The 126,764-nt window shown below is 36.5% G+C and overlaps 1 protein-coding gene across 1 annotated transcript; it reads left to right on the plus strand.

Moving 5' to 3' along the window:
- The first annotated feature begins 16,032 nt into the window (after nucleotides 1-16,032).
- SMC5 (structural maintenance of chromosomes 5) lies at nucleotides 16,033-92,616 on the plus strand. Its single transcript, XM_078152813.1, is given in 26 exon segments — nucleotides 16,033-16,579; nucleotides 29,810-29,951; nucleotides 34,273-34,325; nucleotides 36,619-36,781; nucleotides 40,179-40,289; nucleotides 40,292-40,315; nucleotides 44,510-44,650; nucleotides 46,118-46,279; nucleotides 47,798-47,869; nucleotides 52,103-52,358; nucleotides 53,461-53,615; nucleotides 55,703-55,816; nucleotides 65,422-65,516; nucleotides 65,677-65,809; nucleotides 69,007-69,025; nucleotides 69,028-69,183; nucleotides 70,270-70,438; nucleotides 71,243-71,366; nucleotides 71,847-71,969; nucleotides 75,698-75,823; nucleotides 79,351-79,446; nucleotides 79,855-79,959; nucleotides 80,194-80,313; nucleotides 82,105-82,284; nucleotides 82,364-82,459; nucleotides 90,169-92,616. Coding segments are annotated over 26 exon segments (3,258 nt in total). The 5' UTR covers nucleotides 16,033-16,400; the 3' UTR covers nucleotides 90,313-92,616.
- Nucleotides 92,617-126,764: the final 34,148 nt, after the last annotated feature.

Raw genomic sequence — 126,764 nt, forward strand, 5'->3', positions numbered from 1 at the left:
CAGTGCTGAGGAAGGAATCTCTTGCCCATGTTTGGATCTGGGCCACAGTTCTGGGCGGCGGTGCTGGGGTGAGGAGGAGCGCTGGCTTGGTGGAGCTTGTAGTAATCGTGGAGAGGAGTCCCTCCTCACAGTTACAGGACAGAAAGGAATACTTGTGGTCACAGGCCAGGAAAGCAGTAAACACCTCACCCCTTATAATACCACCTTGGAAGAACTGAAAATTTACAGGGCCCTACAAGTATCTCTGAAAATAGCTGTACAAACCCCTGAAGCTTGGGACAGTACATTCTCCACACTGGAAGCAGACTCTTACCTTAACAAAGAGTTTAAAACTCAAATAATTGGCCAGGATCATGAGCAAGCAGCGCAAAAAGAGTCAGACTATATTATCTTACTTTGGTGAAAAAGGAAGATCAAAATATACAACCAGAAGAAGACAACAAAGTCAAAGCTCCTACATCCAAAGCCTCCAAGAAAAATATGAATCAGTCCCAGGTCTCAGAAGAGCTCAAAAGAGATTTTGAGAAGCAAGTAAGGGAAGCAGAGGAAAAACTGGAAAGAGAAATGAGAATGATACAAGAAAATTATGAAAAACAAGTCAACAGCTTGCTAAAGGAGACCCAAAAAATACTGAAGAAATTAACACCTTAAAAAATAGCCTAACCCAAATGGCAAAAGAGGTCCAAAAAGCCAATGAGGAGAAAAATGCCCTAAAAAGCAAAATTGGCCAAATGGAAAAAGAAATCCAAAAGATTACTGAAGAAAATACTTCCTTAAAAATTAGAATGGAGCAACTGGAAGATAGCGACTTTATGAGAAATCAAGACACAGTAGAACAAATCCAAAAGAATGAAAAATTAGAAAACAATGTGAAATATCTCACTGGAAAAACAACTGACCTGGAAAATAGATCCAGGAGAGAGAATTTAAAAATTATTGGACTATCTGAAAGCCATGATCAAAAAAAAAGCCTAGACATCATCTTTCAAGAAATTATCAAGGAAAACTGCCCTGATATAGCAGAACCAGAGAGCAAAATAGAAATTGAAAGAATCCACAGATCTCCTCCTGAAAGAGATCCCCAAAGGAAAACTCCTAGGAATATTATAGCCACATTCCAGAGTTCCCAGGTCAAGGAGAAAATATTACAAGCTGCCAGAAGGAAACAATTCAAGTACTGTGGAAACACAATCAGGATAACACAAGATTTAGCAGCTTCTACATTAAAGGACCGCAGGGCATGGAATATAATAATTCCAGAGGGCAAAGGAGATAGGATTACAACCAAGAATCACCTACCCAGCAAAACTGAGTATAATCCTTCAGGGGAAAAATGGTCATTCAGTGAAATAGAGGACTTTCAAGCATTCTTGATGAAAAGACCAGAGCTGAATAGAAAATTTGACTTTCAAATACAGGACTCAAGTGGAACATGAAGAGGTAAACAGGAAAGAGAAATCATAAGAGACTTATTAAGATTGAACTGTTTACATTCCTGCATGGAAAGATGATATTTATAACTCATGAGACCTTTGTCAGTATAGGGTAGTTGGAGGAAAAAAATTATATGTATGTATATGTAGATAGATAGAGGGCACAGGGTGAGTTGAAGATTAAGGGGTCATATCTGGAGAATAAAATTAAGGGATGAGAGAGGATTATACTCGGAGAAGAAGAAAGGGAGAGGTAGAATGGGGTAAATTATCTCACAAAAAAAACAGAAAAGAAAAGTCTTACAGTAGAAGGGGAAACAGGGGAAGGTGAGAGGGAATGAGTGAATCTTATTCTCATAGGATTTGGCTTAAGGAGGGAATAACATACACATTCAATTGGGTATGGAAATCTGTCTTACCCTACAGGAAAATAGGGGGAGAAGGGGACAAGAGAGCAGGGGGATGATAGAGAGGAGGGCAGATTGGGAAAGAGGGTAATCAGAAGTAAATACTTCTGAGGAGGGACAGGGTCAAAAGAAAGAATAGAATAAATGGGAGGGCAGGATAGGATTAAGGGAAATAGAGTTAGTTTTTCACAACATGTCTACTATGGACGTGTTTTGCATAACTGCACATGTACAACCTATATTGAGTTGCTTGCCTTTTCAATGAGGGTGGGTGGGGAGGGAGAAGAGAAAATTTGAAACTAAAGTTTTAAAAATATATGTTTAAAAAAAATGTTTTCACATGCTACTGGGAAATAAGAAATACAGGAAATGGGGTACAGAAGTCTATCCTGCCCTACAGGAAAAATAGAAGGGGAAGGGGATAAGAGAAGGGGAGAGAGATAGAAGAGAGGACAGACTAGGGAAGGGATATTCAGAATGCATGACATCTTGGGGTGGGGGGAGGGGGAGATGGGGTGAAAATTTGGAACTCAAAAACTTGTGGAAGTGAATGTTGAAAACTAAAAATAAACAAATTTATATTATAAAAAAATAAATAAAATATAACAATAAAAAATCAATCAATCAATTAATTAATTAATTAATTAAGAGGTAAAAAAAGGATTGAACTGGAAGAAGAGGAAAGGGGAGGGTAGAATAAGGCAAATTACATCACATGAAGAAGCACAAAAGACATATTACGGTAGGGGGAAAGAAGGGAGGGAGTGAGCACTGTTTGAACCTTACTGTCATTGTATTTGGCTCAAAGATGGAATAATATACACCCTGAGTTGGGTATAGAAATTTATCTTACCTGTTAAGGAAGTAGGAGGGAAAAGGGAAATGAAAAGGGAGGGGATGCTGATAGAAGAGAGGGTATTAGGGAGGGCAGAAGTAGGACAGGAAAGGGGAAAGAAAGGGCAGGGCTGATAGAAGGGAGGGCAGGTTGAGGGAGGCAGAGGTTCAGAAGTGAAACACTAGTGAGGGGGGACAGGGTGAAAGAGAGAGAAAAGTATAAACAAGGGGAAAAACAGGATGGAGGGAAATACACAGCTAGTAATCAAAACTGTAAATGTATATTGGATGAACTATCCCATAAACTGGAAACAGATAGCAGAGTGAATTAAAAACTAGAAACCTACAATTGTTATTGTTGTTTGTCCTTTGTTCTAGAAGAGGACCAATGAAATTGGGAAGGTAATGTCCACATGTTGTTTACAAGAAACACATTGGAAGCAGAGAGATACACACGGAGTAAAAGTTAAAGGCTGGAGAAGAATATATTATACTTCAGCCAAAGCAAAAAAAAGCAGGGGTAGCAATCTTGATCTCAGACAAGGCAAAAGCAAAAATAGATCTAATTAAAAGAGATAAGTGAAAAAACTACATCTTGCTAAAAGGTACCATAGACAATGAAGTAATATCAATACTAAACATATATGCACCAAGTGGTATAGCATCCAAATTCTTACAAGACAATGTATAGAAACAGAGAGCAAAACTATACTAGTAGGGCACCTCAATCTCCCCCTCTCAGAATTAGATAAATCCAAACACTCAAAAGAACCAAAACAAAACAAAAAAAGAAGTTAAGGAGGTGAATAGAATTTTAGAAAAGTTAGATAGAGAGAAATTTGGAGAATTTGGAGAAAATTGATTGGGTATAGAAAGGAATATACCTTTTTCTCAGCAGTGCATGGCACCTACACAAAAACTGACCATGTATTAGGGCATAAAAATCCCACAATCAAATGCAGAAAGGCAGATATATTAAATATATCCTTTTCAGATCATGATGCAATAAAAATTATGTGCAATAAAGGACCAAGGAAAAATAGATTGAAAATTAATTGAAACTACATAATCTAATCCTAAAGAATGAGTGGATCAAATAACAAATCATAGAAACAATCAATACTTTCATCAAAGAGAATGACAATAATGAGACAAAATACCAAAATTTATGGGATTCAGCCAAAGAAGTTCCTAGGGGAAATTTTATATCTCTAAATGCTTACATGAATTAAAAAGAGAAAGAGTAGATCAATGAATTGGGTTTGCAACTAAAAAAGGTAGAAAAAGAACAAATTTAAAATCCCCAATTAAATACCAAATTAGAAATTCTGAAAATCAAAGGAGAGATTAATATAATTGAAAGTAAGAAAACTATTAACTGATAAATAAAACTAGGAGCTAGTTTTATGAGGGGAAAAACAATAAAATAGAAGAACCTTTCTTTAATTTTATTTAAAAAAAGAAAGAAAACCAAATTACCAGCATCAAAAATGAAAAGGGTGAATTCATCACCAATGAAGAGGAAATTAAAGCAATAATTAGAAGCTTTTTTTGCCCAACTATATGCCAATAAATCTGGCAATCTGAGTGAAAAGGATTAATATTTAAAAAAAATATAAAGTGCTCAGATTAATAGAAGAGGAAGTAAAATACTTAAATAACCCCATTTTAGGAAAAGAAATTGAATAAGCCATCAATGGACTTCCTGAGAAAAAATCTTCATGGCCAGATGGATTTACAAGTGAATTCTACCAAACATTTAATAAGCAGTTAATTCCAATACTACACAGACTATTTGGAAAAATAGGCAAAGAAGGAATCCTACCAAAGTCCTTTTAGGGCACAAATATGGTCCTGATACCTAAACCAGGAAGAGCCAAAACAGAGAAAGAAAATTATAGACCAATTTCCCTAATGAATGTTGATTAAAAATTTTTAAATAAAATAGTATCAAAGAGATTACATCAATTTATCACAAGGATAATACACTATGACCAGGTGGGATTTATACCAGGAATGTGGGGCTGGTTCAATATTAGGAAAGCTATCAGCAGAACTGACTATATTAACAACAAAACTAACAAAAATATGTAATTATCTCAATAGATACATAAAAAGTTTTTGACAAAATACAGCACCCATTCCTATTAAAAATACTAGAAAGCATAGGAATAAAATTATTTTCCTTAAAATGATAAGCAGTAACTATCTAAAACCATCAGCAAGCATTATATGTAATGGGGATAAGCTAGAAGCATTTCCAATAAGATCAGGGGTGAAACAAAGATGTCCATTAATCACCACTATTATTCAATATCGCGCTAGAAATGTTAGCTTTAGCAATAAGAGAAGAAAAAGTAACAGATGGAATTAGAATACACAATGAGGAAAAAAACCATTACTCTTTGCAGATGATATGATGGTACACTTAGAGAATCCTAGAGAATCAACTAAACTATTTGAAATTATTAACAACTTTAGCAAAGTTGCAGAACATAAAATAAATCCATATGAATCATCAGCATTTCTATATATTACCAACGAAGCCCAGCAGCAAGAGATAGAAAGAGAAATTTCATTTTAAATAACTGTAGACAATATAAAATATTTGGGAGTCTACTTGCCAAGAAAAATCCAAGAATTATATGAACACAATTACAAAACACTTTTAACAGAATTTTAACAGAATTTAACAGAAATAAAGTCAGATCTAAACAATTGGAAAAATATCAGTTGCTCGTGGGTAGGCTAATCTAATCTAATATAAATGACAATTCTACCTAAATTAATTTACTTATTCAGAGCCCATACCAATCAAACTACCAAAAATTATTTTATAGAGCTAGGAAAAATAATAACAAAATTTATCTGGAAGAACAAAAGGTCCAGAATATCAAGGAAATTAATGAAGAAAAATATGAAGGAAGGTGGCCTAGGCATATCAAATAAAAAACTATATTATAAGTAGCAATCATCAAAACTATTTGGTACTGGCTTAGAAACAGAGTGGTGGATCACTGGAATAAGTTAGGTACATGAGACACAGTAGTAAATGACCAAAGTAATCTACAGTTTGAAAAACCCAAGGATTCTAGCTTCTGGGATAAGAACTTACTATTTAATAAAAACTTCTGGGAAAACTGGAAAATAGCATGGCAGAAACTAGGCATAGAGCAACATCTCACACTCTATACTAAGAAAAGGTCAAAATGTACATGATTTAGACACAAAGGGTGATACCATAAGCAAATTAGGAGAGCAAGGAATAGTTTACCTGTCAGATCTATGGAGAAGGGAAGAATTTATGACCAGACAAAAGATAGAGAACATTGTGAAATGCAAAATGGATAATTTTGATTATATTCAATTAAAAAGATTTTGTGCAAATAAAACCAATGCAACCAAGATTGGAAGAAAAACCAAAAGCTGGACAATACTTTTTACTGACAGTGTTTCTGATAAAGGCTTCATTTCTTAAATATATAAAGAATTGAGTCAAATTTCTAAAAATAAAAGTCACTCCCTAATTGACAAATAGTCAAAGGATATGAATAGGCAGTTTTCAGGTGAAGAAATTAAAGCTATCTATAGTTATATGAAAAAATGCTCTAAATAACTATTGATTAGAGCAATGCAAATTAAAACAATTCTGAGCTAGCACCTATCAGATTGGCTTATGTGACAGAAAAGGAAAATGATAAGTGTTGGAGAAGGTGTGGGCAAATTGGAACATTAATGCATTGCTGATGGAGTGGTGAACTGATCCAACCATTCAAGAGAGCAATTTGGAACTATGCCCAAAGGGCAATCAAACTGTGTATATATACACCATTTAATACAGCAATATCACTACTAGGTCTATATCCCAAAGGGATCGTGTACAACAATATTTTTAGCAGTTTTTTGTGGTGGCAAAGAACTGCAAATAGAGGAGATGCCCATCAACTGGGAAATAGTTGAATAAGTTGTGGTACATGAATGAAATGGAAGACTACTGTTCTGTAAGAATTGACGAGCAGGTGGATTTCAGAAAAATCTGGAAAGACTTATATGAACTGATACTGAGTGACGTGAGTAAAACCAGGAGAACGGTGTACACTGTAACAGCAACATTGTGCAACGATCAACTATAATAGATTTAGCTCTTCTCAGCAAAATAATGATCTAAGACAATTCCAAAAGACTCATGATGGAAAATGCTATCCAGAGAAAAAACTATGGAATCTGAATGCAGATCAAAGCATACTATTTTCACTTTTTTAAAAAAAAAATTTCATTTCTTGTGGTTTTTCTCTTTTGTTCCAATTCTTCCCTCACAACATGACTAATGTGGAAATATGTTTAACATGATTGTACAAGTATAACCTATTATCAGAACTCTTGTTATCTTGGGGAGGAGAAAGCAGAAGAAGGGAAGGAGAAAAAGTTTCAACTCAAAATCTTATAAAAATGAATGTTGAAAACTATCTTTACATGTAATTGGAAAAAATACTATTAAGTGGGAGAAAAAAGAATGGCTGAACCAATTCATAGCTGCACCAGTGATATACGAATATCTTATGGATGGGAAGTTCTTAAGAAACAAAAGTTGATAGCTCAAACACAAATTATTTTGATGATGAAGAAAAAGAGAGCTATTTGTCAAAACAAATTTGAATACACAGAGTGTTCACTGACCAACTTGGATTATAAAAGAAGACTGATGTAAGGGCAGGTGCAGAGGATAAATACAGATCAGTAACAGAATCCCATAAGAATAATGTCAGAAGTATTAATGCTTGGAATGAGCTAAGGCTAGACAGATCCTAAGAGAGGGCAGAGCCAAGACTGAGGAGTAGCAGGAAGTCTACAAACAGACCTAGAAAACACACCAGATGGAATCCTGATAAGGAAATTCAAGACAAAATCACAATGAGTTATTTTTCCAACCCAGGTTGGTATAAGGGAAGGGAGATAAAGAAGTCTGTGGAGACTGGGGAAGGGGTCTAGCCAGGAACACCACATAAGGAGCATTCCAGCATGCAGGGAAAGGCCAGGTGCACTGAAGCAAGAGGGGTCTTAGCCGCATGCAGGACATGGTGCCATGAGGGCACCCTCAGACCCATACCACAGCACCTCAATGGGGACAGGTGCCAACTGGCAGTTTTGTCACCCATATTTAGTTCCCAGTCAAAGGCACGGGGCGAGCTAAGAAGGGGATTTGTTCTAACAGATTAGAGGATTTTATGAACTACAAACCACATATGAGTCAGAAGAAAATTATAGCCAAAAATGTTAATAGAATCTTGAGCTGCATTAATAAGACAGTGTTCAGGATTGGGGACACAATAGTGTCACTGTATTCTTTTATGGTCACATCCTATATAGGAAATTGTGTTTAGTTTTTTATGTTACAGTTTTAAAAAGACAATGACAAGCTAGAGAGAGCCCAAATAAAGGAGTCCAGAATAGTGTGGGAACTAGAGATCATGCCATATGAGGACTCATTGAAGGAATTAGATATTTAGCACAGAAAAAAAGAAAATTTAGGGTGAATATCCTAGAACATACTAGTAAATGTTTACCAACTCACTGAAAATGGATGCATTACACATTTTTAAGTTTAATCTACATTAACATTTCCTCCATCACTTTTTAAAGTCAAGACAATCAACAAAACTATAAATCGAGTCATGATTTGGTAACATTTGTGGATTTCTGAAATATAAACGCTCACATTGAAAATTGAAAAATTTACCTTAGTCATGTAGGAGGTGGCTCCAGCACCCTGGCATTAAAGGCCGCCATAAGGCCAGGAACCTACAATCTTCTGCCTCCTTGCTAAGCTTCTGGATACCACAAGATCCACAACTCAGCCAGACCTTATTCACATCAACTCCTGCCTTCTGGCTAGGCTTCCTGACTCGTCAAAGTCTAATCATGTTTGCCCAGTTGGCTGGGACAGACCAACTACTGCTTCCTAATGAGAAGCACACAACTTCTTGCTCACACCTGCCATGTGAAAGAGGCTTCCACATGCCTTCTAGGACATAGCAATATGGGCACCTGAGGGTTCTGCCAAAATGTCAAGGATCAACCTTGAACTTCTAGTCATCTGCTTTCATCCATAGACCTCACTGACACCTAACCTGGATCCATTCCCAAAATAGTTGGCATTCTCCTACCCCATTCCAATGATAACAAACCTCCAAATGCCAAGGAACAAGCTGCCCTCCCCAATCCTAACTATCCAATCCCTTATTTCCATCCATCTCAAATTCATCTCACTAAAGTCCCATTCCAGATCTGCCAACCTGTACTATTCTGACCTCTAGAACTCTTGCTCCATAATTAATGAACTTCCTTTCATCTTACTCCACTTCCTCTCTTGCTCTTTCTAGCTTCCAGAATTCAGTAAGGGTCCCTCCAGATGATACTGCATCCCTAGCCATCCTTTCCAGTATTGGTGGTATTTTCACTCACTCCCCTCTTCCACTCATTGATCCAGGTAGGAAAGTCAGAATAGTACTTGTTCCCCATTGCCACATCAAATTTTATCTTTACTTCTATCTTTGTTTGAGGTTCATGCAATTCAAATTTATTACCCAATCCAGATTCTGGTACTAACCCTCGGGACAGTCGTCTTCCTCCCTCAATAAATTCAGTGTCTGACTTAAAGTCTTCCTCTCCACACCAACTTATGCCCTAATTCTAAGGTACTCCAGTGTAGAGGTTGATAATCTCCCAAATATCATAACTTCCCAGTTCCTCAACTCCTATAACCTTCACTCTACCTCAGGTACATACAGGATAGCCATGCCTTAGTCTTGACATTTCCCATCCTACTTCTGTTTTCAAGAACTCTAAAATGGCTTTATCTGATCATAAGCTTTTATCTTTCGATAAATTCAACAAACATTTATTAAGTATATGCCAGGCATACGCTAAGTTCTAGGAATACAGAGAAGTAAAAGAAAGACAGTCCCTACTCTCGAGGACCGTACAATCTAATGGGAAAAGACAATACACAAAAGGAAACTGAAAAGGGGGCACCAAAGGATACCCAATTTCCTGAAGTCAAAACCAAGCAGAGCCATTGATGAAAAATGAAGAGTTAGCTAAAAAGTTCTGAGCTTTCTTTAAAGGCTTTGGGAGGAGCCCTCCAGTCAGAGAGGAAAGGCAATTGAAGGAGCTGAGAAAGTGTTGAATATCAAAACTTGATTCAATATGCATGGGTGATGAAATTTCAAATCAGTTTATCCTGACAGAGGCATGTTCCTGGAGTAGCAATCAAGTAGGCCCATTGATGAAAAAATAAAATATTTAGGGAGTGGCTTTTGCTGGATCAGATGCTATTCATTTTTTAAAAAATTATTTTATTTTTATTTTTCCCCAGTTACATGTAAAAATAATTTTTAACATTTGTTTTTAAAACTTTGAGTCCAAAATTCTCTCCCTTTCTCCCTTCCCACTCCCCTCCCCACCACCAGTAAGAAGGCAAGCAGTTCAGTACATGTTATGTATGTGTAGTCATGCAAAACATATACATAATAGTCATGTTGTGAAAGAAAACACAGACAAAAAAAACACTCAAGAAAAATAAAGTAAAAAATAAGTATGCTTCAATTCAGACACCACCAGTCCTTTCTCTGGGGATAGATAGCATTTTTCATCATAAGCCCTTCAGAGTAGTCTTGGATGTGTTATATTGCTGAGAACTGCTAAGTCATTCACAGCTGATCATCTTACAACATTGCTGTTACTTTGTACACAGTATGTTTCACTTTGCAACAGCTCACACAAGTTTTGTTTTTTTTCAGGTTTTTTGAGAGCACCTTGCTTATCATTTCTTATAGTACAATAGTATTCCATCATAATCACATACCACAACTTGTTCAGCCATTCCCCAATTGATGGGCATCCCCTCAATGGCTAATTCTTTGCCCCCAGAAATGAGCTGCTATAGATATTTTTGTACATATAGGTCCTCTTCCTTTTTGTTTTTTATCTCTTTTGGGATACAGACCTAGTAGTGGTATTGCTAGGTCAAAGGATATGGATGGTTTTATAGTCCTTTGAGCATAGTTCCAAATTGTTTCATAGAATGATTGAATAAGTTCACAACTCCATTAATGATGCATCAATGTCTCATTTTTCCCACATCCCCTCCAACATTTGTCATTTACCTTTTCTGTTCTATCAGCCAATCTAATAGGTATGAGGTAGTACCTCAGAATTGTTTTAATTTGCATTTCTCCAATCAATAGTGAAAGTATTTTTTCATATGGCTACAGATAGCTTTGATGACTTCATCTGAAAACTGATCATATTTTTTGATTACTTATTAACTGGGGAATGGCTCTTATTTTTATAAATTTGATTCAGTTCTCCATATGTTTGATAAATGAGGCCTTTATCCGAGAAATTTGCTTCAAAATTTTTTCACAGTTACTAGTGCTAACTGTATTTCCCTCCATTCCCCTTGCCATTTATTCTATTCTCTCTCTCCTCTCATCTTGTCCCTCCTCAAAAGTCTTTTGCTACTGACTACCCCTTCCCCCAATCTGCCCTCCCTTCTATCACTCTCCCCCTTCTCTTATCCCCTTCCCCTCTTACTTCCTGTAGGGTAAGACAGATTTCTATACCCAATTGAGTGTGTGTTAGTCGCTCTTTTAGCCAATTCTGATAACAGTAAATTTCACTCACTCCCCTTCACTCTTTCCCTCTTCCCCTCCACTGTAAAAGTTTTTTCTTGTCTCTTTTATTTGAGATAATTTGCCACATTCTACCTCTCCCTTTCTCTTTCTTCCAGTACATTACTCTTTCACCCCTTAATTTTATTTTTTAGATATCATCCCTTCATATTCAACTCATATCTGTGCCCTCTGTCTATGCTCTACCTCCCTCAATAATGAGAAAGGTCTTATAAGTTACAAATATCATCTTCCCATGTAGTTTAACCTTATAAGTCCCTTATGATTTCCTTTCTTGTTTACCTTTTTAATGCTTCTCTTGAGTCTTGTATTTGAAAGTGAAATTTTTTATTTAGCTCTGGTCTTTTCATCAAGAATACTTGAAAGTTTTCTATCTCATTGAATACTCATTTTTCCCCCTCATGGATTACACTCAATTTTGCTGGGTAGGTGATTCTTGGTTGTAATCCAAGCTCCTTTGCCCTCCAGAATATCATATTCCAAGCCCTCTGATCCTTTAATGAAGAAGTTGTTAAATCCTGTGTTAACCAGGAGACTGTGGCTCCATGACACTTGAACTTTCTGGCTGCTTGCAGTATTTTCTCTTTGATCAGGGAACTCTGGAATTTGGCTATAATATTCCTGGAAGTTTTCATTTGGGGATCTCTTTCAGGAGGTGATAGGTGGATTCTTTCAATTTCTATTTTACCCTCTGGTTCTAGAACATCATGGCAGTTTTCCTTGATAATTTCTTGAAAGATGATGTCTGCACTCTTTTTTTTTTTATCATGGCTTTCAGGTAGTCCAATAATTTTAAAATGATATCTCCTGAATCTATTTTCCAGGTCAATTGTTTTTCCAATGAGATATTTCACACTATCTTCTATTTTTTTCATTCTTTTGGTTTTGTTTTGTTTCTTGATTTCTCATAATGTCATTAGCTTCTATTTGCTCCATTCTAATTTTTAAGGAATTATTTTCTTCAGTGAGCTTTTGGACCTCCTTTTCCATTTGGCCAATTCTGCTTTTTAAGACATTCTTCTCCTCATTGGCTTTTTGGAGCTCTTTTACCATTTGGCCTAGTCTGCTCTTTTTTTTTTTTTAAGTCTGTTCTTTAAGGTGTTATTTTCCTCAGTATTTTTTGTGTGTATGTCTCCTTTACCAGGCTGTTTACTTGTTTTTCATTATTTTCTTGCACCATTCTCATTTTCTTCCCAATCTTTCCTTTACCCCTCTTACTTGATTTTCAAAATCCTTACCAATTCATATTTTTCTTGGAGGCTTTGGATATAGGAGCTTTGACTTTGTTGTCTTCTTCTGAGTGAGTGTTTTGATCTCCCTTGTCACCACAGTAACTTTCTCTACTCAGAGGTTTTTCTGTTGGTCATTTTCTCAGCCTGTTACTTGACTTTTAATTCTTTGTTAAAGTAGGGCTCTGCTTCCAGGGTGGGGGATGCACCATCCCAAGCTTCAGGGGTTTTGTGCAGCTGTTTTTAGAGATACTTCTAGAGACCTGTAAGTTTTCAGTTCTTCCAAGGTGGTATGATCTAAGCAGAGGTAGTTACTACTCTCTTGACCTGTGTTCTCATCTGTGAGTGACCACAAGCACTCTTTTCTGCCCTGGAACTGAAGAGATCTAGGACTTTGGGGTTCTGCTGGGAACCCTTGAGATCGTGACACTGGGCCCTTCCTAAATAAATTCAACTCAAATCTTCTTCCAGCCAGAGGAAAAGTTTATTAGTGATAAAACACTTAGGCCAGGTGACACCTGTAAGGACGAGTGGGCATGAGAAAAGCTCAGACTTTTGGGTGTGAGATTCTCAGCAGGTGAGTGGAAGCCAGGGTGGATTTTTTATACACTGAAGTAACTTTGGGTGGCTGAGAAGGGAGCTAGGAGGGAGAGGTTTGAAAGGCATCTGCATAAGATCAAAGGGTGAGGCTAGGGCTTTCAAAGGGAGATAAGGGGAGTCAACAAGGGAAGTCCATAAGAAACCATTTGAGACCAGAGTAAGGGAGCCAGATTCTTTTAGGGCGAGGGGCATCTGAATAAGACTAAAAGGTAAGGCTAAGGCTTTCAAAGGGAGATGAGGAGCTGGGGCCTGTAGACAAATGGGAGCCAGATTCCCTTTGGTGCAAGGGGCAAAGATCTTGGCTTGGACCCCGCTCTCATCAGAACTGTGAGGAGGGTTCCCCCCCTCCACTGTGGCTCCAAGCTCTGCTATGCTAATGCTCCTCCTCATTCTGGGGCTGCCACCTAAGACTGCAATGTGGATCCGAGTATGGGCAAAGGAATAGAGTCCTGCCTCAGTGCTAGCAAAAAGACCCCTGTAATCTCCTTCTGACCAGTTGTTCAACCCCTTTATCATTTTGGGGCTGAGAGATCTGGAAGCAGCCGCTGTTGATTCAGTCACTCCTAAGATCTGCTCCTGGTTTGCTGGGGCCCAGTCTGCGCTGGCACAGCCTGCACTTACCCTGGTGCAACAGACCTTTCCTGTCGACCTTCCAAGTTGTCTTGGGCTGGAAATTTGTGTCACTGCACCTTTTTTGCAGGTTCTGCTGCTCTAGAATTTGTTTAGAGTCATTTTTTTAAAGGTATTTGGAGGGGTTTGAGGGAGAGCTCAGGTGATTCCCTGTCTTTACTCTGCCATCTTGGCTCTGCCTCCTGGTACTAATCATCTTTGACACAACCTCCACTAATCTCAAACTCAGTATATCCAGAACTCATTATCTTTCTCCACAAGTATACCTCTCTTCTAAACTTTACTACAATTGTTGAGGACACTATGCTTCTTTCAGTCACCTAAGACTACAACCTCAATGTAAACACTTTTTAATGAATATGTGCTGTGTGTTGTTGTTTTCTTTAATTGAAAAGCTATTTTTTAAAAGTTGGGTCATGACTTTTTAAACTGACTTGTGCTTTCTGTGAAGTAGGTAACTCCTAGGGAAGCAACTCTTTATGCCAATCTAGATCTGCACTTACTAAGCAATTTTTCATGTCTGAGAGTTGGGGAGGAGGGCACTGAGAGGTTTTGTGACTGTGGGGGGTGGGCAGGAGTCACTGCTGTGGATCTCAAACACAGTTTTTGTGATTCTGTTTATCTACTATATCACTGCATCAGGCTGTATGGCCAATTTATTTATTTTTTACCAGTGTTTCCAACGTGAAGGGAATTGTGATTTTTATATTAATCAATATGACATATATAATGAATATGCTAATAATTTAGATTTTTCAGAATTGCCTCGTCTGGCATGCAAGTCAGAAGCTTATAATGCAGTTGGAAATAATCAAATCTTTTGACAACGCTCTCACAATCACTGCATTCTTGTGCCTGTATACCTTAAGCAAATCAAAGATTGTAGAGCCAATTCCCAAAACAGAACTCTAGTCCTGTTACCCATCAAGTAACAACTCCCAAGGACCTGAAACAATACTGTTCCCACAGAACTCCAGAACACCTGTATGTGGCTTGTTGTGGGAAACCACTCAGACCCTAGGAAACAATTATTTGTAATCCACCTTCCCCCTCCCTTCACACTTGTGATTTATGTGTATAATCTTAGCCTTCACTACAACAAGGTGGAATTCTGTTCAGGAGAATTCCCGATTTGCAAATCTGTTCTTCATATTGAAACTAATTAATTAAACAGCTATCTGATTACTGGTACTTGGTCTCTGGCCTTCTGTTTCCTCATTCTCAGGTTAGAGACTGGCTCAGTAAAATACTGTTAACAACTGTTATCTTACATTATTTTTTTCCATCTCCGTTGCTTCTGGTACTTTAGCTATTATCAGTGCTTCATACATAGTCATTTTTTTTAAAAGTATGAAATATTTGATTTGCTCATTTCCTATTTTGCATGATTCTCATTTCTGTGTTTGTCTAGCTGTTTCTCTCTTTGGAATTTCTGAGTGGTCTCTGATGACCCTGGCTCATTTTGAATCTGACATCATCATTGTCATCTTCATCTCCTCCTTCATAATTTATTGTTGTTCTGTGGTGTTTAACTCTTGGCCGCTCTGTCTGGGGTTTTCCCAGAAAAGATAATGCCCTTTAGGAAACTGCCATTTCCTTCTCCAACTCACTTTAAATGATAAAGAACTGAGGCAAACAGGGTTAAGTGACTTGCCCAGGCTCACACTGCTAGTTAAGTGTCTGAGTCCAAGAGTTGGACTCAAGAAGATGGGTCTTCCTGACTCCAAGTCCAGCACTTTATCCACTGTGACACTTAGCTGTCCCCTTCATAATACTAACAACAATAATAAAGAATGACTTCCTGTGCACGTTTAGAGCCAGTGTGATGGGAAGAAACTCAAATTGCTTGAGACAAAGTGACAACAGGTTTATGAAATCCAGAGCCCCATTTGGAGCAACCCCTGCTCACCCCTTTGTACCGCCTCTCTTCCCTCCTGTCAATCACAAGAAAAGAGGTGGGAAAAACTGTCTTAAGGCTGGCCTACACACACACACACACACACACACACACACACACACATACACTCATACATACACAGTCTCTCTCTCTCTCTCTCTCTCTCTCTCTCTCTCTCTTTCTCTCTCTCTCACACACACACACACACACACACACACACTCACTCTCACTCTCCAGCTCTCACTCTCTCTGTCTCTCACTCACTCACTCTCATTCTCTCTCTCTCTCTCACACACACTGTCGCCCCACCCCCCATTCCTTTTACCCTCTCTCCTTCCTCTCCGGGGTCTTTCTGTCGCCACCGCCTTTATTCGTCCGCTGAGTGTGACGTAGGGCGACTATCGGATCCATTTCCGTTGAAACTGAAAGTTATCCTCCCGGGGGCGGGGCCAGGCGCCAGCGGGAAGGAGGCGGCGGGGGGAAAAAAAGCCTGCGCCGAGGGGCCGCGCAGGCGCAGACGCGGGAGCCCGAAGCTCGGCGCGCGCTTTTTCTGCCCGGGAGTCGCGACCGAAAGGTTTCTTCTTCCTCTTCTTCTTTTTCTTCTCCACCTCTTCGTCCTCTTCCTCTTCATCCTGGAGGGGGCGGAGGCTGGGGCTGGGGCAGTTGAGCCGGCGGCGATGGCGACTACGGGCAAGAGGAAGGCGGACTCGGACGTGGGTCGCCCCAAGAAGACGGCTGTGGATCGCGAAGAGACCGGATGGGGGAGCCGGGGGAATTTCCTGCCGCCGCCTTCGCGGGCGATGCTGTCAGGCTTCGTGGAGGGCTCCATTGTGCGGATCACCATGGAGAACTTCCTGTGAGTGAGGCCGGGGTGGGAGCGCAGAGGCGGGACCCCGCAGCGGGAGCCGGCGGGCATCTCTAGGCCGCCTCTGGGGCCTGTTGCGCCGGCGGATCCCAGCTGTCCCCCTCCCCCGCAAACCACCCCCTTTTCTGTCCCCCATCTCCCCGTCCTTACCCCCTTCACCCAACCCATCTCCTCTCTCCCCTGTCCCCATCCCTTCTCCCATACTCTTCTCCTCCATCCCCACCCCTTTTTCCAGCCCATCTCCCCCCATCCCCGTCCTCTTTTTCCTCCATTCCCATCCCATCTCCCCCGCCCCATACCCACCCTCTCCCCCTCTATCCCCACCCCACCCCCAGCCTCGCCGATCAATCTAGGATCACACAGGACAAGAGTTTAGCCTTTCTCATCCCAATCTAATATTTAATCAGTCAATAAACATTTTTTAAGCACCTATTATATACCAGGCACTGTTCTGAGGATACAAAGAAAGGTAAGACAGCACCTACTCTCAAGAAGCTTGCAGTCTAATGGGGGAGACAACATGCTACATACGATATAAATTGGAAATTATCAACAGGAATTAATAAAAGCATCTAATAAAAGATGGGATTTTAACTGGGGCTTGAAGGGAGCCAAGAGGAAAAAACAAAAAGAGAACATCCAGGCATGGGGACAGCCTGTGAAAATGCCTGGGGTCAGGAAATGGCCTGTCATGTTCTAGGAACAGCAAGGAGGCCAGTGTATGGATTTCAATGTGTGTGTCAAGTGAAAGGAGTGTAAGGTATAAAAGAAGACTGGAAAGGAAAGTGGGGCAGATTTTGAAGGGCTTTGAACACAAAATACAGGCTTTTATATTTGATCCTGGATGGGATAAGGAACCACTGGTGTTTACAGAGTAGGGGGTGAAGTGGTCCAACCTTCATTTGAAGAAGATCACTTTGACCACTGAGTTGAGGATGAACCAGAGTGGAAAAAGACTTGTGGAAGGAAGACCAACCAGCAAGGCTACTGCAGTAGTACAGATGGGCCTACACCAAGGTGGTGGTAGTGTTAGAGGAAAGAAGTGAATATGTATATACACAAGACTAAAATTAACAGACATTGGCAACAGATTGGATGTAGGAAAACAAGAATAAGAAGTCGAGGATGACACCTCAGTTGTGAGGAGTTGGATAGATAGTGTTACAAATAAAATAAATATTACAAATACAAATAAATAAAAGAGAGTGTGAAGGACAGTGCCAAAAGGTGAAGAAAGATAAGGATGAAGAAAAGTCCATTAGCTTTGGCATTTAAGAGATCATTGGTAACTTTGGAGAGAGGTTTTGTTTGAATGATAAGGTGGGAAGCCAAACTGTACATAATTTAATGGAATGAAATGAGAAGCAATAAATATTGGAAATTCAGGGAAGATTTGTATGAAATGATACAAATGAAATAAGTAGAGACAACCATGTACACAATGACAACAATGTAAATTTTTGTGTTCATTTATTAGTATTTTTCCCAATTATATGTAAAGACAATTTTTAGCATTAATTTTTACAAAATTTTGAGTTCTTAATTTTTCTCCCTCCCTTCTTCCTAAAACAGTAAGCACTTTGATGTAGGTTTGACATAGGTTATATATGTGCGATCATGTAAAACTTCTTTCCATATTAGTCACAGTTGTGAAAGAAGAAACAGACCAAAAGGGAAAAAAAACACGAAAAAAATAAAGTGATCTGCATTCAGAGTTCATCAGTTCTTTCTCTGGAGGTGTATAGCATTTATCTTGGATCGTTAGATTGCTGAGAAGCAATGTCATCCATAATTGATCATCACACAACCTTGCTGTTACTGTGTACAATGTTCTGGTTCTGCCCATTTTATTTTGCATCAGTTCTTACAGGTCTTTCTGAAAGCCTCTTGCTCATCATTTCTTATTGCACAAAAGTATTCCATTACATTTGTATAAATGTAAAATTTTTAAATCACCAAAAGGAAGCTGAATTCTGAGTAGCTACACTGTTAGTCACCTAGGAGACAGAAAATGAAACATACCTCCCTCCACATAAGGACGTGGGGCAATAGGGCAGAATTCTTATTGCCTTTGCTTAATTTTTTTCTTTTCTATGAGGGAGATTTCTAAAAATTACTGTTGTGAAAATAGAAGGCATCAATAACAGTTTTTAAAAAATAAAATTTCTCAGAGCCAGTATATCTTAAATAGTTATCAGATTAGGGATTAGTTGACTGGTAGATGAGAGAGCAGGAGACTATAGGAATAAAACAAGGGGAACACCAAGGGAGGAAGACAAGAACATTGGACAGCAAAGCCACAGAAATGATTTAAACACTTCACAGTTTTAAAAACTTAACAGTTACACACTTAACAGGTTTATAGAGAGCTGCATCTGGAAACTACTAAAAAGTTGGATATAAACACCTACAAGTGGCCAGGGAACTGGTGGTGGATTTTATGTTGCTTTCTTGCTTAAGAATGATGGAAGTGAGATGATGATCTGTTTCCCTGATTCCTCATGTAGTTCAATTCAAGAAACAGTTATTAATGTGTAAGACATATTAACCGCTGATGGTTATTGTTGCTCTTTATCCTTTGTTTTCTAAGAAGACCATGACATCAGGGAGGTCATGCAGTGACATGCAAGTGAATTGGATTAGGGCACTGGAAAGATCCAATGAGGAGGAGTAGTAGCCTAGGGTTCAATTGAGAGCATTGAATAAAAATAAGGGGGCAATGGAAGCATAAGGAAAGAAGAGAAGAGAAGAAAATTTTGAAAAACCATTCATCCGTGTTTCATCTGTTGTGTAACAGTTCAAGTCATAGTGATTACATTATTTTCCAAATAAACACACAGAGTACAAGTTCTAACCGATCAATGGTCAAGTCCACTGAAAGATCTTAATAAACAAGTGTCGGCAGGCAAGCATGTTGCCAATTGTCAGGAAGTTCAGCATGCAAAGGCAGGAATATGTGCATGTAATGATGTGTTTACAATATGATACTATATAGGTACATGACATAATATTGCATCATCAAAATTTCAATGCAGGGAAAACCCCACAAATTTATAATAAATTATTAAATTTAAGATGCATCGTTTAAAAAATATTTTATTTTCTTGGAAATAACATAGATTTCAAAAATGTTAGAGGGTTAAAGAAAGTAGATTTCCAGGGAATATTTTTCTTAAAGGAGGTCTTAGGCCAAATAAGTTTGCAAGTCTCTGATATAGTCAAAGCTATAGTTTTTCCAGTAGTAGTGTATAAGTGTGAGAGTTGGACTATAAGGAAAGGTGAGACCCAAAGAATTGACATTTTTGAATTGTGGCGCTAGAGAAGACTTTTGAGAGTACTTTGGACAGCAAGGAGAGCAAATCAGTCAATACTTAATGAAATTCAGACTATTCATTGGAAGGACAAATACTGAAGTTGAACTTAAATACGTTTTGAAGTATTTTTGTATTTTGAAGATTTTATCTGGAGTAAGCTAGATATAGTATAGATTGTGCTTCTCTTAATGAAATCTAAGTTAACACTAATCATATTAACTCTTGTAGTCCATTAAAGGAGCATTCTCCACCCGAATTTTTTCACATTAACTACTATTTAGACACGTAACCAACAATGTGCATGGAAGATTTATACAGTATGAATGGAATGTAATCTCAAATGGAAAAGCACTAGCAGCAGAGGAGGAGCAAGAAAGGCCTCTTGTAGAAGATGGGATTTAAGTTGCATTTTGAAGGAAACCAGGAAGCTGAGGTAATGAGGGAGAGCATTCTAAGCATAAGGGACAGCTAGTGAAAGGCACAGAGTTGGGAAATGGAGTCTATAAACTTACAACAGCAAAAGGACCAATATCACTGGATTAGAAAGTACTGAAAGAGAAAATATAGACGAGATCCTTTGGAAGACTGTGATAGAAGTCTCTATGAATGAAATGAGGTTTCAACTGAGGTGGTGCTGATAAGAGTAAAAAGGAAGACATATATTGAGACATAAAGGAAAAATAAGACTTGACAGCTTATCAGATGTGCATGTTGAAGAGATACTATAGTTTTGTAGATTTGGGAGAACTATACAAAGAAGGAGTGAGTGACCGGATTAGGAAAGACCTCCTGCTGATGGTGCCACTAGAACTGAATCTTGAAGGAAAGCAGGGATTCCAAGAGGCAGAGGTGAGAAAAATGTTTCAGATACGGAAATAAGTACTATAATGATATGGAGATGGGAGATGAAGGTAAAACTTTTGAGTGCTAATGAATCTCTTCTAGGACGCTCTGTAATATTCTCTGTAATGCAACCTGGGTGATGTTACCTACTAAATAGGGAGGGGGAGAGGAGTTTGAACTAGATGGATGATGAATTAGATAGATAGTAGATGAATCCTAAGGTCCCTTCTAGCATCTCTGTGCTCCTATAATCTATAAACATGAGCATCTTGAATATATCACTATCTTCAAAAAATCTATCTTTAATTTAGACTTATGTGCTATGCCAGGTCTGCATCAAAATGACAAGACATCTTTGTTATGCATAGTCATTCTCTCTTTAATGCCTTTCCTGATATTTATGATCACCAAACTAGATTATCTGTGATGTTGTGCGTTTTAGGAATCTTGCATGATTTTGGCATTTGGTTGAAGACATCTTGTTGGGAGAGAGTCTTTAAGGGGATATTTTGTTCTGTCAAATCATCTATACTTTATTTTAGTAATCAAACTAGTTGAATCTTGTATCTTCTACATCAGTGGTGTTAAATTCAAATGGGGATTTCTGCTGGCTACATGTTAACTTAGAAAGCCACATATTAACATGTTGCATTGTATTTTTATTTACTTTGTTAAACTTTTCCTAATTACATTTAATTTCATACCAGGCCACACTGAAGGCGTTTTGCAGCAGTGAGTTTGTTTTATATAGTACTTTCAGTCAATAGTGAGATGGAAAAGATGTGTTGTATACCATGGGAAATTGCTGTGAAAGCCTGCTCATTGCCTACTAATAATCTCATCAAGAATTCCTTCAATGCATGAGAGAAGAAATTTGTCAATTGTTCCGTTAAAATCTAATAAGTAAATTCCTATCCATGTATACAGCATTCCATTTTTCTAGCAGTCCACTGTCAAAAAACAAAATAAGGCTAAATTAACGTGACTTGTTTCTGATGAAGCCATGATGACTCTTTGTAACCATTGCTTCCTTGTCTAAATGTTCACTAATCATCTCTTTTTATTTTAAAGATTCAGTTGTGTTTTTTTTAAATTTTGAGTTCCAAATTCTCTCCTTCCCTTCAGCCCCTCCCCTACCCACTGAGAAGGCAAGCAATAAGCCATCTCTTTCTGTTTTGTTTTAATTTTTTTTCAATTAACAAAAAACTCTACTTTCCTTCCTATTCTCTTTCCAGTTGGAAAAGAAAGAAAAACAAAACCCTTGTAATAAACATACTTAGTAAAAAAAATATTCTGGAATTTTTCTAGGAATTGAAGTTACATTCCCTAACTTATTATTTGCAGAGTATATTTTGAAAATGAGGACATTTGCCCTGTCATATACCTTTCACTGACTTCATAATTACATTTGCCAGTTTTTTCAGTACTTAGGTCCTTTTTTAGGTTGTAGTTCATCTGGACCTGATGTATCAAACGGAAGAGCAGCTAGATGTTTGTTATCAGCTCCCTGTTTGTCATTTTTGTTCTATCCTTTCCAGTCCAAGGATAAATCTTTTTTGGCAGAGAAAACAAGAGCGTAATAAGTATCAAGATCTTCTGTACTCTGTTTTCAATTATTATCATACTGTCTACCCTGAGTAAGCTTGTCCTTTCTTTTTGTTGATCTTTTCCCTAATATAGCTAAAGAAACCCCATTTTTGTTAGGTTTAACTTTCCATGAAAGTCTCATTTCATTCTGTGATTCAACATTCCTAACACTGTTTCTGTAGAACCATGCCATACTTTTTTTGTTAATCCTCCAATACCCTCTTGCTGTCTTCTTTATAATGACTTTTTGAGGTCTGTTTTAGTTGGTGAGCCTCCTTTGCATCTACTTCAGTCCCTCTGACAGCAAATTAGTTGCTTGCTATTTGGAATTGGGGATGGGACATTACATAACCTGTCCCTTCTTGTTTTAGCTGAGGCAGTAGGACTCACTCAGGAAAGATTGATCCCTATGATGAAGTCTAGAGGTTACAGGTCCTGGAATCCCAAAATCACAACACTCGGGTCCTGTCTGAAAGAATTCAAACCAAGCCTTCTTTCAGCCAAAAACAAGGTTTATTGAAGATTTGCCATATTAGCCAGACTTTTAAAGAATCTGAGCATCTATGAGCTACTGGCTAGATTGTGAAAATCTGAGCAGTGACTAGATTATAAGAACTCCAGCGTCTTAATGAAGACAAGATGGACCTTCTATATCCAAAGACTGTGGGAGGGATCTAGGAATAGCCAAGTAGTTTGGAGTGACTGGAGGAGGGGTATAAGGAGATCTGGATGGGAGTGGCCAGCAAGCTGAGGTAAACAGAACTCCTGGGACCTGGACAATGGAGCCTAGCTAGGATTAAGTGGCTAATGCCAGAGATTTGGCCATGTGGGAAAGTCCAGGGTTTTTCCTTTCTGGAGCCAAGAGTTGAAGATTGAGGGGTTGCCTTTCTGTTGTTGATTGGGTTAGTATTCCCTTAATTCAAAACTCTGATCCTTCTACCAGTAAATCAATTAATCAAAACACATTAAAAATGAAAAATGTAAATGTTACGGGCCAAGGTACTAGTAAACTGGGCAGACCTGAGTTAACCCCCCACCTCCACCTTCCTACAGCAGTGGCTATAGTGTTGTGAGGAAGAAAGCAGTAGTGAAGACCTGGGACACTTGGGGTTAACTTTATTTCCAGATAGATTGCCTTTTGGACAAGAATATAGAAGGCACTTTTCAGGACTTTGGTGAGGAGCCTGGAGAACCCAGGGAACCTCCATGTTGATTTCTTTTAACTTCCTTTTGAGAGATCTTTGTGGGTTTTTCTTTTCCTGAATTTCCTTGGGAGATTTTTTTTTCTAGATCAAAGGTAAGTAAGTATATTTTTACTAAATGGATTGTTTGAACCTTTGATTATTGTAGAGATGCAGAGTAACTACCTGGACATCAAAGAATGAAACAATCCCTGATCTGAAGGAGCTTTTATTTTAGTGAAGGAGAAAATCAGTGTGTCTCTACGGAATAAGCAGAGAGCTACTGCCAAATAATTAGGGAGGGAGGTCACTAGTAGTTGGTTGGATCTTGGAGGAGGTGGTGCTCTGGTGCCTCTTGAGGAAGTTACTCTCTCAGGCAGAGGGTATGTGCCTTTTTTTTTTTGGCCAAACACAAGGTTTATTAGAACATCAGTCAGACTCTTAACGAGTCTGAACATTAGTGAGCTATTGGCTAGATTGTAAGAATCTGAGCAGTGGCTAGATTTTAAGAATCTAAGCACCTTAAGACAAGATGGACCTTATATACAGAAAGACTGTGGGAGGGATGTAGGAGTGGCCAGGTAGTTGGGGTGACTGGAGGAGGGGTCTAAGGAAGATCTGAATGGGAGTGGCCAGTAAGATGGGATGAACAGAGCTCCTGGGACCTGGACCATGTGGCCAAGAGAGAATGGAGCCTTGCTAGAATTAAGGGTGGGAAATGGTCTAGGGCCATAGGGAAGTAGGCCAAGGCTAGGTTAAGGGTAACAGAATTGGGAGATTGGGTGTGTAGCCACAATGAAAGGCCAGTTGATGGGATTATAGCCTCAGGCAAATACCAGAGATTTGTACTTTTGGGAAAGTCCAGGGTTTTTCATTTTGGGGGTCTAGCTCCCATCCTCATCATTCCCTCCTCAAACAAATGGGACCCAAATTTTTTTGGGGTAAGGGGTGAAGGTCTTGGCTTCTGAAACTGCTTCCTGCTAGCAAGGGGCATAGAGCTGTCCCTTCCTGGAGAGGGTCCCAAAGAAGAGGTTAACTGGAACCAAGCACAAGCTACAGTCAGGGAATGATGACCGGGACATTAGCTGGTACCCACTGTTTGCTACTCACTGTAGGTGAATGGCCTGTGGTCTGGAAGACCCAGATCTGACAGAAAAGACTGCAGGGTCCAGATATAAAGCAGGGACTAGATTTAGGGCCCAAATTTGAGAGGAAAAAACATCCATATCAGATAATTTGGACTCAGATAATTCAGTTTTCCAACCATGCAGTGTCAAATCCACCTCATAGCCAGATTCAGGAATAGCCAGGTGGGTAACGTTCCTTTTTAAAGGAACAGAATGGGGAAACTGAGCCAGAAGGATCCCATCTTAGACTGAGGCTAAAACTGTCCTCTTAGCTTTTCCCGATGCTGACCTCCCACCAATATCACATTCTCTCTGAGTAGTTTGTGGCATTTCTCAGATGGGTGGATTATTGATTTATCGATGGATTATTATGATCCATTAGACAACTCAAAATAAAATCATGAGCTTTTTTACGTCAAACAACGAGTTTCACTAATCACAGCTTAGGAAAAACTTTTCCAGGATTTACATCTCAAGCTTAAATTTGTCCTGGTGTAAAAAGCCAATCATTAGAGATTTCTATACACTTGCAAATTCTTAGCAAGCCATAACCTAAACAAGTTTTTTGGCTAGTTTACACATTATAACAATAACCAACAATAGCCAAATTATTTTAGCGGTAACTAAATTATGAAAAGTTGCTTGACATAACTGATACAAAAAGTTCACCAATTTGAAACTTGAAAGAAACCCATTACCAATCAAATGACTTCACTTTTGTTAAATTCACTTCCAAATTACTTTTACATAGAGAATCAACATCTCAACATCTCATCATTACCAGTTAAAACTACAAATTTAAAAGAGTGTGCTTACCCAAGTTCAGAGGCTAGCTTCTTTACCTTGAGCAGGATGTGTTGAACCAGGGTGATGCATCCAGGCAAAGGTTGCCCTAGAGCCTAAGGCCATTGCCAGGGGGGCCCATGCTGTGGCTGCTGCCCTTCCTTCCTTTCCCAGGTGGTGGAGGGCAAAATCAAAGGTAAGGGATAAAGGGTGAAACTCTCTTTTATGAGAAGAGTTAACAGATACCCTCTTGACTCAAGGGAAGGGAGTGGGAGAAAGGAATGACCAGTGTTGTAAGGAGGAGTTTCAGAACTCCTTAATGATGAATCACAAAACCTCTAGAATCTGCCAAGATATTTTTAGCTGCTCTAACTTTTCCCTGTAACCTCCATGAAGGAGAGTTCAGGGGTGTAAAGGGAAGGGAGTATGTAAGCCTCAGGGAACCAAAAAGCAACTGCATTTTCCCCAATTCCCTAGCGCTGAGAGAGTTGACAGAATCAAGCATAGGCTTCCAAATAGGGTGTCTGTCCTTGTCCTCTATGCTGTGGAAGGTGTACCCAAGTCCATGACCTCGAACTAACCCAGTGGACCGAGAGCCTGAGAGTGTCAAGCTGCATCCAAGACAGCCTCGTAACTGTCTGCCAGAAAAGCACCTCCAAGCCTTGGTGCTTGGAGAGCGACTCCAACTGCAGAGCAAGAACAGCAGAGGAGGCTTACATGCCTTCCAGTCTTGGCTGAAGAACTTAGGGTTAGGCAGTTTCCCCATACAGGTCACCAAAATAGTGAGGTTTAGGGGTGCTGGGACCCCAAAATCACTACACATTGGTCCTGTCCGAAAGAATTTGACCCAAATGTTCTTCCAGCCAAAGGCAAGGTTTATTGGAACATCCATCATATTAGGCAGACTCTTAGGAGTCCAAACATTAGTGGGCTTTTGGCTAGATTGTAAGAGTCTGAGCAGTGGCTGGATTTTAAGATTGTAAACCGAGGTAGCATATTCTAAGAATAGGCCATAGACATAGAAGGCAAGTTTGGACTGTAGGGCATGGGAGAAATAATGTACAGTGAGGCTGGAAAGGTAAGCTAGGGCTAGGTAATAAAAAACTTTAAAAACAAAACAAGCTTATATATTTTATCCTAGAGGCAATGGGAAGCCATTGAAGTTTTTAAATAGTGAAATGACACAAACTATCTCACAGACTTGATTTAGAAGGTGCCATTCTTAAGGTTGAATGATGAATTGAATGATGATCCTCTTAATTCAAAACAGACTCCTTAGAAAGGGTACACTACATTTGTTCACTTAGCAAACTTGGAATGTAGGAGATATGATATTGTTACTCTTACCCTTAGGAGGTGAGAAACTGATTTTCCTAAGGGAGAGGTCTGGCCATTTCATTACCCTAAGTAATAAACTCAAGTGTCTCCCTGTAACTTCTGGAATCAATTATAACTCCTGTGTTTGGCATTTAAAGCCCGTTATAATCTGGCCTCAATCATTCTTTCCAGTCTTACTTCACAATACTCTGCTCCTCTCACATTGTGCCCCCCCTTCTGACTTTGCTGTTCCTTGTATGTATATGGCAATCCATCTTGCTCTGCTGTGCTTTTGCCCTGGCTGTCCCCCTATTTGGATCACACGCCTTTCTCATTTCTCTCAGTGTTGTCTTCACAAAGTTGGATGATAAACATTTAGCATTACACCCAACACTTACTATGTGCTTGTTGATATATTGATTTAACAGCCTATGATAACTCTGAGCTTGCAAACAGACTTGACCAAAAATAGCAAGGTCTTCTAGGTCATTTTCACTTGACCTCGGTTTGAGCAGGGAAGCAGAGGTAGCAAGGTGGCACAGTGGATAGAGTGCCAGGCCTGGAGTCAGAAAGACCTGAATTCAAATTTGGCCCCAGACATTTATTAGCTATGTGACCCTAGACAGGGCACTTAACAGCTGTCTGCCACAGTTTCCTCAGCTGTATAAAAGGGATAATAATAGCACCTATCTCCCAGGGCTATTGTGAAAATCAGATCAAATAATATTTGCAAATTGCTTAGCACAGTGGCTGGCACATAATAGGTGCTTAATAAATGTTTGTTCCCTTCTTCTGCTCCCCTTTCCCCTTCTCTCTGACCTGGCTCTTTTTTCTGGAGGAAAGGGCTGTACTTATTCTACCATCCCGAAGTTTCACCATGCCCCAGTCCTAAAAATCTGCATATAGAAAGTACCCTTCAGCTCCACACCCTCCCTCTGATTGGATGATAACTCCTAGAACCTCCATTTAGACTAATTCTTTTACCAGGCCCCCTAGATGAATACATCTCTGTCTCCCTCTTCTCTTTCTCAGCTTCCTTTTTATCTGTTGTCTTCCCCCATTTGGATATAAACTCCTTGAAGGCTAGGACTGTCTTTCTACTTGTATGTGTATTCCCAGTGCTTAGCACTGGGAAGTGTTTTAAAAATGCTAGATTAGAAAGTGTAGAGGGCTCCACAGCTAACCCACTGGAAGGTGAATATAGAAGGTTGACTGCTCTTCTGGTAGTCTTACCCACTCTCTCCACTGGGAATTGAGATGTTGGTAAGGCCTAGAATTAAGGTAGGTCCAACTAAGCCCAAAGAAATAATCCATTTCCATCCTTTTTTTCCCCTCAGAAATTTGTGTCATATTTTAGGATTTTTGGTAAGAATTACATTACATTAAGAAATAATTTTAATAGATTTTGATCTTTATACTGAGCCAGTAATCTCTTGACTTGATAGATCTCAAACTATACTTACATTTGCATATTTTTTATTGTTCTGAGATTTTCCATTATAATCCGTGTGACTGATAGTTCACATTAAATATTTCTTCATCATAGAATTTCACCTTAGCATTTATCTAATGCAATCCATACTTGAAAAAGTATATCTACTACAAGATACTCAACAAGTTCAGCCAGTATTTACTTGAAGACTTCCAATGAGGAAGAGACCAACTACCTCTCAGAGCAGTCCATTTCACTTTTGAATAGTTCTCATTGTTAGTAAGTTTCCCTTATATCAAGTCTAAATTTTCCTTTGTGCAACTTCCACACATTACTCCTAATTCTACCCACTTGCTTGCTAGTAAAATTGTATCTTTCTTTGTGGGGTTAAGTCTCCAGACAAAGAACTAACCAGCACCTAGGAAATCCCAAGAGTACTAGTCCCTGACAGATTTGGGGTACAAAACAAAACAGCTTCCTACTATGCTTCTCTGCTCTGGTATCTAGGTCACATAAGCATGTCTTATTAATACACTATAATGCTATTCTGTGTCCCACTCCCCAGTGTCTTACCTAATTTCTTTTGAATAAAGCATACCCTTCTAATCCAAAGAACTGTTAAGCTTTCCTATCTTTGTACCTTTGTACAGGCTATCTCCTATGTGTGGAATATACTCCTTCACCTCTTTCTTCTATCAGAGCCTCATGGAATCTGGTTTACTTAAAAGCTCAGCTTAAAACACTGCCCATTTGAAGCTTTTCCTGATACCCCTTAGCTACTAGTGCCACCCATTTCCCACCCCACCTCCATTGCCTTTTTACACTTATGTATATACATATTCACCCCCCCACCCCCCAGAGAACATAATCTCCTTGAGGTCAAAGACTGTTTTATTTTCATCTTTGTATTCCTGTTGACCAGCACAGTACCTGGTATAGTCACTTAATAAATGCTTGTTGGTTAATTGATTTATTCCTGTTGTGGGGCTCATCCCACAAAGTCTTATTGATAATTATGTATTTAAATTAGTTTCCCTGTATGTTATCTAGCTTAGTAGATATAAAACACTACTTCTAGTGGGTGAAAACACTACCTATTAATGGATGAAAATACTACCTGCTGGCAGCCCTAAGGTCTCTACTTTGTTGAATAAGACTATAGTTTTTAGCAATGATTTATAGGTTTCTTCTGGCAGTGTCATTTGTGTCTGTGTGAATCACCAGTAATGGATAGGAGTCATCAGTGTGGAAGCATATTAAAAATTTCTTTTAGTTTTTCTAGCAATATTAAGAAATAGTTCTAAGCTCTTTCTAAAATGCTTGGGAAAGCCCCTTGGAAAGTTGGGTGATAGGTAAAGGAGACCTTCTTAGGGAAATGGATGAAGGTGATAAATAGTAACTGTTGTCTCAAGGTTATCACTGCCTTTCTCATCTACTTGAGGTGTTTGATACTGGGATGAACCTTTATTTACGAAGGATTAAGATATCAGTGGAAATGGGGGAATTTCCTTTGTTTAACTCCTAGAGTGAGAGGAATGGGCTTGGAGGAATCCAACTGTGACTTGGTTTGATGCATATTAGGTCTTTATCCCTGGGTTTATTATCTGTTTTGTAATTTTACCTGCATTTTCTTTCAGAACCTATGATACCTGTGAAGTAATCCCAGGACCCAATCTGAATATGATAGTTGGAGCTAATGGAACAGGGAAATCCAGCATAGTTTGTGCCATTTGTCTTGGATTGGCCGGTAAACCATCTTTCATAGGCCGAGTAGATAAGGTAATTAACATTCCTTATTTAAGGTCATCATTTGCTTAGGGTTGAACAGATTCTAAGTTGTTTGATGCCAATCCCTTGATTCCATAAGCCCATTTTTATTTGAGTAGTGGTCAAGTAGGAAAAGAAGTCGGGAGAAAAGGAATATGAGGTAAAATGTTTTGCTTACTTTTTTTTTTTAAAGGAAGGAGATGTTCCCACTGCTTTTTGGTGGACCTAATTTAAAAACTTTTTAGTTAGCATACTTCATTTTTCTAAATTAAATGATTTAGGAAAAACTTTCAACCTCTGCTTATAAAATGACCATCACTCTTAGAGCGGATTAAAACTCTGAATGATGTTTTAATGTAATTATAAGAGACTGATACTTCTAAAATCATAATTAGCAACATTATCAAAGCTATGTTATATGATATTTGTTGAGGTGTAGCATCTGGTGAAGATTTATGAGGTTTAAAAGCAATATCTCTAATGTGTCTGCATGTGTGATAGACATATTCATACTACATAAGTAGGTTTTCTTGGTTTAGCCTCTAACTCTGCTACTGTGACAGTACAGTGCTTCTACAGGAAGCTTAGAAACTTGTCATTTAGATATGAATGAATGAAAAAGCATTGATTGAGCAATTAATATGTACCAAGAACTGTGCTAAGTTCTAGGGTTACAAATACAAAAGCAAAGAACACATTGGAAAGTAGTGACTGGGAAGGGGAAAGGTACAGGGATGGTGAATGGAGCCTTAGGGGGTAGACTGACATATTCAATCCAAAAATAATGCAGAGTTGATCTGCTTATGGTTTGTGGTTCTAGAACTAGAGGAGGGAATGGAGAGTTGTCCAGGCTGTAAAGGACTTAGCCTGAGAGGAGTGTGAAGTGAAGCATGGCTTTGGCTAAATAGTGTTAAGGGACAGGAAGTCACCAAGATACCTGTGGGCCCCCAGGGCGTAGTCTGGGGTGAGTCTGAGATAGTTGGGCAGAAGGTTGTAGAGGGAAGACATAGTGCTTTTCGATATAGAATCTGTCTGACTAGTCTCTGTCAAAATTTCCAGGCACTAGTATCATTGCATAAGGAAGGCACTGTGACAGAATATAGCTGAATCCTTGTGTGTTCTTTGGGGCTACAGACTACAAGCCTTATATATACAGATATTCTATTTCTCTTTAAAAACACTTTTATTCTTGAATAAACCTTCTGGGGTTCCAAACCTCTGACGATGGTACCTAATGCACCCTGATTTTCATAACACATTTTGTTTGTTTTTCTGACACATGGTGTGTTTGCACTGAATCTCAGCACTTATTTTCCTATCTACAACTTATATTTTATATCTCTTTATATACACATGAAAACTTATTGGTGTCAGCAGTTCATCTTAAGAAAAAATAGATGGCGGGGCAGCTAGGTGGCACAGTGAATAGAGCACTGACCGTGGATTCAGGAGGATCTGAGTTCAGATCCGGCCTCAGACACATAACACTTACTAGCTGTGTGACTCTGGGCAAGTCACTTAACCCCAATTGCCCTCACCAAAAAAAAAAAAAAAGAATAGATCTATAGGTAGGGGTGGGGTGTATGTGTGTGTATTCAAATCTGAGAATGTATTTGTTAAAAATCTAAAATGGCTCTCCTGGGATACACCTGCTTGAGATTTGCACGTCTTTTTAAGAGGCATTGAGATATATTCTTGTTGCAGGTGTTTTGAACGAATGGGAGAAACTATACCTAGTGTGCATGTAAGTTGTTTATAGAAGAGTTGGTGCTGGAATTTAGTACAAAGTCGGCATGTTAAATAGAAACATTTATCTCCTAATTGCCAAATCTGATGACATTTTCTCTCCACATTCCTTTTTGCAGCCTTTCTTCAACATTTAACATGATTGATCAGCCTCCCCTTTTGGATACTCTTTTTTTCCCCCAACTGGGTTTTCGTAACATTATTCTCCCTTTGTTTTCTTTCTGCTTGTCTGACTGCTCAGTCTCCTTTGTGTATCATCATCCATAGCACACCTCCATACTGGGTGTACAACAAGGCTGTGTCCTGGGCCATCTTCTCTTTTCTTGTTACAGTTTATCAAAAATCTTATTAGATGCCATGGGTTTAATTGTCTCTATGAAGCTGACATTCATATCTATATATCCTTGTCTCTCTCCTAAGATCCAGTTTTATGTGATCAACTGGCCATTGGACATTTCCAATTTGTTATCTAATAAAGCATCTCAAACTTAGTATCTTCAAAACAGAACTCATGGTGTTTTCCCCCAAACCACCCTACCTTCTGAATATCTTTATTTCAGTAGAGTACCACCATCCTGGTAGATACTCAGGTTCTTAACCTCTCTGTCATCCTTGACTCCTCATTCTCCCTCATTTGATATATCTTATTAGTTGTCAGAACTTCTTATTTTTACCTCCACAATATCTCTTGAATTCATTACTCACATGCATCCTCTTCTCTCCCCTCAAATGGCTATCATTCAAATTCAGCATTTCATCATCTCCTGCCTGGACTATTGCAGTAGTATCCTAATTGCTCTCTCTGCCTCAAATCTCTCTCCTTTCCAGTCTATTCACACAGCTGCCAAAGTGATTTCTTAAAGCACAGGTCTCTCCATGTCATCCTTCTACTTAATGCCAATGGTTCCCTGTTACCTATAGGAAAGATAAAAGTTCCTCTCTTTGGCATTTAAAGCCCTTAACAATCTGACCCTGACCTACATTTCTAACCTTATACTTTATTCCTGGTGCTTTGCTCTCTGGTCAGACTGACCTTCTTGCTGTTTCTGACCCAGCATTCTCATTTCCATTCCCCTGCTTTTGTTCTGGCTGGCCCCCTATGCATGGAAATGCATCCTCTCCTTACCTCTATCTCTCAAAGCTGTAGCTTCCTTCAAGACTCACCTAAAGTGCCATGATCTCCACGAAGCCTTTCTTGATTTCCTCAGCTGTTAATGGCTTCCCTATTAAAATTACATTGTATTTATTTTGTAAATATGTATAAATATACAAATCCTTCTAGAGAATAACTTCCTTAAGGATTGAAATTGTTTCATTTTTGTTTCTATCCCAGTACCTAGCACAATGATAAGTACATAGAAGGGCTCTTAATAAATGTTTGTTGATTCTGTAACAGTCATTGTGAAGGACTTTCAGAAACAGGGAACTTTACTGGAATTATTCAAGCATTAAGTACATTTGAGAGAAACAGTTCTTTAACGTTACTATGAGAACACATAGTTAAATACTAAAATGTGTCTACCATAATGAAGTGTAAAACTAGCACTTGTTTATTTAAAGGATAAAAGTCTACATGTTTATCAGTAGATAGCTAAACTGCTCAATGGTAGGCAGTCATGATTTACGTGTAGAGAGTTTACAAATAATTAGTGGGGGGGGTTGCATAGTGATAGTTTATTACGGCTTTTTTTAGTCATAACATAGAAAGTATGCTTTTCAGTAACTTCTTCTTCCCATATGTTTTCTCTCAACAATGTATCTCATATCCATCTTCTATTTAATACAATTGCAACCACCCTCTTGGACTTTTCCAATAGCCTCCTAACAAGACAACCAGTCTCTACTCACTTTTGCCCCAATCAGTCAATCAGTTTATGCTATATTCTACTGCCAGATTGAAAAACCTAGCATACAAAGCTTTCCACAATCTGGTGTCATTCTACCTTTCTTGCCTTATCTTCTAATAATCTTCCTGTAGAGTCTCTAATCCCACCTAATTTGACTATTTAAAAGATTAGTTGCTTTCCCACCTCCTTGCCTTTTCTTGTGCTATTCTCTGCCTGGATTGCTTTCTCCATTTTTTTTCTACCTGTTGAATTCTTACTCATCCATTAAAGCCCCAATCAAATACCATCTCCTTTAGAAAACTTCCCTGACCCTCTTATTCCCATCTCTTCCCCAGTCAATAACGAGTTCCTCCTCCCCCTTAGATCTCACTTAGCACTTGCTTTCACCTCTCTTAATCGTTTATTTTGTACAATAGTATTTGTGTGTGTGATATATCCCTTTTCTAGACTGTAAGCACCACAATATTGTCTTATTTAAACTATATTTCTCCCAGTCTGTGTGCTTTGTATACTCTGCCATTGTAATGAATTAAAGGTACTATGTGGGAAGTGCCAGAATTTTAGTATTGCAGCTCTACGCAGTTGAGGGGGTATGTTTTGTGTGCATTAAAGGATCAAATGTGGTCATCTGATAAATATAGATATTTAGTAATGCCTGTGTCAAATGTCTGCTTATCTAGCAAGTTAAATAATTTTCCAAGAATTCGCTCACCCATTTTGCCTTTTCTTGTGTTCTATAGGTTGGCTTTTATGTGAAGCGAGGGTGTGCCAAAGGCTCAGTTGAAATTGAATTGTGAGTGTTGAAAATGTTCAAATTAAACTTCAGTATTTAGCCTCTTATTTTATATTCATTTAATATATATTACTTTGCTATGTATTGACTTAAGAAATGGCAATAATACAATAATATCATTTATATCTTGTCAACATTATTTAAACTGTTTTATTCAAACAAGTAAATATGCTGCCTAACTTTGCCTTTTGATTATTCTTTTTAAAATGCAAGCATTTTCTTTAAAAAGTGATTTCCTTTAGGGGACATTTTCTCCATTGAAATTACTTTAAATAGTTCTTGTTTTAAAGTTGTTTTAGATAATGAATTGTTATCAGATGTAGAAGAATTTAACAATATGCAATGTTGAAGTATTATATGCAGTACAGAATACTCAGTGGCCATAAATGTAAACCCAAAGCAAAGTGAAGCTATATGTTAATGAACATTTAGATTCTAAATAAATTATTTCATTTTTTGTGAGTAGTCATCTTTGGGGTTTGTAATGATGGCCAGAGAGAGTACATTAAGTGAAATGAAGTTAAGAGAGTTCTGTTGGGGGGATGGAAGGGGGAGTGGAATTATAGAAGGAAGTAGGTATGATACAAATACGAAGTATAAATTGGCTTTTTCAGGTGGTTTAGATGGAAATTTACCCTCTGCTTTCTAGTACATGTGCAAGAACCTCAGAGGACTCTTACTCTTTGAAGTAGTTATGGTAATAGAGAAATTATGTAAAAGAAATAGGTTAGAAGAGGATAATAACAAATCACAGAATATTAGACTTGGAAGAGGCTTTAAAGATCTAGTCTAACTCTTCATTTTACAGATGAGGATACTGAGATTCTGAGAAATTAAGTAAATTTTGTGTTCAGGATTTCCACAGTAGTATCAGACTAAGATACTCAAGTCTTCTGATTCCAGGTTCAGTGTTCTTTATGCAATACCATCCATCTTCTTCACTTATAGTTTAGAAGAAAATTATTTCCTTGAAAAAATTTTAAGTGTGCACGAAAAGAAAGTAAAAATGAGGGATTGAACTTGGAGAATTTATAGCTAAATTAATCAAGGTTCACTAAAGAGAATTAAAATTATTACTTGGAGTAGCTTCAGTAGTCATAGGAGATGGATAAATAAAAGAAATCTTAGCTTTGTTTCCTGTACTATTGAAAAAAGAAGAAATGGTGCCAATAATTAAGAAATCGTTTAGATTTGGATTTGCAAGATTTAATTTTTATTGAATTTGATTGCATCTTATCTGAGCATTCACAATGGTTCAAAATAAACTGTACTTTTAAGGCTGAATGTTCAGCTTTCCCCCATCCAGCCTCTATATTCTTTTTCTTATTTGTTCCCCACTCCAACCTAGGAATGGAATGAATGCACCATCCCTCAAATTGATTGAGAAGACTACTTGCTAGGGGATTAGGTCATTGGATATAGCTTATCACATTTGATAATTCACACCTTTCCTAGGGCAGGGATATAAATAGTTTGTCTTAAAGGAATTTTTTTTTAAATTTTTATTTTGGAATGAAGAAGTTTACTCTTCCTTCTGACCTTTCCTTATTTCTATCAACAGCTCTACAGTTCTTCCCAGTCACTTACAATTCAAAAATTTTGGGTCATCTTTAATATTTCTCCTTCCCTTACCCACCATATCCAGTCATTTGGCAAGTTCTGTCAATTAAATGTTTATGGATTCAATAAGTAAATGCTACTTTAGGTAATTTTGGTTTGAGTGTTTATAGTATTTTACCCTTTAAGTAATTTAGACTGAAAAATAAATATCTAACATTTGTAAACAGGGACTTTTCCAGACTCTTTGTGACCCCATTTGAGGTTTTCTTGGCAGAGATACTAGAATGGTTTGCCATTTCCTTTTCTATCTCATTTTACAGATGAGGAAACTAAGGCAAACAGGGTTAAATGACTTGCCCAGGGTCACACAAGCTAGTAAGTGTCTCAGGCCAGATTTGAACTCAGGAAGATGACTCTTCCTGACTGCAGGCTTCACACTCTATCCATTGTGCCACCTAGCTGCCACCAGTTATATGTTATTACTTAGGCTATATCATCTTTAAAGTTCTTTCTACTTTTAAGATTTTGTGGATGAAATACCAAGAGAAGATAAACCCTATAGGATTTCAAATGGAACAAAGATTGAAGTATATAGCTTTGGGTTTTTGGTTTTTTTTAATTGTTTATGATCCTTAAAACTGTGACAAATTAATTTTGATACCAGTGAATTATAGGCAACTTTCAAACTGTGTGTTTTGAAAATAAAATATTTTAAAATATGTTTGTTAACCAGGTTCAAGACTTCTGGAAATGTCATAATTACTCGAGAGATTGATGTGCTTAAAAATCAGTCATCTTGGTTCATTGATAAAAAATCTGTAACTCAGAAGGCAGTAGAAGAACAGGTAGCGGCCTTGAATATTCAAGTAGGCAATCTTTGCCAGTTTCTTCCTCAGGTATGAAGAAGTTGTAAAGACTAAAATTTTTGTTTGCATTATTTAAAGAGCTTTTGGTTCCTGAAGGGGAAAATAATTGAAATGTTTTGGGATACATTTTTTAGAGATTGTAAATTTAGTGATATCGGACAAGTTATATTCTTAATGCATAACAAACTCATACTTTCAAGAAGCAATACTTATAGCTTTCCAATTTCTCTCAGTTGTTAAATCTGAATTAGTAAAGAATCTATTGCATTAATACTTCTTTCAGTGGATCTGTACTCTCTTCAGTGTGGCTTCTCCTTCCAAAGATTGTAACCAATCCATACTTTCCCATTCTTATGTAGCTTTTAATTATGTCCGCATGTAAACCCTCCCCTAGGACTCTACTCAGAGTTCTGGGATTTTTTTCCCTCTAGATCTCTCGACTTTGTGTGGAGGTCAGTGCAGCATACAGACTGTCCATTGGTTATCTCTCATTTTTGCTACATGAATGGGCCTTCTCTTTCAGATAATACATCTTAACATCCTTTATTGCATTTCTGCTCGGCAGTCATTCATTGGTAATATGCTGCAGTCCATTTGTGCTTGCTATGTACCTGTCCGTTGCCTTTTGGGTGACCACAATATTTAATTTTTCAAAGACATTACTATTCTAGGATTTACAGCTATGTAGTATTATCAGAAGAATATTGGTGGTAAAAAGAAATGTCTTTGTTTCAGGGGAAGTTTTGGGACATTGAATGCATTGTGCATTTTCCCAACTAGAAACCAACTTACTCTTTTTTTTTCTTCAACATTTGACAGTTCATTGTCATTCTAGAGTGTCTGTCCAGGATGTTTGTACTGATGGACCAGCTTTATAAACTGACTCTTCATTTGTATATCAAAGTCTGAACAATAGACATTCCTTATCCACTTGGTTTTTCTTGTGTGAATAATTAAGCTGAACTCTTTTGAGTGATAATAAATATCATTTAGGAGGTTATACAGTGTTCTGGGGCTTGATGCAATCAACACAATAATATTTTCAAACAACCAGGAGGCCTCACCATCTGTAGGGTATTCTTCCTTGTCTATTGGGTATCTTGGATTCTGTTCCAGATAACTTTCATAGTACTGGCAAATGCCTTTGGCAAACATAGTTTTTTATCTCAATAATCAGAGGATTGTTAAATAAAATCTTCTTTGTTACATCTTTCAAGGAATCTTGTATAATTTTAATTACACATGGAAAAAACCTTGTTGGAAGAGAGCCTGAAGACTACTCTGCCAAATGAAATGTTTATTTAGTCAATGAGTTTATGAGTATGGTGGGATGTTATATTCTCTATATCAGTGGATATCAAAGAGTATGTTAGAAGTTTCAATAGGTATGTCACAAAATTCTTCTCTCTGCCCCAAGGCTTCCATAGTCTCCTTCCCTATTCCCCCACTGCAGTTAGCTACCTACTTTTCCTAGCTTGGTATTGGGAAGTTCACAATTGCAGTTTAATCCATAGAGGTACAAAACTGCCTCCTCTATTTTGAGTGCTATGTAAATAAAGAAGGGGATTATTGTGTGGGGATAGGGAAGGGTCTGGAGAGGCGGAGGAATCTCAAGGCCTGGTAATAGATCTGGCGCAGCTGCCAGCGAACTCTTCCTTGTTGCCAACTTAAATATTCTTTTATTGTGATGTTTCCTCTGGGTGAAGAGTACTGAGCTATGAGCACAAAAAGCTTTCTGAGCCACTCTTCCATATGTTTCAGCAAGTTGGGTAACTTTGTTAAAGAATTTCTTTTTCAAAAGCCTACCTATTTCCCTCTTCATCTCTTTTATTAAGAGTACCCTGCACATATATGGGTAATTCTCACAAAGGTATTATAGAAATGGGAAAGTAGGCATATGGGTTAGTAGTTACTAATATTTTCATGTTTGCATTTTTTGGCAATAATAGGATCTGTGATTCTTTTTTTCTCCCAAGTATATGGGGAAAATAACCTGGCAATATATCCTTTTCCAGATATTTAAAGAATTGATCCTTTAACATTCTCAGAAATGTGACACCTCCAGTGGAGACCTCTTTGAGTAAATATATGTAGCCGGTCCAAGTGCTCTTCCACTTTCTTTTTTTGTTTTTCATTAGTGCCATTTCTATTTCTTCTACAAGCGCACTAAAGACTATTTTATTAGGGTCTCCAAATATGGGCCCTCCACTGTCAGTGATGGAGAAAAGAATTTGTTGTGGAAATCTTGACAGACGTTTAACCATTTTTCATCTTTATCTATTCTTTGAGTTTCATGATTAAATGTTCTCAAGATAATGTGGCATTATTAGATTTCTCACCAAATTTGCTATAATTTTCCATCCATTCTTGCAGTTTATGAGAGACTACTGCCTATAATCTTCAATCTATCTGCATAAAATTTTTACAGATTAATTTGATACATATTCTAAACCAGTATTGCCTTTGGCTGGTATATCCCTATGCTTGGCAAGCAGATCAAACATTTTCTGGCTGAGGCAGTCACTAGACACTTGGTTTTCCTCATTGTGGCAGTTAGTTTACATCAGTGAAATTTCTTTAGGAAATGGTGAGTCTATGTTGGTGTCTGCTCTATTTCTATTGTCTTAGTGTTAATAGCTTGTTGAAATAGGTCAGTTGCTTGCTACGCCATCTTATTTTTTCTTTTTTTTTTTTAAGGCAGTTGGGGTTAAGTGACTTGCCCAGGGTCACACAGCTAGTAAGTGTCAAGTGTTTGGTCTGAGGCTGGATTTGAACTCAGGTCTTCCTGACTTTAGGGCCAGTGCTCTATCCACTGCCCCACCTAATTGCCGCTGCTGTCTCATTTTTATTCTTCTAATTTGGCACTGACTTCAGCCTTCAGTTCTGCTTCACATTGGTACTGTTTTATTTTTTAGATAGATAGATACCAAAGTTTGTACCTTAAAGTACTGAAGTAATTGGATTTTTTTTCTATAAAGATCTCAGAAAACATAAGGACTACATTCATGATATTTTATCATGTGAGTTATCATTTTTTTGTCTAGAGTCTAAAGTTTTTTTTACCCTTTTTTTTGTTGTGAACTCCTTTGGCTCTCTGCTTAAACCTGTGAACCCCTTCTTATAATGATGTTTTTCAGTGCATTAAATAAAATATACAAGATTATAAAGAAAACCAATTATATTGAAATACAGTTATCAAAAGATTTTTAAAAAGAAATTCGTGGACCCCAGGTTAAGTCTAGACAATTGTTCTTTGACTGCCTTTGATTATAACTCTGGCCAAAGGCTACCTGTAGCATTTCTTTACCAGTACTTCACTTAAATAGCTCTTTGTGGTTCTTAGAAAACATCAGTAAATTACAAATGACTATTATGTCTTATGTAATGTCATTTTCATAACTAATTACTGATGCTTCTGATACTCTAGGACAAAGTTGGGGAATTTGCAAAACTCAGCAGAATTGAACTTCTTGAAGCTACTGAGAAGTCAATTGGTCCTCCAGAAATGCACAAGTTTCATTGTGAACTCAAAAACTTCAGAGAGAGAAAGAAAAACATCTTCAGGTATTTTAATAGTATAGGGAACCAAATTAAAAAGATGTTTCTTAGACTGGAGTTGTGGTGTGTGTTAATGATGTAAAAGATAACTTTTACATTACCTTATCTTTAACTTGTTTATATTGGACATTTACAATCATGCTTAAAGATGGTATTTAGGTAATTAAATTAAGTAAAGGTTTTGTGGTGGCATTTTTAAAAAAGCCAGTAGTAATGGAGTTTGAGTGAGAATATGAACAACAAATTATTCTAACTTCTCAAAATAATGAAATGTGTATACTTTATCCCAGGTTTTTCTTATGTTTAAAAACTTTACCTTGTCACTCTTCAGTTCAATTCAGTAAACATTTATTAATTGCCTATTGTGTGCCAGGCACTATATTAAGCCTGGGGATATAAAAAGAGCCAAAAGACAATTCCTACTGTCAAGAAGCTTACATTTTTCCTCTATTTCCCCTCCCTTTCACAGCTAAGTTGCTAGAAAAAAACAGATACCACTTTTTTACTTCCTTTCTCAGCCCCCTTACATTCTGGCTTCTGACCACTTGACTGAAATCATTCTCCACAGTTAGCAAATAACTCTTTAATTGCTAAATTCAGTTGCCTTTTTTTTTTAAAGGCAATTGGGGTTAAGTGACTTGTCCAGAGTCACACAGCTAATAAGTGTCAAGTGTTTGGTCTGAGGCCAGATTTGAGCTCAGGTCTTTCTGACTTCAAGGCCGGTGCTATATCCACTGTGCCACCTAGCTGCCCCTCAGTTGCCTTTTCTTAATCCTCATCTTTCTTTAGCTCTCTTTGGCTTTTGAAAATGTTGACTACTTCCTTCTGAATATACCTTCTTTCCCCTAGCTGTTCTTTCTCCTTGTTCTACTGTCTGTCTATCTGATCACTCTTTCACTAGTTCATCATCCACAACCATAGATCTTACTCAAGGATCAGTCCTGGGTCCTTTTTTCTCTCTTCACCCTCTCTTTTGGTGATTTCATCGTTTGATCTTATCAGTCCCTGAAGTTCATTTATCATCTCTATGCAGATAACTCTAGTCCCAACCCCTCACCACCTTAGCTGCAATCCTTCATCACAAGTTATATTCCTTTCCAAGCATCCCTATGTCAGTTGAAGGTATTTCCACTGTGTTCTAGTTACTCTGGTTTAAAACCTTGAAGTCATCCTCTACTTATCCCTCACATATACATACCTATCCAATCAGTTGGCAGACCTTATCAGTTCTACCTCTGTTACATGTCTCTAAACCATCCCTTTCTCCTCACTTGTGGCCACTTGCTGGTTTAGACTGTAATCACCTCTCACCTAGACTTTAACAATAGACTCCTAACTGGACTCCCTACTCCTCCTCTCTCCCTTCCTCAGTTCATTCTTCACTTAGTTCTTCCGTGGGTACAAGCCCTCTTACCTCCCCAAGACCATCCTTCAAAATACCTCAGTATCATCCATCATCCTTTGCTTCAGTCACAGAGAAAGAGATAACCCTTCTTCTTGCCAAGACTAACCCTTTCTGTTTATGACCTTGATCCCCTCCTATCTCATTCCAAGATAGGCTTCTTTAATCATGTTTCTGCCTCTAGGGCTGATAGTTCTAAGTCTCCTTTGTAGTTTTATCAATCATTCCATACATCTTTGTTTTGATGTACACTAGGGCTCTGTCCTGTCCACTGTTCTGTCTGTATACTTTCTCTCTTGACCTCAACTCTCATGGGTTCAATTGTCATTTCTATGCAGGTGATTCTCAGAGTTATGTATCCGGTCCTAATCCCCCAAACTGTAGTCCTCTATCACCAAGTGCATGTTGTGTAAGCATCTCAAACTCACCATGGCCAAAATAGAATTCATTATCTTTCCCCCTAAACTGACCTCTTTTTCTAACTTAGCTGTTTATCTCAGGAGCACTCTTATTCTGTCAGTTACCCACCTTCACAATCTAGAAGTCTTCAACTTTTCTCACTTACACACCCCTCTCTCCCTATATGTAATCATTTGCTGAGTCTTACCAATTCTGCCTCCTCAGTATTCCTCATATCCGTCCGCTTTTCTTGTCATAGCACAATCATGCTAATCTAGGCCTTCACCATCCCCCTACCTCAACTGTTACTATCAAAATTGATCTTTCCAGTTTGCAGATCTGACCATATCACTCTCCTGCTTCAGAGGCTTCAGTGGCTTCCCATTATCTTTAGGTTTAAAATACAAACTCCTTTTGACATTTAAAGTCCGTTACAGTCTGCCTCCAGTCTAGTTTTCTAAGATGTTTACATATTACTTCTCTGGACATACACACACACTTGATGCTGCAGCCAAACTGGCCTACCTGCTTTTTCAGTATATGCGAGATTCCCTTTCTGCCTCCATGCCTTTGGTAATCCACAGGTTATTCTCCATCCCTGGAATTTTCTCCCTCTTCATCTTAGTCTCTTGGACCTTTTTAGCTTCCTTCAAAGCTTAGCTCAAGTACTACCTTCTTCAAAAGGCCTTTTCTAATTCCCCCAGTAGTTCGTTGCCTCACCTTATATTTCCTTATCTGTGAATACTGTGTATCCCACTAGTGGACTTTAAGTTCCTTGAGGGCACAAGCTGTCTCACTTTTCTTTTTGTAGCCCCAGCATTTGACATATAGTAGGCATTTAATAAATTCTTATTGATAGGTTGGTTGCTAAAATAATCTTCCTAATGTACAGATCTTACCATGTTACTTCCCTGCTCAAGATTCCCAGGTGGTTCCCTATTGCCTCTTGGATAAAATGTCGTTTTCCAAGCTTGGCAATTAAAGTCCTTCACAATATATTCCCAGCCTGCCCTATATCCCATTGCTCCTCTTCACCCAGTCTACCTTTGAACCAAACTGGCCTACTTGCTTTTCTCCAAATGAGGCCTTTGATTCCTCCATTCTTTTGTATGCTCATAATGTCCTCTTTCCTCTTATAATTATTAGCGTCCTACAAAGCTAAGGACAGGGCCACTTTCTTGGGAAGCCTGTACTTATCCACCCAATTGTTTGTCTCTTTTCTTGAAATTACCTTGTTTTACTTATCTTTGTAAATGTATCACACACTTAGAGTGTTCCATAGATATAGACCAAGAAAATGTTAGAATCCAACCATCTGTTTTTACATATGAGGAAACTGAGGCTCAGAGAGGTTAAAGGAATTGCACTAGATCACATAAGTAATGTAAGTAGCAAAGTTGAGATTTGAATCCAGGTCCTTTCACTTTAAATCCAGTGCTGTTTCCACTGAACCGTGCTGTCTCTCATCAATCTCCTTGATGGTAATTGGTCAGTTACCCAACATTTAGTAAGCTCTTTTTATGCTCCAAGCTCTATGCTAAGTTCTAGGTATACCCCCTTCCCTCCAAAAAGGGCAAAATTATCCAGATTATAACTTTTAGTCTAAGCTTAAATGATATACAGACTAGTATAGTCCTATTATGATGAATACCGTTCACAAAAGAATTCTGTAACAGGATTCAGTCCATTTCTTAGTAGATAGCTGGTAGTAAGTTGTTAAAAACGATTATAATGTGTTTTTCATGTGGTACATAATATTGGGGGGGGTATATATTTTCCTGTGGAAATCCAAGAGAATTTAAAGCTAAAAGGGTTCTTAGATATTAATGAATCTGATCCTCTTATTTTAATATGAGGTAAATGGGACTAAGAGGAGTTAAATTACATGTTCAGGGTCATACAACCAGTAAGTACCAGATCTAGAATTTGATCCCTGATCCTCTTGACTCTAAATCCAGTATTCCTATATCAGTCATTCCTGTCTGAAAATCTTACATTCGCTCTCAGCTACGAAACAAAAACAAAGCTAGCACATAACTCAAAATGATTTGGTAGCTTTGAAAAGCAAGTGCATTGAGAGTAACTCGTTTATGATTCCTTGATTTTATGTTTAGAAGATTTCTTTCTGGTTACTAATTCACAATGTTGAAATAGAGGCTTAGTAAATTTTTGTTGCATTAAATTGAATTTCATTTCTAGAATGTGGAGACTGAGAATGCCAACAATAATAATGTAAGCAATAAAATTCCTTATCGTTTAAATTTTGTTACAGTAATATAACTTGAAGATCCCATGGAATTCACCATAATGGAATTTTTACATGTATCAGATTTTTTATTTTAACAGATTTTTACGTACAAGTATTTTTAGTCTGCTTTGTGTAATATATACCTGTATAGATCGCATGCAAAGAGAAAAGTGACTACTTGGAAAAATTGAAACAGACTAATGAAAGACATAAACAGGATGTGGAGAGATATTATGAGTGTAAACGTCATTTGGATTTAATTGAAATGCTTGAAGCAAAAAGGCCATGGGTGGTAAGTCTTAATTTTTGGAGATAATTTCATTTTCAAATGAAAAAGATGGGTAGTTTAAGTGGATAGCAGTAATAAAAATGCACCTTTATTGTACTACATTCATTTTACAATCTTTTGTCTCATTTATTACATTATACTAGTGTATGTTTTCTTGTTCCATTTTGTGAAATTGTATTTGTTCACTTGTTATTAATTACTGTTTTATTATAGATAGTTGATCAAGGGTTATTTTATTGTTTAATCTGTATCTGAGAATTCTGTCTATAGATTTCAAGTAAAGATTTCTCTCCTTTAATAATCATATATACACTTATTACTTTATATATTGTATCTCCTGGTAGAAAGGCAAGCTCCTTGGGGGCAGGGGGATATATTTCTTTTCATCCTTATGATCCCAGCCTGTACATGCCTTTGCATATACTAGATGCTTAATGAATACTTGCTGAATTGGAATGGATTTCATCAGTTTTTTTTTTCAATCTTACTCATCTAGGGTTTCCAATCAAGTTTTACTCTGCTACTTTATTTTGGGGTGGAATCGGTTTTATCAAGCCAGAAAGACTGTTAGGCTGCCAGTGGACCCTTTCATTGTAGTCTAGGAATATCAGCCTAGCTAGATAAGGGTAGAAGAACCCACCACCAGAAGGTTAGCCATCCAGTAAAAATACTTTTGGCTATGGCAGCTCTTAAAATGAGGAGTATTTGATTTGCATTTGTGAATGAAAATATGTATATTTTCAAGTGTTGAGAGAGAGGAAGTATTAGAGTATATGTGTGCACATGCGTATGTGTGAGCATGTTTGTGAGAATTTAGTCTTGATATCTTGAGTCAGGTCAGTGAGAAATCACTTGGAAGATGCAGTAAATATAGAATTTACATTCTGATTCACTAAAATATTCTTGCTAAAATCTCATATTCTCTGTGTTCTTTGATTCTGCCTCTAATTTCTATATGAAGTATTTGCTTTGACCTTAGGCACTCTGTGTTCTTTGATTCTGCCTCTAATTTCTATATAAAGTATTTGCTTTGACCTTAGGCACTCTTTAATTAATTATTTTATCTTGTGAATTGACATCTCTTAAGATAACTTTCAGTAAGAGCACTATGGATTTTCACTTTAAGGTTTTGGGCTATAATTTGAATTCCTTGCTCTTGACTTCATTAATGTATTCACTGTCAATGAGGATGTGTTGTGAAATTTATTTTTCTTTACCATTTTACTACTTAAATAGAGTAGGAATGATTATTTTTAGATACTAGGAAGACTTCTGGACACATTCTGTTTGTCTCCTTTTTTCTTTTCCTTTGCCCTTTTCTCAAATATTTATTTCCCCCCCCAATTTACCTCTTTTTATCTTTCCATCTGCTATTTGTCTTCCTATTCTCTTTAGCCCATGTACTTTAATATCATTTATGTACCAACCTAGAAAAGCAGGTTAAATTCCATCACCTCGCTTTTTTGCAAGGAATATGAAAATGTTCGCCAAGAGTATGAAGAAGTAAAGCAGAATCGTGAACAGATGAAGGAAGAGCTCAGAAAACTCAAAGAGACACAGGGCCCTCTAACACAAAAAATTCAAGAGTATGAAAGGCAGCGCCGACAATTGGATAATCAGGTCAAAGTGAAGGTACTGTATCTACGTGGAATTGTTTCTTATATAGAAAAGCTAAGCAAAAATGTGTAATACAGAGCCTAAGTTGGTGCTACCAAATCTGCCCTTCTAGAAACTGAGGAACTGGAAAGAGATTCTGCCTGTAGAGCATTCTCTCTACCAAAACTTTGTAATAGGAATAACATCTATATAACACTTTAAAGTGTGCAAAGTGCTATATATATAAAATCCTAAAGTCGTTGAACTTTAGATTTGGAAGGGACCTTTTAAAGATTAACAATGTGTCAGATGAGGCTTAGAACATTTAAGAAAGTAAAATTAGACTTTGGCTCTTCAGACTCCTAATCAGTTATGCTTTTTATTCATTATACTGTTTAAATAACTGCAGGCATGAATCACTCTAAACAAACCCAATGCCATGGGTATGATCCCTGTACTGAATGTGAAGCTTCAGACAATGAAAAAAATTGTTCAACATATTACAATCTTGATTCCAGCCAGCCCTCTTAGACTGGTTTGGACAAAAGCGTAGATGTCTCAGTACAACAATATTCCACATATCATTGGAAAAACTTTGCAAATGCGTGTTCCTCATGTTGAACATTTGAAACATAGTCCATTGTTATTATAGGACAGTTTCTACTATTTAGATCTCAAACATCATTTCTGTTGAAATATTCAATTTTCATACGCATTTGTGATCTCATCAGTCTTCTGGATGTTCCCTCCTATGCTAATCCATCCCTGTCCATCCTTTGGGAGTCTTCCTATACACTTGCTATAGGGGGTCCACCTAATGGCATTCCTTACTTTCTCTTAATGGCAGGATATTGGTGGGACCATTTGGACTATCCACCTGATATCACTTAAGTATTGCCACAACACTAGCCCATCTACTCTTCCTATTTTCCTAATGAATTTTGCTCCTGTTCTTTGAATTTCTTCCTCAGTTATGTGTTGCAGCCAGCTCATACCCACCATGTGCCTCTATGTTACTGTGTAAGCCTGGCCTTTGTTCCTGGAAAAAGTTGCAGTTTCCTATGGGAAATGCAGCCTGTTCTTGTTCTTATTAATTCTGTGTTATAAAAATTATATTCTGATATAGTTGGTTATTTCTGTTCCAGACTTTTAAAAAACAATTTCATTTTATTTTTTAAAAGACTAAAAAGCATTTTTGTTAAGGATATGAGTGGTAGGTAGCTACTAAAGAAAAATCTGAAATATTAGGTGTTACTGTACCGGAAATTCTATCTTCAGAAGGCCAAATGCTAAAGAGCAGGTAGTTAAGTGGAGAAAAACTTTTTTATTGGTTAAATTTAAAAAAAGACAGTCATAGGCATGCTTATACTGCTAGAAAGCTAATGTTTGGGCATTTGTTTACAAATATGATGACTTTAACTTAAGGTGTCATGGGAAAGTCCTGCTATGACTTTACCTGGCTTCCCTGCCTACTTGAGATCTGGAAAATTGGGGTCAGATAAATTTATGCAGTTACTTAAATTTTAACTTATATGCATTTTTATTTCCTTACAGAATAATGATATTAGAGATACATCTTGTAAATGCAAAGAAAAAAAAGATGCATTAGAAAAGACAGACAAACAAGTAAGACCGCATAATGAGATATTAACTGCTTGATTTAGTGATGCATGTACTGACCTTGCCCTAGAGCAGTGGTTCTTAATGTGGGGTTTGTAAACTTATTTTTCCAAGTATTTTTATAAACATGTTTCAGTATAATTGGTTTACTTTGTATTTTTTTTTAAATTTTTTAATTTTTTTGCATTTAAAAACATCATTCTAAGAAAGAGGTCCATAGGTTTCTCACCATACTGCCAAAGGGGTCCATGATACAAAAAAGAGTATGAATACGTGTCCTAGAAAATAGAAACCTGGTACAAATATGAGAGTGAAATGGGAAATTTCTGGGGAATTGCAGCTTTGCTAAAGCTCTCCCTACACTATCATGTGGTAGGAAGACTTGTTCAAAATTGTACTGCTTGAGTAGGGAATCCCATGAGAGTTAATATTTTCCACTCATGGGAATAGTGGACATACATGATTGGAATCTCCTAAGTTAATTAAGATATAAATGATAAAAACATACCCAGTAACCTCATTGGAATTTGGCCCACGAGGACTTTCTTGTGCTTAGTAGAATGAATTTGCTTTTACATGGAAGTTAACTGTTGTCATGGCCTCCAAGAAATATTTAGATATAAATATAATGTAGGTAAATTAATAGACATTGCTACCTTTGAAGGAAATATTTTATTTGCATATTTGGTCATAGTTGAAAATATGTCATGAGATTGCTTTGTTCTCTCCCATAAAGTATAAATTGCCAGAGAAATTTCTATTTGGAGAGAGATTATTATACAGGTTTCATGCTGGAATTTATATATCAGTGTCATTTTTCCCTTCTTCCTTCTTGTGCTTCATAGTTGAAAGGACAGGAAAGCAGGAGTAAAGTAATACTCTTTTATTCCCCCTTCTGCCTGTTCTTTCCCAAAGTTCTGGAAGTTTTTCCCCCTGTAGCTGATAAAAAGTGAAATTGAGATAGAATATGTAACATAGCTAGCTTTTAGGAAGCTATGAGAATTTTGAATCTAAGAAAAGCAACAAAGTTAGAGGAGTGTGTATATGAAATTTCAGCACCAAAAGAAGCCAAATGTTTCTTTTTTTGAAGGTGTGAGGGGAAAATGAGACAAGTTAATAAAGTTAAATAAATAAATAAAGTTAATAAATAGCAAGAAAAGTTCTAAATTGTGCTTGGGTGGATTCTTAGAAAACCTTCAGGTTGGGTTATGCTTGGGAGTCTACCTGTCAAAACACACACAGGAACTATATGGACACAATTATAAAATATTCCTTACATGAATAAAGGCAGATCTAAATGATTAGAGAAATGTTTAATTGCTCATGGGCAGGCTGAGCCATTATAGTAAAAATGGCAAAGTAAATTAACTTACTTATCCAGTGTCATACCAATCAAACTACAAAAGAATTACTTTACAGAGCTAGAAAAATTTGTAACAAAAGTACAAAAGGTCAGGAATATCAAGGTAATAAATGAAAAACAATAGGAAGGAAAGAAACTTGGCAGTACCTGGTCTCAAACAAAGAGATAATTGTCAAAAACAGTTTGGTCATGGATAAGAAGTAAAGGTTGATTACTGGAATAGATTAGGTACACGATATACAGAAGCAAATGAACACAGTAACCTAGTATTTGATGAATCCAAAGACCCCAGCTCTTGGTATAAGAACTCATTATTTTAACAAAAACCCAGGAAAACTGGAAGACATTCTGGCAGATACTTGATGCAAAACATCTCATACTGTATAATCAATCAATAAACATTTATTAAGGGCCTGTTCTGTGCCAGAAACGGTGCTAAATGCTGAGAATATAAAAAGACACAAAAGACAGTCGCTGCCCTCAAAGAACTAACAGTCTAATGAGTGAGACAACATGCAAATAAATATATACAAAACAAGTTATATATAGGATAAGTAGGAAATAATTAACAGAAGAAAGGTACTAGAGTTAAGAGGGGTTGGAGACAGCTGTCTGTAGAAAGTAGGATTCTAAAATCCCCTACTTGGGACTAAAGGAAGCCAAAGAGGTCAGTAGTTGGAGCAGAAGAGGGGAGGGTATTCCAGGAAGAGAGAATGCCAGGAGCCAAGAGAAAAACTCCAGATGGGTACATGATTTAGACATAAAGGGTGATATAATAAGAAAATTAGAGGACCATGTCATATTTGTAGATAGGGGAAATTCATGACCAAACAAGAGATAGCAAGGTTAACCAGATAGAAAATGGATAATTTTGATTTCATAAATTAGATACTTTTTTGCACAAACAAAACCAATGCAGCTAAAATTAGAAGAGAAGCAAAAAATTGCAGAGGGGAGGGGATATTTGCAGCATATTTCTTTGATAAAGATCTCATTTCTAAGCTATATAGGGAACTGAGTAAAATTTATAAGAATAAGAACCATTCCCCAATTGGTAAATGGTCAAAGGCAGTTTTCAGAAGAAAATATCCAAGCTATCAATAGCCGGAAAATCACTAGTAGAGAAACACAAATTAAAACTGTTCTGAGGTACCACTTCACACCCATCAGATTCACTAAGATGACAGAAGAGACAAATGACAAATGCTGGAGGTCATGTGGAAAATAGGTACATTAAAGGTACGCTTGGTAGAGTTATGAATTAATCCGCCCGTTTTGGAGAACAATTTGGAACTGTGCCCAAAAAGTTACTCTTTCTAGTGAAAAAAATACTGCTCCTTGGTCTATATCAAGAAAAGAGGAAAATGACCCATTTGTACAAAATTATTTATGATACAGCTCTTTTGGTGGTAGCAAAGAATTGGAAATTAAGGGGATGCCTATCAGTTGAGAAATAGCTGAACAAGTTCTGCTGTATAGATATGATGGAATACTATTGTGCTGTAAGAAAGGGTTAGTTTTAGAAATACCTGGGAAGACTTGTATGAACTGATACAGAATGAAGTTAGCAGAATCATGGAAAGCAATTTATTCAATAACAACAATATTGTAAGGACAATCAACTTTGAAAGATCTAGCAATTCTGATCAACACAGTGACCAACCATAATTCCAAAGAACTCATGATAAAGTATGCTTTCTACCTCCAGATAGAGAAGTGATGGGCTCAAAGGACAGATCTGAAGCTTGTGTTCTTTTCCTTCTTTGTAAGTGTCAGGGACACAGCTAATGCAGGAATTTATTTTGCATGCCTATACGTTTTTGTAATGACCTTTTGAGGGGGAGGGAGGATCTGGTTTGCCTTCTCAGTGAGTAAGGAATGAAGTAGGAGAGAATTTAGAACTCAAAATAAAGGGGGGGGGAATTTTTTAAATTAAAAGAGAAAAACAACCCAAAAAAATGGTTGTACTGATTTGTAGCCCCATCAACAATGTGTGCCTATCTTCCCACAACCTCCTCAACATTAATTATTCTCTTCTCTTGTCATCTTTGCCAGTTTACTGGGTGTGAGGTAAAACTTTAGGTGAGGCCTTTTTGATTTACATTTATCTTATCATTAGTGACTTGGAGCATTCTTTCATATAGTTGTTAATATAGTTTGCACTTCTTCTTTTGTGAACTCTTTGTTCCTGTCTTTTGACCATTTATTGGGACTGTCTTTTGGTCCTACATATATGTTAGTTGTCTTGGATAATAAACCCTCATCAGAGAAACTTGATAGAAAGTTTTACCATTCGGCCGCTTCCCTTCTTGTCCTAAGTGCATTAATTTTGTTTGTACAGAAGCTTTTTAGTTTCATATAATCAATATGATCTTTAATATTAAGCTTATGTATCTACTTAAAATGTATAATGGAATATGGCATAAGTGTTGATATAAGCCTAATTTCTGCCAGTTCTCCAAGTATTTTTTATTAGAGAGTTTCTTAGTAATTTATGTTTTTCAATTTATTGGACATTGGGGTTTTGAATTTTTGTGAAACAAAATGGTTTCTTTTTCCATATGAAAATTTGAATATTCATCAAGTTGCATTTGTTTCTGTGAATTTGATATTATTATCACATTGTATTTCTGTTGTGCCCTGTGACTGAATTTTGCTTAGATTTACTTGATATACATAAGAATGAATCTTGTTTACATATACTTTAAAATATCTAGTTGGGCTTAAAATAGGATTTTGTAACCATTAGTAAGGCATAAATAAAATATGAATGCACTTAGAATGCTGATTTTACCTTTTTAAAAAAATCAGTAATAGAGCCTTATAAACCAACAGGAAAATTCCCAAGTAATAACTTAATCTTGTACTCTTATTAGATTGAAGAAGCAAAGCATGCTTTCAGAGTGAAGCGAGATGAAGAGGATAATAGACTGCAGAGAATAAGTAACACTCGTAAGATGATCGAGGATTGCCAGAGGGAAATTGAGTCCATAGGAAGCTGTGAGAATCTGCAGCCCCAAATTGATTCCCTCAATGAGAATCTAAAACAAGTGGAAGAGGAAAAGTCAGCAATTGACGTAGAGATAAATGAGAGGGTAAAAGAGATAGAAAATCTAAAGAAAGATAAAGCAAGTAAGTTTTGTTAAAACTCTGCCAAAGTATGTATATACTTGAATACTATATTGGTTCAAATAAAAGCTATTATTTTCCCACATTTGGTGTGTTATAAAACCTGAGGCTGTCCTACAATCTGCTGTTATTTTCATGTGTTAGATATTTATTTCCTGTCAATCAACAAGCATTTTTAAGCACATATCTATGAATTTGGCACTGTGCTAAGCGCTGGAGATACAAAGAAAGGCAAAAGATGAGTCCTAGTTCTCAGGGAGCTCCCAATCTGAAAGGGAAGACAATATGCAAATAACTCTATTCAAAAAATATATGTGCAGAATAAATTGAGTATAGCCTCGGAGGGAAGGCACCAGCATTAAGGGTGGTTAGGAAAGGCTTCTCGTAGAAGGTGAGATTCTAGCTAAGACTTGAGGGATTCCAGGGGACAGGGATGAAAAGAGAGATAATTCCAAGTATGGGGGACAGTCAGTAAAAAATGCATGCGGTCTAGAGATATAGTGTCGTGTGTGAGGATCAGCAAGCCAGTGTTACCGCTTCACAAAATATGTTCAAGGTTGTAAGAACACTGTAGGAAGTAGCCAGGTTATGAAGGATTTTAAAAACCAAGCAGTTTTATATTTGATTCTAGAGGTGACAGAATCATTGGAGTTTTATTGAGTGGGGTGGGTGGGGTGGGAGCGGGGAGTGACATGGTCAGATATCTGCTTTGAGATCACTTTGACAGCTGAGTGCAAGATGGACTAGAGTGGGAAGAGACTTGTGAGAGAAACCAACCAAAAGGCTATTGCACTGCAGTATTCTAGGAACAGTGTGTTGAGGGCTTGCACCAGTGTTAGCAGTATTAGCAGAGAAGGGGGATATATATGAGAAATTTACAAAGTTGGACTTGGCAACAAATTAGATATAAGTTATTACATGAATGAGGAATTGAGGATGACTCCCAGGTTGGGAGGGTGGTGACTATATTTTCTGTTTCTTAAAATTACCTATGAAACAATTACAGTGATAGATATACTGTATCTAACAAAGGTTTGATAAATGGCTGAATTAACTCATTCTGTTTTTCAGAGGCATAATGTTTTATTTGGTTTTTCAAAAATAGCTATAACTGCTCGTATTGTATGCCTTGATAACTTACTGAATCAAAGGGAAGAGAAATTGAGAATGAGATATCGTGATACCCATGATGCTGTTATGTGGCTAAGAAAAAATAAAAATAGATTTAAGAAAACAGTTTTTGAACCCATAGTGCTCATGGTAAGAGATTTTGCTCATTTTAAGAACATCTTGTTTTTTTCACTATTATAATTTATATTTTTGTTGTAATAAGAATTTTTAGAAAAGTAACACCTCATTTATTTCATAATCATACTTCTGGCCACTTGCAACAGATTTTAATCTTGAATTAAGCTTAAATGCACAGCCTCTTACACCTTGGTAATCTCTGAGGCCTTTACTGTACCGCATAACATAATGCAATAATTGATACTCATAATAATGATCCTGAATTGTCAAGATCAGATTTTGTTTATGCTATGTTTAATAAGAGAAGTATATAGTATATTTGCCTACTTTAAATGTAACTTAAATAAAAATCTAGTAATTAAAGTATATGTGTTTTTGATATCTCACATTCACTTATGTGGAATAACCCCATTCAGTCTTAAATATTGTGTATGGATAATAAAACATAAAATAGATCAGAGAATGATGATCTATATAACAAAAAGAGATATTTTACTTACAGAAGAATTTGCTAGACTGTTCTTTAAATCAGAGGTTCTTAATCTGAGTTCCATGAACTTTTAAAAATGTTATGATGATTATATTTTGTTATAATTGATTTCCTTTGTGATACTATATGGTTTTTTTTATATTTAAAAATATTATTCTGAAAAGGGATCCTAAGACTTTACCAGACTGCCAAAGGTGGTCCATGACACACACAAAAAAGTTAAGAACTCCTGGTTTAAACAGACCACTAGTTTTCCTTCAATATTGGATATGTGAAACATAATTGTATTTTATATTGATCACATTTTTATTTATAGTAAATATTCAAATTAGTTTGTTCTTGCATGTATTTGATTTATATTAATGATAGTGTTTATAAAAATATTGTCACGATGTCCCCCCTACTTATAGATACATATATGATATATATAACTTTAAAAAATTTAAGGCACATCTTCTTTCAAGTTAAATATTACTTTTATATTCAGAAAGAAAATATTATTTGGAAGGCCTTTGACACCCATTAGAAGTACCCTAAGTATTAAATGTCTTGGAAAGTGATTCACATTAAGTCTGCGTAGCAACATAGAATCAAGTAGATGTACTAACTGTAAAAATGGTTCTTAACTTTACTGGAATTTGACGTCCTGTTTTCATCTTTTTTTTTTTCCTAACAGTCTTCTCTCATCAACTTTGTGACACATTTATCATTTAAATAAAATTTAAATTTATTTTGGGGAGAATTTCATGATTTAGCTTACCTTTTTTAAAAAACCCATTAGATTGATTATAAACTCCTTACTCCCCTTGTTCCCCTGTCCCAGTACCTAACACAGGACTTGGCCAAAGAGCAGGTGTTGGGACAGCTACAGTGGATAGAGCACCGGCCCTGAAGTCAGGAGGACTTGAGTTCAAATCAGGCCTCAGACCAAACACTTGACACTTACTAGCTGTGTGACTCTGGGCAAGTCACTTAACCCCAGTTGCCTAAAAAAAAAAAAAACACAAAACCAAACAAAGAGCAGGTGTTCAGTAAATATTGAATAAATACTATGGTATTAAATGCCAAATTTAAGAATTGCTCTTCTAAAAATGTTTAGCTTCATACTAAAGTCATCATATGGATTCTAAGTTCTAAAGAGATTTTATTTCATTCTTTGTATTTGGTTTGCCAGTTACCCATTTCAATTTCCATATCTTCCAGTTTGGGGATTTCTGGGAAATTTTCAGTAGCTGGATATATTTATTAAAACCTTTTATTTTTATTGAGGTATTGCATGCATGTGCATTTTTTAATTAATCAAGAACATATACAGAATAGGAACTTAAATACCTGAAGGTAAAATATTGGTCAGTGACCGACAGTAATCAGTTGCTAGTAGAACCTGGGATTTGTTTTCTTTTCACAAATATATTTAACTCTATACAAGACCAGACTTGATGAATTAAATTGTAACTGCCACCTTAAACAAGAATTATTTTTAGAATGTTGAGCCTTAAAACAATATTTCTTCTGAAACCTTTGACCTTCTTTGATATTTCATTTATAGAGACACTATTTTAAAATGGTTTCAATATTCATAAACATACTATTTCTTTTCTTAATTTAGATCCACGTGAAAGACTATAAAAATGCCAAATATATTGAAAATCACATTCCATCAAATGATTTGAGATCTTTTGTATTTGAAAGTCAAGAAGACATGGAATATTTTCTCAAAGAGGCAAGTGCTTAGTGATATAATACTTTGAACATTTGAGTGAATGTTTTCAATTTCAGAGCTCAAAGAATGCCTAAAAACCAGAATTTTATTTTTCTTACCAAGATAGCATAATGTAATTAACTTGTTAACAGGTAACACTTTATAGATTCTCTTGGTTTTGCTTGTCTTCTCTGTGTTTATCATAAATTTAATTCTTTAAGGACTTGTGATTTTATTTTTATGAGTATTTCCTCAATTTATACAGATTGCAACAAATTGCATTTTTAACATTATTATAGAATATTATTTGTGTAAATGTCAGTTGGTCAATAAATATTTATTAATTACCTACTATATGCACTATGCAGGCACTGTGCCAGGGACACAAAGAAAGGGGAAAGACAATCCCTATTCTCATGGAGGCTTATGTCCTAACTGGGGAGACAACATGCAAACAACTATGTATAGACAACTTTCTACCCACCCCCCCCTTCTCCTTAACCTGCCCCTAATTACAGATGTTTACTCTTTTTTTTTCTTTTAATCTCCTCCCTTCTCATTCAGCCCTCTGCTTATGACCCTCAACACTCATCAACTCTACCCTCCTATTTCAGCATTAAGTTTAATGTATTTATGCACCAAATTCTTTGTGTATTTTTGTATATATACATGTATGTGTATGTGTGTGTGTGTGTGTGTGTGTGTGTGTGTGTAAAGTGGGGAAGCTAGGTGGTGTGCAGTGGATACAGTGCTAGCCCTGGAGTCAGGAAAACCTGATTTCAAATTTGACCTCAGACACTTACTAGTGGTATGACCCTGGGCAAGTCATTTAACCCTGTTTGCTTCCATTTCCTCATCTGTAAAATGAACTGGAGAAGGAAATGGCAAACCATTTCAGTATCTTTGCCAAGAAAACCTCAAATGGGGTCACAAAGAATCAGACACAGCTAATCAACCTAAAGAACAACAGAGTGTGTGTATGTGTGTTTATTCAGTCTTCCTTTGCCCAATTCAGATGAGAGTGAGATTCATATAATGCCATTTTCTCCCACCCTTTCTTTCATATCTGTATGTTATTCATTTTGTGTAATCCTGTTTTGTGAGATACAGCCAATTTTCAACATTTGTGCATTTAACTTTCACGACTTAATTGCCTAAGTAACCTAATTTACACTTTCATGTTTACAACCACATATATCCACAACTGTGCGAAGTAGAGAAAAAAATGAGAGGCGTGATGTGAGCAAGTTTGTGGAGCAATTGATAACCTACTAGCCGCTTCACTGGTTTTGTTAACCTACCATCGTAAAGAGCACCCTGTGCATTTGTTACCTATTTTCATTGTTTGTCTTTAAAAACTTAAGTTTTGGGATGCAGTTATATGCCTTTGAAGCATAGTGCATGTCCTTTGGTCTCTAAGCCCAAGCATGCAAAGTTAATGATACAGTTACTCAATGAGAAAATAAAAGTGTTAGATAAACTTCGTGCCAGAATTACTGCAGCCACTGTCGACCATGAGTTTGGTGTTAACAAATCAACAATTCATTATATCTGCAAAAAGGAGGGAAGTACTTATGGTACCATAGATTTCATGGATTGTGAAAAGTGAATATGGTCTGAAATCATTTTTTTAACGGAGAGATTAGCACAAAAAGTCACAAAATTCTAACGAATTGTTAAGCAAGAGAAAGTTTTGCATGTTATACATTTTATGGGTTATTTCATGAATACTATGTTAGAAAAAGTACATATTATTAGAATGAATGATTTGTTATAAAGAATTGTGGGGAGGGGAAAAAATGTATTTTCAGTCATCTCTAGCGAAAGATTAGTTTTTGGTGGTCACAAGAACCTAACAACCTATTTCCCATAGGTTCATTGTACCAACAGTCACAATTTTTTACTTTTTTGCCATTTTCTAGGAGCATTATTCCCACAAAAGTTGAGGATTGACTGTAATAAGTTCCTTCCCCTTCTTCCAGTATTCCCTTTACTCTGCTTTTCTTTCTTCTTTTAAGAGCACTAACACAAAACAAAATCACCTCTAGGTCCTCTGTCTTATTTAACTTAACTCCCTCTCTGACCCTTGAAAATATTACAGTTCTAAAGGAATATTTATTTCTTCTCCCCTGTTAAAATATAAGCATTTCATCATTGCCCTTCCATTGCTCAAATGTATTTACTTTTTTAGTTTTCACTTGACTTTTGTGTCTGCATTGGAACATTTTATTTGGCTCTGGTATTTCATCAAGAGTCCTTTGAAGGTACTAGATTAAGGGTCTATTTTATCCCCTGTATTCAGTTTCTGCAGGTAGGTTTTTCTTGGTTGTAAGCCTTTCATCTTTTGCCTTTTAGAGTATCATTTACCAGGATTACCTTTCCTTTTTGGTGGTAACTGCCAAATCTTAGTGATCCTGAATGTGGCTCCTTGGGTCTTGAAATTTTTCATTCTAGCTGATTGCAATACTTATTCATTGACCTGTAAACTCTGAATTTTGGCTATGTTTTGGGGAGTTTTCACTTTGGGGTTTCTTTTAGGAGGTAACCAATAATTTTTTTCTCTTTCTACTTTGCATCTGGACAGTTTTCAGCTGTAATTTCTTGAAATCTGTTATCCAAGCTTTTTTGTTTAGTTTCATGATTTTTAGTTAGTCCAATAATATGATCTCTGATTATTTTTCCAGGTCAATTTTTTTTAACAGTGTATGCTTTAAATTTCCTTATATCTTTTGATTTGTTTTCATATTTCTTATGTATTGTGTCATCATTGCTTTTTGTTTCACTCATTCTGAGTTTCAAGGAGTCCAATTTTTGGGTAAAATTTACTATTTTCTGTTCTGGTAATTCTACTTCACATTCTTTTTTCATTAACTCATTTCATCTAACATATTATCTTTTGCTTAAATTCTTCTAGATACTTTTATATACTTGCTGGGGAGTTCCTCTCTTGTTCTAGGTTTACTTCTTGGTCTTTTCTTACTTTATAATATTTCTTCCTTGTGTTTAGCTGTTTTGTGCTATTTACTCATATCTCCAGCCTGTTTCTGGTTTGGAGCTTTTAGACTCTGCTCTTTCCTATATTTTTAAATAGTGTGGACAGGTCCCTCTTGGTTTTGCATATGGAGACTAAGAGTAGTCCTCCTCCTCTGCAAAAATTCCTGGGCTTTGACTCATTCTCCTTATAGCTAGACTTAGATTTTTTACCTCAGTTCTTTCTCTGTTGCCTCCTAAGGCAGTACCAACCAGACTTGGCTATATCCTACATCACATATATTCTGGGACCCTGATACTCCAACCAAATACTGAACACGTGGTAGCAGACCTCCTGCAAAACCCCAGGTTTTGTCCTGGGTCCTTTTTCTCCTATGGCTTATATTTGAGTTCCCTGAGCCCAGGGTTCCCTAAGTGCTATTCTGGCTTGTCTCCTGCAGTAGTTCAGATGTGGACTGTGTGAGCTATTTAGGCTTCTGTAGTCTGGCTGTATCTCCCACTGTGAATCAAGACTGACTGAGTGCTGCTCTGGGCACAGACTGCCTCCTTATTAGGCTGATTCTGTCTCTTGCAGTAGTTCAGGCAGGAGCTGCCTAAACACTCCACTGCTCAGGTGGTGGTCTGACCTTGTCTCTTACTGGGGCTCAGGCATAGGGCTGCCCTAAGCATGATGCTGCCTGCTCACTGGCTGGACCTGTCTCCTTTTTTGACTTGGGTGAGGCTTGCTGGGCAACGTCTGGCCCAGTTTCATGGAGGTCCAGACTGCTTGTACATTGTGCCTTCTACCTACACTGGATTGTCTCTATTCAGATCTAATGCTGGTTTTTGACAAGTCTTTTCCTGCAGTCCCAGAGCTTGGACAATTTCTCTTTGGTCTTTTTTTTTCTTTTTCAACCAATATTCCTTATGGTGTATTTTTAGAGCTTTAGTGGTATGTTTGTGGAGGATATGGATTCCTCAACATCCTAACATTGCAGTCTTAGTTGGAAGCCTTCATTGTATTTTATAAAGCATTGCTCCTGGTTCTGCTTTCTGGAGCCAAATAAAACAAGTTTAATCCTTCTCCCAGGTGACAGCCCTTCATATGTTTGAAGACAGCTGTTATATCCTCCCAGTTCATTTTGTCTTCAGGCTCAATATCCCCAGATCCTTCAACCAGTCCTCATATATTATGAACTCTAAACTTGTCACCTTCCTGATTCTCTGCCCTGGATCCTTTCCAGCTTTTTATTTTTCTTCCTAAAATGTGATGGCCAGAACTGATCACATTACTCTAGATGTAGCCTGCCCAGAGCAGAGTACAAGGGGACCTCCTCATTCATTGAAGTGGTGCCTCTTGAAGCTAAGATTGCATTTGCTTTCTTGTTCTTTTATAACATTCCTGATAACTCAGGCGGGGGGGAGGGGAGGAAGCAGTTATCCACCTCTTGCCTGTGGTTCCTCTTATCCCACTTCTCAATCCTTTGCAATTTGACTTAAGACCTTATCATTTAACTGAAACTTGAAATTGTTTTCTCCAGAGTTATCAATAATCTCTTAATTAATAAATCTTTCTTGACTTCTCTACAGGAATTGACACTCATTAGCTTCCATGAGCTTAATTATCATTTCTGTGAAGATGAATGAACTAATAAAAAAGCATATAATTGTCACTAAAGTCTGAGAATACAGATAGAAAAGGAAGACAGTCACTGTTCTTTAGAAGCTCATATTCTAATAGGGAGACAGTACATACTGGAGAGTTCAGTTACAGGGCAAATGCCCAGTGGGTATTAGAGTACACTGGCAAAGCAGATAGTTGTGTCATTTCTAGTGATAGAGCCATATCTATTTTTGATGTTGAACCATTTGACAGTGCCAAAGACTTTGTTGTTGAGATACTTCTTTTCTGGATAAATGATTAGAGAACTTTATTTTCTAAGTAGCTGTCACAGCTTGGGAGGAGTGAGCTTTTTCACCAATTGCAGAGGCATTTGGCCTGCCCATTTTAACCTTTGCAACATTCCTTTTTTTTTTTTAACAGGTAACCAATTTTATTGATTTATTTATTTTAGTTTTCAACATTGACTTCCACAAGATTTTGAGCTCCAAATTTTCTTCCCATCTCATCCCTCCCCCACCCCAAGATGGCATGCATTCTGAATACCCCTTCCCCTAATCTGCCCTCCCTTCTATCTGCCCCCCTTCTCTTATTCTCTTCCCTTTCTGTTTTCTTGTAGGGCAGGATAGATTTCTATATCCCATTGCCTGTATATCTTATTTCCCAGTTGCATGTGAAAACAATTTTTAACATTTGTTTTTAAAACTTAGGGTTCCAAATTTTCTCCCTTCCTCCCTCCCCAACCACCCTCGTTTAGATGGCAGGCAACTCAATACAGGTTATACATATGTAGTCATGCAGAATGCTTCCATAGTAGTCATGTTGTGGGAAATTAACTATATTTCCCTTCATCCTATCTTGCCCCTGTTTATTCTATTCTCTCTTTTGACCATGAACCTCCTAACAAGTGTTTGCTTCTGATTACCCCCTCTCCCATTCTGCCTTCCCCTCTATCATCTCCCTGCTCTCTTATCCCCTTCCCCCCTATTTTCCTGTAGGGTAAGATAGAGATTTCTATACTCAAATGAGTGTGTATGTTATTCCTTCCTTAAGCCAAATCTGATGAGAATAAGATTCACTCATTCCCTCTCACCTTCCCCCACTTCCCCTCCACTGTAAAAGCCTTTTCTTGTCTGTTTTATGTGAAATAACTTACCGCATTCTGCTTCTCTCTTTCTCATTCTCCCAGTATAATCCTCTCTCACCCCTTATTTTATTCTCCATTCATCTTCAACCCACCCTGTGCCCTCCATCTATCTATCTATCTTTATATACATATAATTTTTTTTCCCTCCAACTACCCTAATACTGACAAAGGTCTCATGAGTTACAAATATCTTTCAATGTAGGAATGTAAACAGTTCAACATTAATAAATCCGTTATAATTTCTCTTTCCTATTTACCTCTTCATGCTTCTCTTGAGTCTTGTAACTGAAAGGCAGTTTTTCTATTTAGCTCTGGTCTTTTCATCAGGAATACTTCAAAGTCCTCTGTTTCACTGAATGTCCATTTTTTCCCCTGAAGGATTATACTCAGTTTTGCTTGGTAAGTGATTCTTGGCTGTAATCCTATCCCCCTTTGCCCTCCGGAATATCATATTGCAAGCCCTCCTGTCTCTTAATGTAGAAACTGCTAAATCTTGTGTTATCCTGATTGTGTTTCCACAGTACTTGAATTGTTTCTTTCTGGCTACTTGCAATATTTTCTCCTTGACCTGGGAACTCTGGAATTTGGCTACAATATTCCTATGAGTTTTCCTTTGGGGATCTCTTTCAGAAGGTGATTAGTGGATTCTTTCAGTTTCTATTTTACCCTCTGGTTTTACACTATCAGGGCAGTTTTCTTTGATAATTTCTTGAAAGATGATGTCTAGGCTCTTTGTTTGATCATGGCTTTCAAATAGTCCAATAATTTTTAAGTTATCTCTCCTGGATCTGTTTTCTAGGTCAGTTGTTTTTCCAATGAGATATTTCACATTGTTTTCTATTTTTTCGTTCTTTTGGTTTTGTTTTACAATGTCTTGATTTCTCATAAAGTTACTAGCTTCCAATTGTTCCATTCTAATTTTTAAGGAAGTATTTTCTTCAATGAGCTTTTGGACTTCCTTTTCCATTTGGCCGATTTTGCTTCTCCTCATTGGCTTTTTGGACCTTTTTTGCCATTTGGGTTAGCCTGTTTTTTAAGGTATTTTCTTCAGTATTTTTTGGGTCTCCTTTAGCAAGTTGTTGACCTGTTTTTCACGATTTTCTTTCATCACTCTCATTTCCTTTCCAGTTTTTCCTCTACTTCTTTTACTGCTTCTCATCCTTTTTGAGCTCTTCCAAGGCCTGGGACTGATTCATATTTTTCTTGGAGCTTTGGATGAAAGGTGCTTTGACTTTGTTGGCTTCTTCTGGTTGTATGTTTTGATCTTCTTTGTCACCAAAGTAAGATTCTATGGTCTGACTTTTTTTGTGCAGTTCGGTCATGATACTAGCCAATTACTTGACTTTTAAACTCTGTTAAGGTAGGGGTCTGCTTCCCGTGTGGAGAATGTACTGTCCCAAGCTTTGGGGGTTTTGTGCAACTGTTTTCAGAGAATGCAAAGATATGCTTCAGCTCTTTAATGGAGCCATAATATTGTTGATAGGAATGCTTAATTAGACAATTCATATAGCGACTCATCAATCAGTCCCATCTGTGGGATTCTTGTTCTTGTCCTCCATGGAACATCCATATACAATGAGGATACTCTAGGAGCTTTCTTAGAAGATACAGTAAAGCAAAGATGTCATTTTTCCCATTATCATCTGATATAGTTCTGGAAATGCTATCAATAGCAGTAAAACAAGAGAAAGAAATTAAAGGCATAAAAACAACTGAAGAGGAGATAAAGCTACTGATGACAAGATAGTTTATTTAGAAAGTCCAAAGCAGTCAGCAAATATATTAATGAGAAAATTAATAATTTCAACGAAGTTTCAGGCTATAAAATAAACCCATAAAATTCAACATCTTTTCTACATGGTAATAATAATAATACCCAAGAAGCAATAATAGAAAGGGAAATCTCATTCAAAATAAATGTATAAAATATTTGGGGATCAGTCTACAAACTTACAAAATACTTGTGTAGATTCAATTACAAATTGCTCCTTAAAGAAATATAGGACAACTTAAATAGCTAGTGAAATATTTAGTGCTTATGGGTAGGCCAGGCCAATATAATAAACATACCAATACAACCAGTTAATTTGTTTATAATGCTATACCAATCAAACTACCAAAAAGATGTTTTGTAGAACTCAATAAAATAATAATAAAATTCATTTGGAGGAACAAAAGATCCAGAATAGTAAATGGAATAGTAATGAAAAAAGGTAGGAAGGGGAAACATATTATGTTATTATGAAGTAGCAGCCATCAAAATCATTTGTTATAGTTTTAGAAAAATAAAAGTATATCAGTGGAACAGAGTAGAAAAGAAAGAATCAGACATAGTGAAATTCAATAATCCACTGTTTGATAAACCTGAAAACATAAATTACTTAGGAAAGAATTCACTGGTAAGAAATGCCAGAAAGACTAGAAATCAGTCTGACAGAAATTAGGCTTAGAACAATACCTTACACCATATTCCATAGTAAGTTCAAAGTAGATATATGACTTTAGTGTCAAAGATCACAGCATAAAAAATTAGAAGAGAAACTAATCATATGCTTTTCACAGCTGTGGCTAAGGAATAGATTTTTAACCAAACAAGAGATAGTGGTGAGGCAGTTAGATAACTTTGATTTCATGAAATCAAAAAGCTTATGCACAAAATTAATCTACTTAAGATAATAGAGGAAGTGGCTGAATACAAAGAAACCTGTATCACATTTCTCTGATAAGAGTTTAATAGCTAAGACATATAGAAGTCAACATGTATATGTTACTAAAAGCCATTCCCCAATAAATGGTCAAAGGATATAAATAAACAGTTCTCAAAAAAACTTGTAAACAACTATATGAAAATGTTCCAGATCACTAATAATAAGAGATTTGTAAATCAAAACAGCCCTGAGGTTTCACGTCACATCCAGCAAATTGTAAAGATGACAAAAAATGGGAATAGCCAATAGTAGGTTGTGGAAAGATAGGCAGTCTGGCCCCATTGTTGAAAGAGCTGTCAATCTGTGTAAGCGTATTGGAAAGCAGTTTGGAATTATGCAAATAAAGCAACTAAAATGTCCATATCCTTTGACTTAGAGATCCCATTATTAGGCATATACCCCAAGGAAGTCAATGAGGAAGAAAAACCTCATGTACCCCAGAATATTTACTGCAGCACTTTTTTTGTTATAGCAAAGACTTAGAAACAATTAACAAATTGTGGTATTTGGATGTAATACAGTATTACTGTGCTATAAGAAATGATGAAAGTGGTGTATATAGAGAACCCTTGCAAGATCTACATGAACTGATGTAAAGTGAATTAAAAAGAGCCAAGAAAACAATATACACAATGACTAAAACATTGTAAATGAAAAGAACAACCACAAAAAATCAAAAGTGAATATTGCAGAATTACAAAGAATAAGCATGAAGAAATATGGGAAGAAAACTCTCACTCCTTTGCAGAGGTGCAAGGTCCACAAGTGTGGAAACATTGCATATATGTTCAGATTTTCTTATTGTATTGATTGGTTTTGCTGGGTTTTTATTTTAATTTCCTCTTTTTATTATAAAAAATTGTTTTTGAAAATCTTTGCCATCTTTCATCTGTTTGTTGTCCTTCTAATGTCATCATTCCTAAATATCCTTGGGAAGACTTTGCTTAATTTGGTCTCTCACCTTAAACTTGTTTTACTCTTGACTGTTTTTCTCTGTTCTATGAGATGAGACTGCTCATAATATTCCATGATCCTCTCTTAAGATTTTACGAATAAATTTATATTCCAGCCCTTAATTCATAAACTTTTTGTTGTAAAGCTTATTATTTTGTCACTTTAATAATTGTTTTGAAATTGCGAAATTGCCTTTTAAGAATGCTTTTGCTTTCCTACAATCTAGATGCGTGACAATCACAAATTAAAAGTAAATGCTGTTTGTATTCCCAGTATCGCATATGCAGACAGAGTACCCACAAGGTCTCTGAATGATCTAAAGTAAGTATTTGAAATTATTTCTAATTTTGAACTTTATGTACCTCTTAAATGTTTTTAAGTATCATTTACAATAAAAATACTTGGAAAATATATTTTATAATATACACTAGTAAACCTAAAGAACTAAGAACATTCTGTTGGTGATCTTTGTATTCCTTAGGAAATATGGACTTTTTTCCTATCTGCGAGAGTTGTTTGACGCACCTCAATTTGTGATGAGTTACCTTTGCTACCAGTATCACGTTCATGATGTCCCTGTAGGAACAGAAAAGACCAGAGCAATAATTGAGAAGGTGAGGGGGTCATAACTAACACTGTAGTTATATTGTGGCACTTTAAAAGTTAAAATCCTTGTAGAAAATGGCAGAAGTATTGGAAATAGCATTCAGAACAATAAGATAAGGTGACAGCCTTGTGATTTTGTCTTTAAGCCACCATCAATTACCTTGGCCTTTATCATTTTTAGTATATCAAAAACAAGGACTAATGGCTAAAATTGACAGCAAGAAGTAAAGGGGTGATTTGATTTACCTGAATTAAATACTAACTAGTACTTTTAGGTTAACAGATTCAATGTAAAACTTTATCTGGATAGCTTCTGCTTTTATTCTTTCTTGATAAGTATCTCTAGATTATCTTGATGGTATAGTTAGAAAGCCTACACTACTGTATTGTCAAAGACTAACTTGTCTTCTAAGGAATATGTGAATTTGAAATGATGGACGGTATAAAATACAGGCAGTACTATCTCTTTACATGTGAATGTCCACCACCACTGTGAAAACATATCCCTAGTTCGAACAGCTATTCAGACTTCCTTCTTTCCTGCCACTGACACCCCAACTCTTAAACAGGCACCCACATGCATAAACATATACCTCTACATACATACCTACAAACACACGCACATACACACACACATTCTTTGTCTCACCAGTGCTTCCCCCCCATCTTTTACTGATCATAATAGTATAATAAATAGTTCTGTCTTGTCCACAGAACTACCTCTTCCAGAACCCTCACACAAATCATTGGAAAATTACAAAAGAGCAACCCCTAAATTGTTACCTCCCACACTCCTTGAACAGGCATTTTGTGTTATAAGCCATTTTGATGAAGCTACAGACCCATTTTCAAATTAACATTTTTAAGTGCATAAATTTTATAGGATTATAAAAGAAACCAGTTGTCCATTAGAAAGATATTTTAAAAACCAAAATAATTTTTTCCCTAAGTTCATGAATTTCATCTCTTTATGGATTCTAAATTAAGAACTTCTCCCCTAGAAGAATCACTGCAAAGTTCTTACTTTAGTAGGCCTTACCCTTAGGAGCCCTTTTCCTAGCACATTACTTTAAGCCCTTATGAAGCCTAGCACTCACTCCTCTTTTGTTAGTAGGGCTTTTCAGTGGACACAACGGTAGAGAAATCTTTTACCTAATTTATATGCTTTTCATTTCAGTCATTGAAATTTTTAAGGTAGATATTCCAGCATCATTATTATTATCATATTTCAGATGAGGAAACTGAAGCTTAGGGGGGCTAAGTGATTTGTCCATGGTCCTGTGGCTTAGAAACATCAGAGTCAGGATTTAAATGTGTGTTTACCTGATTCTGTACTCCACCCATTAGGCCATGCTAGCTCCTTACCTATTTTCTAATAAAAATAGTATAAAATCTGGAGTACTATTAATATTTCCAGGTAACAGACCTACGTAAATTCTCCTCTTTTTGCCTAATCATGGTGTAGAAGTAAACTATCTTCTTGAAGATTTTGCTGGTAGAGAAAAATAGCCAGCTGTGACTAGAAAGGCATAGAGGCTAGGCCCATCAATGAGCTTGGTAGCTGTGATGTGAGGACTGGCCCCATTCATTTAAAGACCAAAAGCTTGGTCACTGCATGATTGATTTTGATTTTGATTTCTAGCCACAGTAGTTCATGAAGCCTCTCTAATAAAACATAGAAGGGGTAATTTGTTTGTCAGTGGAGCGAATACCCACACAGGTGAAATCATGGATCTTTTGAATTATTAAAGTAAAGAATTTTTTAAAATAAAAAGTAGTGCTTTTGCTTTGAGTAAGGAATGTGGTTTTTTCTTTTGAGCAAGAGGCAGCATATTGTAGTGGAAAGAACCCTGAGCTAGAAGTCAGGAAGTCTCAAATCTGGTGGTCGTCTCAGCCATTAACTGAGCAGCTTAGCCCTTTGAGAACCATGGTTTCCATATATGTAATGTGAGGGTGCATGGAATGATCACTAAAGTCCCTTCCAGTTCTAAAATGTTATGAATGTAAGTTAGAAAGTTTAGCAAAATATGGTTAGAGGTCCCCAGTAGCATCTGTACCTAATTTATTAGAATTAAATTAGCCAACATTTATATGGTGCCTACTGTATCTCAGGTACAATGCCGAGCAATTTGCAGATATTGTCTCTTGATCCTTACAACAGCTCTGGGAAGTAGGTACTATTATTATCCTTATTTTATAGATGAGGAAACTGAGGTAAACAGGTTAAGTTACTTGTCCAAGATCACATAGTTAATAAGTATGTGAGGCTGGATTTGAACTAAAGTGTTTCTAATTCTGGGCCCAGCACTTTATCTACTGTGCCATCTAGCTGCCCCAATTTGTGCAAATACCACAATTCCTGAGACTTCTTTTCAGGTTTTCGTTGTTTTTTTTTAAGACCCCAAACCTTTAGGGAATCATCAGATGAAAAATTAAGGGTCTGTTATGGTTTTAAAAAAGGAGAATCCTCAGCAAGGAATCATTGTAGATAACAGAGACTTTGAGCACCATAAAACATTTATGTCTGGTGCCTTACTCATCTGTAAATTTGCAGGACCAAGTCACACTGAAAGACATGGGAAGCCAAGTGCACTTTAAGAGACTAAGGAAATCACAGAAGCCTTTTGATTTTCCTATTATTTCTACTAATTCACATCAATAGAAAAAATTTACAAAATATTATATCTAAGATCCATGAAACATAGCATATATTTCTAGTTTTATACTTAAGGGATATAGGGTACTTGTTCAATAAATGATTTGGATAAATCTGTAATTCCTAAGGTCTAGGACCATCTACACAAGACCATATGTTCTATGTTTGGCTTTTTTTAAATGGAGGGAATTAGGGTATGATTTGCTTAAGGTGACACAGTATTTGAAACCATTGAAGGTGTAAAAAAAAGGGGGGGAGTGTATGTAGCACTCTATACTTTGAAATTAAGGAAATTTCAAGAATTTTTTATTTACCTTTAATTAAGTTGATGGTAGAGTATAGTTTCTAGGTCTTTTGGTCTCAGAGTTCATTCGGTATTTAGTACTTTTCAAAATTAGCAAAAATTTATCAGTTATTAGTTCAAAGATTACAGATGTCCCATTTTAACTCTTCAGAATTCAAATGTATTCTTTGGTCCTTTGAGCCTTTAAAAAAGAGAGAGAATGGGAATAAGCATGGCCAGATGAGTGATCATATTTTTCATTTTAGGTCATACATGAAACCAGACTGAACAAATTTACACAGCTCAAGAAAAGTACGTGGTAAAAACGTCCATTTATTCAAATGACATTATTTCCAGTAATACACACCTGAAAACAGCCCAGTTTCTCACATTTACTGTAAATGTACAAGAAAGAAGACAATTGGAAGAGCAGGACAAGGTTGGTTATCTATCCAAAGGAGGCATCACTACTTTCTCCTCTTCTATTCCCACCTTTCCACCCCACCCCACCCCCCAAAAAAATGACCTGTATAAAACTTGAGACTGTAAAAACTTAGTATTGATTACTCCAGGGCTTCTGCTTTCTGTTGCACAAATAACTTCATGGAGCTCTATGATACAGGATGGGAAGTAGGCAGAAGAGGGAGGTGGAGGCTGGATAGATCACACAAAGTAGTGGTATTACTAATATGTATAACTGACAAGCAGTTGTTTTAATAGAAAAAGGAGGAAGAAAATTAAGGAACGAGGGAGGGCAAGTAACCCATCTATATCAACCTTCTCTCCAGTCTTAAAAAGCTAGTTAGAGTTTACAAGTTGATATTGTCTCCAAAATGGTTAACAACTGACAGTTTTTAATTAGTTCAAGATAAAATTGACATTCTTAACTTACAGAGTCCTAAGAAGCTGGCATGACAGGAACAGAGAAGTTTACACTTGTCGAAAGGACCGAGTGTCTGCCAAACTTATGGTCATAGCTTACATTTATAAAAGAAATAAGATGTGTATACAAGTTGTTTAGCAATGTATCAGTAGATGGTATGGTGGGACAGTGCTATAGGACTGTGGAAAGATTAGGGAGTGGGGGTGGAGAACTGAGGGGACAAGGGAAGGATGAACAAGAATACCTTATTTCACCACAGTCATGTTCAGAAGCCATCAGAAGAGGGGAGATTTCTTAACCAAAAGCTCTTTCCTTAGCATCCCTCACCTACTGATGTAAAACAGTTTTTACATTTAATTGGAATGGAATGTTTCTGGCTCAAAGGTATTAAGATTTAGTGTACGAAGCCAGGAAATATGAACTTGAGAGTAGTGATAAATAAGGTTCTCATCTCTACAAACATGAGACAGGTTTCTCCCAAATGGGTGATTTTATATGATTCTTTTTATATACATTTTTCCTTTAAATGACCATTTTATGGGTTAAAGACTATATTTGGGGATAGCCTTTATTTAAACCAATACTGGATTTGAAATGAGACTTGTTTAAAATGTGTATTTACAGTTTGAATCTATGTCTTCCATAGGAAATAAATGAAAAATTTAGACACTAGATGTAGAGTTAACAGCCTTTCGTGAAAAAATCAGACATCTTGAATACAGAGACAATGAATTCAGAAATAAAAAGAAGGACCTTCAAGACAGGAAAACCAAAAAGAATCAGCTGGAACAGAAAATTGGTTCCAGATTAGATAGGTATTATATTTTCACCATAAACTATTATGTTACTTTTGGGTTTTTTTCTTGTCCTTTTAATAACAGTACTAATGACTCAAATCTATGTCGTGTTTTAAAGTTAACAAAGCACAACAGTTATATGAAACAGATAATACAAAATATTATCCCCATTTTTCAGATGAGGAAATGGTCTCAGAAATTGTGATGTGCCATGGGTTGCTAACAAGTGGTGGAGGCAGGATTTGAACCCAGGTTTCCTGGCTCTAAGTCACTATAATCACTATAATAAGTGACAGATTTTTGTGCAAGTACAGTTTTTACTCTACATATGAATTCCTAAAGAATTGCATAAGTTTAGTCATGTTAAATTGATTTGAACTCAGTCTATGAAAGAATTCTATTTTTAATTCTTTTGTTAAGGGAACATGTTGCCCTCTTGCCTTCAGCTCTTCTGGCTTCCTGGCTTCTGAGACTTTCCTTCCATATTCTAATTCCACCCTACTAACCTTTGCAACATGTTCCCATCAAGTGAATGTTCTCCCTACTTTCTGCATCTTTCAGTTTTCTTTTGTTTTGTTTTTTTTCTTACCTCTTGAACCTTTAGAATCATGGACTGTGAGACCTAAAAGGACTTTAAAGTCATCTAGCCCATCTCTCTCATTTTATGAGAGAAACTGAGGCCTCTTTCAGGTTAAGTGGCCAGCCGACTACAAGGCTAGATGGCCATTGAGTGGCAGAGCCAGGACTTGAATGTCAGGGTGGAAATCTTTTCCCAGTATTTCAGGACACCCTTATTAGGGTATCATTTTATTTCTTGCACAGTTTAAAGCTAATGGAACATCCTGCTTACAATCTTGAAGAAGAGGAGCGGAAGACAAATGCCAAAGTCAAAGAAATTAATGCCCAAAAAGCAAAGCTAGTTTCTGAATTATTGAAGCTAATTAAGGTAAGGTTTTTGAAACTTGTAGTAGGTGTGTCAGGGAAAGATATTAAAAAAGCATGATTTTGCCATTCTGAAATAAGTTTTACTTTTTACTTTAAAATTTTTACGTACTAAAAAGCACATTTTATTAGTGGACATAAATTCCTGCTCTTCTGCCATCGTAAGTCAAGTTACACAGAGTGCCCCTATTAAAGCTTGCAACTGAACCAAGCTTTTTTACTATTACATAACATGAAATATACATAGTATTGTAATATGTATGACAATAATCACATTTAACATATTTGTTCTGCGAGAAACTTGTAAATAGAATTGACAAATAATTTAAGAGAGGACAATCAATTAAATTGTTGGGGGTTTTTTTAATTGTACTTTGGTATTTGGTTTGCTATTCAGTCTTGAATAAAATTTTCTTAAATCTAAGGTGTAGAATATGAGAGAGCTTATAAAATCTAAACAAGCTTTTATGGGTTTTGTTACCAGACTTGCACGATGTTGAATGTCCGAAAAGTAGATTTAGTTCTTGAGCTAGCTACTGAAGGCTATGAAAAGAACAAATTAGAAAGAGAATATAAATCTACAGCATTAAACCTGCGGCAACTAGAGGTAAGGTTTTACCATTTGCTGATTTTGAATTAGAAATTTTGTTAATTGTAAAAACCTGTTCCTCTGTGCAATTTCATATTTGGATCATAGTTTTTTAGTTCTGGAAGGGACCTAAGGAGTCATTTTATTCATCCCCTTCACCCACCATCTGAGGGTGTCCAGAAATATGCAGTGACCTTGCCTGAGATTACATAGATAGTAATTAGCCAAGCTAGGATTAGAATCCCTGTCCTTTGAATCCATATTTGCCATAAACCTTATTATCTTTGTGAAACTTATTGATGAAAAAACTATATTGTATTCAAAACATGGGTTTGGTTTTGTTTGTTTTTTGGAATTGTCATTTTTTTAAAAGAGAAGTTAGGTTGCCTTATTTGGTTATTTAGTGCCATTGCCTGGTTTTTTCTCTAATAGTTTCTGGACATTGGGATCTTTATAATTAGTAAATAATATCTGTTGGCTTTGATTGCTATTTTTGAGTAGAATAGGATATTACTGTCTATTTTAATACCCATATATGAACATTTTCATTAAGTCAAGAAAAATTTATCCTAATATATTTTTACATTCTTTAAAATAATATTTTAAATAATGACACAAAAATTGAGGACAGATGTGCTATCCTCACTTAAGTTAAAATCCAACAAAATTCTGAGGTAATCATGAAGGTATCTTCAAATAATAAAAGAATCAAAACCAGGATTGTATTATATATTTCTGTTAACCTTTTCCCTATTATGTGATAAAATATTTAATTCAGAATCTCAGACCAACAATATACCGGTTCAGTAGAGGCAGTGCTAGGCAGGGCAGAAATGGAGGAAGTGCTGGCCTTGGGGTCAGGAAGACAAGGATGCCATGCCAGGGGTCCAGACTCTGTTTCCTTCTCTATAAAATGGAGATAATAATACCTATAGTACCAAGCTCACGAAGTGATCTGTGTAAAACACTTTGCAAGCCTTAAAGGACTGTGTAAGTACCTATAATTATTAGACTATGGAACAGACAGTTACAAAGTCTAGAGTCTCTTGACATTGCTGTTGATTCTGGAACAAAAGGAATATGTTCATTTCTTGATGGTTTATTCGTTGCCTTGTTATTAAGTATCTTTGTAAAGATTATAGTGGAAAGATAACACTGAATTTAAGAGTCACAAAATCTGGGTTAAGTACCTGCTCTGCCAACTTATTAACCACATGGCCTTGGGAAAGTCATATAACCTCTGATTTCTAATGATGTCAGTGTGCCATGCCAAGGGCACATCAGCCATAAGACAACTCTTTGTTGTTAGCTTATCTTCACTGACCAGAAGAAGCAAATGAGGGAATATGTGTAGAGTACTTCTTTCCCCAGTTTCTGCTTCCTGTATGTCTTTCTCATGCTTGCCATTCATTATTCATTTCCACATGCTTTTATTTATTTGTTATCCCCTCTTTAGCAGAACCAAGGGAAAATTACCTTAATAGATTGAAAATCAATAAATTGTTTCCATATATAATGCTGATTTTTAAAATTATGCTTATTGTCACAGTATTTGCAAGTTTTCAAGTGATGATCTAGTTTTCATATTCTGAAATCCATTTGTTTTGTGCTGTAAATATATCTGTAATCTGATTTGAAATGAGAGACATTTGTTATAGTTGTAGTTATATATGACAGAAGGAAGAAAATGTAGAACAGCACTGATTAAAAAGAAAATAATAGATAATGTGGTAAAAGTTCAAGCTATTTAGAATTGCTTGATTCCTTTCATATGAAATCTTTTACTACATTTTTGACTTGTATTTCAGTGTTATTAAGTAATATGTTTTGATACATCTGCAATATCATTAGGATAGGCATTCTTTAAACTTAATTGTAACCAATTCATGTCTCCTTACTTAAGCTTTTATTTTTGACCATGTTCCTCTATAAATCCTCCAAGGAGATTCTTATCCAATATAATGAATACATATGCATATACATAGATTTGGGTTTAATATAGAGAACAGCTTTTCTATGGGGGACCTCTAGTGGAAAATAGTAAAATTGTTCTTCTGAGAATTTGTTCTTATGTAAATATACATGTGTGTGCACATATATGTGTATATAGATTATAATAATTCTAATATATAAAATATTTATAACACATTCTAATATATAATATGATTTTATATGCATGTAATACATATTCATGTGAGTATTCCTCTGAAGAGCTGTTCTAATATTTTCCACTAGAGGTCGCCCATAGAGAAGCTGTCCCCTATTTTAAAGCCAGAGAATTTGTTCTCAAAAAATGTTTATATATACACGTATACTTATATACTATCATATATGTTATATGCCTATAACATATGTGTGTGTTTCATACATGATGTGTATACAAGAAGGGTTAGGTAGCTCAATGAATAGAGTGCTGGGCTTAGGATCAGGAAGATCTGAGTTCAAATCCAGCCTCAGAAACTTCCTACCTACATGACCTTGGGCAAATCACTTAACCTACTTGCTACTAGAGAAGGAAGGAAATGGCAAGCTACTCCAGTATCTTTGCCAAGAAAACTCCATGGGCCAACGTCCATGAGGTCACAAAGAGTCCGACACAACTGAAGTAACTGAACAAGAAGAAGTATGTATATGTGTGTATATAGTTATTTGGAGAACAAATTTTCTGAAGATGTAGTCTGATATCTTCCACTAGAGGTCACCCATAGAAAAACTTTCTCATTTTAAACCCAGCTCTTCTTACCTGTAAATCAAACTTTTCCAAAAAATAATCCCAGCAAATGCAAGAGTTTTGCTTATAATTAGTAGTGTGACTTGAAGTATTTTTCTGTAGTTTTGTTATACTGTACTCTTTGTTATAAAAGAAAAAAAATAAGAAATTATAATCAATGTTCCCTTATGTGAAATAATCCCATATTTGTCATTGTACAAGACTTATGAGTAGGACTAAATTGACCTTCATATCTTGAGCCCTAAATAAGCAATCCCAAGGATTTATCTGCCCTTGAAGTCTCTTGTCATTAATATTTCAATACTCCACTGAAAACCTGTTGTAGAGAACCAGGGAAAGAAAAGGTAGCCAAACTGTCTCTGTCTGTGATCTCCAGTTTTCAATGGTGCGTGATCCCTGAAGGGGCAGTATTGTGTGGAGTATGCAGTTTCAGCAAGGCTGATAACAGTGCTAGTGAATTTATTCATACTGCCCTGCTGCATCAACACCATCTAGGATAGCAGGCTATAAGAACTAAGTAGTTACAACCCAGATTTAAGGAATTGGCTCAGGGCACAAGAAATCTCAGTCTTACAACGAGTGTTTTCATCTGGGTGTTTTTTCCTATACCAGTAACAGTTGTTGTCATGGTATGTATATCAATTAAGCAGTTGTGTTCAGTTGTCAGATTTCACCCGATGACATTCCCATTGAAGGGGATGGGGAAATCACATGTATGCCTATGGCTGTAGGTTGAAGATTCGTGCTGTTTTTCCTTTTACAGCATGTTTACATTATGTGTTTGAATCTTTCTTATTTAGATATACATAGGTAAGTTTACCCTTGATTCTCAGAACAGAATTTTAATTTCCTTATCACTAAGTTAATCATAATTTTCAATACTGTTGCATTTGATTTACTCCTGATTGTTAAGTATATAGATAAATTTGCTGTGGTGATTTAAAGAAATAGATCTTTATTTGCAGTAACTATAATCCAAAACCTTAAAAACTCCTCTCTCATTTTATTGTAATAGCAACAATACAATGCTTTTGGTGAAACAAAACGTAGACTTCTAGAGAGGTGCAAGGAACTTATGAAGAAAGCTAGACACATATGTAACCTTGGCCCAGAACAGAGTATTCCTCAAGAGTACCAGACAGTAAGTATGAAAGTACATAATGATGTAGATGTTATTATTTTTACTTTTGTTAGCTTTTAACTCTTCTGCATACTCCTACCCCATACTACTGAGAGAAAATGTGGTATAAAGGGAATAGCATTGGATTAAGAGTCAGATGACTTAAGTTCTAGTCTAGCCTTTTAATGAACTCTTTGATGTTACAGAAGTCACTGAATTTCTCTGTGCCAATTTTCTTTTCTCTCTAATGGGTATAATAAGACTTGTACAAATTACTTGTGAGGAAATTGCTTTTTAAACTGTTAAATGCCGTAGAAAGATATGTTACTACCATTACTGATCATTTCAGAAAGGGGATTTTTGTAGTTGTCGTACCAAATTTCTCAAATCTTGGGCTGGTAATCACCAAGAAATCATTCTGCTCTGAGCACTTATGTTGGTCCTTTATTCTTAACCTATTTCTACCTTTAAAAATATATGAGGGGCACCTAGTGGCACAGTGGATAGAGCACCGCCCCTAAAGTCAGAAGGGCCAGAGTTCAAATCTGGCCTCAGACCAAACACTTGACACTTACTAGCTGTGTGACCTTGGGCAAGTCACTTAACCCCAATTGCCTTTAAAAAAAAAAAGGAAAGATAAGAAAAATATATAAGAGCAGGAGTTAGATGGGGAGGACTGCAATGGGAAGATCACAGAAGTACTAACCAGGAATAACATTTAGTGGAACGAAAGAGAAGAGAGAGTGAAAAAAGCTTCCCTAGGGGAGATTATCAAAGGGCACAAATATGTTAGTAAGAAAAAAAGAAAAGCCTTCATGCTCTCCATTAAATGTTCAATTCTGCAAATCATTGATGTATTAAATAACAGGAAAGACTTGATTTAGTCCAGTTTCTCCTACTGATTAGATAGCTCTGGGACTGGAAATTTTCTATGTACTTTTTTGCTTCAGCTTCCCTGGAAGAGGGAAAGAGACCCTGATAAAGTGGAAAAAAAACCCATTGGATTTAGAGTTGAAGGATCTGGGTTCAAACTCTGACTTGTTCCTTATTACAGGCATATTCTTAGATAAGCCACTCAATTTTATTGGGCTACTGGTTCTTTAGCTGTAAAATGAGGGAGTTTAAGTCTCTTCTAGCTTTAAATCAACTATCCTAGAAACTAGGCCTCAGGATGCCTTACGTTCTAGCCATTTCTTCACTTCAAATTAGCCATGTGACCCTTGGCAAGTAACTGATGGTCTTTGAGCCTAGTTTCTCTGGGAGACAGTTTAGTATCACATTGGAAAGGGCACTAGATTTGGAGGATTAGATTCAAATTCTAGCTCTGTATGATATTGGTAAGTCATTTAACCTAACTGGTCCTCAGTTTCCTGAAGGATTTAGCCAAGATGGCCTCTGCAGTCTATTCCAGCTCTGCATCTGTGATTACTCTGTGTGAGATGAAGAGATTGGACTAGATGGTCTCTAAGGCTTTCCTTCTAGCTTTGACATTCTAATATTTCACAAGGGTCAAGTAAATGGGTGGCAAGGTCTTTGAAAAATTACAGCTAGTATTTATATGGGATTTTCATTTTTTTAATATTTTGACATATCTGTGATTGAATCAGTGTAAATATTCTTTCCTTGAGATTCACCCACAGTTCGAAGTCCCTTCTCATTCTTTTTGCTTCTTGTCCATTTTTTCCCATAATTTATTGCTAGTTATTTAAAATGTTAACTACTTCACCCAGATAATTAAAGGGCAGATGAAGTGTGGACAACTGAGACATGGCTCTAGTTGAGATTAAAGTTATCCTTTCCATAAATATGATACAATAATATTACTCACAAAGTAGATGGAGAACTAATTTAATCATTTTGGAATTTAATCTAGATTTATACTAAGTTACTTCAATGCTTAGAAATATACTGGTGTTTCATATTATACAATAGTGTGAACCTTTTAATAAGCCCCTACTAAAACCAACTGTTTCCTACCTTAAAAAAGCAATGTGATCTTGCCCAACAGAGTTATATTACTCGCTGAGAAATATAAAATGGAGGAGGTACAGTATGGATTTTTCTCCTACCTCTACCTGCACTATACCAAATTTCAAAAGGAAGGGAAGTCAAATTGCTTTCTAGAGAGTGAAAATAAGAAGAGATGGGCCTTGATGGAGTAAATAGTAGGGAATGGATAGTTAGGATCATAAAATTACACCAAATTTCAGCTTGAAGGTAACTTTCAGGTGTGGTTGTACTAAAAGACTTCTGAACTAAAGTTCCTTCAAAGGGGTCATTGAGCATCTGTCTACTTGAAGACTTCCAGGGTTAGGGGATGCATGACTTCATTCAACAGATTTCCCTTCATCCCTTATAGAGTAGAGCTTTACCCCTTGCTCCTAGTTCTGCCCCCTGGATCTTTTTCATCCTGTATTTTTTCATCTGACTTCTTTGAGCCTAAGTGTTGGAGTTTATTTTTATGTCTCTTAAATGCCTCTTTAGTATATGTAGCCATCAAATCCTTTTTGAGCCAGTCATCCAACATGTTAGTTTTCTCTTAGACTTGTTTTATATGCAGATTTCAGAAACAGGTCAACAATTACTTTTTCCAAGTTACGGATATGAATGTAGAACAGTGCAGCCAAAGGCAGATCCTTGAGGCACTCCTGAAGTCCTTTCAGAGTTAAAGGGCCTTAGAGTGCTAGTCCAGTTCCTTCGTTATGTGTACTGAATCCCCTGAAAGATTCCGTGACTCACCTAAAAGAGAATAAGTATGAGAGCCAAGATTCAAATTCAAGTGGTTTGACTCTGTATCCTTCCATTACAAAGTATTAAAAGAGTAGAGTGAAATTATAGTGGGTTTTAGAAAGCAAAAAAAATTTATTAAGCACTTAGAATGTGCCATGTGCTGTACTAAGTACTGAAAATACAAGCCAAAAGAAAGACAGGCCCTGTCCTCAAAGAGCTTACATTCCAATGGAGAAGATAACACATAAAAGGAAGCTAAAAAACAGGTGGGGGAGGGCATGCAGAAATGGAGAAAGAAGGAGGCTTTAATGGAGAGTCCAGAGGAGTGTAGCCTTATAGGAAAAAGAAATAGCTCTCTTGGTCACTTGCCTTAAATGGAGCCCTTTGCACACCAACCAAAAGGACCTGCAGGCTCAGAGAGTACTTCTGAAGTGTGAGTTCCAGGATTGAAGTGATCTTCCAAGATGAAGAATAATGGAAAAGTCCAGTGGAATACTGTCGGGTGGGAAATGAAAAGTTAAAAATTTCCTGACCACTCTAGTCTACTTGATTTCTCATTCTGTATTTTAAATCTAAATATCACTGTTTATGCTATTCATTTTTATACTTTATGTCAAATTACGCTGTATTCCTTACATTAATGGTATTGTCTATGAGTCTTATTTTTTCAAGAAAATTGTAAGCTTTTTGAAAGCAGGACTTGTGTAATTCTTTTGTATCCCTACATGGTGCCAACCCAAGTAAATACTAATTGAATTATGTTGTTTCTTAGTATTCTTACTATCTAGTACTAATGGACAGATTTTTTTTTCCTTTAGGCTTTCCAAGATCTCCCAAACACAGTGGAAGAAATTGATTCTTTACTCGCTGAAGAGAAGACTAGAGCTTCTTGCTTCACAGGCCTGAATGCTTCAGTATGCTTTCCCACCCCCAGTCTCCTTAGTACTTGCCTCCCACTCTGTACTAGAGCTCTTGGTAATAATAAGTTAGACAGCAGGAACAATGTGCTGTAAATGCCAGATTCTGAATCTATTAGAATTTTAAATAGATTCTTCCTAAGGAACAGGGTGTTCTTGCCTTTTCTTTAGAAAAAAAGAATAGTTGGTCTAACCTATAATACTGCAATGTCTAACATTTTTCAAAAGATAGAAATGTCATATTTTCAGTACATAAGGAGTGCATAAGTTAATTGCATGCAAACAAAACAACAAAGCAATACAGTTGGCATTTTTAAGTTAAGACTTTAATTGATGCACATTTTAATGTTTGTTATTTTATCTTCTGAAAGATTTGTCCTAAAGTAAAGTGCTTTTTGCTGCCAGGTTGTCGAAGACTACAAAAGAAGAGCACAAGAAATACAACAGTTAACTGAGGAACTAGAACAAAAGACAAATGAGTTGGATAACTATAGACAGACCATTTCAAAGGTGATATTTTAAATTCTGTTTTTTGCCACTTGATACACACTAATGATAACATGAGAAGAGGCAAGGATATAAAAGGGGATAGTTTCTTTAAAGGAAAACAATTTTTAGGGGAAAATGCAATATTCAAAGTTTATTCAGTGTGTAATAAAGACTAATTTGATGTTATGTTGCAATTTTTTTGGTAATAGTTTTTCCAGTTTTTATGGTACTGTATACTTGTCTCTTTATATTTAGGTTAAAGAAAGGTGGCTCAATCCCTTGAAACATCTGGTAGAGCAAATAAATGAAAAATTTAGCAGTTTTTTTAGTTCCATGGAGTGTGCTGGTGAAGTGGATCTCCATACAGAAAATGAGGTATAAGTATCTTTTCTGAACAAACTCTAAGGACTACAAAAGAATTAAAGAACATAATTATAATTTACTTTTCTCCTGCAGAAATATCTTTTAAGTTTATTTAGTTTGAGACCTTAGAGTTCTTCTGTTAAAAATCGTCGATCACTAAAAAAAATTTTGAAGGAAAGAAAAATATCTGTTCAGTCAGGCTGTTTCTTTGGTGACTTTTAAAGATTAGTGAATTAATAATCTCATTATTGACCCTCTGTTACAGTCTAATAAAAGTGAGTAATGGTAAATCAGAAATTATGGGTGTTCTTTCTGAATGCTTCCAGCTTGGTGAAAAAACTTCCTTTTTTCCTTCTGACTTAGAATTTAACTATAAATTAACTATAAATTCATTAGTGTGAAAATTTCTGAAAAGGAATAATATTGTAATAGCTGGAGGCTCATAAATTTTAATATTGAATATTAAGTAGAATAATTAAATACATTATAAAGAGTGAAGCAGAATGTTAATACGGTAAAATATTGAGGAAAAGGAAATTTTTTTGATATGTAAGTATTGCTTAACAATTTGGAATGGAAGTACAACCATTAATGATAAAGTTTATCAGGATTTTACCTCCCCAGGAAAATTTTCTCTTTCTTGATATTGACTGACTCCTAGAGTCCCTTTTTTCTTCACCTGTGTATTATGAGAATTGTTGACAGCCAACTTAGGCAAAGCCATTTCCTAGAATTAAATATGCCATATTTATGAGTTATAGGGAACTGGTGCCCCTTTCTCCAGTAAGATTCAATTGTAGTGTGCCTGGTGGGAATTAAGGCTATTATCCTAAGACTGTCTCTTTTAGCTTAAATATTTGATATTATTATTATCATTCGATAATATGTCCTAAGGTCATTTGTAAAATTTTGGATTGGTTGATTTGCTTCTTGGGTGATTGTACAAGTTTAATTTCAGAAGATAATTTTTCTCATCTAGTTGCATGTGAGTCATGAATGATTAAAAAAACATCTATTAAGCACTTCACTGTGTAAAAAGCCCTGTGCTAAGTGCTGGGAATACAAACAGAAAAGCAATCCAGTCCTTGCCTCAAGGAATTCACATTCCCATGAGAGAAGGCAGTTTAGAAGGTTTCAGGTGGATGTCAGATGGGAAGACCCAGTGGTCTTTTAGGATACAGAGGCAAAATGAATGGTAATGTTACAGTGACAAAACCATCTGTATCAACCCTTTTGATGATGTCAAGGAATTTGAAGATAAGAACTTTCTGGTCTCCTGAAGCTGGGACTGCCTGGGAGATAGTTGCTACAGCACCTGCAGAGGCCCTAGAACAGTGGCCAGGGGGACTGGGCTGGTTATAGGGGTAGTGATACAGGGGGTAGTCAGAGAATGTCATGGATGCCCCTCAACAAGGAATATTCCTCTTGATGATGGCTGTGGGGGTTGGGTGGGTAGTCTGGGAAATGATGCTATTCCTGGGGTTCTTGGGCATAGGGACCTGAGCTATCTCCACTGGGGTTTGAGTGATTTGTTTGATTCACCTGGCACATACTGCTGCCTGGCTTTCCGGGCACCTACTGTACTAACCCATGCAGAAACATTCTAACTATGCAGTAGAGCTCAGTCATGCATTTTAACAATTTCATTTCAGATAAACAGTAGTTCCACTAAAATTTTGTGTCACTTTATCTTATAATTGATATTTTTATTTTGAGAACTTATTTTACCCCACTGTCAAAGTACTATATGAAATACTAGAGAAAAAGGCTTATGTTTTTTCATAAAACTTATCTGATTTACAGGAAGACTATGATAAATATGGAATTAGAATTAGAGTCAAATTTCGCAGTAGCACACAATTGCACGAACTAACTTCCAGTCATCAAAGTGGAGGTGAAAGAAGTGTTTCCACAATGTTATACTTGATGGCGCTCCAGGAACTTAACAAATGTCCTTTCAGAGTGGTAGATGAAATCAATCAGGTATGAGTATTACTTTGTGAAATTAGGTTTTATTCATTTTCTAATCAATATTAATTTAATTTTTATTATTATCATCAAGGGAATGGACCCAGCCAATGAAAGAAGAGTATTTGAGATGGTTGTAAACACTGCCTGTAAAGAAAACACATCTCAGTATTTCTTAATTACACCAAAGGTAGGTAATCTGTGACCTGAAAACAGTAACATACTTAAAAGTACCCAGATGATTTCCATTTAGTAGCTTGATCACTTAAGAGGATATTGCCCAATGATGAAAATAATTATGCACTTTCTAATAGTAGCAGTGGCAAAGGAAGAACTGAAAGGATTAAAATAATGCTTCTTTTATTGAAGAGGATCCATAGACTCATAGCTCTAGAGCTGGGAGAAAACTAAGGCCCGGGGAGGTTAAGTCATTTGCCTGAGGTCCTTCCAGGTAGTCAGCATCTAGCAGGTTTTGAAGCAAGGTCCTCTTTACTTCAGAGCCAGTGGAGCTTCAGCCATATGTTATGTGATAAGGATTTGTAAGACCCAGGATGGTGGTTCTCTCTTAACTTAGCCTAAAAAAAACCCTGTACCTGAAATAGTGTGATCACCTTCTTCACAGTGAACTAGTGCTAAAGAGTCTAGAGCTTCCCCTGACTTCTACTTGTCAAAAGAAGTCTTGTTCTTAAGAATTTTGATCTTTATCACTGTTTGTTCCACTACTATATGTAGTGCTGTGACTTAATCCTAAAACTAACATTCAGAGAAGTAAAGAGATTAAGAGAAATCCATCAAAACTCTGGCTTCATTCTGTACTTAGTGTTCATAATCACTTTGCCCCTTCTACTTTAACTTTTCACTTCCTACTAAGCCCTAACCCTGGGTGACACCCTCTATCTGCAAAATAACTATCATGGCTACTTTGGTGTTCCTTTGACCACCAAATGAAATAACATATAAAGCAATCTGCAAACTTAAAGCACTACATAAATGCCAGCTATTACTATTTTCCACTATTACTTCTTAACCAGTTGGTCCACTTAGAAATTCATGCTCTAATCCAATTTGGGTCCTGACTGCTACAAGCACAACCCTTTTACTCATCTCTTAATGACTCTGCAAGGGTGGGGAACCTGCTGCCTCGAGGCCACTTGGGCCCCCTAGGTCCTCAAGGGGCGGCCCTTTGACCGAATCCAAACTTAACTTAACAAAACAAATTCCCTTAATAAAGGGATTTATTCTGTAAAACTTGGACTCCCCTCAAAAAAGCCACACCCAAGGATCTAGAAGGACCCATGTGACCTCAAAGTGGCAAGTTCCCACCCCTGGACTACCCATTTCACTCTTTACTGCATCTATTCCCAGCCATTTCTCAAGGCTCCAACCCTAACCCCATACCTTTCAGGAGATAACTTCATTTCCTTTACTGATTATATTGAGGCCACCCCTTCTCCCTTTCACCATACTTCAAAATCTCTGTATGTCATCAGTCGTGCTCTCCTCCTTTGCTCCAGTCTCAGAGAATGGTCATCTACCTTTCCAAAGTGAATTATACCATTTATACTCTTGATCTGACACTTCATGTTTCTTTTTTTTCCAAGTTTAAAAAAAGGCATATATACATAATTTTAAAAATCCAACTACATATTAAATGTTGTATCAACACACATTTATTTTTAAACAAAGAAGACCCAGAAAGTTAGGTTTATTATTTTTATAACTTGAGGAGAGGTGCTGTGATGGAATAGTTTGGCTTTATTCTATAGACAGATAGCTGGACACCTGCCTGTATGTACTCACAATGCTAGAGAAGCACTAAATGCTTTGTGTAATACTGTTATACATAGTTAAGTGAAAGCACCCAGTTTGGTTTGATGGACACATTGTTTTCAAGTAAAGTCAACATTTTTGTAATGAAGATCCCCTTAGTAGATGTCAGTAGTTCTATTTCATGAAATATATGTTTAGATTGGAAAAAGAAGTACATATGCTCTCCTTCAGTTTTGCCAGCTCCTGCAATAAACTACTAAATCTAGATGTTCTCACATCATTACATTTGTGGATCAAGTACTGTGTAAAAATGAATGTAAAATCTGAATCCTCCTCTACTCCCCAAAATACCCAACTGGTACATTTCAAATAAAAGTTATTGCGCCTCATCCAGTTAGAATAGTGGACAAGTCTTGTTCTCTTAGCCCTGCCAAACCAAACAACTTTTCAACAGGATATGCTCTTCACTAGGAAGATACTCTGAAGGGCAAAATGAGCTTCGATGTTATGACACACCTATTTCAGGCTGGATACCAGGTTGTGAAGGTTTACCACTGTCTTCTATCTTTTCCTGCCCAGGTCCATGGCAAGTTGTCTTGCACTTAAACAATCACAAACTTAACCCATTGTCTACCACTGGAGTGTTAAACGTGTAGGTCTGCTTCAAAGTGCCCTTTTGACACTTCATGTTTCTTGGGACCTTGTTCCATCAGTCATTCTCTCCCCACCCCTTCCCACTCCCTCATCTTAAATTTTCTCCTCTCTGCTTTCTCCTTTTCCTGCCTACAAACATACTTAGTTTTTCCTCATATGGAAGGAAAAAAGAGAAGGGAAATACCTCTGCATATAATTGCCAAGGTTGAAAAAACCTTCCCTCAATCCTGCTATCCCCTCAAATTGTTGTCTAATATTTAAGTGTTTCAGTTCTTTTCCTTGACATGTCTATACCATTTGACCTTTTTTTTTTTTGGAAGCAGCATGATATAATAGAAAGGGAATTGGATTTAGAATAGGATGCCTGAGGTTGAATCCCAGTTCTCTCAATTTATAAGCTATTCCTTGGGCAGATCACTTAATCTCTCTCTGTTTCAGTTTCCTCATCTGTAAAATACATTACTTGGACTAACCACTTTAGGATTGTTGTGAGGAAAGGGGATTGCATGCCTTTAAGTACCATATGAGTTATTATAATTTATTTTTCTCTTTTGCTGCACACCGCAGAGTGTCTCTGTTGGTTCTCAAATTGTGTAGTCATTCCTTAATCTAAAAATGTTCCCTAAATTTCTGACATTGGCCCTCTACTTTCTGTGCTCTGTTCCTCAACAGTCTCATCTTCCATTACCATAGGCTTCAACTATCATCTTTGCATGTAATTCCCAAGTCTTTGTCTCTTTCCTGGATTCTAGTCTTATCTCCAGCTGCCTTCTGGATCTTCATAGTGTGACCCAGATATCCTGAAAGCACCACAAACTCAGCGTGCCCTTGAAAATTGTTCCCCGTTCTCTTCTTTACTCCAGTCTCTTAAGGAGGTAATCCTTTTCCACAAGGCCATCCCCTCTTGTTCTATGGGACTTTAATCCCATTTTCTTCTTTCTTCCCCAGCAGATTACCCCTACAATCATCCTCTATAATCTTCCATCTTTCCCTATTTTTTTCTTTCCTCAGTGCCTAAAAACATGCCCAAGTCTGTTCCTAGCCTATCACTCCTCCTTCTTTCAGGCAAACTTCTAGATAAAGCCATGTGCAATCATTGCTTCTACTTCCTCTCTTCTTAACCTATTGCAGTCTGGCTTCCATCCTCATCGCTCAACTGAAACTGCTCTATCCTAAGTTACTAATTATGATCGTTAGCTTTTATATTTTAAAGACCATCCCTAGAACCAGAACTGGCCTTTTATTCTTTGATAAGGGATTGCTCTCTGGGCGCAGGAGGGAAATACATTAGAAAATGTAAACAGTGTAAAAACAAAAGACATCAATAAAAAATTATTTTCAAAAATGCTTTTTTAAAAGAGATTTCCAGACCTGGACAAGATTTCTATCTGCAAGTGTTCATCCAGTCTTTGCTTGAAGACTTCCAGTGTGTCATTACGCATTTGGATAACTATAATTGTCAGGAAGAATTGACAAAGTCAAGTACAGGAGGAATTAGATGAAGGAAAAAAAAATTTAATCTTTCCTATGGCAAAGTACTTCCATCTAGGAAATGGGAAGAAGAAAAGCAAAGTGGGCATTAGGAAGCATAAGTCTTCAAGTAGCCCCAGGACACAGCTCCCTCCCTGTGCCTCAGTTTCTTCCTCTGAAAAGTAGACATAATTTCATCCTTTCCCTATCTAAAAGTTGTTTATATGAAATAAAGAAAACAATGTATTATGTTATAAGCTCTTGAAAGGCAAGGATGGAGTAATTTTCAATGTTGATAGTCTTAGTATCTAGGAGAGAGAGAGAGAGAGAGAGAGAGAATGTGTCTCTTAAGCACTTACTATGTGCCGCGCACTAGGGATAAAAGTACAAGTAAGCAAGCCAGTTCCTGCCCTTGAGGAAATTAACATTTTTTTGATTTACATTTACATTTATTTACATTTATTGATGTGCTTTGTTTTTATATTAAAAACATGTATAGATTACTCCCACTTCATAAGAAAACTCATAACAAAATAAAACAGTTGAGTAAAACTAATAATACAGTGGTCTCATCTGAAAATGCCTGCAACATTTCATATATGTGTCATCCTACCACCTTTTTTTTTTTTAATTGAGATAAATTTTTCTTTTCCACCCCCAGGGGGGCGAGGGGGGAGAGAGATACATTTTGTGTAACAAATATTCATTAGTCAAGCAAAACGAATTCCTTCAATGTCTGTATATCAAAGTATGTATCTCATTCTGTACCCCTAAATCCATCACATCTCTATAGTAAATAGATGAGATGTTTCATCAATGGTTCTCTGGAATTATGAGTGGTTCTTGTATTGATCATAGGTCTTACAGCTTTCAAAGTTTGTTTTACAGTGTTCTTATTGTAAAAGTATTCTTCTGGTTCACTTCATTTCATTCTTTATCAATTTGTAAATAGTCATCAGAATTACTCATTTTATACTATTGATGTTACAGTATAAATTGTTCTTCTGGTTCTTTCTACTTCACTCTGCATTAATTCATGCAAATCTTTCTGTGTCTTTTCAGAATCATCCATTTCCTTATTTGTTACAGCACAATAGTTAGCATCCCATCACCTTCAAAACCACAACTTATTCAGCCATTTCTTAGTTGATAGACATCCCTTTAGTTTCTTTCATTTTTTGCCACTACAAAAAAAAAGTTGCTCTTCCTCTCCTCTCCCTGTTGTGTTCGTGTTCTCTCTCTCTCTCTCCATATATATAGTGTGTGTATATATATATGTATGTATATAGATACACACACACACACATATATACACTTTTTTTTTTACACAAAAGACCTTTTCCTCTTTCTTTGATCTCTTTTAGGTAAAGGCTTAGCAGTAGACAGATCAGCACTAAGGTTAAAAATAAATAAAACCTACACACTAAAGGCAAAAAAACAAACATCTCATTTTAAAGGGGGAAAAAAGCCTCTGTTCAAGCTGACAGTTGATTTTTTTTTTAAGATTGTGGAAGAAAAAGACCTTAACCTCTCTCCTCCTCCCCCCAGGCTTCAACGAGATCTCTCCCAATAGAGAACAAGATCCTCAGATTTAACTAAGATTAAAGGAAAGACTTCTCCTTCCTCCCTCTTATCAACAAAAGGATAGATATAACTAAAGTTAATCATGGTGCCAGTGGTGAATGACAAGGCCTAAAGAAAGACCACTGGAGGGGCAGCTAGGTGGTGCAGTGGATAGAGCACTGGCCCTGAAGTCAGGCGGACCTGAGTTCAAATCTGGCCTCGGACCAAACACTTCAGACTTACTAGCTGTGTGACCCTGGGCAAGTAAATTAACCCCAACTGCCTAACAACAAAAAAAAAAAGACCACTGGATTAAAGGAAAGGTCCTCAATTTCTGTTAAAACTCCATAACCAAGAGGCAGCTAGGTGGCACAGTGGATAGAGCACCAGCCTTGGAGTCAGGAGGACCTGAGTTCAAATCCAGCCTCAGACACATAACACTTATTAGCTGTATGACAGTGGGCAAGTCACATAATCTCAGTTGCCTCACCAGAAAAAACCAAATCCTTAACTGACTTTGACTCTTCCCTCCTTTTCACCCACCACATGTAGATAATTTCTACATCCAGACCCTTCCACACTGTAATCCTGACTTCAACAATAGCTTTCTAAGTAGCCTTCTGCTTCTAGTCAGTCTTTTTGCTCTCCAATTCATCGTTCATATAGCTATCAAAATAATCTTCATTATTCAGGTCTAATCATGTCTGACTCCTGTTAATTGGTTCCCTTTTGATTGTAGGATAAAATATAAACTTTTTAGCCTGCTATTTTAATTATAGAATGGAAGTTCCTTGAGGTCACAGACTATTTTTGTCTTTGTATCTCCAGTGGATAGACTTTGTGACTTCAGTGTTGGTCAGCACTGATGATGGTTATTGGAATTAAATGTTAAAATTTAAGATCCTCCATAATTTGTTACCAAGTTACCTTTCCAGTCTTGTTTTCTATTACTCCCCTTCAAGCACTCTATTCCAGCCAAACTGGACACTTGCTTTTGCCTCTCACCACTGTGCATTCATGCAAATCAACCCTCATATGCAAAAATGTATTCTTTTTTCATCTCTGCCTGTTGAAATGCTTTTCTTCCATGAAATCTCAATTTAGTTCTACTTGTTCCATGAATCCTTCCCTGATCCTGTGGTTGAAAGTGATCTCTCTCTTCAGATTTTCTTAGAACACTTTGGCTTTCTCCTTTGTTCTTGTCACATTTTATTTACCCTGTATAGTATTTCTGCATGGCACCTTTCCTCTATTAGACAGTAAGCTTCTTAAGAATAGAAGTGATATCTTTTTTAGTTGTTGTATCTTCAGTGCCTAGGACAATGCTTTGCACATAGTAGATAATTCATAAATGTTTGTTGATTTAAATAAAAAAGACTATGATAAAAAAGTTCAAAGGGCTTTGCTATCTTTTGTATGTAACTTCACGTAGTGAGTGGGTTAGATGATGTAGCCACATGAATGTTTTCAATTAAAATACTGATAAAGTACCAACTATATTCAGATCACCGTGCTTGGCATTAAGGGAGATCATGGTCCCTGTGCTCATGGAGCTTTTAGGAGGATATGTATCATATGCAGAGAATTAATGGGCATATACTCCCAAAATAATACATGATAAGTGGATTAGAGAGTTGTAAAACAAGCATTTTGTCGAGAGTCCATCTTTAAATAATGCCAAAAAATATGGTAGTGCCAGATTATCTAGTGTCTTGAATGCCGTGTTTTGCCATTAATTATCATTTAAGTGATTATGAATATTATTTACTTTTACATTGAAATTGCTACATAAAAGATGCCCACTTTACTATACCAGGTACCATTAATATATCTAGATAAATGGCAGGCATTCAAATGGGAAATGTTTGGTACACCCACCATATGTATAAGTGCTTTGATAGCTGCTCAGATATACTTTAATTAATAGAAGATGAATGTCATTCCAGAGAGAACACATTCCAGAGAGAACAAAAAGTCTGTTCTTATTTCTTTTTCTTAACAAAAGTCCTAATATAAGGGGTGAAATTCTTTTTTGCTTACTATGCATCTTAGGCACTGCGCACTGGCTGATTCTGGGGAAATGTGGGGTTCAAGTTTAAACTGAAACAAGACTGGAGAATCCACTCTGGTTCAGAGTCTCACCAGAAATGTTGGTTATGATCCTCTAGCCCTAGTCATCTAGAGGGCTCCCAGAACATAGAGGTTGGTCCTTGAACCCTTTTTAAGGACATTCAACTCAGTGAGGGTCCCAGACTGAACTGGGCAGGAACTCTTAGATATTTGCTGATTGTTAGGAGTCTCATTTATACACTTGAAATCGTTTGGTGATTACTGGTCTCTTATCAGTGTTTTGGAGTTCCTATATAGTATTGTTATAATGAAATAATAGTAGGAAAAGAATGTCCCTTAATATATATCTTTTATGTGTTTTAATATTTACAGCTGCTTCAAAATCTCACTTACTCTGAAAAGATGACAGTGCTGTTTGTCTACAATGGCCCTTGCATGCTGGAGTCAAAGAAATACAATTTAAAGGCTTTCCTTAGGAGACGACGACGTATTGGAGTTAGCCGAATGGATCAGTGATGAAAGAAAAAGGGCCTTTGGAATTCTGCCTTAAAACTATGTTTATAATTACAGAGCTGTTGAGTGAAAATGAAGAAGTTTGCTAAAAGTATAAAGAACAAGATTTATTTTTGGAAGCCTGCTTTCAAATTTAAGCAGGGTGATAAGGTTGAAACCATCTAGTTAATAATTCTTCATGATCCTTTGGAAAACTTGCTAGTAGTTGGAGTTACCTATTTTAGCCTTTGTCGATTTGGGTTAGTATCCTGGTGTTTGTTCACTGAAGTTCCATGTAAAACTTTTAGTGTGGAATCAAATTGTCATGTAATATGTGAAAATACAGGTTACAGAGTTAGGTGGTGCGTGCTCACATGGCTATTGACAGTGGAGTAACCATAAGTTAAATGTAGAGAGACCTAAGTAATTTTTAAAACCTAAAGATGGTTCTGTAAGCTTAGGTCATGATTTTTTTTCGAAGGTCCTTATATTTAATTGATAAAAAATGATTTGAGTATTTCTAGTCTGACGTGTTTGTCAGTGCTCATTTCTACTATGAGGTATGCCTTTGTTCTTTTGGAAAATTTAGAAAAAACTTATGAAATGTGAAGTTTTTGTCCTATTTCTATTTCATACTCCTCCCCCTTGCCCGTCCCCCAATTAAGCATATAGATTTAAAAAGTGGTAATAGGACTTCTTTGAAGTGCTGCAAGGTAGACCTTCGAAGTAGCACAAATAAAACCAGAAAACTTCCAAAGAAGAAAGTCAGATGTCAAGGTTATTGGGGGGGCGGGGCAGGGCGGGGATAATAATACTATAAGGTTTTTGTATTAAAAGTAATCTTATTTTCCATTTTAAATCTTGAGGAATTTCATAATTTGGGAGGACTTGGTATAGGATTCATATGTGCTGGGATTTATTTATGTCCAAGATTCTTAAATATTTTACATAGAGAAAAAGTGCATTCACTTATTCAGAACATAAAGAGTTCTTAAACTTCACATTTATTGCACTTCTGTAATTATATTGATCTTCTCTATTGTTTCAAAACTAATTAAAATTATTTTTTTTCATCAGTGAAAAACCTGTTAAATAATTTTTTAATTGAAGATATCCTCAGCAATGCAAAGCAAATTCTGTACCTTTTTGAAATATATATTTTGGAAACAAAGGCTTGCTCTAACAACATGTCCATTTGCTTAAATGGATGAATTGTCCATTTGTTTAAATCTGTATTATTGATTGTAATGTCCATTCAATTTGTCTGCTCACACAAAGTGAGGAATTGAACTCAGTGCAATTTAGGTATGTATATATTTTAAATAGCTTTCAGAATTGATATTTTTCTTAGGTCAAGAAATAATGGTGTTGTAGCTTATACTCTTTCAGCCTAGAGATTCTCTCAGTGAGGAGTCAGATTGCATTTTGCTGTATAAAAAATTTTAAAAGAAAATCTTTGCTTATTAAGTCTAATGAATGAAATATGTAAATAATATTTCTACCTGTGAGTTTATCAAATCGCTTTAATATTTTGTTCCTCATGGAGATTCGGAAACTTAGTAATATTTTGGTTTCATTCCTAAGTATGTTGATTTTTATTAGTTAAATGTGTTATTTATATGGTATAGATTTAATTTTTTATTCTGGGTTCGGTTATATTACTTTTTAGCAGGATAAAGATTTATGGAAATAAACTCAAAGATGCCATATATAGTTAAAAATAAGATGGTTAGTGACATTTCAATTTCTGTGTAATAACCATTTCTTTATAAGCATTCAGATTTTGGTACTGAAAAAAAGTGAATGCGTGGTTCCCTTTGAAATACTGACTACAAAGATAAATTATGTAGCATTCTAATACAAGAAGTAAAAGAAATGCGAAGAATGAAACATCTACCAAGGTCACTGTATACTCAACCACTTGTAATTTCAGCTATTACTTTGAAAAGGGAAAAGATGAATTCTGTTTGCGCACGATTCATAAAAACATCAAGTGAGAGCAAGATTTGATTTAAGTAATGCGATATTCAAAACTTTTAATGGCATTGATATTAAAGGGTAAAGATTTTTAGTAATTCAAAGTAGAAGGAAAATATTTTGCTATTTTCTAATTGATTTTAATATTTAATTTTTCTTTTGTATATTTCCTTCAAGATTATGCCATTTTCATAAGTCCATCCTTCTGATATATTTTTATCCAAAAATGTGAGTAAATAAAGAAACGATGAACAAAAGCCTTATCTTACAGGAATTGATGAGGCTGGGGAGAGAGGACAACCTACCACCTTGTTGTTGGGAAATTTGGAAATAAATCTATATTTTCATATACTTTTGGTGAAAATTATTTTAAATTGAAAAAATGTCATACTTTTGACATACTAACAAATCATATTTGGGGTTCAGATTCAATTAAAAACAATTCTTAGGCCTTACTATTTACACAAAGTGCCTGGGCTCTATATGGGATTACATTAGAATAGGAAGTGAGGTCCAGACTTATCTTCAAGAACCATATAGTCTAGTTGGGACAACAAAGTATTTACCTAAGAGAGATTTCTCCTTCAGAGCAATAAATTCTTAGTGTCCCAAAAGTAATAGAAGTGTGTGAATTAAAGCCAAATGTTTAGAAAAAGCTACAAGATTTACAATTTGGTTGTTGTTCAGTCATTTCGGTTGCGACTCTTCGTGATCCCATTTAGGGTTTTCTTGGCAAAGACACTGGAGTGGTTTGCCATCTTCTTCTCCAGCTCATTTTACAGATGAGGAAACTGAGGTATATAGGGTTAAGCAGCTTATCCGGGATCACACAGCTAGTAAGTGTTTGAAGCCAGATTTGAACTCAGGTCTTCCACTACACCACCTAGCTGTTCCATCTTTAATTCTTAGCCTAACTGTATTTTTAAAAATTTAAATATTAAAAAAGTTTACAGTGTATATGAAACACTTTACTATCAAGATTTCTCATTTCTGTATAAATATGTATGACTTAGTCAAAAGATAGTGAATAGACTTTCATTCTTTGCCGTACAATAAAGTTAATAGCATTTGTTGTTGAGGAGATAGAGATATTTGGTCTTGAACCAGTTGACGCTAACCTTCAGACATTCTTTTTTAAAAGATTTTAAGATCTTGATTTGTATACATAAAGACCTGTAAATTAATAATACTGGTTTCAATAGGTCATATAAGGAAATAGGTCAATTTTTTTATACTCCCACCTTGTATTCTGTCACTTTCTATATGTGAATTCTGGAGATGAACCCATGTCCCCCACTAAGTTTTCTGTATTGTGGGCATATAGTGGTCATTGACATGATAGGTTACCTGGCTGTCCAAGAGTAGGTTCTGTGTAAGGGGAGGTGTCTGTGTCTCTGTGTGTGTTGGCACCAGGGTGGCTAACTCTGGAGGGAAAAACAGCTATTCATGCAACTCTAAGGGCACTTGAAGCTGAGAAATGCATTCTCAGGTATTTCCCTGAGCCCTGCCTAAAAATAGTCTGGTCTTGTTCTTCTATAGCATTGGCTCCATCGAAGCCTCTGCAGTAAGGAGAGGTTAGTTATTTTTAGGCAGGCTTCAGAGAAACACCTGAAAGGTACTCTGATTCAGCAAATGCCACAACTGTGCCTGTCTGACCTCCCTGAAGCTAATGAACTTACTTGAAATCTTATCAAACCATTTTTCTAGCTTTATGTTGGGGTTGTGTGCTGATGCCACTCTAGCTCATCCTTCAGATAAGAAACAGTTCATAAGGAAAATGTAAGGAAGGATTTGTCAGGAAGGTGAATTGCTGCTGAGTTTTGGTACCATTTTAAGAACTCCATTCTGGTTTTTTAATCTGATATTTAGCTATCAATTCATCTTTAGGCACATTTAAAACTAACAATATCAGTAGAATGACAGTCACTGTTATTTTCTTTATCTTCTTCAGACATAATTTAGTTGAAATAATCATTTAAAATATGAGCCTTTGCAGACATGAGGGTGCTTCAGAAATTCCACAATCCTGTTTCTCAAATCTATAGACTTGCTGCATCTTAGGTGATAGGTGCTACTGATGGCCTTAGACCTGGCAGCTATGTGGAGAATAGAATGGAAAGAGGAGGTGCTAAAAGTAGAAAGACTAGTTAAGTCCAGCCAGAGGCTTGAACAAAAGAGGTCTCTGTAGGAGAGACTGGTTGTTAGGGAGGTAAAATTAAGCACTTGGCAACTATTTAGATGTGGAATGTGACGGAGAAGGAAGAGTCTTGAGGTTACAAAACTGGGTGACTTATAGGATGGTAGCTTATTCAAGATACACAGAAATTTGGAGGCATTAGGGTTGGAGAGTGAGAAGGGGCGGATAATCAACTCTGATATGAATATCTAACAGAACATCTATGTAGAAATGTGGATGATGTGGAAACACGTAAATTTGGTAGTCATCTGCATAGAAAACTGAACCCTTACAACTGAAGAATCACCATGGGAAAAAAACAAAGGACCCAGTTCACAGTCTTAAATGACAACTACACAGTGGGCAGAATGATGAGCTAGCAAAGGAGACATAAATGAATAGGCAGGAAGAGAGCATTGCCACAGATAAGAGGGATAAGAGTATCCAAGAGGAGGGAGTAGTCAGCAGTCAAAAGCTTTAGAGATGAGGAGCATGACGACAGAGAAAAGGCCAATGAGACTTAGCAATTCCAGGCATGTTAGTAATGAAGAGGTGAGGAACCAAGTGAGTACAGAGTTTAGGCTATTTCTTTTCATGCCTGTGTATACTTATGTAGATGTACATAAATTTGGCCAAGAAAGAAAGATATAAAAGGTGACTGATTAGGAAGATTTTAGGGGTCTAATGGAGGAGAGGGGCATATATATAGGTGAGCAGAGAAGGACACAAGAAAGAGATCAAAGAGGAGCAGAAGACTAATAGGGCAACTTCTTCAAGGTTATGGGAAGAAATGGGTTGAAGCACAAGTAGAAGTTTCTTGGCAAAGAGGACCACCACTCCACAACTAATAGAGGTCCTATGCCTCAATAGAACATAAGTTGTTTGAAGTGAGTGACTGATTTTTGTCATCTCTCCCGTACCTTGCATGTAGTAGGTACGTAATATTCATTGAATTGAGAGGAATAGTTTGGTGATTTCCTATCCTACCTTTAGGCAGAATATAACCTGGCCTCCCTTCCAAAAGATGGTTGACTATCCTGGAAAAGATCTGTTTGTGGCCTGTTAACGATGTTGCTAATTGATTTTTTTTTAAAAAAAAAATTATCTTAGGGGCAGCTAGGTGACACAGTGGATAGAGCACTGGCCCTGAAGTCAGGAGGACCTGAGTTCAAATGTGGCCTCAGACCAAACACTTGACACTTACTAGCTGTGTGACCCTGGGCAAGTCACTTAGCCCCAATTGCCTAAAAATAAAAAATAATTTATTAAAAAAAATATTATCTTAACCCAATCTTGCAGATTAAGTTCATTTCCTCCCATTCTTTCAGCAGTGAGGGTGTCAAAACCTGGTCACCATCATTGACATCAAGGTGAGAAATGGCCAATGAAAATAGTATAACTGCATAGGCCATTCATAAATAATTTTGGCTTTTTGAATTAAGGAATGCTTCAGAGTAACTTAAAAGTGTAACATTCTATAGGGCCAATGCCTTTTTATTAGATAGCATGTGTTCTGAAAATCAACAAAATATGGTTTGGAGAACAAATAAAATCCAGACCTGAAAGAGCTTTAGAAAATGCTTTTCCCAAGATTTAAGAGGTAACAAAATGGTCATTATACTTCTGAGGAAGATCTCAGATGATCAGAACATCAGACTTGGGATTGTCTCCATTAAGTGTAGTCTTCAAAGTTGTATAGGTGACCTTGATTCCCCAAATCTGGCAAATAATGGTTAAATGTACCTTCTGAGGAAATATATTCTTTGCTTGCAAGAGGAATTATAACTTAGAGAAGGATTTATTATATTTTATGGTTCTCAGGTGAAGCATTACCTTTCTGACTACATAAGCTCAAGCTTCCAAAAGAGGAGAAATCTGAAGTAGAGAGATTTGCCAAGAGAAGAGCTCATAGGGACTATTCATCTGAGGACCTTTCTACAAAGAGAATTTGGCTTTCCTGACAAGGAGGAGGGTGAGAACTTGTCGGAGAGCCAGGTTCCTCATATATCAAAAAAATAATAATGATAATTGAAACATCAAAAAGAAAACTAAGTGAAATAGAGCACCTTTGCAATTTTTTTAAATGTCAGAAGCAATGCTAATGGATGCTGTTTTAAAAATTGAAACAAAAATTAATGTACATAAGTAAATCACAAGAACAGATGAAGAGTTTGTAAAAAAAAAGTCATGGCAGGGATCTGAATCTAGAGTTTAAAAATGCTTTTTAAAAAGTAAATTATGAAAAAATGGTAATATGGATAATATAGAAAACCTAAAAGAATCAATATAGAAGCAACCTGCAACAAGTTTACTGCAGAAGGAGAGCAAACTCAAAAAATATTGAATTGGAGAAGATACAAATGATGGACCTGGAAGATAGAGTACCCCTCTCCTCCCTGCTCCTAATGACTGATATCCAAGAAAATTTAAGGGGGAAAAAAACTTGCAAATTGAAATAGCATGTACAGAGAAAATAATTTTTCATTGGACCTCAAATAAGTCACAAATATATCAGAACAAAAGAGTGAGACCCCAATGAAATGTTGTCCTTGGCACTGCTGTTTTAAACCTGAATAATCTACAACCAGTATTTCCTTGAGACCTCTGAATCCCCATGTTGATTTGATAAGGTACAATAGATGAAAGTGCCAGGCTTAACGTCGAAAAGACTCATCTTCCTGAGATCAAATCCAACTTCAAACACTAGCTGTGTGACCCTGGGCAAGTCATTTAACCATTTGCCTCACTTCCTCATTTTTCAAATGAACTGGAGAAGAAAATGGCAAACCACTCCTGTATCTTTGCCAGGAAAACCTCAAATGGGGTCATCAAGAGTCAGACACAACTGAAACATCTGAACAACAATCTAATTTCACTAAAAGATTTTTAATGATATTCTACCAGTGGTTACCAAACTTATTTGGCCTACTACCCCCTTAAAAAAAGTTTACTCAGAGCCACCCTTATTTTCATTCGATGCCCCTCCAATTGCACCCAAGTCTACTACCATCCTGTCCTCCTAAACCCCACCCCATCATCCCAGCATGTCCCCCAGGGTGCAGTATCACCCACATTGGGAACCTAACCCAATCCAACCTCTATCTTCTACTTTGTCATCTTCACCATCTTTCATAGTTTGTCTGTGTTCTTGAAGATCTTTTCTATAAAGCCTTACTTCCTCATCACTTAACAAGGGAAAGTGGATTTTTTTCTAATCTGATTTTGTAAAAAAAGTTCATGTTCTGTATCAGAATGGAAACTAGTATTGATTACTAATAATTGTTCATTTTAAAATCTGGTGGAGTTACCCACTAAATCCTCTCAAATGAGGTAATATTTATAAAAGCCCTTAATTATAGGTACTTAATTAATGCTTCTCTTCCAACTGTCTAAAGTGTTCATCCATTAGAAAAGGAGCGTATGTAGTTTGTGTATAAAATTACATTCTTTCCCACCAAAAATTGATGCAAATTAATTCCACTGGGGGGAGGAATTATGTAAATATAGCTTTAAGATATTTAATACTTCCTGATTAATTTTTAACCATACGTGAAAGGATTTCATGAACAAAATTCTAAACTGATAAGAATAGTAGATCAACTGGTTACCTAAATACATACTTTAGAAGTTGATATGGGTAAACTTAAAGGAAGATACTTTGGGAAAAATCACTTTGGTTTTTGGGTTGGCTTTTTTTAAAAAATAATGTACTTTTTCCCAATTGCACGTAAAAACAATTTTTAACATTCACTTTTAAAAATTTAGAGTTCCAAATTCTCTCCCTCTTTCCCTTCTCCCCCCACCCCCAAAGGTAAGCAATTTGATATACGTTATACATGTTCAATAATACAAAACATTTCCATATTAGTTGTGTTGTGAAAGAAAATACACATACACACACATACAAAGCCACAAAAAAAATAAAGTGAAAAATAGCATGCTTCAATCTGCATTCAGACTCCAAATCAGTTCTTTTTCTGGAGATGGATAATAGCACTTTTCATTATGAGTCCTTTGAAATTGTCTTGGATCATTAGATTGCTGGGAATAGCTAAGTCCTTCACAGTTGATCATCATACAGTATTGCTATTACTGTGCATAATGTTCTCCTGGTTCTGCTCACTACACTCTATCAGTTCATGTAAGTCTTTCCAGGTTTTTCTGAAATCATCCTGCTCATCAGTTCTTACAGCAAAATAGTATTCCATTATAATCATATGTCACAACTTCTTCAGCCATTCCCCAATTGATGAACATCTCTTCAATTTCCACTTCTTTGGCAAAACAAAAAGAGTTGCTACGTTTTTGTACAAACAGGTCCCCCCACACACACCTTTTTAAATCTCTTTAGCATGCAGACCCAGTGGTGGTATTGCTGGATTAAAGGGTATGCACAGTTTTATAGCCCTTTGGGCATAGTTCCAAATTGCTCTCCAGAATGGTTGGATCAGTTCACAACAGCAACAGTGCACTAGTGTCCCAATTTTCCCACATTCCCTTCAACATTTATCATTTTCCTTTTCTGTCATATTGGTCAATCTGATAGCTGTGAGGTGGTACCTCAGAGTCGATTTAATTTGCATTTCTCTAACCAATAGTGATTTGGGGCACTTTTTCAAATGACTATAGCTTTGAATTCTTCTTTTGAAAACTGCCTGTTCGTATCCTTTAACTATCAAATGGGGAATAACTTGTATTCTTATAAATTTGACACACTTCTCTCCATATTTAAGAAATGAGGGCTTTATCAGAGATACTTGCTGTTAAAAAAAAATTCCCCAGTTTTCTGTTTTCCTTTTGTTGTTTATTCTTCATTCTCGAAGACAACCATGACATGAGGAAAGTGATGCCATGACTTGCAGATGAATTGGATTTAAGTGAGAAAGAGCTGTGCAAAGTCAACCAGCCTTACTTTCTCCTCCAGAGCCATCTGGGTCCAGTGGCAAGACATAGATCAGGACAACTGGAGATGGCCCCAGACGCAGTGGGAGACTTTGACCTTTTTAAGCTAAGGTCTTAAACAGATCTCAGTTTGCCTGAAGCAGCGCCCTTCAGTGATTAAGCCTAGGTAAGAAATGAGGCAGAAAATGGCCTCTTCTACCTAATTAAAAATAGATAAATCTGAGAGGGGAAGATCTTCAGGGTTTTTGTCCAAAATAGAAACAATTGCTATTTATACTCACTCTGAGCCATCAGATCTCCAACAATGACCAAATCAGTCTTGGGCTGGGACCTATTGTTGTTGGCCAATCAAGGAGGGCCAGAGTGATTTGGATTTAAAGCATGGTCCCTAGAAAAGAAATCTAGCCCATAAACCCCGAGATATCTTGTGAGGTTTCAGTGATCCAAATTTATGTTCCTTTGGGCGGGGCACCTGCAGATCAGGTATGATTACCTATGTGGACAGGAGGTGGGAAAGAAGGAAGGCAGGAGCTATGTTGCCCAACTGGAACTATCAGTTGGGTCCCCAGTAGAGTAGCTACCACTACTACTCAAAGATTGTTGATTATTGTTTATCCTTCATTCCAGAAGAGGACCATGACATGGGGAAGGTGATGTCATGATTTCCAAGTGAATTGGATTTAAGTGAGGCAGAGCTGTGCAAAGTCATGAGCCTCAATCTCTCCTTCAGAGCCATCTCAACAAGGTCATATACGAATTTCTTGAAGGAACCAGTAGTGTTTAACCTGAAGAAGAAAAGACATAGGTGGGACACATATTGAAGTATTTGAAGGGCCATCATGTGGGAGCTTCATTGGTTTTGTTTGTGCAAAAGCTTTTTAGTTTAATTTAGATCTGACAGGTAAACTATTCCGTGCTCCCCTAATCTGCCCATGGTATCGCCCTTTATATCTAAATCATGTAGTTATTTTGACCTTATCTTGGCATACAGTGTGTGATGCTGTTCTATACCTAGTTTCTACCAAAGTGCTTTCTAGTTTTCCCAGAAGTTTTTGTCAAATAGTGAGTTGTTGTCCCAAACACTTGGATCTTTGGGTTTACCAAACACTAGATTACTATAATCATTTACTACGGTGTCATGTGTATTAATGATCTACCACTTTTATTTCTTAGTACCAGATTGTTTTGATGGTTACTGCTTTGTAATACAGTTTAAGATCTGATATAGCTAGACCACCTTCCTTCACATTTTTTCCCACTAATTCCCTTTATATTCTTGACTTTTTGTGCTTACAGATGAATTTTGTTATTTTTTTCTATCTCTATAAAATAATTTTTTGGTAGTTTGATTGGTATGGCACTGAAATAAGTAAATTAAATAAAATTGTCATTTTTATTATTTTGGCTCAGTCTACCTATGAGCAATTAATATTTTTCCATTTCTTTAGATCTAACTTCATTTGTATTAAAAGTGTTTTGTAATTGTGTTTATATAGTTCCCGGGTTTGTCTAGGTAGGTAGACTATCAAGTATTTTGTGTCATCAACAGTTATTTTAAGTGGCGTTTCATTTTCTATCTCTTCCTGCTGGATTTTGTTGGTAATATATTAAAATGTTAATAATTTATATGGGTTTATTTTATATCCTGCAACTTTGCCAAAGTTGTAAATTATTTCAATTAATTTTTCATTTGATTCTCTAAGATTCTGTAAGCATGTCATCATTGTCTGCAAAGAGTGATAGTTGTGTTTCCTCATTGCCTGTTCTAATTCCTTCTATTTCTTTTTCTTCTCTTATTGCTATAGCTAGCATTTCTACTACAATATTGAATAGTAGTGGTGATAATGGAATCCTTGCTTCTCTCCTGGGAGAGCTTCTAGCTTGTCCCCATTAAAGATAATGCTTGCTGATGGTGTTAGATAACTACCTCTTAACATTTTAAGAAAAGCTCCATTCCTATGGTTTTGAGAATGAGTGTTGTATTTTGTCAAAAGCTTTTTCTGCATGCATTGAGGTAATCATGATTTTTTTTGGTTTTGTTACTGATATGGTCAATTATGCTGATGGTTCTCCTAATATTGGACCAGCCCTGCATTCCTGATATAAATTCCACCTAGTCATAGTATATGGTCCTTGTGATAAAGTGCTATAATCTCCTTGGTCAAAGTTTATTTAAATTTTTTGCATCAATATTCATTAGGGAAATTGGTCTATAGTTTTCTTTCTCTATTTTAGCTTTTCTTGGTTTAAGTATCAGCACCATATTTGTGTTGTAAAAGGAATTTGGTAGGACTCATTTTCCTATTTTTCCAAATAGTTTATATAGTATTAGAATTAATTGTTCTTTAAATGTTTGGTAGAATTCACTTGTGAATCCATCTACCCCTGGGGATTTTTTTCTTAGGGAGTTCATTGATGGTTTGTTCAATTTCTTTTTCTAAAATGGGGTTACTTAAGTATTCTATTTCCTCTTCTATTAATTTATGTATTTTTAAATAATCCTCAATTTTGCTTAAATTATCAGACTTATTGGCATGTAACTGGACAAAATAGCTCCTAATAATTGCTTTAATTTCCTCTTCTTTGATGGCAAATACATCCTTTTTAATTTTTGATACTGGTCATTTGGTTTTCTTCTTTCTTTTTTTAAATCAAATTGACCAACGGTTTATTTCATTGGTTTTTTCATAAAACCAGCTCCTAATTTTATTTATTCAACTGTTTTCTTACTTTCAATTTTATTAATCTCTCCTTTGATTTTTAGGACTTCCAATTTAATTGGTGCTTAATTGGGTATTGAATTTTTTTTAACCAGGATATATACTTAACAGAACTTCAGAATTGGAATGAACATCTGTGGCCATCTATACACACACACAAAAAAAAATTCCCACCATAATAGATCTGAAAACTAGTTATTCAGCCTTTGCATGAAGACCTCCAATAAAGGGAAATCCACTACCTCCTGACAATGCACATTCTGCTTTTACTATTTAATAATAATTCTGCCTTTAATTCTTTTCATCAAGCCTAAATTTGCCTCTGAAATTCCCACCCAGTGTGTCTGTTTGTGCCCTCTGAAGCCAAACAGAACAAATCTAAGCACATAAAAATTTTGTGTGTATATTTTTTTAAGATAACTAATATCCCCTCCAAGCTTATTATTTTCCATACTCTCCTCATATGGCTTTGAGGTTCTTCACTTTTCTGGTTCCCCTCTGGTTCTTCTCCAGCTAAACAATCACAGTACTCCAGTGTTGTATGACCAGGGTAGAGTATAACAGAGTACAACTATCAACTTCCTTATTCCTGGAAGCTATGCCTTCCACTGCAGCCCAAGACAACATTCACTGTTTTGGTTTCCATGACACTGTTGACTTCATTTTAAGTTTGTAGTTGACTAAAACACCCAGTTCCTTTTTCATACATAATGCTAATTGTGTCTTCCCCATCTTGTGAAGGGTTTTTTTTTTAACTCAAATGTAGCATTGTAAATGTAATAGAAATAGATGTAATCTTGTTAACATCAGCCCAATGTTGAGTGTTAGAATCTTTTGGAATTCCAGTTCTGCTATCTAACATGTTATTACTCTTAGCCTTGTGACATCTATAAATTTAACAATGATGCTCACTGTTCTTTATATGGGCTTAGGACCAAGTGCCATCACTGGGGTACTACCCTCTGTCTTCAGCCATTCAAATAACTTGAATACTACTGTTAATGACCTGTTGAAGGGTAGAATTTTTCAGTTTAATTACAAAGTGCCAATATTCACTTATTCTACTATATAGATACATAACTGATTACATCACACTACAAAAAGTATTGCTTTCTTATGTGAACATCATAATTCACCCCTTTTACTAAAAACAATGGGAGTTTTGGCACTTCATTTTTGCCAAAAACAAAACAAAAACCTTCCATAAAACCCTGAGCTAAAAGGCAATGTAATTAATGCACCTGTTAACATTTTTATTTCCATAAATGAAAAAATTAATAAAACCTAGCCCATCACAAAACTGTTTTGTAGAGTTTTTCAAAGAAGTCATTTAGCCAGAGGGCCTTACTGACCCATCTTTTTAAATACTTACTAATGCTAAGATGGGCATCATTTTCCATTTCTACTGCTGTCTTCTGTTATGACAGTGTCAAGGATCTTATCTTCATAGAAACAATGTGCTTCTTTTATAATAATGGTTGTTCCACATGATCTCCATATCGCTGCTTCCTATCTATAATGCCTCTCTGATAGAGTTGGCAATTCTCTTTTTTTTTTTTAAATGAGACCAGTACTACTGAGAACTCGAAATGTAGTTAAAGTGATTAGTTGTACTGGTTCACAACCTGATGAGATAAAATCAGCTGATCCAAGTAGGAGATTGAAAAAAAAAATCTGAATTGTCTCTTCTGCTACCTCTCTCCAGAGCATTCTTCACCAATGCTTGTCTTTGAAAATAATCTGGATATAAGATAGACTTCCACATCACATATGAAAAATTACATCCATATGCCACATTATCTATATTCCTTTCATACCTCCTAAAGGTTGCAGGTAGACTGCTATTCTGGAGGCTTGCATTCCCAAAATTGTTTTGTGAAAGCAGATAAACTGACTTCTTATGAGATATTACTACTTTCAGTCAACTGAATTTTGATGGCCTTTCCCAGAATTCTTTATTCCCTCATGTCAGAGGCTCTTAACTTTTTTATTTTTTAGGTAATTTGGGGTTAAGTGACTTGCCCAGGGTCACACAGCTAGTAAGTGTCAAGTGTCTGATCTGAGGCCAGATTTGAACTCAGGCCCTTTTGACTCCAGGGCCAGTGTTCTATCTGCTGCACCACCTAGCTGCCCCAGGTTCTTAACTTTAAAAAAAAAAAAAGATCATCATTGAAGGAAATGCTAAATTTTAATTAGAGATTAGTGATAATAAGGATGAATTTTTTTCCCATCCAAGTTTATGGACCCCAAATTAAGAACCACTGCCTTTAAGTAGATTTATTCCATAAGGGACAGATCCTTTATGTTTGAAATTCATAAATGTAAACTGATTTGGTTTATCATCTTTATCCCTTGGGCTTTTTACTTTTGTCACGGTATCTCTCTGGTGGTTGAAGAGGAGCACCTCCATCTCTAGCCACAGGCCTCACTGTGATAATAGTGCCCCCATTGCCAGGTCAACTGACTAGTATATTTTTTAAAAAAAATTTAAGAGTGCTATCTTTTTGGTTTTGTACCACCTTCATTTGCCACTGTATTCCTTCCCCTTTCTCCATCCAGAGAACCATTACTTAAAATGAAGAATAATGAAGGGGGGGGGGAAGGGGACCAAGAGCTATTAGAGAAAACTAACCAATATACCAAAATCTGATCTGCACATATGATTAATCAAGTGTTCCACATGCATAGTCTTCCAGCTCAGCAAAGAAGGGAGAGATGCATTCTCTCTGGGACCAAGCTTGGTCATTCTAATGACACAGTGTTCAGTTTCAGTTTTTTGTTGTTTTAATTCAACATTGTTGTCATTGTATTTTTTTCCTGATTCTATAATCTCTGGGTCAAAAACAGACTTTTCTTTCACCTTCTTAGCAAAATTCAAATTGCTTTCCAGAATGGTTATACCAGTTCACAATCCCAGCAGTGTATTAGTAACCCTGTCTTTGCATAAACCTTCCCACATTGGCCATTCCTGTCTTTTATAATCTTTGCCAATTTGCTAGACATGAGGTAAAACTTCAGAATTGTTTTGATTTGCATTTTTTCATTAGTGATTTTGAGCAATTTTCAATATGGTTAAGTTTGCAATTCTTTTGAGAATTGTTTGTTCATATCTTTAGACTGCTTATCTGTTGGTCAGTGGCTTTTGCTGTTATATCAGACTCTTACAGATATCTGATATAAAGATATTTTTCCTTCCAATTGACTGCTTGTCTACGTGGAATTTAAAATTAACTTCCAGTTGTCATCTCCTGACTTCTTGGAGTCAGAAAAAGTATTAAAGTAAAAAAAAAAAATAATGCTGATCATACCATAACTTATGATAACATCAGCTGCTCCTAAAGTTTACAGATGTGCTTCATTGAAACACAGAAATGGGATCATGAGCTGTTATGTTTTAAAGTAGCAAGGGATCCCAAGAGAAAGAAGCATAGGTGGCATGTGTCAGCCAAACAACTGCCACCATCTTCTCTCAGAGCCACATGAAAACAGCTCAAAACCTTGTGCCCAAGAACTCTAGGAAAAGCATCCCAACCCAAACCACCAGCCCCGCTTCCAGCCTCACCCAGTCATTAAGGGGAGCAATCCCTGTAAAAAAGGAACCTACCTTCACCAACAATTGATGAATGCCAATGGTATACAAGCCCAAAAGGCCCATGAATGGCAATTTCCTCCGGTCCTGCTTCCAAGCCCTTGCCTCTACCATCTCAAGATACAACCCCATGGAAATATATCTTCTGTGGTTGCTTAAGTCCTCACTAAAAACCCCCCAAAGAGAGTTTTCAGCATTAAATTCTTTGAAATGTCAAAATTGTTCAAAACAAGAAGCAGATAGGATTTCATCAATGGAAAAGACGTTAAAGAAGGTGCATGATCATCTGTCTTGCCACTGCATTCTAAGGACCATTGGGTCTTTCTATTTGACTTGCAGCTGAGGCCTACATATGTTGTCTTGCCCTATTAAAATGTAAGATCCTTAAGAAGAGGGACTATTTATATCCTCTGTACTTTGCACATTGTAAGTAAGCATTTAATAAATCCTTTTTCATCCATTCAAAACAATCCTAGATTTAGGGCTAGAAAGGACCTTTGAGGCTATGGAGTCCAACCCTCTCTTCTACAGCTGAGGAAATGATCACAGAAAGGTTAATAGAGTTATGCAGCTCACACAGTAACCATCTAGATCAAGATTCAAACTGTGGTCTTACCTTCAAGCCTACCATTCTATCCACTACACCTATCCTGGCACATAGGATAGTCCTAATAAATGCTTGTTAACTGACAGTGGGAACCATGTACATAACATAGAAGAAAATTAGTGCCAGAAACTGCTCGAATAGTTTTACTCCGTTTCTTAATTATTCCAAGTTCCCAACATGTTCACCTTCCTCTCTCCTTTCTTTGCTTTCTTACATCAGATTATTTGTTTTCCTTCTGACTGGTTAGATTCACCATGACTCATTTTAGACTTTTAAACCTTGTGATAGTATCAATTTTCCTTTGCCTCCTATTTTTATGACTTGGCATGTTGTTGTTGATTTGTTCTATTAGCTACCCCACCTCATACACTGCTTTGGTGACAGCCAAGCTAATACCCAGCTGGCTAGCTCCACCTGCTGGTTTTCACTGCCATCACTTTCAGCTACTCCCAGGACTTAATGAAAAGAGAAGGCTAAAATTTTCTTCTCTCTCTCCCCTAAACTTCCCCTGTAGCCCTTTAAAAGGGCACAACTTCATCTTTGGTGTGTTAGAAGTAAATATTACACGGAAAACAATACTGACACAAGTTATACAGGTTCTCATAGCCAAAACCTTATCCTTAGCAAGGAAACCAACTGTAAGTCCACATCAGCTCCTACCCAATCCTGCCATTAACAGTTCTAATGGTACCACTTCAGTAGTTTTTTTTTGGGGGGGGGAGGAAAGGCGGGGTAAACCACTGCATTTAAATCCTCTGAGATCTACTTTTCTAGCCCTTAGTTGTATTGAGAGGTCCTATCAAGCGGCCGATCAAGTTTGGTTGTGCTCAGTGTACTTCACCTTGACCTAAAGCTGTGGCCTACGATGCCATTTTCCCTTGCCTGCACCTGTAGTGTTGGTTTCATACCACTTCGTTCATCTAGAGGTCCCTGGGAAGCACCCATGTGTACATACTCTTTCCTTGCCCTGCCCCCTCTTTTCTGGCTGGTCCCAGAAGCAGATACTTCCAATTGGCTTAAAGCAGATGCTTAGGTCTTTGGTATCAGCTTGCTGTGGAGATGAGAGAGGGACTCAGACATGGGTGTTTACTCCTTCTCTATTATTACTTCCTTGCTTTGTCTAATTAACGACCTCCCTGACAACTTCACCTAAAAAATGAAGAGGCTTTCAGTACATTTTCTTTAGGTCCTTTCCAGTTATCACCTCTTCCATTTACCCTTATGCAGGCTATGGACCACAGCGGCCAGTCCTCTAGGAGCCTTGTGACTTCTCAGACAAACTTGCTTTCTAGCTTGGAATCTGTGCTCCCAGGTGGGCTTTCTCTTGGTTCACTCCCGTGGCCTAACCTGGAGTGATGAGACAAGAGACAAGAGACATTCTGTCCTCAGGTACAGATTCAACAGCTTCCTTAACATTCTGTATCCTTGGCCCAGGTTTTTGCTACCCCCACCACACTTCCTCAGCAGTGGATCCAGACTACTCTAAGTAAAAATAACAAAACTGCTGAGTATACGCCAGTATAAACATATTCCCAATCAGGGGTGTGCTGGAGGTGACATGTTTTCAACAAGAACATTTTTAGAAATCAGGCAAATGCTACGAATCAGGGCTTGACTTATTGTTTTGTTGATTGTCTAAACTTAAAGTAATGGAGAAAATGTTAATAATGCACACTAAACTTCAAAGTGTGATGAATACCTGTCTGTTCCCCTTGCTGCCCTTCACTCTTCACCCGCAGCCATTTGTTAAACATTTACTAGCATACTCCTCAATCCTCAGAAATCAAACAGGATCATTTCATCACACATTTTTACATTCTATTTTTCTTACGTCTGATATGTGTTTTCTTATTAACAGATCTGCAGACCATCCTACAGTTTTTCTCAAAATATGAGGTGAAGTCAAAAAATCACAGGACGTAGAATTGGAAGGGACCTTAGGGAACATTCCAAGCCCATTTTTCAGATGAGGAAACTGACTGAATAAGGTGGAGTGACTTGCCCAAGTTCACATAGGTAGTAAAAAAGCATGAGATAGAACTCAGGGCCCCTGACTCCAGATCCACTTCTTTCTACTATGTTGTACAAGTTCTATTCACACTAAAGAGATAAGGAAATGGCCCCATGAGATACAGAGAAATAGAAGTAGAGACAGGATTAAAACCTAGTCAAAATCTTAGCCAAGTTAATTTCCAGTAAGCCCCATACCCATTGATTGTGCTGTGCTTGGTACTTCTTGAAGTAACTAAGTGCCTCCTATAGCCTTTCAGCAGATTTTGTTGTAATCCATTATACCACAATTTTTTTTTAAGGATTTGAAAAAAATATTCTACAGTGTTTCTCCTAGTGATTTCCAGACTCCTCTGCCTTACTTTTTATTTGCTTCACACAGTTCTCCCATCTCACCAACTTCATCAAATAAATGTTATCCATGATATTCAATTTTTTTCCATCTCTATTCCTTTTTGCCTGGAATTCCTTCCTTTTCTTTATGAAAGCATATTTTACCTAAAACATTAACAAAATTTCAATGTTTATAATGTGTCTTTGGCTTAAATTGATTTTGACATTTGTACATATATACTGTGATGAGAGTGTTTTGTACCCTAAAAAATGTCAGGATTAGGCTGAGGCATAGACATATTGAAGATCTTTTAAGTATATCCTATTTCCTAATGTACATTTTAATAATTTCATGACTTTACTACCTTCTGAACTAGTATAATTACCCTCATTTTCTGTAGGTATTTTAAAAGACAGGGCAAAGCCAAAATGGCAGAATAGCTGGGAGACGTACAGTGAAGATCTCTCAACAGATCTAAAAAATACACCAGACTAAATCCTGATCCGGAAATTGAAGATAAAAATCAGTCATTTTTCTATACCAGGTATTCATAGGAAGACAGAAGGATCTACAGATTTGCAGAAACTAAGGATGGGGTGTATCCGGGGGCACCCCAAACAAATCACTCTAGTTCAAGGAGAGGCTGTGCACCAAGGCAAGAGCAGGTTCTGGATCCAGCACAGAGGAGCTTGAATTTATGCATGGTCAGGAAACAGGTGCCAACTGACAGTCCTTTCACTTAATACCCAGTTTTGGATCACAGATCCAGAGTAGACTGAGGAGAGAACCTGCAGAAGGGTGGCTGGCATTCCAAAGTGAAGAGCAATTTTAGACCCTAGGTTGTATACTGAGACAAGCAAGTTCAGAAACATGCAGCAGCTGTCTGTCTTGGTCCCAAGAGAATGGAGGGTCTTCTGCCCAGCACGAAGCCTGCAATAGAGTAACTAGGGCAGCAACCTCAGACTAAAAGGGAGCCTAGAGTTCTTTTGCTTTCAATCAACAGAGTTTTCTAGCTGGCTGATAATGGCTGAATCCAGCAGCAGTCTACTGAAACTCCTTATGGGGCAAGCCCAAAGGTGCATTGTTGAGAATCAAATTCAGGTCAGGAACTTGCAGAGCTTACCCTGTAGTGATCGGAGTTTGCCCTGGATCAGACCATTTTGGGAGCAATGAAAGCTTAAGGTCCCCAACCTGAACTGTCCCTGAGATTCTGGAATAACATAACATTCAATATTCCCAAGAAAGCAACAGCAGGACCAGGCCAGATATTCCTCCAGAAGTATTCAGAGTCAGATCCAAAGACAGGAAATAAGCTGGAAGAATGAGTGAGAAAAAAAAATTAAATAAAATTTTAAAAAGCATTTCTCCATAAAAAGTTATTATGATGACAGATACTCGAGATATACACCCAGAAGAAGGGAATGATTCCAAAACATCTACTAGCACAATCTCAAAGAAAAACACAACTTGGGTACAAATTAAACTAGAATTCCTGGAAGAAATTAGTAGAACTATTTTATTTAAGATTTAAGGACTATATATATAAATGAAATAAGTGTGCTAAAGGACAAAATTAGAAAAGAAATGAGAGCTATGGAAGAAAGAAGTGGAAAAGGAATTAACAGCTTGGCCCAAGCGATACAAAAGCTTGCCCAAGCAAAAATACTTCCTGAAAATTAGAACCAAATAGAAGCTAATGATTCCATGAGATAAGAGATATTAGAAACAAAGTCAAAAGACTGAAAAATATAGAAGAAAATATCTCAAACGTTTCTCAGAGCAAAAACAACTGATCTGGAAAACAGATTAAGGAAAGATAATTCAAGAATCACTGGAGGTAATGACCAAAGGTTATGACCAGAAAAAAAAAAGCCTACATATATTTCAAGAAATCATAAAGGTAAAGTGCCCAGATCTCTTAGACGCAAAGAGAAATGTGAAAATAGAAAAAAATCTACCAGTCACCATCTGAAAGAAGCTCCCAAATGAAAGCTCCAAGAAGCATTATAGCCAAAATGCAGAACTTCTAATCAAAGAAAAAGAACTGCAAGCAGTCAGAAAGAATTCAAGTGCTGAGGAATCACAGTCATGATCACACAAGATTTAACAGCCAAAAAGTAGAGGAGAGTTTAGAATGACATCTCAGAAGTCAAATAGACTTATAACCAAGAATAACCTACCCAGCAAAAGTGAGGATGATCCCACAGGAGAAAACATGGCCCTTTGATTAAATTAAAGGCATTCTTAAGGGGGAGGGGGAACCAGGAAGGGAATCAGCATTTATATAGCACCTACTGTATTCCAAGCACTTTACAACTATTATTTCATTTGATCCTTACAACAACCCTGCAAGGTTGGTGCTTTGATTATTTTACAGTTGAGGAAAGGGAGGTAAACAGAAGTTAAGCAATTTTGCCTATGGTCATATAGCTAGTAAGTGTCTGAATCTGAATTTGAGCTCAGGTCTTTCTGACTGCAGGCCCAGCACTCTTATCTACTCTACCACCTAGCTGCCTCAGATGAAGACCAGAGCTACATAGTAACTTCCAAGTGCAAACACAGGAATCAAGAGAAACATTAAAAGATTAACACAACAGACAGTCACAAGGGACTAAAGAAGGATAAACTGATTACATTCTAACAGGGGAGATAGTGCATGTGTCTCCTCTGAATCTCTTAAAAGAAGAATGGAATGGGAGGGAAGAGGAATACTCTTAAGGGAAAAAAGGGAGAGAAAGGTTGGAGAAAATTATCTCACATAATGAGGGTGCACAAGTAGAAGTCTATACAAAGAAAGAGGGAGAAACTGACACTTGAACCTCATTCTGAACTGAATAATCTATTCAAAGGAGGGAAGAATATATTCACAGAGTTTGGCACAAAAGTGATCCAGTAAGAAGGAAAGAGAGAATTAGAGGGAGAGCACATTAAGGGAAAGATTAGTCCTAAGCAAAACAAACTCTAAAGATGTACAAAAATACAACTCTTTTTGAGGTAGCAAAGAAACTGAAGAGATGTTGATCATCTGGGACATGGCTGAACAAGTCACAGTATATAAGGATAATAGAACACTATCATGCTGTGAGAAATGCTGAAGGGGTGACTTCAGAAAAGACTGGTAAGATTTTCATGGACTGATGCAGAATGAAATGAGCACAAGTAAGAGAACAATTTATTCAATGACTGTAATATTTTAAAAATTTTGAAAGACTCAGGAATTCTAATCCATATCATGACCAATCATGACTCAAGAACACTAATACTGAAACTTGCTCACCACTTTTTGACAGAAAGCTGAAGGACTCAGAGTACAGAATGGGCCCTTTTTTTTCTCTGTTTTTTTTTGGGGGGGAGAGATGAGGAGGGATGGGGGAAGACGTGGCCAATGTGGAAATTTGTTTAGCTTGATTATACATATTTTAATCAACATTCATTAAGTGCCTATTATGTGCCAGGCACTGTTCCAAGCAACTGAGGATACAAAAAGAAACAAAAGACAGTCCCTTCCCTCAAGGAACTTACACTCTAATGGGGGAAACAACATACAAAAAATATATATGCAAAGCAATCTATATACAGGATAAAAAAGAAGTAATTAAAAGAGGGGAGGCATTAGAATTAAGAGGAGATGGAGAAAACTTCCTGTAGAAGGTAGAATTTTCATTGGGACTGAAAAGAAACCAAGGAGTTTAGGGGTTTTGTTTTTCTTTTTTCAGTTGGGTAGAGGAAGAGAAAAGATGGATTTTTGCTGATGGAAAAAATTAATTCACAAAAATAAATGTAGGCCCATTTTAGGTATCTTTGTTGTTGCTTCAGGAAGCCTTCCCTGCCACTACTCTTATCTCTAACTAATTGGATCAATTATAGTATTTTTATAACTCATGTATTTATTACATTCTATTTTGTGTTATAGTTATTTGTGTATTCCCCTACTAGACTATAAGTTCCTAGAAGATAGGCAATATATCTTACTGATCTTTTTACACAACCTATCACCGTGCTTTGCATACAGGCTGTTAGTAAAAGTTCATTGAATTGAATTGCCTTATCGAAGATGAGCCCTACATGCTTGATAATCCTGCAAGAATTTTCCCTTTGAACACTAATGCATTGTTGGTGGAGTTGTAAAACGATCCAACCATTTTGGAGAGCAATTTGGAACCCCCAAAGGGCTATAAAAATGTGCATACCATTTGACCCAGCAATAGCATTTCTAGGGCTATAACCCAGAGAGATCATACAAACGGGAAAAGGACCTACATGTACAAAAATATTTATAGCAGCTCTTTTTGTGGTGGCAAGGAATTGGAAATTGAGAGTATACCCATCAATTGGGGAACAGCTGAACAAGTTGTGGTATCTGAATATAATGGAATACTATTGTGCTATAAGAAATGATGAACAGGCTGACTTCAGAAAAATCTGGAAGGACTTGTCTGGTCTGATACTGAGTGAAATGAGCAGAACCAGGAGAACGTTGTACACAGTAACAGCCATGTTGTGTGACAACTAATTTTAATAGACTTAACCCTTCTCAGCAATACAAGGATCTAAGACATCTCCAAAGACCTAATGATGGAAAATGCTATCCACATCCAAAGAAAGAAGTATGGAGTTTGAAGGCAGATCAAAGCATACTATTTGCTTTTTTTTTCTTCTGTTGTATTTTGTTTCCTTTTCTGGTGGTTCCTCCTATTGGTTCTAATTCTTACTTACAACATCACTAATGTGAAAATATGTTTAATAGGAATATATATGTATAGCCTATATCAGATTGCATGCCATCTTGGGTAAGGAGGTAGGAAGGGAGGGAGAGAAAAATTTAAAACTCAAAAGCTTATGGAAGTGATTGTCGATAATTCAAAATAAATTAATTAAAATTTTAAAAAAATTCCCTTTGGGGTTACTGTGACCTCCAAAAACTTCAGTCTCTTCAAAGCAGAATCTCTTGGTTGACAAAATTGACAAAAGAAGAAAATGACAAGTGTTAGAGGAGCTAGAGGGAGAACTGGCACACTATTGTAGAACTATGAATTGATTCAGCCATTCTGCAAGGCAATTTGGAACCATGCCCCAGAAGTCACTAAACTATGTATATACACTTTGACCAACAATACCACTACTAGGCATATACTGAAAAAGATCAAAGGAAAAAGAAAAAGACCCATATATTCAAAAATATTGCAGCTCTTTTTGTAGTAGAGAAAAATTGGAAACTAACAGTAATTGTTATTGGAAACTACTGGAAAGGGTATAAACAAATTACAGTTTAAAATGTAATGGAATTACATTTATTACATAATGGTATATTGTTATGCCATAAAACATGAAAAAAAAACCATACAGTTTCTGAGGAAACTGGGAAGACCTTTATGAACTGATGCAAAGTTAAGTGAGCAGAAGTAGATCAATTTGTAAAGTGGCAACAAAAATAAATATAATTTTAAAAGGCTTTTGATAAATGCAATTTAAAAAAACAAATTCTAGAGGACCAAGGATGAAGCATTCTACCCAACTCCTGATAGGTATTGCACTTGAAAAGGAAAATGAGATATATATATTTTTGCACAATGCCATTAAAGGAACTTGTTTTGCTTGACTATGCATGTTTGTTACAAGGGTTTTCTTTTTCATTTTTTGTTGTTCAATTAAAGAGGGGAAATGGAAAGGAAAGAAAATTATTCATTGGGAAAAAATAATTAAAAATTTAAAAACAAACAAACTTCTAAAAGGCTTGAAAAGAGGAGTTGAAAGGCATGTATAATAGTTAAATGATTGAGTTCCTTTCTCTCTAAAGGGTTCCCCTTCCCCAACTTCTCAATTTTTTTTGCAGTTATTCATCAGTGTGTATGTGTGTGTGTGTGTGTGTACATATATGTGCATGTATATGTATATGTATATATATATATGTATATATATATATATATATATATATGCATATGTGTGTACCTGTATGTGTGGTTTGTGTGTATAGATATATAGATCACTAAGATTCCCCAACAGGGTTTTACTTGGGGGGAGAAAAAGATTTCAAAAAGTGAAATTGTTTCTAAATAATAATAGTTCAATTTTGTAAGGCAAAACTTAAAGTTTGCAAAAATACTTCATGTACATTATCTTATTTGATTTTCATAAATACCTAAGGTAGATGCTATTATTATCCTCATTTTACAAATAAGTAAACTGAGGCTCAGAGAGTTTAATGAATTACCCAGGGTCTGACATAGCTAGTGTCTGAGACTATATTCAGAGGTCTTCCTGATTCCAATAGCAGAGCTCCAGAGGATCCACTGTATCATGATATTGGATGAAACAGCCATTCTCCCTTGAAAACAACAACAAATAAGATCCTATAACAATTTATAAGCCTACAGATGTACCTTTGTCTATTTACAAAGCTGTGACCCAAAAATTCCTTTATATTCAAAAAGTTAATTCTAAAGCCTTAAGCAAACCTTTAAAAGTTTGCAAAAAGTCCTTCAGAATTTCACGGTGAGGAGGCAAAGCCAAGATGGCAGAGTAGAAGCAGTGACTTGTTTGAGCTTTCCTCCAAACCCCTCCAAAAACCTGTAAAAAATGACTCTAAACAAATTTTAGAGCAGCATGACCCACAAAAAGACAGAGTGAAACAAATTTCCAGCCCAAGACAACCTGGATGATTGGTGAGAAAGGTCTGTTGCACTGGGCTGGGAGAGGAACGCAGTTCAACATGGGCCTTACTGACAAAGACAGGGGCTGCAGCAAACCCAGAGCAGGCCTCAGGGGACTGAATCACTGGCAGCTTCTCAACTCACAAATGCCAAAGACAACTTAGAGGGTCAGTAGGAAAGGTCTGTCAGACCTGGGTGAGAGAGGAGCATGATCTGGCCCCAGCCCTAGCACAACCCCAGAGGTGGTGGCTGCTTCTAGAGCTCTCGGTCCATAGACACTGGGAGGATCAAGTGGCTGATCAGAGGGGGATTGCAGGGATCTCTTTGCTGGTGCTGAGTCAGGATTCTCTTGCTTTGCCTGTGCTTCGATCTGAGTCACAGTTCTGGGCAGTCTTAGGGCAAGGAGGAGCAGTGGCAGAGTTTGTGGCAGTGATGGAGGGGGCATTCTCACAGTTTCAAGGCAGAAAAGAGTGCTTGTGGTCACTTATAGACCAAAGCACAGGCCAGGAAAGGAGTAAACACCTCTCCTTTGATCATACCACCTTAGAAGAAGTGAAAATTTACAGGTCCCTAGAAGTATCCCTGAAAACAAATGCACAAAACCCCTGAAGCTTGGGACAGTGCACCCTCTGTGCTGGAAGCAGAGCCCTACCTTAACAAAGAGTTAAAAAGTCAAGTAATTGTCTGGGAACATGAGCAAACAGTAGAAAAATAATCAGACTATAGAATCTTACTTTGGTGAGAAAGAAGATCAAAACATACAACCAGAAGAAGACAACAAAGTCAAAGCTCCTACATCCAAAGACTCCAAGATAAATATGAATTGGTTTCAGGCCATGGAAGAACTCAAAAAAACCCCTGAAAAGTAAGTAAGAGAAGTAGAGGAAAAATTGGGAAGAGAAATGAGAGTAATGCAAGAAAATCATGAAAAACAAGTCAACAGCCTGCTAAAAGAGACCCAAAAAATATTGAAGAAAATAACACCTTAAAAAATAGACTAACCCAAATGGCAAAAGAGGTCCAAAAAGCCAATGAGAAGAATGCTGTAAAAAGCAGAATTAGCCAAATGGAAAAGGAGGTCCAAAAGCTCACTGAAGAAAATTATTCCTTTTTTTTTTTTTTTGGCCTAGCAATGGAGTTAAGTGACTTGCCCAGGGTCACATGGCTGGTAAGTGTTATGTGTCTGAGGACAGATTTGAACTCAGGTCCTCCTGAAACCAGGGCCAGTGCTCTATCCACTGGGCCACCTAGCTGCCCTGAAAATTATTCCTTAAAAATTAGAATGGAACAAGCAGAAGCTAATGACTTTATGAGAAATCAAGAAATTATACAACAAAACCAAAAGAATGAAAAAATAGAAGACAATGTGAAATATCTCATTGGAAAAACAACTGACCTGGAGAAGAGATCCAGGAGAGATAATTTAAAAATTATTGGACTACCTAAAAGCCACGATCAAAAAAAAAATCTAGACAACATCTTTCAAGAAATTATCAAGGAAAACTCTCCTGATATTCTAGAACTAGAGAGTAAAATAGAAATTGAAAAAATCTACTGATCACCTCCTGAAAGAGATCCCAAAAGGAAAACTCCTAGGAATATTATAGCCAAATTCCAGAGTTCCCAGGTTAAGGAAAAAATATTGCAAGCAGCCAGAAGGAAACAATTCGAGTATTGTGGAAACACAATCAGGATAACACAAGAGTTAGCAGCTTCTACATTAAGGGATCACAGGGCTTGGAATATGATATTCTAGAAGGCAAAGGAGATAGGATTACAACCAAGAATCACCTACCCAGCAAAACTTCAGGGAGAAAAGTGGACATTCAGTGAAATAGAGGACTTTCAAGCATTCTTGATGAAAAAAACAGAGCTAAATAGAAAACTGCCTTTCAAATACAAGACTCAAGAGAAGCATGAAAAGGTAAACAGAAAAGGGATATCATAAGGGACTTATTAAAGTTGAACTGTTTACATTTCTACATGGAAAGATGACACTTGTAACTCATGAGACTTTCTCAGTATTAAGGTAGTTGGAGGGAATATACAAATAGAGGGCACAGGGTGAGTTGAATGTGAAGGGATGATATCTAAAAAATAAAATTAAGGGGTGAGAGAGGATTGTATTGGGAGAAGGAGAAAGGGAGAGGTAGAATAGGGTAAATTATCCTTCATAAAAGAGGCAAGAGAAAGTTTTTACAGAGAAGAGGAGAGAGAGGGAATGAGTAAATCTTACTCTCATCAGATATGGCTTAAGGAGGGAATAACATACATACTCAATTGGGTTTGGAAATCTATCTTACTCTACAGAAAAATAGAGGGGAAAGGGATAAGAGAGAGGGGGATGATAGAAGGGAGGGCAGATTTGGGGAGGGGGTAATCAGAAGCAAACACTTTTGAGGAGGGACAAGGTCAAAGGAGAAAATAGAATAAATGTGGGGCAGATGTAGGGAAATATAGTTAGTCTTTCACAGCATGACTATTATGGAAGTGTTTTGCATGACTACACATGTATAACCTATATCGAATTGCTTGCCTTCTCAATGAGGGTGAGTGGGGAGGGAGGAAAGAAGAGAATTTAGAACTCAAAGTTTTAAAAATGAATGTTAAAAATTGTTTTTGCCTACCCTACAGGAAAATAGAAGGGGAAGGGGATAAGAGAAGGGAGGGAGTGAAGGGGGGGTATTCAGAACGCATGCCATCTTGGGGTGGGAGGAGAGGACAAATGAGAAGAAACTTTGGAATTCAAAATCTTGTGGAAGTGAATGTTGAAAACTAAAAACAATTAATTAAAAAAAAAGAGCTGCCCTAGATAAGCAGTCATGGATAGGAACAGTCTGCTTCATGGGAGATAGTATCAACAAGGATCTATCAAAGTGACAAAGTATAACATCTGCATCATTTGCTTAGGAAGATAGTGTAACTGCATAAATAACCCAAATAAAAAGAACACTGGATCTGGAGTCAGGAGAGATTTGAGTTTGGAATTTCAACTCTGCAAGTTATTTTAATGTCTTTGAGCCTCAGCATCCTTATCTGTATAATGGAGTTAATACACAACTTGCCATATGAGGTTGTCATGAGGAAAGCATTTCAACAAATTTCATCAAACTATGTGGCCATTTCCCTCCTCTCTCCTCAAACTATTTCCCCTCAGTTTTCCTTGGGCTTTGAGAAAAAAATAAACTCCAACCAAGCTATATTTATTAATAGCAGGGGAAAAAATTAAAAATTGAGTATTGACTAAAAAAAAAAGAATTTCATGGTGAAACAAACTTTTATTTCAAATAGAAACTAGGAAGTTTGAAAATAAAAGTGTACTGTGCAAAAAAAGATTTTCTGTAGAAGTAAATTTTGGAGGAAGAGCTAATTAGCATTTCAAAGGACAGTGATAATAGTTGGCAATTTACTCTGCTGGCCCACAGGCCCTAGGTGACAAGAGCACGTTTTTCTTTAGACTTCAGACACTAGTTAATGGCTATTATAAAGTGTTTTTATTTCTTTTTTTTTTTTTAGGGAAAGTTATTTTCAGGTATCCACCTGGGAACATTGTGCTGAGTTGCCATGCTGATATAGTTTCCCTAAGGAACTAAAGAATCACCTTTTGTTTCACTTTTTTGCTTGTTGCTGCTGACAACCAGCCACCTCTTCAAATCTGGAGGAGAAAGGGTAGTGAGTTGAAAGAGGAGAGGCAGGAATGTGTAAGGAAGAAGATACTCAAATAAATACAGTGTGAAGGAATAAATGAGTGAAGTCTTCCTAGAAAGAAATCAAATGTTGGAAAGGTTCTAAAAATCTAGCACTTCCAGTTCATAGCAATGTGTACCTCTAATACTAAGCACAGTGCATTCCTGGTGTTATGCTAGCTGCAAAACTTGGTATGTATTCAACTCAGAGACCTTGGGTGGCTTACTTTCCTGAACTTTCCAAACTCACAATATTGTAGCTTCCAGTTTCTTTGACCTAAAATGAAAGAACAAACCCAAGGTAAAGAACCAAGGCCTGTATTCATGGATCACATGTCAACTGTGGAGGGAAAAGGTCCAAGGTCTTTCCCCTCACAGCATTGTGTGTCACTAGATGCTGTCACCCAGCAAGAAGTCACACAAAGAGGAATAAAAACAAGAAAGAAAGGTCAAGGTTTTCATCACCTAGTCTTTTGAATGCAACCCCAGTTGACCATAACCAGTTACAAAATGTCTAGGCATACTCCAAAATCTCTCCAAGGCAGCTTTATTTACGTCATCTCAACTCTTCCAGAAATAGGCTCTGTATCCTCTTCCACATGCGTCACTTTGCACCTCTTCATAAGGATTGGGACATAGTCCCTTGTTTCATAAGGAAAAACATTCTAGCAATAAGAGCTATCTAAAAAGTTGAATGGGTTGCCACAGGTGGTAGTGGGTCTTCAAGAGAAAGCTGGAAGACCACTTGCTGAGTATGTTTTTGTGGAAAAGATTCTTGTTTAGCTATTGTTTGACCAAGCTGGCCCCTTTTCAGATCAATTCCAGTTCTGAGATTTTGTGATTTTTCATGAAATCTCTTCAATGTCTACTGCCCACCAACAGAAATCTGAACCTCTCATTTTGATATTCAAGATTTTCTACCTTTCTTATTCACATCTATGTTCCAACCAAACATATTAATAATCTTGTACACGTCCCATGCTTCCTAACTTTCATTTCATTGTTTATTATGTGCCCTACTCATGAAAATTTCTTCCCACTCCCACCACTAATTTCTTCTTGTAAGGATAATTGTCTGGGAAAATGCTTAACTAGAAAAAAGTCTTCACTTTAAAAAAAAAGTTTTTGTTGATGACTTCTGTCTCTTACATCATCATAGTTATCTCCAGTATCACTTCTCCTCCCCTCAGAAAGCCATCCTATAGAACAAAAAGTATTTGTTAAAGAAAAAAAAAGCACAATGGATGGATCCATTGAAAAAGTCCCAAAAGACCTGTGGACCTTCTACCTCCAAAAAAGAATGGGTTGTCAGTGTCCTCTTGTATTTCCTCATTTGCATCATGCTTGATCTTTATAATTTTATTATATTCGTATTTGATTTTTTGGTTTGTGGTTATTCTTTCCCCACAAGTAGTTACTGTGTGTATTGTTTTCTTGGCTATGCTTACTTCACTCTGTATCAGTTCTTTTCATGCTTCTCTGGATTCATAACATAAATCATTTCCTACAACACAGCAATATTGCATTATATACAGTACCATAATTTAGTTAGCCATTCCCCAATTGATGGGCATCTATTTTGTTTCCAATTCTTTGCAATTACAAAAAGAGTTGTTATAAATATTTTAGTGCATATGGGCCCTTTTTTCTTATTGATGGCTTCCTTCAGATATAAGCCTATAATGGAGTCTCTGGTTTAAAGGATATAGATACTATAGACACCTTATTAGCATAATTCCAAAGTACTGTCCAGAATGGTTGAAACTTTTTACTGATCTACCAACAATATATTCATGTTCTTATCATTCCACAATCCCTCCATTATAGTCTTTTGACATTTTTCTCATCGTTGCCAATTTCCAGGGTGTTAAATGAAACCTCAGGGTTGTATTGATTTGAATTTTTCTTATTAGTGATGATTTGGGGAATTCTTTCATGTGGTTGTGAATGCTTTGCAATTCTTCTTTTGAAAATTGTTTGACCACTTATTTGTTGGGAAATGGTTGTTAGGCATACATACATACAAACACATATAAATTATTTATATAGCTTGGATATCAACCTCTTATCAAAGAAATTTGATACAAAGTTTCTTCCCCATTCTTTTTATCCTAGATCCATTAATTTTGTCTGTGCATAAGTTTTCAGTTTCATGTAATCAAATAATCTATTTTATCTTTTGTAATTGCCTCCATCTCTTGTTTGGTTAAGAATATTATTTCCTACCTATAGCTACGTGAGACATATGATCTAATTCTGTTATAATTTTTATGCACTATGATCTTTAATATTAAGGTTATATATTCATTTAGAATGTATTATAGAATATGGTGTAAGGTATTTGTCTAAGTCAAATTTCTGCCAAACTGCTTTCCAGCTTTCCTGACAGTTTTTAATCAAATAGGGAATATTCAAAGTAATTCATGTTTTCCATTTTATCAAACACTAAGTTATTAACATCCATTATTTCTGATTCTCCCTTATCTAGTCTGTTCCAATGATCTAGTTCTCTATTTTTTAAATCAATACAGGACAGTTCTGATGACTGCTGCTTTATAATATAGTCTAAGATCTAGAAGTGCTATTTCTCCTTTATTCTTATGCCTTTCATAATTTCTATTGATATTCTATATCTTTTGTTTTTCCAAGTGAATTTTGTTATTATTTTATCAAGTTCCATAAAGCATCTCCTTGGTAATTTGCTTGGTATAGCATTAAAAGTGTAAATTAACTCTGGTAGTATTGTCATCTTTATTATAGTGGCAAGGCCTAGCCATGAGCACTAAGTATTCTTCCAGCTGTTTAGGTTGTTCTTCATTTTTTTATTTTTTATTTTTTATTAGGCAATGGGGTTAAGTGACTTGCCCAGGGTCACACAGCTAGTAAGTATTGTGTTTGAGGCTGGATTTGAACTCAAGTCTTCCTGAATCCAGGGCCGGTGCTCTATCCACTGCGAGAATAGTCAACGAGTAATGAACATAGTAGGTAAAATGGCTGAGGTAAGCATTGAACTGTAAATTCAAAGACAGAGATTGAGATCTCTACCCCTGTTCTTTATTTTTTAAGGAGTAGTTTGTAGTTGAATCTATACAAGATTTTTGTGTAATATAGTCAGTCAATTTCCAGATATTTTGTGTATTTTGTAATTATTTGAAATGGTATTTTGCTGTCCATTTTGGCTTCTTGGGTTTTGTTATCATCATGTTGCAATGTTGTTGATTTCTGAGGGTTTATTTTGTGACCTGAAGCTTTGCTGAAGCTATTGTCTCAATTAGTATTTTTGCTAATTCCCTAGGATTTCCAAGTATGGCATCATATCATCAGCAAATAGGAATAGTTTCATTTCCCTTTTACCTATCTTTATGCTTTTAATTTCTTTCTCTTGTCTTATTACTATTGCTAGCATTTCTAGAGCTATATCAAATAATGGTGGAGAGAGTGGACGTCCTTGCTTTACTCACATGTTTATTAGAAAAAGGTCTAATGTATCCCCATTAGATATGGTACTTCCTTTAAGGTCCTTCTATGCCTATACTTTGTACGATTTTTAGAATAAGAGAGTGCTGTACTTTGTCAAAGGCTTTTTCTGCATCTATTGAGATGATTGTTTGGTTTTGGGATGTTTACTTTTTCTGTGATTAGTTATGTTGCTTTTCATAGTGTTGAACCACCCTTGCATTTTTGGTATAAACTCCACTTGGTCATAATCAATGATTTCTTAGATAAATCGCTGTCATCTATTTTACAGGATTTTGTTTAAAAATTTTGAGTCAGTATTCATTAATGATACTGGCCTGTAGTTTTCCTGGTTTGAGTGTTATGACTATCTTTGTTTCATGAAAAGATTTTATTAGGGTGCTTTCTTTCTCAGTTTTTGAGAATAATTTGTGAAGTATGGATACTAATTGTTCCTTACAGTTTGATAAAATTCTCCTGTGAATATATCAGGACTGAGAGTTTTTGTTTTGTTTTGTTTTTTGTAGTTCCTTATTACCTAGATCTATTTCCTTTTCTGAGGTTGGGCTATTTAAAATCTCTGGTCTTTTAATAGTTTGGGTATTTTATATCTTTGAAGGTATTCATCTATTTCTTTTTTGTTCTCAGTTTTGTTAGCAAAAACTGTGCATAATATGTTCTGATTATTCTTTTCATTTTTTCTAGTTGTGATTTCACATTGCACATTTGCTATTTTATTTATTTTCTGCCCTCTTCTTTTTAATCAGATTAGCTAAAGTTTTATAAATTTTCAAAGAATGAATTTTTAGTTATATTTATCTTTTTTTGGTCTTTTGTTTCCAATTTATCTATTTCTCCTCTAATTTTAGTATCTTTTCTTTTGTGCTTACTCTAGATTTATTTGTTGTCTTTCTAATTTCTTGAAATGCATTTTTATTAATTATAAATGTACTTTATTAGTTATTAATTTAATAATTACTCTTTATAATTTATTATTAAATGCAGTTTATGAGTCCTCTCTTTTTAAAAAAATGTGTTAATGTTTTTAAGGGTATATTTTTTCCCTGAGGACTGCTTTGGCTGCATCCCAGGATTTTTGGTATGTTGTTTCATCATTATCATTTTCTTTTACATAGTTGTTAATTATTTCTATGATTTGTTCCTTAACCCAATCACTGTTTAGGACTTCATTGTTAAGTCTCCATTTGGGTCTGTGTGTTTTGTTTATGATCTCTTAACCAATGACTATTATTGCATTATGATCTGTAAAGGAAGTAATAACTATTTCTGCCCTTTTACATTTGTATGCGATAATTCTGTGTCCTAATACAGAATCAATTATTGTTAAAATTCCATAGGTGCTGAGGAATATCTATATTTTTTTGAAAACCCACTTGGTGTGTGTATGTATGTCTATATTTATGTATATAGATTTGTGTGTATGTGTATAAAATGTGTGTGCATGTATATGCATACATATACATACCTGTGCATATACATTTGTGAGTGTGTGTGTGTGTGTGTGTGTGTGTGTGTGTGTGTGTGTGTATCCGAGCTTAATTGTAGCCTTCTTGGAGGAGGGAAGGGAGAAAGAGAGGGAAAAAGAACAAAGTAAAAAGTGAACAGCAGAAAACAAAACAAAACATACAAGGAAGTAAAGAAAAGATGGACAGCTTTGAACACAATGTGTAGTATTTCTTATATAGACATTCTTGAAATGGAAATTTATTGCTTTATATTTTGAATCCCCACTTGTATTCTGGGGTGCATATGGGAATTTTTTTCTTTTCTTATTTTGTATTTGTTTCTTTTTTCTTTTCTTATTTTGTATTTTATATTTCTTGCTTTATATTTATATATTTCTTATTTTATATTAATTTTTTATTTATAAAAAAAGAAAAGAAAGCCCACTTAGAAGATGCCATAGGCCTTTTATTCTAGTTTTTCCATCATTTTGTTGATTTCCACATTTTCCATTTTATTTATCTTTCTGTTAGACTTATCCAAAACTGACAGAGGGTTATTAAAGTCTCCTGCCACTATTGTATTACTGTTTGTGTCTTCTTGTAGTTCAATTAATTTTTCCTTTGTGAATTTGGATGCTGAGGCATTTGGTATATATACATTTGTTACTGATATTGGTTTGTTGTCTATGATTCCTTTCAGAATGATGTAGTTTCCTTGTTTGGCCCTTCTTAATTTTTGAATGTTTGTTTTTGCTTTGTCAGGTAGCATAATTTCAACTCCTGCTTTTTTAAATTCACTTAACAGATAATAAATTTTTATCCATCTTAGTTTTATTTTGTGTGTTTTTTAAAAAATGTGTTTCTTACAAGGAATATATTATAAAGTTTTGGGTTTTTTTTTAATACAGCCTGTCACTCTTTTGTTTGTTTTTTGGATTGTTTAACCCATTCACATTAAAAATTATAGGAGTTATATTTGCATTTTCCTCCATTTTCTCTATTACGGATTTTTTAAAGTTATAGGCTTTTTCCCCCTTTTCTGTTGTAAACACAGCGCTATGTTCCTTTAGTTACTTCAGCTTACTCTCTTTAAAGTGGCCCTGTTCCCACTGGCTCTCTCCTCCTTACTCCTCATCCCTCCCTTGATTCATTGTTCCTTTCCCTTTGGAATTTTTCTTATTAGTTCCTTTTTCTTTCCTGCTTTTATATGATTATTTAATTCTCTCTACTGGCTTTTTTCATTTTAGTAAAGTAGATTCTCTCTTCCTTCCCTTCAGCTAGTCTTATTCATTATTCATTTGCTTTTAAATTTTCTTTTTTCTTTTTGTGCCCTTTTCCAGACAAGGTTTCTCTCACTCTCCTCATTGTCCATCCTCTCTATCTACTCAGACCCTCATTCTTTGGTTAATGACCCCTGTAATGGTCTAGTCTCTCTGTTTTCTGTATTCCTAAAGGAACCACAACTTCTGAGATATCCATTCTGGTCTTTCCCGTCTAGGCAGTTTCTTCCACGGCCTCATAGAGCTTACCCCTCAGATTCCTCTTTTCCATACCTTTCTTTCAGAACAATGCCAATTTCTGTAGGTAGGACACTGCCCCTACACACACACACACACACACACACACACACACCCCACATCCCAGATAATAGAGCCCATCATACATTCATACACACCCCCTGATTACCTTCTCTTCCCCCTTTGCCTCAAACTCTCCTCCCTGGGTCCATGCCCTCCCATTCTCCCAAGTACTAGTTGCCTCTAGAAGTTTTAACTCCACCCCTCCTGAAGAAGGACTAGTTATCTTCTCAAGCACCAAATTCTCCAGATCACACCCAATACAAGATCCCCATCTCCCTTCATAGAACATCTCTCTTCACCCATGAATGATAAGATAGTTCTTCAGAGGAACCATCCCCCCTCCACCACCAAAGCAAAGTCCTCCCTCCTTCTCTACCCTTTTCAGTCCTATCTCCCTTCTCCTTACCCATTCTCCTGTAGGTTCTTCTCTTCCTGAGACCATGGGAGTCACTTTTTCTTCATTGCTAGTCCTTGATTTGACTAAGGCACATCACATGCTCCCCTCTCTCCCTCTTCTCTCTTTCCAATTTCAATGCCCCATCCTATTTTATAATGTTATTCCACAAAAAACATTGATTCACCTGTAGACAAGGTATTGTCAGGTTCTGTCCATAATGTTCCCAGTTACATTCACAAGACTTCTACCTTCACCCATCTCCTTGTGTATATTTACAAAGAAGTCTCTTACTTGTCTCTCAACCATCACTTACTATCGTTGATGTTGTTCTTGGTTGCTGCATTCATTCACACCTCTTGCATTTCTGTTATTTGGTGTGTTTGAGAAGCAAATAATCTCTTCACATGTGGTTTTCTAAGAATGATTCACATATCTCTTTATTACTGAATGTTCATCTTTTTTCACTTATAGTCAAACTCAGATTTTAGGGTAGGTCATTCCTGAGGTCATTTGAGTTCTATTGCTCTTCAGAACACATTATTCCATTTCCTTCCACATTTTCTAGTAGGTGCAGAATAGTTTTGTGTATTTGAATTTCCTTTCCTTTGTATTTGAAGGTCTTTCCCCTGATTGCTTGCAGAACTTGTTTCAGAATTGAATTATTAAATTTAACCATTATATGTCTTAGAGTTTGCAGTCTTCTTTTCTTTTTTTTTTTCCTGGAGGTGATCTATGAATTCTTTCAATTGGTATTTCATTTTCTGTTTTCAGCAGTTCTAGGCAGTTCTCTTGAATTATCCTACTTTGTGGTGTTGAGGCTTTTTCTCCTGTTGTTCTTCCAGAAGACTTACAATCCTTAAGTTGTCTCTATACATCCTGTCTTTGAGATGACTAGGCTTTCCTTGGATAGTGCACGTATTTTCTTT

The sequence above is a fragment of the Phascolarctos cinereus genome, unplaced genomic scaffold (genome assembly GCF_003287225.1).
Source record: "Phascolarctos cinereus isolate Bilbo 61053 unplaced genomic scaffold, phaCin_HiC Scaffold_4;HRSCAF=312, whole genome shotgun sequence".
Classification (NCBI taxonomy): domain Eukaryota; kingdom Metazoa; phylum Chordata; class Mammalia; order Diprotodontia; family Phascolarctidae; genus Phascolarctos; species Phascolarctos cinereus.